The sequence below is a fragment of the Bubalus kerabau genome, chromosome 2 (assembly GCF_029407905.1).
Source record: "Bubalus kerabau isolate K-KA32 ecotype Philippines breed swamp buffalo chromosome 2, PCC_UOA_SB_1v2, whole genome shotgun sequence".
Taxonomy (NCBI): domain Eukaryota; kingdom Metazoa; phylum Chordata; class Mammalia; order Artiodactyla; family Bovidae; genus Bubalus; species Bubalus kerabau.
Genome location: NC_073625.1, coordinates 188784972 through 188928297, shown reverse-complemented (window position 1 = coordinate 188928297; position 143326 = coordinate 188784972). Strand labels below are relative to the sequence as shown.

General features: G+C 48.4%; 3 protein-coding genes across 6 annotated transcripts in view; 2 read left to right on the top strand and 1 right to left on the bottom strand.

Moving 5' to 3' along the window:
* Positions 1 to 1058, top strand: part of TFF2 (trefoil factor 2) — a 7268-nt gene extending 6210 nt beyond the window's left edge. Inside the window, exon 5 of the mRNA XM_055570132.1 lies at positions 954 to 1058. Within this exon, the coding sequence (XP_055426107.1) occupies positions 954 to 1058 (105 nt within the window). The remainder of the gene's footprint in view (positions 1 to 953) is intronic.
* A 39610-nt stretch (positions 1059 to 40668) lies between these two features.
* LOC129645027 (trefoil factor 3) lies at positions 40669 to 43868 on the top strand. Its single transcript, XM_055570386.1, has 3 exons — positions 40669 to 40753; positions 42321 to 42467; positions 43752 to 43868. The coding sequence occupies exons 1-3, from the start codon at positions 40669 to 40671 to the stop codon at positions 43763 to 43765; spliced, it is 246 nt and encodes an 81-aa protein (XP_055426361.1). The 3' UTR covers positions 43766 to 43868.
* Positions 43869 to 51065: 7197 nt separating this feature from the next.
* On the bottom strand, positions 51066 to 120107 carry ABCG1 (ATP binding cassette subfamily G member 1). 4 transcript variants are annotated; one of them, XM_055569740.1, is made up of 15 exons: positions 119964 to 120107; positions 113065 to 113305; positions 76714 to 76831; positions 75489 to 75621; positions 72538 to 72588; positions 68612 to 68757; positions 68337 to 68460; positions 67277 to 67391; positions 63812 to 63996; positions 63571 to 63672; positions 62373 to 62541; positions 61315 to 61415; positions 61051 to 61209; positions 59669 to 59787; positions 51066 to 57753 (listed from the first exon to the last, which is right to left on the bottom strand). In XM_055569740.1, the coding sequence occupies exons 1-15, from the start codon at positions 120003 to 120005 to the stop codon at positions 57525 to 57527; spliced, it is 2034 nt and encodes a 677-aa protein (XP_055425715.1). In that variant the 5' UTR covers positions 120006 to 120107; the 3' UTR covers positions 51066 to 57524. The 4 variants fall into 4 exon arrangements, with proteins under 4 accessions (XP_055425715.1, XP_055425716.1, XP_055425713.1 ...); XM_055569741.1 differs by having other exon boundaries at positions 63848 to 63996; XM_055569738.1 differs by lacking the exon at positions 119964 to 120107 and adding an exon at positions 113636 to 115262.
* Between the last annotated feature and the right edge of the window lie 23219 nt (positions 120108 to 143326).

Sequence of the window (143326 nt, the reverse complement as noted above, 5' to 3'; positions counted from 1 at the left end):
AGAGGGTATGAACACAGACTGGCTGCTGCAGGAGGGTGGAAATGAGGAGACTGGCGATCGAGGATTTGGGGTCACATACCAGCTGGTATCAAAAATCTGCCCTCTGATGATTTCCCGGAACCACTGTGTTTTGAAGCAGAATGATGAGGGCCGATAAGCAATTATGGACAAGATTCTGGAGGGAAGGCTGTGATGGACACTACAAAATGAGCATTCTCAGGGACCCTGTCATTTTCACTTGTATTTGCCTCTCTCTCCTTTTCTCTTTTTTTTCACACAATGGTGAGAGATATTTGTCAGTTTTCACAATCAATAGCCAGACAAAAAATAAAAGATAATTACAGTTGCGAAAGGAAGATAAAATAAAGACAACTGATTTAATATATGTTGTTGTTTCACTAACGCTGAGCTCACCCCAGAGCCCCGTAACTCACACCTCCAGGAGGCTCCTCTGATGACCGTGCTTTCTCCGGAGGGCACAGCTCAGTCTCTTGCACTTGGGACATGAGACAGCACTCTCACTGTGCTCGGGTCATGGGAAAAGCAAAATCACCAGCTACAAGCACAAAAATATGAAAAACAAGGTTGTGAAAAGGCCCCGAAGGGCCCCTAGTTTATAGGGTGAGCTGAAACAAGAAGGCAGGGTCGCCCTGGGCCCTCAGTGGGGGACGCTCAGCGTCTCCCTGCCGTGCGTAGGCTTGCAGAGCTGATAGCCATAAAAGCCAGGCAGCACCGACTCTGGGGATACATACAAGTTACAGTGAGCCGGCGAATCTGCAGACAGAAAGCCTGCGAATCATGAGGATCAACTGTGTGTTCATAATAGTTGTTATATTCATTATACATATATTTTGGAGATGTGATTCACACTCATAAACACCTCAGATGTTGCTTTGGGGTTCAGGGGGCCAGCCCCTCTGCTGATAACCCCTTCTCCCCGCTTCTGCCTAAAGAAAAAGGAGGAGAGGCCACAGCCCAACCTGACCTCCACGGTGCCCACCATGGCGACCTCCTCAGTACCCCCCACAGGGCACCATGGAATTAGGGGGCTGCAGTAAGTTTACATACCAGATCTCCAATATACATATGTTGGCTCAGTGTAAAGAACCTGCCTGCCAATGTGAGAGATGTGGGTTAAATCCCTGGGTCAGGAAGATCCCCTGAAGAAGGAAATGGCAACTCACTCCAGTATTCTTGCCTGGAGAATCCCATGGACAGAGGAGCCTGGTGGGCTACAGTCCATGGGGTTGCAAAAGAGTCGGACATGACTTAGCAACTAAACAACAATATATATTAATATATATGCATTGCACTTATCTTCTGTAACAGTTTCTGTATCAAGGCTGCTTCCTAGCCGGGTGACCTTGGGCAAGTGACTTAGGTGGTTGGTATCTAGTTTTACTCATGTGCAATGTGGGAGGTATTAATAGCACCTTTTTCTGTGGGCTTGTTGTGAGGATTCTATGAGTTAAACCCTGAGATGTGGTTGGACCAGTGGGGGGCACATGGTGAGTGCTTCATGAAAGTGACTAGTTACTGTTGGATTCACATGTACCGACCGCAACAGTCCAGGCCCCATTACCTGGGGGTACAGAAGGGATCTCCCTTGTCTCAGTGCCAGGTCATCAGCCCCTCCAAGGTCCCCCCTGCTGATACAGGAAGGCTAATCCCTGCCAGGTCCCCTCCTTGGGGAGCCTTCTGTGGCCCTGGCTAAAGTGGTGGTCCAGGGGGGCAGCTGTCCCCACCACAGGCTGCATCCCAACTGCTGGACCCCTGGGAACACCCTGAGGGTCTGCCTGCTGGCAGCATTCCTGTGGAATGAGTTCAACTCAGTTCAGTTGCTTAGTCATACCCAACCCTTTGCGACCTCATGAACCACAGCACACCAGGCCTCCCTGTCCATCACCAACGCCCAGAGTTTACCCAGACTCATGTCCATTGAGTTGGTGACACCATCCAACCATCTCATCCTCTGTCTTGAAATGAGAGGAGACTTCATTTTCCCTCTTGCTATACTTGGTGGGGATCCTGGCAAGGGTGCTGAGCCTCGGGGCCCCACAGCCTTGAGAAAGCAGCCTTGTCTTCCGTGCTGACGCATGGTGTCCTCTGCAAACCACGAAGCTACTGCTTCAGGGCCACACACACAGAGTGGAGGGTGCTTCTGGGGTCTGTGCCCCTCAGCACCACCTGGGCGGTGAGCAGAGCCCCTCCCCCTGGCTGGTGGCTTGTCCGTCCAGCCACAGCGAGGTGACCCCATGCCTCCCAGCAAGCTCATCCAGGCAGACTCAGGGCTGTGCCCTCACAGATCACTACTCTCCCCAGCCTGGTTCCCAAGGCCCGTTCCCACTGGTCAAGCCCCTCCCCTTCAGCCCTGAGCCCTTCTGTTTACACAGCCCCAAGGCTTGTCCCTGTCCCAAGGCCTGTCTGCATCTGTGTGAAGAGCTGTAAGGTGTTCCAGGACACTGCTGGCAGCTTCCTGAATGCCCAGATCGATGGCAACCCAAGGAGTCATTTCAATCCACGGTCCCAGGGCTGGATCCCTGCTCCAAACCAGCCAGGCCTCCCTGGCAGCTCAGACGCACACCCAGGAGTCAGTTGCCTGGGCTAATACTGCTCTGGTGCTGGGGGACTGGATTTCTAGAAGGTCCCATGGCTGGCAACTTCTATATTTCCTGGGGTCCAAAGAGAGCTCAGCAAGGAGATTAAACCAGTCAGTCCTAAAGGAAACCAACTCTGAATATTCACTGCATGAACTGACGCTGAAGTTGAAGTTCCAATACTTTGGCCACCTGATGCGAAGATCTGACTCATTGGAAAAGACTCTAATGCTGGGAAAGATTTGAGGGCAGGAGGAGAAGGGGACAACAGAGGATGATGATTGGATGGCATCACCGACTCAATGGACATAAGTTTGAGCAAGTTCTGGGAGATGGTGCAAGCTCTGGGAGATTGAGCAAGCTCTGGGAGCCTGGCGTGCTGTGGAGTCGCAAAGAGTCGGACACGAATTAGCAATTGAACAACAAAAGAGAGCTCAGCACTTAAGGCTCAACCTTAATTTAGCACAGTCAGAAATGAGGCTTCAAGGAAGGAAGGATTGTCCTGTTTGCCTCACTTATGACACAAGGTGAATGAGAAGGAGTTTCCCCATGAAGAACCTTCCAGGGCCAGGATGCTAACAGGGCTGCCTGTCCTCCAGTGCCCTCTGCTGGCCACCCTGGGAACAGACGTTCCTACCTTCAAGGGGCAGAGGTTTGGCATCTGACAGTACTCAGCTTCCTGATGGAGGATCCACAGGTGGCGCACTGGTCAAGAATCCACCTGCCAATGCAGAAGAGGCAGGAGACAAGGGTTTGATCCTTGGATTGGGAAAATCCCCCGGAGGAGAAAATGGCAACTCACTCCAGGATTCTTGCCTGGGAAATCCCATGGACAGAGTCCCTGGTGGGCTCTAATGTCCAGAGATTGTAAGTTAATAACTTAATAACTTTAATAACTATTAGTAACCTTAATAACTATTGTAAGTTGCTAAACTTGTAAAGTCAAATCAGGCTGAATTGATTGACGTGTGTGTGTTAGCGGCTCAGTCGTGTTCAACTCTTTGTGACCCCATGGACTATACAGCCTGCCAGGCTCCTCTGTCCATGGAATTCTCCAAACAAGAATACTGAAATGGGTTCTTCCTGACCCAGGGATTGAACCCTGGCCTCCCGCACGGCAGGCAGATTCTTTACCATCTGAGCCACAGGGAAGCCCCAGATTTGTTGACGTGGGTTCAGAAAGCAGAGATGCCACGTTTAGTGCTGCAGTCTAGGAAGTTAGGGACTCATGCTGCTTTGAAGATGGTCACCTCCTGGCTGTGCCTTTATATGGCCTTTCCTAGGTGTGTATACATGCAGAGAGAGTGAGAAAGAGAATTATAAGGCCTACTCCTGTCAGGTAAGGCTCACTTAAAGGCTCCACAAAGGCTCCAGCTCTGAACACAGTCACCTTAAGGGTTCAATATGGGAATTTGGGGACAGACTTCAGTTCACTGTTTTCACATCAGTAATATTGCTAATGGTTATATCTTGAGGTTGTTGTTGTTTTTTAAATTAGTCTCTGTTGTTGTTGCTGCTGTTCAGCCATTGTGTCTGATTTTTTGTGACCCCATAGACTGTAGCCTGCCAGGCTCCTCTGTCCATGGGATTCTCCAGGCAAGAATACTGAAGTGGGTTGCCATTCCCTTCTCCAGGGGATCTTCCCAAGCCAGGGATCGAACCCACGTCTCCTGCCTTAGCAGGTAGATCCTTTACTATGGAGCCACCAGGGAAGCCCGCAATTCAATACAATAAAATTAGTCTATTTTAAGTGAATCCATTCAGTGAGTTTTGAAAAATGATCCAATTATATAAACATTACCATGATGAAGATACACAACATCTTCACCCTTTGCCTCAATCCACTCATGCCCTTTTGTAGTCAACGCATCGCTCCCACATCCAGCCCGAAGTAACCAGTGATCTGCTTCCCTTCACTACAGTTTTGCCTCTTCGAGAGTTTCCTGTAAGTTTAGACACGTCTTGCACGGTCATTTGCGTCTGTCTCTCTATTTGAAGCACATCAGGGTTGTCCACACCTGTTCCCTGCTGAATAGGGTTCTGTGGGGGCTGGGTGGGGGCCACTTCACTGTTTGTGTGCCATCCCCTGATCATAGGCTTTCGGGGGTTTTTCCAGGGTAGTTTCGCTGTTTTAGGAACAAAGCTGCTGGGGACAAGTGTGTGCACATCTGGAGCTGGCTATAAATAAAGGGTTAAATACCTTTTCTCATGGTAAATACCTGCTAAGCAGGCTGGCTGAGTCCTACAGCAACTGTTCTGCTCCACTTGATAAGAATCTGACCAATTGTGGATGTTTCCCACGGCCTCTCCAGCAGGACATTTCAGCCTTTACTTTCAGTCTGCTGCTGCATGCAGTGGGCATCTCATTTCCACTTTCATTTATATTTCCCTGGTAACTAATGATGTCTTTCCAGAGGCTTGTCTTTTTCTTACTTTTTTCTCTGGTAAAGTGTTCACATCTTTTTTTAAATTAATTTTTATTGGAGAATAATTGATTTATAATGTTGTGTTAGTTTCAGGTGTACAGCAAAGTGAATTAGTTATACACATACACACCTATCCATTCTTTTTCAGATTCTTTTCCCATATAGGTCATTACGGAGGATTGGCTAGAGCTCCTTGTGCTTTACAGTAGGTCCTTATCAGTCACCTATTTTATACATAGAGTCTGTATATGTCAGTCCCATAGTTTTCTTCAGGTGTTCTGTCCTCTATATGTTGAGTTGTAATAGCTCTTTATCTATTCTGCATACAGGACCTTTACCAAATTTATCTTGTACAGATATTTTCTTGCCATTTCATTTAAGTGTCCTTCAAAGAACAGACGTTTGTAATTTTGAAAATGCCCAGTGTTTTCAACCTTTTTTTTTTTTTTTAACAATTGACACTTTCCGTGTTCTAGCTAAAATAATCTTTGCCTAATCCAAGGCCACAAAGATTTTCTAGTATGTTTTCTTCTGGGAGTTTCATAGTCTTAGCTCCTATATTTTGGGTTTCTGACACATTTTGAGTTAATCTTTTCAGTGTGAATTTGGGCATTTTCCTTTTTTTTTTTTTTTAAAATTCTCTGAAGCCATTTATGTTGCATTGAGAAGTATTTGGTACTTGCAACTCTATTAGACTTTCTCTGTGAGACCATCTGGGCATGGAGAGTTTTACAAACTTGTTCCTCGGTAGCGCTCTCTAAGTCCTCGTCGTTGTGTGCCTTGTTGCTCAGTCGTGTCCGACTCTTTGCCGCCCCGTGGACTGTAGCCCACCAGGCACCTCTGTCCACGGGGATTCTCCAGGCAGGAATACTGGAGAGGGTTGCCATGACCTCCTCCAGGGGATCGTCCCAACCCAGGGACTGAACCCAGGTCTCCTGCATTGCAGGCAGATCCTTTACCGTCTGAGCCACCAGGGAACCCCAAGAATACTGGAGCGGGTAGCCTATCCCTTCTCCAGAGGATTTTCCCAACCCAGGAATCGAATCTTCAGCATTGCAGGCAGATTCTTTACCAGCTGAGCTACCTCTTTGGTGGATTTGCGCTTAATGCCTCTACTGAAGCACTTTGGGTAAAGTGTGATTTTTCCAGGAACTTGTCTATTTCATCTAGATTTTTCCAAATTAGCTGCATAGAGTTATGTAGAGCAACCTCTTATAATTTTTTAAACCTTCTTGTATTTTAACAATGCTTCCCAAAGAATTCTTTTGTTGTTGTTGTTTATTTGAGGTTTTTTCCTCCTTTTTTGTTTTTCTATTTTGATTAGGTTAGCTAGTGGTTTGCATATTTTATTTTTTGAAAGAACCAGTATTTCAATGTATTACTTTATTCTTTTTCTCTTAGCTGCCTCATTAATTTCTTCACCTTTGTGCTATTTTACCTCGTGCTCTTATTCTTTCCCTAGTTTTCTGAGTTGGAGACTTAATTCCCTTATTATTGATATGTGTTTAAACCTGTAAATTTTCCTTTGATTACTGTTTCAAATCTTCTTGATAGATTCAGAAATGTGATGTTTTTATTATTATGATTTTTTAAAGAAAGTCTATAATTTCAGTTTGTAGTTAATCTTTTAGCTACAAGTATTTAGTAGAGATGTTTAAATTTCCCTTTGCAAGAACTTCCAGAAGGGTTTTCATTATCTTGTGGCTTTTTCACATTTGATGGTAGAGTAATTGTGATGTTTCTACCATATGGAATGTAATGCTTTCTTTGTGATTAAATTCTGTGATTATTTCACATGCACTTAAGCCAGATCTGGATTCATATGGAATCAAGATTTGGCTGCTTGCTACTCATAAGCCAATAATTAGAGAGGCAAGTGTCGGTGGAAAGGAGAAGTGCTTTAATTAGGAAAGCCAGCAATCTGGGGAGAAGGTGACTGATGTCTGGAGACCAACTCTGAAGATTCTGCTCAGCCATGACAGTTTTTAAGGAAAAGGGGGAGGATGAGAATCTCAGTGAATCGTTGAGGCAGGAGGCTGGCTTCTGCACCCTTCTCCATGGTGTGCAAAATGGCTGACTCTCTCTTCACATATTATCTTGCCTTCATGATCTAAATCCAGGATTGCTAATGGGGGGCAGCTGTGGGTAGAGAGCTAGTCCTTCTTGAACTACTCAGTTCTTCATTCTTACTTCTCTTCTAGGAAAAGAATCCACAAGTTAGACAAGGCCTGGTGTGAATTCAGGAGAACATACATCAGGAGTTAGTTTCAATTGCTTAGGGATCTCATTCCTATAAGTAGGTTCTTTTAAAGTTTAGAGGAAAGAGAAATAGGGAACAGGAAAGGGTCGAAAAATCTGCTTTCAATTTCCCACTTGTCAGGACATCACTCCATCTCTACGGGATCGAGGTGAAGGTCCATCTTCTGTAAGTTCTTCATGCTGACATAGCATGCCATGTTCTTAAGAGTGGAAGATGTTGATGTGAGTCTATAGCATCTCTTTGCTGACAGTTTTAGTTGCCTGCTTACATATACGGGAAGAACAAACTGCAATTATTTTGGTGCCCACAAAGATGTGGATTACTATGAGCACTAGTGTTAGTCCCATTCTCTTGAGGCCAGTTCTTAGAACTGTGCTGACCATGGACTCAGTGCTGCTCAAGATGGAGCAGCCTATGTCATGGCTGCAGTCTGGGCATCATGCAGTTAGATTTTTCCCTCTGGTGGTAGTTTCAGTGTTTGTAAAATAACTCATTAATGTGCATCAAAAACAGTCTGTGGCTCTACCGTTCTCATTAACTTCTTGGTTTTGTACTCAAGAGTAGGGGAGGTAGGCAGTGCCCTGCAGGATTATGCTTGGTTCCATCTGTATTATCAGGACTTAAAGTTTGACATACATGTGTCCCTAAACCAAGATCATGGCATCTGGTTCCATCACTTCATGGCAAATAAATGGAGAAAAAATGGAAAATAAAAAGTGGCAGATTTTGTTTTCTTGAACTCCAAGTTCACTGCTGATGGTGACTCAAGCCATGAAATTAACAGATGCTTGCTCCTTGGAAGAAAAGCTATGATAAACCCAGAGTGCGTATTAACAAGCACGGACATCATTTTGCCAACAAAAGTCTGTACAGTCAACCTGTGATTTTTCCAGTAGTCATGTATGGATGTGAGAGTTGGGCCATAAAGAAGGCTGAGCACCAAAGAATTGATGCTTTTGAATTACGGTGCTGGAGAAAACTTTTGAGAGCCTCTTGTACAGCAAGGATATCAAACCAGTCAATCCTAAAGGAAATTAACCCTAAATATTCATTGGAGGGACAGATGTTGAAGCTGAAGTTCCAATACTTTGACCACTTGATGTGAAGAGCTGACTCATCAGAAAAGACCCTGATGCTGGGTAAGACTGAGGACAGGATGAGAAAGGGGTGACAGAAAGAGGTGGTTGGATGACATCACTGACTCAATGGACATGAGTTTGAGCAAGCTCCAGGAAATAATGGTCAGGGAAGCTTGACATGCTGAAGTCCATGGGATTGAAAAGAATCAAGACATGACTTAGCAACCGAGTGAACAAAAGATTTACCTTATTGATTATATTGTCTCCATTTTCTTAGTTTTTTGCTCACATAACTTACACGCAGAATGGGGTCCTCATCAACACCCCATGTGTTTCCAACTAAACATCAGCTGTGTTTTTCTCTCTTTCTGCAGCATCTTTATGTTATGTTTAGTAAAGTGTACCTCTGCCTAGCCCAGGTGGCACGACTGGTAAAGAACCCACCTGCCAGTGCAGGAGACATAACTGATGCCAGTTAGATCCCTGGGTTGGGAAGATCCCCTGGAGGAGGGCATGGCACCCACTCCAGTATTCTTGCCTGGAGAATCCCATGGACAGAGGAGTGTGGCAGGCTACAGTCCATGGGGTCACAAAGAGTCGGACATGACTGAAGCGACTCAGCATGCAGCCCATTATTGGTACAAAGATATTTATAACTGTTACACCTTCATTGTGCATTGTGGCTTGTAAAGTGTCCCTCTCCATCATGTGTAAGTGGTTTGTCCTGCATCTTGTTTTGTTTGATTTCAAGACACCTCCTTTGCTTAGTGTCCCATCAATTAAATCACTTTTGATCATTAGTGTTTTTGTTTTTTTAATTTTATTTTATTTTTAAACTTTACATAACTGTATTAGATTTGCCAAATATCAAAATGAATCCGCCACAGGTATACATGTGTTCCCCATCCTGAACATTAGTGTTTTAAAGTTTATATTTTTAGCAATACATTGACTATTTTTTTTATCACAATGACTATTGGTTATAAGCTGAAAACAAAGGAATACTGATCAATAAATACAGAAAAGTAATGAGGATAACAATCATAAAAGTAATGATACTGAAAATTCATCTTCAGATTTTCAATGGAGAAGTTATTTGATGAATCAATTGAAAAATCTTATGCATGAGTGTATGCTGAGTTGCTTCAGTCATGTCCGATTCTTTCAACCCTATGGATTATAGCCCACCAGGCACCTCTCTCCATGGTATTTCCCAGGCAAGAATACTGGAGTGGGTTGAGATTTCCTTCTCCAGGGGATCTTTCCCACCCTGGGATCGAAACTGTGTCTCATATTTCCTGAATTGGCGGTTAGTTTCTTTACCACTAGCATCACCTGGGAAGCTCCTAAAAAATCTCCCGTTGAAATCACACAAAAAAAGTTGCAATAACTTTGTATGATGTAGGATAAACTGAATTGGTATAAAAATATTTTTTTTCTGATGTTTCCTTAAAAATGCAATAATTTATATTATGATCCTATTTATTTCTATAAGATTTGTATAGAGAACATCAATGTTTTTCCAGAAAGTAAAAACAAGGTTAAGAAGAAATAAACAGGACCATAATATCAGTTCAGTTCAGTCACTCAGTTGTGTCTGGCCCTTTGCAATCCCATGGACTGCAGCACGCCAGGACTCCCTGTCCATCACCAACTCCCAAAGCTTACTCAAACTCATGTCCATTGAGTTGGTGATGCCATACAACCATCTCATCCTCTGTCGTCGCCTTATCCTCCCACCTTCAATCTTCCCCAGCATCAGGGTCTTTTCAAATGAGTCAGCTCTTTGCATTAGGTGGCCAAAGTATTGGAGTTTCAGCTTCAGCATCAGTCCTTCCAAGGAATATTCAGGACTGATTTCCTTTAGGATGGATTGATTGGATCGCCTTGCAGTCCAAGGGACTCTCAAGAGTCTTCTCCAACACCACAGTTCAAAAGCATCAATTCTTTGGCGCTCAGCTTTCTTCATGGTCCAACTCTCACATCCATACAGGACCACAGGAAAAACCATAGCCTTGACTAGATGGGTCTCTGTTGGCAAAGTAATGTCTCTGCTTTTTAATATGCTGTCTAGATTGGTCATAACTTTTCTTCTAAGGAACAAGCATATTTTAATTTCATGGCTGCAGTCACCATCTGCAGTGATTTTGGAGCCCAAATATGCTATTGGAGATCAGTGGAGAAATAACTCCAGAAAGAATGAAGAGACAGAGCCAAAGCAAAAACAACACCCAGTTGTGGATGTGACTGGAGATGGAAGTAAAGTCCAATGCTGTATAGGAACCTGGAATGTTAGGTCCATGAATCAAGGCAAATGGGAAGTGGTCAAACAGGAAATGGCAAGAGTGAACATTGACGTTTTAGGGATCAGCAAACTAAAATGGACTGGAATGGGTGAATTTAACTCAGATGACCATTATATCTACTACTGTGGGCAGGAATCCCTTAGAAGAAATGGAGTAGCCATCATAGTGAACAAAAGAGTCTGAAATGCAGTACTTGGATATCTCAAAAACGACAGAATGATCTCTGTTCGTTTCCAAGGCAAACCATTCAATATCACACTAATCTAAGTCTATGCCCCAACCCGTAATGCTGAAGAAGCTGAAGTTGAATGGTTCTATGAAGACCTACAAGACCTTCTAGAACTAATACCCAAAAAAGATGTCTTTTTCATTATAGGGGACTGGAATGCAAAAGTAGGAAGTCAAGAAATACCTGGAGTAACAGGCAAATTTGGCCTTGGAGTACAGAATACAGCAGAGCAGAGGCTAATAGAGTTTTGCCAAGAGAATGTCTAGTCAGAGCAAACACCCTCTTTCAACACCAGAGAAGACTCTACACATGGACATCACCAGATGGTCAATACCGAAATCAGACTGATTATATTCTTTGCAGCCAAAGATGGAGAAGCTCTATATAGTCAGCAGAAACAAGACTGGGAGCTGACTGTGGTTCAGATCATGAACTCCTTATTGCCGAATTCAGACTTAAACTGAAGAAAGTAAGGAAAACCACTAGACCATTCAGGTATGACCTAAATCAAATCCCTTATGATTATACAGTGGAAGTGACAAATAGATTCAAGAGATTAGATCTGATAGACAGAGTGCCTGAAGAACTATGGATGAAGGTTCATGACATTATACAGGAGGCAGGGATCAAGACCATGCCCAAGAAAAAGAAATGCAAAAAGGCCAAATGGCTGTCTGAGGAGGCCTTATGAATAGCTGAGAAAAAAAGAGAAGTGAAAGGCAAGGGAGAAAAGGACCAAAATATAAATGATTGCATTTTAAAGGAAACATTGAAAAGAAAATATTTTTATATCAATTCACTTTATCTTGCATCATTCAAAGTTATTACAACTTTTAAAATTATTTTTGTAATTTCTAGAAAAAAAGTTTGGAGCTTTTTCCTTTTTGTAGTGGAAAGTTCAGAGTGAAAAGGGGTGGGAAGCCTGGCCCTGTGCCTGCTTCCATAGTCCTTATCACTCTGAACCTCAGCATCACCCCACCAGTTATGTATGGGCTCAAGAATCTCTGAGTTTTTCTGCTTTATGGCCACACTGTTCTGCAACATGTATCTGGGCACAATGAGCATATTGAATTAGGGTCCAAATGGTCTTCATTAAGGCAAACAAAACCAGCGCGGAGATCCTGCCTGTCTGCTTTGTTTGCTTTACTAGAGTCTATAAACATGGGATGATAACAAGGGCCCAGCTGATGGGTCTCCAATCTTTTAACAGACTTTGGGCGCTGGCTGGAGCCGTGCAGTCTGCTGGATGGCTGACTGCTGGCCTCCGAGTGCAGCCCTGGGTTACAGAGCTCCTCACCCATGAGCTCCAGGCAGGTCTCCTCCTTCCTTCTCCTCCCTTACCAGTCCCTCTTCCATGCTCTGTTACTGGGGGTACTTCCCTCACCTGCAGCTGGGGTGCCAGGGAACTGAGCAGACAGCAGCTTCCAGCTCAGGGTGAAGAGCTGGCAGGACAGGAGGTGCCAAGGACTGAGCAGCTGCTCTGGGCACGAAACCCAGAGTGAGACCCAGCCCAGGAGGCCAAGTCAAGCTGCAGTGAGTCATGACAGATGGATGGGGAGGTTTATAGAGTTCGCACCTCCAGGGCATCACAATGTAATAGGGCGGTCGCTGTGTACAGGTCACCTGTAATGATGTCAGCACCACCCTGCAGCCAGCGCGGGGATGGCACTTTACCTGTTGGGTGGCCCTGACATCACTGCTCCAGCCTCACACCCTCCTCGGGAGAGATCACAGTTGCCCATCAGGAAACCACGGCTCAGGAGTCTGAGGACACCCACTGAAGCTTCAGTCAAGTCTTCTGTCTTGAGACCCCACAGGACCATCCTCTCTCAGCCTTGCTGCTTGATAAACATGATATCATGGTGAGTCCAGGTCACCATGCTGTGCTCTGCCCTTGAGCTGCTGCCGCCTGGACCCAAGTGCTGGGATCTTCCTTCCCAGGGCTGTGCAGGGTCTCTCCCACCACAGATGCTCCAGTGTCAGGACTGTCTCATTCTGCCCTGATGCCCTGGAGAGAGGTGTGTTTTAGCTACATCTTCATCTTGCTCTTCCTCACATTTCGGACACCCCACTGCCTCCTGCCTGGCAGCGCTTGACTCAGGATCTCTTGTATCTTTCGTATTTCCTCTATTCGGTTACATTCAGTCCGTCCGCCTCTTTGTGACCCCATGGACTGTGGCACTCCAGGCCTCCCTGTCCTTCACCATCTCCTAGAGTTTGCTCAAACTCATGTCCATCGAGTCAGTGATGCCTTCCAATCATCTCATTCTCTATTGTCCCCTTCTCCTTCTGCCTTCAATTTTTCCCAGCATCAGAGTCTTTTCCAATGAGTCAGTTCCTCTGTTAGGAAGAGTGATGTGTGGACAATAGGGCCTCAACACCCATGCTTTCCCTCCCACACAGCTGCCTTTGTGTTTTGAACTTATTTAATTATGTATTTATTTATTTTTGGCTGCGCTGGGCCCCTGTTGCTGTGCATGGGCCTGCTCTCTGTGTGGTGCACGGGCTTCTCATTGCAGAGGCTTCTCCTGTTGAGGAGCACAGGCTCAAGGGCCCACAGGCTTCAGTCGTTGTGGCTCAGGGGTTCTGAAGCACAAGCTCAGTAGTTGTGGTGCTCAGGCTTCGTTGTTCAGCATCATGCAGGATCTTCCCAGACCAGGGATCGAACTCGAGTCCCCTATACTAGCAGGCTGATTCTTATTCCCTGGACCACCAGACAAGTCCTGAATTTATTTTTGAAATCAGCATATTCACCCACTCAATCCTTCTTAACATAAAGAATATGGAAAAGAATGCATATATATGTATAACCGAATCACTTTGCTGTACAGTAGAAATTAACACAACCTTGTTGATCAACTATATACTTCAATAAAATAATTAAAAAAAATGAGTTTGGGGATAACAGCTTCCACACATGCAAATCATGTTGGATTAATTTAATTATTCACGAAAGTCTAGGTGTTATTCACCTTTATTCAGATGGAATTAAAAGGAATACATCTAATAGAAAACAAAGCACAAAGTTGGCTGCAGATCATCTTCGATTAATTTCAGGAGGAAAAAATTCTAGGGTGAAATTAAACCTCAAGACAATGTTACAGCGTTTCAACGCACATGACCACGTAAAGAAAGTGAAAGTGTGAGTCACTCAGTTGTGTCTGACTCTTTGCGACCCCATAGACTGTAGCTCCTCTGTCCATGGAATTCTCCAGGCAAGAATACTGGAGTGGGTAGCCATTCCCTTCTCCAGGAGGTCTTCCCTATCCAGGGATTGAACCCAGGTCTCCTGCATTGCAGGCACATTTTTTACCATCTGAGCCCTAAGTAAAAGTAAATAAATATGGGCTATGGTAAAAAAAATAAACTGTTAAATTGTGTGTACTTTTAAAGATATAAGCTACTTGGAGTTTCGTGGAGTTTTTCATGTCCTGTTAACCATTTACTTAATAGCAGACCCCCACCCCAAATTCTAACGATCAAGTTCCTTCCTAACGCTTGGAGCCACTGCAGGGCAGCAGCTACGGCAGAAGGGACGCGGAGTGGATTCCGTAGTGAGGTGTCTGAGGTCACGCTGCTCCCTTCATGACCACGGCTTCCTTATCAGCTGCGACCGGATCATTTTCCTCCTCTGGAACCTCCCACAATATATGGGATAAAGGCTGTGCACACAATGGATGTTTAGTAAATATTGACTGATTATTCTTTGTTCAATAATATATCAGTGTGTGGGAGTTGAACAAATATTAACATTTTAGTAAAACTCCTCAAGACAGGCAAACAAAAGCTATCATGTGAGTGCTATGGATTATGAGTCATCTATTAATGAACCTTGGTTTTAGCGTCTTTCCATTTAGTATGTGAAACAGGTCTATTTTGGGTCTTGAGAACTTGTGAGCTCCTTTATAACTGAGAGCTACATGTAAAGAGGCATTGGCTGTTGAGGTCTGCTCTGACCTGTTGACATTGCCATTCTTGATGGCCTCACAGAGCTTTAAATTTCCTGGTGGACTGAATTCTTAATGAGGTGAATATATTAGAGCAGGGGAAAAGCAATTTTTGAAACTCTGGAATGATGGTGAGTATGGAAGATCAATCTGAGATAAGCTTGCTTCAAACCCAGCCAATGTCCAAATGGCACCTTAGCACAAACCAGTTAGAATCCCTATGAGCAACAACCCTGGAGAGGTACCAACTGTGAGGACTTCTCCCCACAGAGAAATCTCCTTTCTCCTGTGTAGACAGCTTGAAGAGATCCTTGGGAGTTCCAGTCCGGGTAATTGATATGTTCTCTTTGAAGTTTTGATGGTCCGCTATGGTCTTGCTTTTGGCAACAGGTATCTTACGGGATGGATTTGCTTTCAATGCTTTCTGAATTTCCTAAAAACTATTCTCTACATAGTTGAGCTAACAGTTGTTGGGGATGTGGTGGAAAGAACCAGGAGTGAGATGTAGCTGCATTTTTATGAGATGTAAGGTACCTTGGGGTGTCCCTGATAGCTCAGTTGGTAAAGAACCCACCTCTGATGCAGGAGACACCAGTTTGATTCCTGGTCAGGAAGATCCCCTGCAGAAGGGATAAGCTACCTACTCCAATAGTCTTGGGCTTCCTTTGTGGCTCAGCTCGTAAGGAATCCCCCTTCAAAGCGGGAGACCTGGGTTTGATCCCTGGGTTGGGAAGATTCACTTGGAGAAGGGAAAGACTACCCACTCCAATATTCTGGCCTAGAGAATTCCATGGACTGTATAGTCCATTGGATCACAAAGAGTCGGACATGACTGAGCGACTTTCACTTTCACAAGGTACCTTCAATTGGGAGCATTTTTATCCTGCATTGTAGTGAAAAATCTAATCAGACGTTTGTTCACCTCTGCTGGAACCACACGCTGTTTGCACAAATTAGTGGGTCATTGCTATGAAATAGGAAATGTTACCTTTAGCTTATTTTCACTGAAGTACTTTGAGGCGAAGGATGAGACAGTACATGATGGTGGTGGTGGTGGTGTGTCACACTGAGAGCACTTTTGATCCAAGGAGTCATCATACAAAACATGGTCACTTACTAGTCGCTTCCGCACGGGGATGCCAAGTCACATTCATTCCCACCCAGCGACACAGCCAGGTCTTCCTACTTAGTGATTTTGTCAAATCACTAAGAGAAAGTTGGGATTCCACTGCAGAAGCCCAAGGACCTAGGAATTCAAGTAAGTGAACTCAAAGTGACTTGGGACTTCTATTTACTCTTAAACTGGATGCTGGATGTGATTTCATTGGTCCCCTTCCTCATCCCTGTGCAAATAAACCCCTTTGATCTTGACTGAGCATCTAGAATGAAATGTTTCACATTTCATTGTGGAATGAATGACTCCACAAGCTAGGTTCCCAGGATTCTGACTTCAAGCCTTGGTGCCAGTTTCTCCCAAGTCTGCTCACTCTTATACCCTCCTCCCCCTGCTTCCTGGACCACTCTATTTATTTGGTTATTTTTAATGAAAAATTCAAACTACCATATTTCAAGTCCTTTTGCTTAGATAAACAGTATGTAATGTTATGGTTTTATATATATGTGTGTGCCACCCAGATTTATCCACCTTCAACTTTGTTTCTATTTGCCTTGATACCTTCTTTTTATAAAAAGAAATAAAACAATAAAGGTGCCCTCTCTTTCTATCCTTTCCCCTCTCTCCCCAGAGTAGACTGCTGTTCTAAAGTCAGTGTATTCATTGGAAGGGTTGATGCCAAAGCTGAAGCTCCAATACTTTGGTCACCTGATGCGAAGAACCAACTTATTGGGAAAGACCCTGATGCTGGGAAAGACTGAAGGCAGGAGGAGAATAAAGTGGCAGAGGATGAGACTGTTATATAGCATCAGTGACTCAATGGACATGAATTTGAACAAACTCCAGGAGATAGTGAAGGACAGGGAAGCCTTGGGATGCTATAGTCCATAGAGTTGCAGAGTCAGACACAACTTAGTGACTGGACAACAACAGCAACATTACTCTCATCATGTCCATAAGTAATAAAGAGTATTTGTTGTTTTCAAAATAATCAGAAATGGGACCAAAATAGGCAGGTTTTCATTTTATATTTTACAGCTAGCTTATGAAATTTATTTATATTGAAAAATATGTCTGGTTCGTTTAATTTAACACAGACTGCATTCCCCTCCTGATAGGCAGTTAGGTATATTATTCTCAGTTCCTTCCTGTTGAGACAACACGGAGTTGCTCAATTTCCTAGGTATTGGCCAAATGCTTGCCAAGCTGAATGTGTCCGCTGTGCCTGCACCAACTTTAAGCAAGAGCTCTTAATTCTCTACACGCTTATCAACATTTGCTGATATGCTATTCTAGTGTTAGTTTATCTTGTGAGTGAGGTGGAGCCTTTTTCCACATCCTTATTGACTACTTAGGTTTCCCTTACTGTAAATTTCCTATGTATGTATTCTAAAAACCATGTTGACTTTTTTTGCTGTAGCCATAGGAGTTCTTTGTGTATCTTTTATAGCAGACCTTCCTCAATTATGTAGATTCCAAATATCTTCTCTGAGTTAAAGACTTGACTTTTTAATCATCTAATGCATCTTAATAAACATGTAGTCTTGATTTTGAGTCAGATTTATCAACAGTGCCTTCATAATTTGTGCTATTTTAGAAAATCCCGAGAAATCTTGGTAACAACAAAGTTATGAGACATAGTTGTTTTATATATTAGACACAAGCATTTGGAAATAAAGATCATCTGTGAATAAAGACAACTCTACTTACTCTTTTGCAATTTCTTTTATTTTTTTCCCTTGCCTTATTATGTTTTCTAGAAACACCATCATAATATTAAATAGAAGTGGAGAGATGGAGAATTCTTTTCTTGGTCCCAATCTTAGGGGGAGAATGTTCAGTATTTCACCATAAGGTACGGTGTTAGTTGTGGGATTTTTTTCTGTAGACACCATTTATCAGCTTGAGCATGTTCCCTTCTACTCACTCCTAGTTGCTGAGAATTTCTATCATGTTCAGGTGTGAATTTTGTTAAAGGCCTTTTATGCATTTATTCAAATGATTGCATGTTTTTATTTTCACTTTTTGATTAATGTGATAAATTATTTGATGCTAAATCTGCCATGTTTTCCTTAGATAAATCCATCTGCATTCTGATATATTATTGTTTTTGTATCTTGCTGGATTCAGTTTACTAATATTTTGTTAGGCATTTTTGTATCCATGTTCATAATGATCTTTCATAATTCATAATTTGTCAGGTTTGAGTATGAGGCTCATGCTGGCTCCATAAAATGAGTTGAGAAGTAGTTCCTCCTTATCATTTTTTTCCCTAAGTTTGCATAAGATTAGAATTCTTTCTTTGATAGAATGCAGTAGTGAAACCACTGGAGCCTGAAACTTTCTTTGTATTAATAGGAAGACTTTTGACAGTGATTCAGAAAGTCTAATAGAAACAGGGATATATTGATTTTCTATTTATTCTTGTAAATAGAAGAATTTTGGTAAATTGTGTTTTTCACAGAATTTGTCCATTTCATCTGTGTTATCAAATTTGTTGGTTTTAATAATAATTAATGTTATTCTGAACATTACCTAATTTTTTCCTTTTAATGCCTCTAGGACTATAGTAATAGGTCACTTCTTCTCTTTAATTTTTTTTCACCAACCTAGTTAGAGGTTTATCTTTTTCTTTATCTTTCAAAGGTTGTTAATTATTTTATCTTGCTCTTTTCTCTGTTTCATTTCTGTTAGATATTTTGATACTGCCCCACAGGTACTGAAGGCTTTGGTATTTTTTAAACTTTCTTTCTTCTCTGTTCTTCAAATAGAATAAGTTACCTTGTTCTATCTTTAAGCTGACTGACTCATTCCTCTGTCATCTTTATTTCGCTCTTAAGATCATCCAATAAGTTTTGATCGCACATATTGGAGTTTTCAGTTCTAGAATTTTTGTCTACTTTTTTTTTTTTGTACTGTATTCTTTCCATCCTTCCTTCCTTCCTTTCTTCTACTGTTTTTCACTTTTCAAACATTCATCAAGCATGATTATGATTGCTGTTTTAAAATCTTTATCTGATTGTTACATCTGGGTCATCCCAATTTGGTTGGTTTCTTTTCTTCAGAATGCATGACTTATTTCTGTTTCTTTGTCTTTCAGTAATTTTGCTGAAGCTCCAATACTTTGGCCACCTGATGCTAAGAACAGACTCATTGGAAAAGACCCTGATGCTGGGAAAGATTGAAGGCAGGAAGAGAAGGGGACGACAGAGGATGAGATGGTTGGATGGCATCATTGACTCAATGGACATGAGTTTGAGCAAGTTCCAGGAGTTGGTGATGGGCAGGGAAGCCCAGCGTGCTGCAGTCCATAGGATCGAGAAGAGTTGGACATGACCGAGGAATTGAACTGAACTGAATTTTGGATTATATGCGGAATAATATACTATTAAGTTGTGGAAAATCTAGATTCTGTTATATCCCTCTGAAGAGTGTTATATTTGCTTGTTTGTGTGTTTGTTTCAACCGGCCATCTGCTTGGCTGGAGTCAAACTTCAAACTCTTCCTCTTGGGTGGCACTCACACCTCAGTTCTTTATATCTTTAGCTGGAGTGTGTCCTGTGTACACATGGATCAATGAAAGTGAAAGTGATAGTCGCTCAGTCGTGTCTGACTCTTTGTGACACCATGGACTAGCCCACCAGGCTCCTCTGTCCATGGAATTCTCCAGGCAAGATACTGGAGTGGGTAACTGTTGCCTTCTCCAGAGGATGTTCCCTTCTCCAGGGGATTGTGCCAACCCAGGGATTGAACCTAGGTCTCCCACACTGAAGCATATTCTTTACCATCTGAGCCACAGGGAAACCCATATAGTTCAGAGGTCAGATCAAAATTTGAAAAGGGTTTTTAAACATATTGGAGTTTGGGGTTCTCCCTCTGCGATTCTCTTCTTTCTAGGATTTCTCCTTCACTTCCCAGAAGCTGACCTTGTCTTGTTCACTGTATGCTAGTTGTTCAGGCTAGAAAGACTGGAGACTTTCTGTTCGGTTTTAGCCACCACTAGATAGGAACAAGAGATCAAATTGCCAACATCCATTGGATCATTGAAAAAGCATGAGAGTTCCAGAAAAATATCTACTTCCGCTTTATTGACTATGCCAGAGTCTTATGACTGTGTGGATCACAAAAAACGATGGGAAATTCTTAAAGAGATGGGAATACCAGACCACCTGACCTGCCTCCTGAGAAATCTGTATGAAGGTCAAGAAACAACAGTTAGAACTGGACATGGAACAACAGACTGGTTCTAAATCGGGAAAGGAGTACATAAAGGCTGTTTTTACCTTATATGCAAAGTATATCATGCAAAATGCCAGGCTGGATGAAACACAAGCTGGAGTCAAGATTGTCAGGAGAAATATAAATAACCTCATATATGCAGATGACACACTCTTATGGCAGAAAGTGAAGAACTGAAGAGCCTTTGATGAAAGTGAAACAGGAGAGTGAAAATTTGGTTTAAAACTCAACTCTCAGAAAACTAAGATCATGGCATCCAGTCCCATCACTTCATGGCAAACAGATGGAGAAATAATGGAAACAGTGACAGACTTTATTTTTGGGGGCTCCAAAATCACTGCAGATGGTGACTGCAGGCATGAAATTGAAAGACGCTTGCTCCTTGGGAGAAAAGCTATGACCAATCTAGACAGCATATTAAAAAGCAGAGATATTACTTTGCCAACAAAAGTCTGTCTAGTCAAAGCTTTGGTTTTTCCAGTAGTCATGTATGTATGTGAGAGTTGGACTATAAAGAAAGCTGAGCGCTGAAGAGTAATAATTAATGCTTTTGAACTGTGGTGTTGGAGAAGACTCTTGAGAGTCTCTTGGACTGCAAGGAGATCCAACTAGTCAATCCTAAAGGAAATCAACCCTGAATATTCATTGAAAGGACTGATGCGAAACTCCAATACTTTGGCCACCTGATGTGAAAAACTGACTCATTTGAAAAGACCCTGATGCTGGGAAAGATTGAAGGCGGGAGGTGATGGGGATGACAGAGGATGAGATGGTTGGATGGCATCACCGACTCAATGGACATGAGTTTGAGTAAGCTCCAGGAGATGGTGATGGACAGGGAAGCCTGGTGTGCTGCAGTCCGTGGGGTCACAAAGACTCGGACATGACTGCAGGACGGAACTGAACTGAAGACAATATCAACCATGGCCTACCCTCGGGCAAAAATCCATAAAGAGGGCAAATTCGCTTCACTCCCTTGCCTGTCTTCCAGGTGTCGATGCCCCTCTAGGAGCTTGCAAAGTGTTTTCGCTTTGTTTTGCACTCCCCAACGCCTTCAGATTGTTGCTTTTATTTTCCAGAGTTTTCATTATTATTGCCAGGAGGGTTGGGTCTGGTATGAGGTTGTTGCTTGTCTATATTTTCTTTTTAATACTGTAAGGCTTACTTTCAATTTGGGGCTTTTAATTCATCTGGAAATATGTTAATGGATTGCAAGTTATAAATGTAAATTTAACTTTTTTCTCATGATGGATAATTAAGAGATGCTTAGTGTTGTGATTAGGCATCTAAATTTATCTTTTTTTTCTAATATGGATAACTGGTTGTCCTGACCAGGTAGTCTGTTGTCCTTTCTTTCCCCATCATATAAAGTATCTTTCTGTTATTATCCAAATTTCTTATGTAAGTGGATCTATTTCTGGGCTTTCTGTTCTGCTCCAGCTGTTTATGGTTCCATCACTGTGCCAAAACTTCTTTGCTTTAAACACAATTTATGAATAATCTGATAGGGTAGATACTTCTACTCTTTCTCTTCTTTTTACTGCTTGTTTTTTAAGAAGTTTTACTGGTTATCTTTGGCTATTTACCTTTCCATATAAATTCTACGATCAATTTGTGATGTTTCATAAAAATCTCCCTTTGGAATTTTGATTAAAAATACATTAAATCTGTAGTTTAATTTTGAAAAAAAAAAAAAAAAAAAAGGCTGTCTTTAAAATCTGGTCTTTTCAACAAGTGGTGTTGGGTAAGCTGGACAGCTACATGTAAACCAATGAACCAGAGGCAAGCCATGGGGTCCAGGGGAGCTCTGTGTTTCCCTCTAGGGCTTGTGCAAGAAGTATGAACTTTTGAGGTGTGACAGACACCCTAGAGCAACTCATGATATCACCACATTTCCAGGGGATGAGAAGAGTCCTTGCTGAGCTGGCGGGGACAGCATCTCCAGCATCACAGTGACGGCAATTTAGGAATCCCTAAGAGCCCACAAAGCAGCTCCTGAGACAGTGAGTTTGTCTTAAACATCTGATGGGTGCAGAAAGAGTGGAGGCACTGGAGAAAACTCAGTTCAGGAAGAACTTGCCTTACTCCACTTTTCCCTGCCCTGCTCTTCCCTGCCCCACCCAGGTTGCCTACCCTTGTAGGAGCAAGTCAGAAGAGGAGGGATTAACATTTTCATTCCAGCTAACTTCAAACATATGTTAAAGTGGAGATGGTAGTTTGATGAGGCCCCCTGTGCCCATCAGGTAAATTCAACAATGATCAATTTATATCTAATCTTGTTTTATCTTTACCCACCCCATCTATTTCTCCCTCTGGATTATTTTGAAGAAATGTACATACAGATACACACTCATAAATCTATAATACAATTATCATGCTACCATTATTTCCTTTATAGCACTGAATGAAATTGAGTACAGAATTATGATGATTGCATGGAGCCGGAAGCTTCATTTCCTGACAACTACATTTCATGACTTTAGGGATCATGGGGTCACCTGAGTTTTCATCTCAAAAGGAAAAGAAACTGTCCCCACTGAATGCAATGTGTGAACAAGACACTTAACGAAATCCCACGAGCCCTGTTATTCAGCCCACTGACTACTGACGAGGACCTGCAATGGTCTGAATGTATGTGGCCCTCCCAGACTCAAGCATTGGAAACCCAACACTCCAAGTGATGGCTTTCGGGAGGTGATGAGATCATGTGGGTGGAGCTCCCATGAATGGGGTCAGTGCCTGATAGACTAAACTCCAGAGGCCCCAGTCTCTCCCACCATGTGCAGCACAGATGACTCGGCAAGAATTCTCATCTATGAACCAGGAAGATGGTCCTCCAGAGAAGACCATGTTGGTGCCATGATCCTGGGCTTCCTGAATCCAGTTGTTCAGTCACTAAGTCGTGTCTGATTCTACGACCTCATGGACTGCAGCACACCAGGCCTCCCTGTCCTTCACCATCTCCCAGAGTTCTTCACATCAGATGGCCAAAGTATTGGAGTTTCAGCTTCAGCATCAGTCCTTGCCATGAATATTCAGGGTTGATTTCCTTTAGGATAGACTGGTTGGATCTCCTTGCAATCCAAGGGACCCTCAAGCGTCTTCTCCAACACCACAGTTCAAAAGCATCAGTTCTTTGGCACTCAGCTCTTTTTATGGTCCAACTCTAACATTCATACACGACTAGTGGAAAAACCATAGCTTTGACTAGACGACTTTTGTTGGCAAAGTAATATCTCTGCTTTTTTTTTTTTTCAGCAACAATAACACTTACTGTTTGCCATCACTTTACAAGTATTTTTTCCAGTGAGTTTTCCAAATAGCCCTGTAAATTGAAAGGATTTTTATTTCCTTTTTACAGATAAGGCAACTGAGATTCAGAGAGATTAATTTACAGAGGCATACAAATACAGGTACTAGCAGTAAGTGTCAAAATCAGACCCATCTGATTCTGAAGCCCGTACTCTCAGAAACCACGTTAAAAACAGGTAACTCATAAGATCCCAGTTCAAGGCAGACTCTAATCCGTGGCCAAAACGGGAGACTGGAAGTTTGCCGAAGGAATATTTGTGTGCCTTTCGTTAGTTTCTCTCCAAAATCGGTGTCGCCGACAGTTCTGGTGCCTTTAGCAGTGAGTGAGCATCCCAGTAGTACTGCTTTCTAAGAACACTGATCTTAAAGTTAAAATACAGGCTGTGTTTTCTCTAACTTGGAGTTTCCCAGCCAGGAATGATTCTGATCCCCAGGGAACATTGGTGGTGGTCACAGCTGGGTGTGAAGGGGTGGTGCGCTCCTGGCAGTCCAGCAGGAGGTGGCCAGGGCCACTGCTGAGCATCCCAGCACGCACAAGACCCACTCCACCCCTAAAGGAAGGCTTACCTTCCAGGGAATTCGAAGCAGGGACTGCGTCGGCGAGGGTCAGGAAACAATTGCTTAATTAAACGTTAATTAAGAATATAAAGAGTAACAGAATAAGGATACCTCAGCAGGAAAATTCAGTGGAGAAAAGAGGCTGAATAATTCAGCCAGAAGGTGAGAGAAAGAACCACATGGGGAGACCAAGTTTCGGTAAACAAGCTCTCTGCTTTTAATATGCTGTCTAAGTTGATCATGGCTTTTCTTCCAAGGAGGAAGCATCTTTTAATATCATGACTGCAGTCACCACCCAGAGTGATTTTGGAGCCCAAGAAAATAAAGTTTGTCACTGTTTCCAATGTTTCCCCATCTATTTGTCATGAAATGATGGGACTGGATGCCATGATCTTTGTTTGTTGAATGTTGAGTTTTAAGTCAGCTTCTTCACTCTCCTCTTTCACTTTCATTAAAAGGCTCTTTAGTTCCTCTTTGCTTTCTGCCATAAGGGTGGTGTCATCTGCATATCTGAGATTATTGATATTTCTTCTGGCAATCTTGATTCCAGCTTGTGCTTCCTCCAGCCCAGCATTTTGCATAATGTGCTCTGCATAGAAGTTAAATAAGCAGGGTGACAATATACAGCCTTGACGTACTCCCTTTCCTATTTGGAACCAGTCCATTACTCCATGTCCAGTTCTAACCGTCGCTTCTTTATCTGCAAACAGGTTTCTCAGGAGGCAGGTAAGGTGGTGAACCATGTCGGATTCATGCTCTCTGAGGAAGATTTAGCTTCGGGACCAGAGACCAGGCTTGATCGCTCGGGGCTCTTGTGTGGCTGAAGTTTTATTACAGTGAAGAGGGACAGAGAAACTTCTGACACAGACATCAGAAGGGGACAGAGAGTGCCCCACTCAGCTGGTCTTTAGCAAGGGAATTATATACTTTATAAGTTAGCTATTACAACAAATCAAAAGAATGTCTCATGGTTGTAAAAGCTTTACCAGACCTACTCCCACAATTTACATTTTAGGATAACAGGATTAGAATTTAACAACAGAAAGATTCTACCAAACCCTCTCCCACAGTATACATTTTAAGGTATCAGAATTAGTCAGAAGGTTTTCAGGAAGGAGAAACTGTCCTCAAGCAGGATACATTGTTGTTATATAATGCCTAGTACAGAGTTTAAACTGAGTTGTTTGTTCTATAACTATCAGTTCCAGTCTTAAAGAAAAAAAACATTTTATGTGACTAAGACTAAGGGAAAAAAAAAAAGTTTGTCCTTTCCTCCTCCTTCAGAATTCCAGACCCCTATCACCTCCTTGAGAATCCTAGACCCCTCTCTCCTCCTTTGGGACCCTGGACTTCTTATCAACCTGCCTAAGAATTAACTCTCTCACCCATTCCCTGCCCACCCCCCACTTTTCTTTTAGGAGAATTATGTTGCCAAGGGAAAGGGGTGTCGTTTTCATTCCATAACTACTTCATGCTGTTAAAGGGCATCATCTCTAAATTGTTGAGGCAACATATTACCCTAAACCTCATATTGAGGGTCTCTGATCTGGGGCCCCAAATAATAGCTGGAAGAGTCTGTGGCACTCCTAGGAGCCTGGACAACCGTTTGTAACTTAAAAGCTTTCAAACGGTTAGAAACAAATCCAGTTACACAGTTACAGGTGCAAGGAGCAAACAGTAAAAAGAAAACAATTAGAATTATTATGATTAAGATAGTTTTCCACCATGGGGAGCTAGTTAAGGTTTCCCAAAGTGCGGTGACTGAAGCTTCAAGAGAATCCACAGCCTGAATCATTTTGTTCACGTGTTTAGTAAAGTGAGTGACATTAGTACTCATATCTGGTATACAGGTACAACACTGGGTATGAATAATAGCACAAGCTCCTCCGTGTGTGGCCGTTAGAATATCTAAGGCCAATCTGTTTTGTAAAACCACCTTTCTAATTTGTATTTGTTCAACATTAAGGGCTGAAATAGCTTTTTGAGGATCTTGTGAAGCCTGTTGAGTAAAGCATCAACTCATAGCATAACATCTGTAGTTCCCAGAGAGGGAAGGAGTATTGCAGCCAGATAATCATACCAGTGAAATACAGACCTTGCCCAGCAAGTTTTAAGGTGTGGCAAATTAGCAGGCTTCTCTGGAAGCTCTGAAAATGTGAAGACATGAGTAAAAGCTAAACCTAGGGTGCATCTCCCTATCCAGCAGGGGGAAGCCATGCCTATAGGTAAGAGCCATATATCCAGTAGGACCCGTTTGGAGCAAACCAGCGTGACTAAGGGATCCAGTCCCAGTTAGTGCCCGGCCAGGACCTGAACTGGGATTGGAAAACACAGGAATGGTTACTTTGCATATTTCTTGAGGCAAAAATCCTGATTGTTTCCAATCATTATAATTAAGTTGTCATCTAACTTCTGGGGATGGCTGTATTTATTCCCAGCATATGGGAGCAATAGATAATAGGTGTCTCTTTTCAGGAGTTAGCCATATGATCTCATCCCATATTTTATAAACATCAGGTAGGAAACCACCAGAACTAGACCCATTTACCTTCTTACGTGTAGCAAAATAGTCATTAAACCAAGATAATGTATAATCAAAGTTGAAAGCCCCATTAGGTCCCTAGTTAAGGTACAAAGTGTTACACCAGTCCATTTTAGGATTGCTAGATATCATCAGATTAAAGAGAGGCATCACATGAGATTGTTGTTGGTGAAGATATTCACAGAGTTGAAGAAAGTCTTTTCCTTGAAGTGGAGAAACCCACCATGGGAAGCCTTCAACTGATGAAGAGGGAAGTGCTCCGCAGACCCAGCGATTAGACCGACTGTGGAATGCAGCGTAAGATTGAGCCCAGGACAGGAAAGTGTTATCTTGAGGGTCAAAGGGAAGACTCAGGACTTTTGGAGTCAGCAGAAGCAGGCCCGCATAGATCATCAGGCCCATCTGAAAAGTAAAAGGGGAAAGCATAGAGGGTAAAGACATAAAATGACATTGTTTAGTTTGGGTGCCACTTTTTAACTCAAGTGTGGTGCACCCAGGAATCAATTCCTGACACCTTGACAGCTGTGGGAGAAGAAAGAATAACCTGGTAAAGGCCTTCCTAAAGGGGCTCGAGAGATTGGCCTTCAAATACCAAAGTCTTTATCAGGACCTCGTGCTTAGCTCAGTGGCTTGTTTGATTCAGAGGCTGGGTCAGGAGTCACCTCCCCGAATTTCCGTAATAGCTCTTGAAAGACTGAAAGCTGAGTCACATAGTTAGTTAATTCTAAGGCTTTGGGGTCTATAACAGTGTCTGTGCATAAGGGTCTTCCATAGATACATTCAAAGGGGGACAGTCCTTCCTTTTTAAGGGCAGTCTGAGCCCTCATTAAAGCTATGGGTAGAACTTTAAGCCAACTGTCCTGAGTCTCTTGAGTTAATTTACGCAGATGTCTCTTAATAATGTCATTAGCCTTTTCTACCTTTCCTGAAGATTGGGGTCTCCAGGAACAGTGTAAGAGATATTCTATTCCTAGAGCTTTTGACACCCCTTGAGATACAGCAGCTCTGAAGGCTCTGCAGCAGCCCAAACCTGGGAATAATTTTACGGATTAAAATTTTTATAACTTCCTTACCCTGTTCACTATGGCAGGGAAAGGCCTCAATCCATCCAGTTAAAGTGTCTCCCAGACTTGTAAGTAAGAAAATCTGTCTTTGGCATATGAGTAAAATCAATTTCCCAATCCTCTCTGGGATACTTTCCACTTCATTGGAACCCAGTTCTTGCTAACTGTTCAGTCTTTGGGCTATTTTTCTGACAAACCTCACATCTCTTGATAATGTTTTTTGAAGTTTTCATTGCATTTTTACCCTCACATAGGTGAGAAGCCATCTGGTAAGTGCTTTCAACACCTAAATGAAAACTCTGGTGTAAACCCTTAGGAATTTTCCATTGAGCATTTTCAGGAATTATGAATCGTCCAACTTCAGACTGTAACCAACCTATATCAGTAATTTTTGCTCCTCTTTTCTCATATCTTTCTAATTCTTCTTCAGTATATTGTCATTTTTCCTGTTGGGCAGGACCTGTCCAGACTAGGGGTGTTTGTAGGAGAGGGAGTTCCTAAAGTGCCACTTTTCTGGCTTAGAATCAGCCACCTGATTTTCCTCTACTTTACTCCCATCTCTGCTGTGCCCCATGCAATGTTTATCAGCTACTTCTTTAGGACAATATACAGCAGTTAAAAGTCTCTCAATCTTTTTGAAATGTTTAATAGGTTCTCCTGTTGCAGTTTTAAATTGTCTCTCTTTCCATATTGCAGCATGGGCATGTAAAGTCAAAAAAGTATACTTAGAATCAGTGTAGATATTTAGATAAGGTCCGTCTAGTCAAGGCTATGGTTTTTCCTGTGGTCATGTATGGATGTGAGAGTTGGACTGTGAAGAAGGCTGAGCACCGAAGAATTGATGCTTTTGAACTGTGATGTTGGAGAAGACTCTTGAGAGTCCCTTGGACTGCAAGGAGATCCAACCAGTCCATTCTGAAGGAGATCAGCCCTGGGATTTCTTTGGAAGGAATGATGCTGAAGCTGAAACTCTAGTACTTTGGCCACCTCATGCGAAGAGTTGACTCATTGGAAAAGACTCTGATGCTGGGAGGGATTGGGGGCAGGAGGAGAAGGGGATAACAGAGGATGAGATGGCTGGATGGCATCACTGACTCGATGGACGTGAGTCTGAGTGAACTCTGGGAGTTGGTGATGGACAAGGAGGCCTGGTGTGCTGCGATTCATGGGGTCGCAAAGAGTCGGACACGACTGAGCGACTGAACTGAACTGAACTGCCCTCTGCTTATGGAGAAGGCAATGGCACTCCACTCCAGTACTCTTGCCAGGAAAATCCCATGGATTGAGGAGCCTGGTAGGCTGCAGTCCACGGGGTCACGAAGAGTTGGACACGACTGAAGGACTTCCCTTTCACTTTTCACTTTCATGCATTGGAGAAGGAAATGGCAACCCACTCCAGTGTTCTTGCCTGGAGAATCCCAGGGACGGGGGAGCCTGGTGGGCTGCCGTCTCTGGGGTCACACAGAGTCAGACACAACTGAAGGGATTTAGCAGCAGCAGCAGCCCTCTGCTTAACTCTAGGGCTTGAGTCAAAGCAACAAGCTCTGCCAATTAGGCATTTGTACCAGGGGGAAGAAACTTTGCCTCTAAAATCTGTTCAGATGTAACCACAGAGTAACCTGCTCTCCAATTCCCATTCCAAACAAAAGGACTGCCATCTGTAAATATATCCATGTTAGAATTGTCTAGTGGGGTATCCATTAGATCTTCCCGAGCTGCATAGTTTAAAGTTAGAAATAGCGAACAATCATAATAAGGTGTTTCATCTTCCTTCTCAGAAAGGAAAGTGGCAGGATTTAAGTTTCCACAAACATTAAGCTTAGTTATTGATCCTTCTAACAACAATGATGATATTTAAGAAGCCGACTGTCTGTCATCCAAGTATTAACCTTAGAGTTTAGGATTCCACTCACATCATGAGAAGTCAGCACAGTAAGATTTCACCCATTAATTATTTTGAGGGCTTCGGGTGTTAATAAAGCCCCTGCCACAATTACTCTTAGACAGTGTGGCCACCCACCTGAGATTACATCTAACTCTCTGCTCAGATAAGCTATAGATTGCTGGTGAGGCCCTGAGGGTTGTGTCAAAACTCTCAAGTTTTCTTTTGCTGCTGCTGCTGCTAAGTCGCTTCAGTTGTGTCTGACTCTGTGCGACCCCATAGACGGCAGCCCACCAGGATCCCCCGTCCCTGGGATTCTCCAGGCAAGAACATGGGAGTGGGTTGCCATTTCCTTCTCCAATGCATGAAAGTGAAAAGTGAAAGTGAAGTTGCTCAGTCGTGCCTGACTCTTAGCAACCTCATGGACTGCAGCCTACCAGGCTCCTGTGTCCATGGGATTTTCCAGGCAAGAGTACTGGAGTGGGGTGCCATTGCCTTCTCTGAAGTTTTCTTTTAGTGACAAATTAAATTCTGACAATTTGGGCAAGGTCAAAGTAGGAGCTTGCAGGAGAGTAGGCTGAAGAGCCTTAAAAGCTTTTGAGTATCTGGAGACCAACCAGCTTGTCAGTTTGGGCCTGCTGAGTTTCAGTTATAAGTTTATATAAAGGCCGGGGAAGTTCCCCATAATCCGGAATCCAAATGCAGCAGTAGCCTGTGCTTCCCCCAAAGCCTCTCAAATTGTCTTAAAGTCACAGGTAAGGGATGATTTAGTATAGGTTTAATTCTCTCCTGGCCTATGGCCCTAGTCCCTTCTGATATGATTAGGCCCAGATATTTAACAGATTGTTGCAAAGCTGAGATTTTTTTTTCCTTGATGCATTATAACTGCAGCCTGCCAGAAAGTTTTAAGAAATCTTTTGAGGCTTGTGAGCAAGCTTCCTCTGTCTCAGCACAGAGCAGAATATCATTGACATATTGTAGTACCACTGCCTTGGAGCGATTACAATTTTGTAGATCCCATGACAAACTTAAGCCACTCCAGTGTTCTTGCCTGGAGAGTCCCAGGGACGGGGGAGCCTGATGGACTTCTGTCTATGGGGTCACACAGAGTTGGACACGACTAAAGCGACTCAGCAGCAGCAGCAGCAGCATGACAAACTTTGCCCAAATAGATGGGGGCTGTCAAATCCCTGGGGCGAAACTGTCCAGGTTAACTGAGAAGCTGGCTGAATAGGGTCTTGAAAGGCAAATAGAAATTGACTTTCATCCATCAACAGTACAGAATAGAAAAGTTTAGTCACTCAGTGGTGTCCGACTCTTTGGGACCCCATGGACTGTAGCCTACCAGGCTCCTCCATCCATGGGATTTTCCAGGCAAGACTACTGGACTGGGTTGCCATTTCCTTCTCCAGAGGATCTTCCCGACCCAGGGATCAAACCCGGGTCTCCCACATTATAGGCAGACGCTTTACCGTCTGAGCCACCAGGGAAGTCAGATTTCCATAGAGGCAGATGGCAAATGCCTTTGTTGGTTAGTTGTTGGCAATGCTCTTGGTAAGTGCCAATTTGTAGTCGACACACGCAGTTATGAAATGGTCAAAGAGACTAGGAAAAGGTGACCAAGAAAGGAAAGTTCAGCCCACACTCTTTGCCCATTTTGGTTGCTCCCCTTGCAGGGACCTTGGGTGTCTCTTGGCATGGGCAGGTCGGTATAAACCCCCGACAAGGCTCCCCTTTTCGGGGCTGCCTTCAGTCATTACAAGGTACCACGAAACCTCAGATCAAGGCTCATCCCTTGCTTCACACAGGGCCTGTCATTCATTCACACAAGCACCCCAAAGAGTAAAGTTAAGCAGAAGACGTGTATACTAAGAAAGCAGAGAGGCTAGAGCTCTGAGTGTTCTTGCCTTGTTCTGAAGGTCCCGGACGAGCCCCTGAGATGATAGCTTATGGTGAACGATGTTGGATTCACGATCTCTGAGGAAGATTTAGCTTCAGGACCAGAAACGAGGCTTGACACTCAGGGCTCTTGTGTGGCCGAAGTTTCATTACAGTGAAAAGGGACAGAGAAACTTCTGACATAGACATCAGAAGGGGGTGGAGAGTGCCCCCCTAGCTAGTCTTTAGCAAGGAAATTATACACTTTTAAAATTAGTTATTACAATAAATCAAAATAATGTCTCAAGGTTGTAAAAATTCTACCAGACCCACTCCCACAATTTACACTTTAGGATAACAGGATTAGAACCTAACTGTAGAAAGATCCTACCAGACCCACTCCCACAATATACATTTTACGATATCAGGATTAGTCAGAAGGCTTTCAGGAAGGAGAAACTGTCCTCAAGCAGGATACATTGCTGTTATATAATCCCTAGGACAGAGTTTAAAATGACTTGTTTGTTGTGTTATCATCAGTTCCGGGCTTAAAGGAAAAAACCGTTTTATATGACTAAGACCAAAGAATGCAGAGAGGGGAAAAAAAAACCAAAAAGACATTTTTCCTTTCCTCCGCCTCGAGAATTCCAGATCCCCATCTCCTCCTTGAGAATCCCAGACCCGTCTCTTCTCCTTGGGGACCCCAGACTTCTTATCAAACTGCCTGGGAATTGACTCCCTCAGTAGTCCCATCTCTTGAATAATTTTACACAGTTTGTTGTGATCCACACAGTCAAAAGCTTTAGTGTGGTCAATGAAGCAGATGTTTTTCTGGAATTCTCTTGCTTTTTCTATGATCCAATGGGTGTTGGCAATTTGATCTCTGGTTCCTCTGCCTTTTCTAAATCCAGCTTGAACATCTGAAAGTTCTTGGTTCACATACTATTGAAGACTGGCATGGAGAATTTTGAGTATTACTTTGCTAGCATCTGAAATGAGTGCAATTGTGCAGTGGTTTGAACATTTTTTGGCATTGTCCTTCTTTGATATTGGAATGAAAACTGACCTTTTCCAGTCCTGTGGCCACTGCTGAGTTTTCCAAATTTGCTGGCATATTGAGTGCAGCACTTTCACAGCATCATCTTTTAGGATTTTAAATAGCTCAGCTGGAATTCCATCACCTCTATGAGCTTTGTTCATAGTGATGCTTCCTAACGCCTGCTTGACTTTGCACTCCAAGATATCTGGCTCTAGGTGAGTTATCATGCCCTCATAGTTTTTTGGGTCATGAAATGGCAACCCACTTCAGTGTTCTTGCCTGGAGAATCCCAGGGATGGGGGAGCCTGGTGGGCTGCCATCTATGGTGTTGCACAGTTGGACACGACAGAAGCGACTTAGTAGCAGCAGCAGCAAGATCTTTTTTATATAGTTATTTTGTATATTCTTGTCACCTCTTCTTAATATCTTCTGCTTCTGTTAGATCCATACCATTTCTGTCCTTTATTGCGCCCATCTTTGCATGAAATATTCCCTTGGTATCTCTGATTTCCTCAAAGAGATCTCTAGTCTTTCCCATTCCATTGTTTTCCTCTATTTCCTTGCACTGATCACTTAATAAGACTTTCTTGTCTCAACTTGCTATTCTTTGGAACTGCATTCAGATGGGTATATCTTTCCTTTTCTCCTTTACCTTTTGCTTCTCTTCTTTTCTCAGTATTTGTAAGGCCTCCTTGGACAACCATTTTGCCTTTTTGCATTTCTTTTTCTTGGAATGATTTTGATCATCACCTTCTGCACAGTGTTAAGAAACTTCATCCATAGTTCTTCAGGCACTCTGTCCATCAGATCTAATCCTTTGAATCTATTTGTCACTTGCACTGTATAATCATAAGGGATTTGATTTAGGTCATACCTGAATGGCCTAGTGATTTTCCCTACTTTCTTCAATTTCAGTCTGAATTTGGCAATAAGGAGTTCATGATCTGAGCCACAGTCAGCTCCCGGTCTTGTTTTTCTGACTGTATATAGCTTTTCCATCTTTGGCTGCAAAGAATATAATCAATCTGATTCTGGTACATCTGGCGATGTCCATGTGGAGAGTCTTCTCTTGTGGTGTTGAAAGAGGGTGTTTACTATGACCAGTGCGTTCTCTTGGCAAAACTCTGTTAGCCTTTGCCCTGCTTCATTTTGTACTCTAAGGCCAAACTTACCTGTTACTCCAGTTATCTCTTAGCTTCCTACTTTTTCACTCCAATCCCCTGTGATGAAAAGGACATCTTTTTTTGGTGTTAGTTCTAGAAGGTCTTGTAGGTGCTCATAGAACTGTTCAATTTCATCTTCTTTGGCATTAGTGGTTGAGACAGAGACCTGGATTACTGTTATATTGAATGGTTTGCCTTGGAAACAAATAGAGATCATTCTGTTGTTTTCGAGATTGCATCCAAACACTGCATTTTGGACTCTTGTTGCCGGAGGCTTGAGAAATAACTGATGTTTATCCCCGGTCTGTGGTGCTGTTGTAGGAGCGTGAACACACTGAGACAGGGCTGGATGCGCATGCTTATGCACACACACATGGCCCACCAGTGCACACGTATGTCAGAGCGTGACGGACCATGACACACTCATGCTTGCACTACTTGGCTTGTGACTGTTTCCAGAGCTTTAGAAAGCGCCTTGCCTGTGCTCCATCAAAGTCACACACTGTGCAGTTCCTATCAGAAGTGACTGCCACCAGGTTCAGGGCTGGAGGGATGTCCTCTTGCCAGGTGGCCTGGGACCCCACGCCTGCTGCCCTGGCATAATCGCTAATAGCGTCCCACGTGTTCTGAACGTGTCCCCACGTGGACGACTCACCACACGGTCACCTCCCTTGGGCCTCCCCTGGCGTGGTTGCTCCCTGCCCTGGTCCTCCAGGCCCTGATGGGAAGGTGAGAGCCTTGTTCTTCCCCCCAGCCAATGTGGTCCAGCCTCCCTAAGCAAGGACGTTTGAATGGAGGGCCTGGTGGGGATTATTTTGGTCCCATGTGGAAGTGTGGAAGGGATTCAGCAGACACGTGGTGATTGGCTGTGGCCCGTGGTTCACTGAGACTACTAATCATTTGAGCACAATGAGGACACAGGCAGGGACGCTGAGGGCGTGGGGTGTCAGTCTGCATAGCAGGAGCGCCAGGGTCCTGGGTGAGAGGACACAGGCCCTGGGCAGAGCTTGTCCAGTTGACCAAGGGGCCGGTGGGAGGCGGGGCCGGAGAGGCTTTCTTGGAGACATTTATCCAGATCTTTGACCGAATCCTCCCTCCCCTCAGAAGGAGAAGGGGGCAACAGAGGATGAGACGGTTGGATGGCATCATTGACTCAATGGACATGAATCTGAGCAAACTCCGGGAGTTGGTGAAGGACAGGGAAGCCTGACGTGCTACAGTCTGTGGGGTCATGAAGAGTCAGACAACACTTAGCGACTGAACAACAACAACAACCCCTCCCCTCCCTGGAGAAAGTATAAATTAAATAGACCCTCAGAGCTGGGTGTCCCCTGGGGCTGCCATAATAAAGCACCACAGACTGAATGGTTTAAACCCCAGACATCTCTCCTCCGCCAGCCTGGAGGCTGGAAGTCTCTGTGGGCCCGGGTCCCCCTGAGGCTCTAGAGGAGCCGCCTCCCCCATCTCCCAGCTCCTAGGGGCTGACGCGGTCCTCAGCTCTGAGAGGCATCTCTGGGTCTTGGTCCCTGTAGTCAAAGACATCTCCATGCCTGTCCATGTTCACGTCGTCTCCTCTCTGTGTGTTTGTTGCTGTATTTTCTCCTTTTATGCACACCAGTCAGATTGGACCAGGGACCCACCCTACCCCAGCCTGACCTCACCTTAACTGAAGCACTTACACTCAGACAACCTTGTTCCAAATAAGGCCATGCCCTGGGGTTCCAGGAAGGACACGACTCTGGGAAGGACGTGACTGCACCCAGCATACCTGCAGGTCACTTGGGTGGCTTGATTCACAGGGACGAAGAGCAAGGTGACTTGACCTGAACTGGCTGAGGATGGAGTTCCCTGGGGGGGTCTCCTGCTGCTACTGGGCCTTTGTCCTGTCCTGCCTGCACTGGGGGCTCTCGGGGACGATCTCTGCCTTCCTGGGCTATCCCCCTAGGATGCAGCGCAGGGCCAGGAGCTGGCACTAGTCAGGCTCAAGTGGCGGGCACACCCAGGTGCCGCTTCAGTGGTTGGCAGGCCTCAGCTTCCTGCTGGAGCCCATCCAGCTGCACAAAAAGGCTTTCTGCGTCCAAAAGTCAGGGCTGTCCAGGAGGGGCCTGGTGCCCTGGGCAGGCCTGCTCCAGGCTCTAACTCTGTTTATTTCTGCCTTGATCCTGTGGGCTTCCTGGTCCTTAGCTGACTTGTTCCTGGGAACCTTTCTTTGTTGTAACATCGTAACAGCACCTGCTGCTGACGCAAGAGCTCCAACCCCAAAGGCACCCTGGATGTAGAGGTCACTGTGGCCACACCGCCGGAAGTGTACCCTGAGCTGGACATCACTTCCCCGGAACCCCCAGGGGATATCACAAGCCCTGTTGCGATAGGACCGCTGCTGGCAGGAGACCCAGGGCCCATGGGGGTTGTCCTCGGGCCCATGGCCTCCATCCCGACTCAGGGCCTGCTCTCCTCTCCCCCTCTCCCCACGTTTGGTGGGTGATTCATTTGTACTGCCCCAAGCCCCCCATTTGCCCTCAGTATAAACCAGTCCCCCCTGAATCAGTCCACGTCTGTGTCCCCTGAACATGGACACTCAGTCCTGCTCCTCAGGGAGGGTCTGGCTGCAGAGAACTCAGCACAGAAGGTGGGGCCGCACCCAAGACAGCTGCAGGGCAAAGCGACAGCTGGTCCGCAGGGAGCTTCTTGGAGAAGGGCGTGACCCCAGAGCCACCCAGAGGGTGTCAATTACTGGACTTTGAAACTTCTTTCTCTGTGTGACTCTCTGTGGGCTTGAGTAACCAAGAGGGACAGTATCAGAAAGCTGAGTAGTAAAGTGGAGTATATCACTCTGTGCAGACCACATTGACTGTATTTACTATGAGGTGGTGAGCTCACGGTGCCTGCCCAGAATGCCCTTCTGACCATCACCCATCTGAACTCCTACTCATCCCTCAAGACCCAGTGCGGTTTCACCCCCGACGAGAAGCCTGCTGGGTAGCTAGCACCCTGTCAGGTATCGCACTGCAGTTCACACTTCAAGGCCAATTCTCTGGGTTCTGAGGGCAGGCTTCTGCCTGGTGTCCTGAGGGCCCAGCATCACAGGCCGAGTATCCATCCCATGATCACGCTCAGCCCATGCTTCTTACATACATGCCAGTGGCCAGGCATCCTGCAGTGGGAGGTTGCAGCACCCAGGGCCAGATGGCCTGCTTCTTGGCCCTAGCTTGCCCTGGGCACCTGAACACACAGCCCAGGTGGGGTTGCTGGGCAGGCTCCCAGGACAGCCCAACCAGCTGCTCAGACCGGGCTCTAGGCACCAGGCAGCCACCTGTTGGGGCGGGGCCAAGACAGGTGACCCAGGGGCCCGCTGCTCTGGCACTGGGTTTACTTCATTCCTGGAACTTGAAGTGCCCCATTGGATTGCTGATGGCTACGGCTATGGGCCTGTGTGCTCTGGGAGGCAGGGTGGGCTCTCCATCCCCATCCTTTGCCCCTGGTGGGAACAGAACAAAGAGAACACACACACTGGACTTCTCCCCACAGCCTCAGTTCCCGGGGCTCCAAGGCCAGCCCCGCCCCATTTTCTCCAAGAAGCCTGTGTCCTGCTCGCCCATCCCCAACCTCCTGCACAGCCAAGGCTTCTATGGGACCGGGCTCTGGGGCACTGGACCCTCTGCACCTTAGCTGCTGCACCATGCCTGGCAGGTGATCAGAGTGTGACCCTGGCATCCAGCTCGGGGTCACCAGCTCATGGATGCCTGCGGACCAGGCTCCACGTGACAGGCGAGGAAGCCGGGGCCCCAGAGACGGGAAGGGACAAGCCCAAGGTTACTCGGCCCCAGACTGGGACCATGTCTCTCGGCTTCATCACTGTAACTACAACCCTGTCTCCCCGTGGGAGATTTTCCAGGTTGGGGACGTGTTCCATGTTATTCCTGCCTCGGCCCCAAGCCCCAGGCTCCTGCAGTGGGGCTCAATCTACATTCACTGAGGGATGCCGAGCAAGTTACCAGGCAGCAACTGGTGCTGGCTGCAGGAGAACTCAGTGGCCTCCCAGTTACTTGCCTGGGTGGGCAGGCCGGGGGTCCATGCAGGTCCTGCTCTCCAGGCAGTTCCAAGGGCAGCCGGATGATCTCCCTGCCAGGACAGCCTTCAGATAACTGTCACTTCTAAGCCTGTTTCTGGGCATCTGTGACTTCCTGGAACCTGACCCAGTTCCCCTGCCTGGCCTGGCTTGGGGATATTGTGAGGAGTGGGAAGGCAGGGGTCAGGCCAGAAAATGCTGTGAGGAATTTGATATGATGTTTTTGTTAATTACATAAAAATCAAGCCATCTGTTAGCTTGGGTTACTCCCCTCTCTGGGAACAGAGCAAATGCCCTGAAAACAATGCAGAAACTGCTGTCTGTAAGCCTTGTGGGGAGGGGCAAATCAGACATGGGTGTCTCTGCACATGGGTTCACCCAGGGCTCCCTGGGTAGCAGAGCCAGGGCCTGGGGAGTCATGAAGTGGGACACAGTGCCCGGTTCCAGAGCACGCGCAGTCTAGCCCCATGAGTCCCTTGGGGAAGGGCAGTGCTAGAGATGAACCCCTGGGTGGTTTGGGGAGCCCTCCTAAAACATACCCCCACCTGGGGGTTAAGTGCAGCCAGCAGGTGTGTCTGCCCTGGGATGGTGGACAACTCCCACCCCACGGTTCCTGGATCAGAGTTCAACAGAGAGAGAAGAATACCCCGTTAGGAAGGAAGCCTGGAGAACACACCACAACTAGACCCCACGCTCCCCCACTCTCCCCGCCAGTCAGGTGCAGGTGGGGCTGGCATCCTCGATGGAGGAGGAGACCGCAGGGTCCCACAGAGGCAGGTCGCATCACAGCTCTGCCAGGCCTCCTTGGTGACCTTTGGCAGATGTCCAGTAACAGAGACGAGCAAACCCAACTCCATACTGCAGCTGATCCTTCAGCTCTAACCTTCATGCTCTGTGGACAGATGGATGGAGAAATGGATGGATGGACAGATGGAAGAATGAATGGCATGCGTGCTCAGTCGTGTCCGACTCTTTGCAACCCACTGGACTGTAGCCCTCCAGGCTCCTCTGCCCATGGAATTCTCCAGGCAAGAATACTGGAGTGGGCTGCCATACCCTCCTCCAGGGGATCTTCTGACCCAGGGATTGAACCCGCATCTCTTAGGTCTCCTGCATTGGCAGGTGGGTTATTTACTGCTGGTGCCACCTGGGAAGCCCTCTTGTGCTCTGTGGCTGGAACTTAATCATGATGCCCTTTCATCTTGGTACAAGTAGGTCACCTATACCCTGAAATATACAATAGCCCCTTCTCAAGGCTCTGCCTCCCAGCCTTAACTTTTAAAGGTAAAACACGTTTCATTCACATAGAGATAAAAAGTTGCAGAGCAGAGAATGTTTGTCCTGTTGGAAGTTTACAAGAACATGGTGCCTAGACCTGTGTGGACTGCTGCAAGAACAAAGGCCCGGGGTCTAGCCTGAGAAGTCTAGCCCCCGGTCTAGCCTGAGAAGTCTAGCCCCCGGTCTAGCCCTGGGTCAATTACCAAGAAGTTTGCAGCAACCAGCCACACCCCTCCCCTTTTAGTGGAAATAAACCTGAATTCTAATTCAGCTAAGATGGTTCTTTGGGACACGACGAGTCCACCATCTTCCTGGGTTCCTGGCTTTCCAAATGAAATCGCTACTGTTGCTCCAACACCCATCTCTCGATTTATCAGCCTGTTGTATGAATTTGATAACAACATTTTGAGCCTTAGTTTGTTCCTCTGCAAAGTGGGTATAATTATTCCCATTTCATTTAGATATGCTTTTTAATTAATTAATTAAAAAATTTTTTTTGGTTGTGCTGGGTCTTCCTTGATGTGCAAGGGCTTTCTCTAGTTGTGGAGAGCAGGGGTAACTGTCTAGCTATCATGTGTGCACCTCATCGTGGTAGCTTTTCTCGTTGCAGAACACAAGCTCTCGGCTCAAGGGATCAGTCGTAGCGCACGGGCTCCATAGCTGTGGCTCGAGGATTCTAGAGCTCGAGGGCTTCAGTAGCTGTGGCAGATGCACTTTGTTGCTTCATAGCATGTGGGATCTTCCTGAAGCAGGGACTGAACCCGTGTCCCCTACGTTGGCAGAACAGATTCTTAACCACTGGACCACCAGGGAAGCCTCTAGATATGTTGTTACAAAATAATTTCCAAGCTTTAGCTTTCACATTAAAAAAAAAATGGAAAGGAAGCTGGGCAAAGTAGAGTGAGTTCCCTTTAGTGTGAACAAATGTGCTTAAATGCACAGAGGACATTCTGGGAAAATGCCTAAGAACTGTGAAACATGAACAGTGGCACCCAGAAGGGGCAGAGTCTTCTGTACTGTCTGACTTTAACAACCAACTGCAGGTATTGTATCCTTATTAAAACATACTCAATACATTTGTTAAAATGTAGTTGATAAAAATAACTTTTTGCTGGAGAAAAAGCAAAAAATAAAGAAAAAGCACCTCTACCTTTCAAGAGCTGTGACATAGAAATGAAATCAGCAAACCTGTTTTACCTGACTTGTGGTTGTCGCCTGTTGTTTCAAGTACTCGAGGTTGGCCTGGGATTAAGTGGCTTGGAAACTCATGTCACTGAGCAGGGACCCTCCTGACCTGCTCCTGGGTGGGTTGTTGGGTGGTGCCCAGGCCTGATGATGCTTCCTTGAGCCTCACACTGAGCCTTTGTTCTTTCTTCCTGGCCAGGCTGACAATGGGCATTGACCCTGCTCTGGCTCCCAGGTGTTCTCCCAAATAGAGAGGTGTTCACAGGCAGCTGCATCTGCCATTGCCCCTCACTTGCTACCGCAAAACAGTGGGGTGGGAAGCACCTCTACCCTTTGGGATGGTTGAGCCTCTGGGGACTTTGAGTGGGCGGGGCTGGAGGGAAGGGCTCCCAAACAAACAGAACCTGGAGTGCCTGTGTAAACACAGGGGTATAAATAATTCTTCTTGGCCAACTCAACATGTTCTCTGAGCAGTCGGGTCCCCAGAGCCAGCCTGTGACCATGGAGGCCAGAACATTCTGGCTGCTGGTGGTGGTGGTCCTGGCCTTGGGGTCCTCCAGTTCGACCGGGCAGTATGTGGGTCTGTGTGAGTACCACTCTGACTCCCTCCCACTGGGCGGCAGGGAGGAGGAGGGGCTGGGTGGAGAGTGGGAACACAGGACTAGGGGACAGGACATGAAAGAGCCAGGCTGGGGGCTTTCTGTGGGCTAGAGGAAAGTGACCAAGCTCCTTAATAATTTAGTGATTGCTACTTTAGCCACCTGATGCAAGGAGCCGACTCATTGGAAAAGATCCTGATGCTGGGAATGACTGAAGGCAAAGGAAAGGGGGGTGGCAGAGGATGAAATGGTTAGAGAGCATCACCAACTCAATGGACTAGATAACTCAATGAACATGAGTTTGTGCAAACTCCAGGAGATAGTGGAGAGCAGAGGAGCCTGGTGGGCTACAGTCCATGGGGTCGCAAAGAGTCAGACACAACTTCGGGACTGAACAACAATGACAAACTTACCAGACACATACATTTTCTCTCAGCAGCCCTACAAACTGGGTCTTGCTGTCCCTATTTTGCAGACAAGGGAACTGAGCTTCAGAGAGTTAATAACTGACTCTACTGGTCAGTGTAGAAAGCAGGATGGGAACCCTGGTAGCCACACAAAGCCTACCCTCCCACTGCCTTCCTTGCTGGAGACTTCTGAATCAACAGTATAGTCTTTCTACATTATTCTGGCACATTTGCAAAACACAAAGAAAAGACAAATAAAAACAGCCGCTTCCAGAACATTTTCTATACCTACAGTTTTCATTTAGCCATTGAATTGTGATTCCAGGTGGGGCATGACTGTTCCATTAACTGGATTTTGCAGAAATTCAAGTGTGGCTTTTATCAGGTTCTGAGTGGTCTCAAACTTGGGAGCCATCAGAATCACCTGGAAGCTTTTAAACCTCAAAGCCCAGTAGGATGTGCCAACTACATCAGAAGGTCTCTGGGTGGGAGCAGGTGTCACTGGTCCTGACCCCACCGTGAGCAAAGTTTGGGAACCAGTGGAATAAGGAATTATGAATTGGCAGCCAAAGAAGAGGATTCTAGGTTCCCTGTGAATTCTATTTGCCTAAGGAAAAATCCGGTTAAGGAATGAGGCACAGTGGACTTTTGCTGAGCTTCTGACATAAAGACTTATCTGAAAAGTGAATCATAGAGACCCACAGATACACAGGCACGGTGTGTCGAGGGAAGGAGGGAGAGGCAGAAAAGAGCACACATTGTGGTTTTCTCACTTGAATGCCTACGTTCTATTATCCTATTCATTTTTAAGGGGGAAGTTCTGTTGATTAAACACTGAAGGGAACTTTGTTTCCGGGTTCAGGGGCCCCTGGATTCCTGTGGGCACCTGCCAACTGGCGGGAACCCAGGCTCTACAGCTGCTAGGAACACCCAAGTGAGAGACCCCGGGCAGCCGGCCAGATCCTTCACAAAACATTTCTCCTTAAATATTTATGGGGAAAGAGGGCTCTGGAGCAGCATGTTGGGGGAGGGGTGGGGTTGTATCCTACGAACTGGGAGCTGCGGGGAGGGTGTGGACTTGTAAATGCGGCCGGTGGACCAACCCCAAGCCAGAGAGGGCTGTCTGACCTGGCTTTGTGTGGGCCAGCGGCGAACCAGTGCGCGGTGCCAGCCAAGGACAGGGTGGACTGCGGCTACCCCGAGGTCACCCCCGAGCAGTGCAACAACCGCGGCTGCTGCTTCGACTCCAGCATCCACGGGGTGCCCTGGTGCTTCAAGCCCCTGCAGGAAGCAGGTGAGCCAGATGGAACGCACAAGGTCTTTTGGGCCCCAGGAAGCCACACGCACTTGGGCCCTGGGTGGGCCCCCTATGCCACAGCTGTCTGCTGGGCAAGGCGGGGCTTCCCAGTTGGCACCAGTGGTAAAGAACTCACCTGCTCATGCAGGAGACACAAGAGACATGGGTTCAATCCCCGGGTTGGGAAGATCCCCTGGAGGCGGGCATGGCAACCCACTCCAGTTTGCTTGCCTGGAGAGTCCCATGGACAGAGGAGCCTGGCGGGCTGCAGTCCAGGGGGTCACAAAGAGTCGGACACGACTGATCACTCATGCACTTAGTTTTTCATCCTTTCAGAAAGGTGTTCAGAGTCAAGGCCTTATGTAGAGGGAAATAGCTTAAAAGCTCCCCTGGAGAAAAGTGGATATTACATGGGTTTGGAAAACCGGGCTGACTTTCAAGGCCATTTTCAGCAAGCACCCCATTCAGAGTCTTGGTCATTTGTGATCTGTGACGTGCTCTCTGTCTGGACGTGGAGTCCTGGCACGTCTCCCCACCCCGCCACCCACCTCCTGCCTGCACCACGAGGGGCTCCCCCCTCCCTCGCTGGGGCAGTGGGGTGCAGGGTGGCCCCGGGGGACCCTGCCCAGGAGCAGATGGCAGTGCACTGGGTGCTCTGCTTTCCTGGCTGTATTCCGCCCCCCTCCCCGCCTGTCCCCCATCCCCACCCCCTTGGAGGTTGCCGCAAGCCATCTGGAACCCAGGTGCCAGCTCGCCTTCTAAGAGGCACGTACTACTACGTGAGGCCCTTTCCTGGAATTGGCACAGTGGCGGGGGTGGGGGGGTGGGGAGATGGGGGCACCCTTGCCCTTTGTCCCTGGGGAATGACAAAGGCGCCTGCATTCCAGCCAGCCGGTCTGCCTCCCTAATCAGTTACGGGGGTGGGGGGCTACCCACTGGCCAGAGCTCCTCCCCTTCCCACAAACCCCGGCAGAGGTCCAGAGCCCAGTGGGGAGTCACCCCTGTGCTGATCAGCCCCCCTCCACCCGCTCTTCAGCCCGAGAAGATACTTCTTTGAACTCGAGCAGCAGCCCTGTCTGGCCTGGCCCATCTCAGGCTCCATTTGTCCTGACCCCTTGGGTACCCCTGGGCTATGTGGCTGTTCTCCCAGGGAGTGGGGACTCGACCCTTCCCCAGGGACTTGGCAGGGAGACAGCACACACCACTGACCTGGAGAAGCCAGGCAGCGGTGGCCGGGGACCACACAGCTGAGGGTGATGCTTGTCTGTGCTTCATTTCCAGAATGCACCTTCTGAAGCCACGTGGCTGCCCGACCCCCAGGGAGGGGACCTCCGCACTTGGGTACCCTGCCAGCCCACCCAGTGCTCATCCCTCTGCTTCTCTCACACTGCTCCTGGCCAGGCCTGAACCAAATGCCTGGGGCCTGATGTCTTAAAGAATAAAGCTCCCGTGCTCAGCATGAGGACAGGTCTTCATTCCTAAGACTTGACGCCGCTGTGCTTTATTTCTGCCAAGTCACTCTCTTCCTTCTCAGCCTTCCACCAATGGGGGCAGGGAGCAGTGTCTTAGCATCACCCAGCAAAGGGTCTGCCCTAGGCCTGGGGAGCAGGGAAGGACCCCAAAGTAGCTCCCTAGAGGTGAGGATGCTGCAAATCTGAGACCTAGTGTGGCCAGACAGAGAGTGTCACTTAGACACTTAGAAGGTTTCTCACCTTCTAAGCATCACTTAGAATGGTGTTGAGAAACACCATTTCAAATGTAAGTTCCCCCCTAAAGGTTATTCATGACTTTCATGGTAAAGAGAGAGCCAATAAATCCATTTTACCAATTGGCACTTTTTTGGTATTTCTTTGCAAGTCAAGTGTAGCATCTGTGACACCTTGGCCTTCTTTTGCTATTTTTCCTCTGAAAATGGATGCAGTTTTGATCCGTAAACAAAGTGTCACCATGAGAGCTCTTGAAGTCTTAGCCATCCCCAGATGGAGAGTCATCTCCCCCACTCTTGGAGACACTTGGCTCTCCCAGGACACCAGGAACCTGTCCATACCGTCAGAACTGAGCTCCTGCTCTCCAGGTCACATGGCCGACTCCCCTGATGCTACTGAGGGCCGTTTCTGCTGCTCGGGGGCCAGGAAGTAGTGTGGCCCCCGAAGGCAGGGCTTCTGGGCCTGAGCCACCCTTCCCGCTGGAAAAGAGACACTGGCTCCTTTTCAAAACAAAAGGCTTCCTTTTTAGCCTTGCACTTGGGGCCAGGTCTGTAGAGTGAGAGCCTGTGTGTGTCCTAGAAGGGAGAGGTTAATACCCTTGTTGTAGGATAAGCAACTCATCCCAAAGCCCTTTGAGGGGACACCAGCCAGAGCTCACCCAGGGGCGGCCTGCCTGTTACACTGAGATGTGTCGAGTGAGGTCTGGTTGGAGGACCAAGAGCTGCCCTGACGTGGCACGTGATTCCCCACGTGGGAGCCCCCACATGGTCTCCAGCCCTCTCACACCCTCCACCCCAAGAAAAGGACTCTGTCCCATCATCCATCATCCCCGATGGTCCTGAGTCAGCATCTCTTCCTGGCACCAACCACTCCCCCCACTCAATTTGTCCACAGATTCCCAACAGCATCTCCCCCATAGGTCCCTACTCATCCCCCACCCCCAAGAGGACAGGGCACTCAGCGTACAGCCTTGCAGGGTAAGGAGGGAGACAAGGCTGGGATCACAGGCTGCAGTTCCCTTCCCCCACCTTGGAGGCAGCCAAGGCTCCTGCACCCGCCCTCCTGGATGGAGCCCACTGGAGTCACCGTCTCCCCACTGCCACTGCTGCCACTGCCCACCTGGCACTCCTGTGGTCAGCTCAGAGCCACTGCTTCTGTGTCAAGGCCTCCAACACCATCAAGGGGAGGGGTCCTTGCCCCCACCTCAGCCCCCAGACGGCAGCTTCTATTTGCTGACTGGTTGTTCAGGGTCCTGCCTGGGGAATGTGTTTCCTGGGAAACTTGGGGGAGACCCCAGGCCAGAGTTAGACGCTGGAGCAACCTTCGTCCCTACCAGAAGACCTGGCCACAGGCGAGAGGATGGGGAGATGGAGCCTTAACCTTTCTGTCCTGGGGCCCACACATCTCTGTTGTTCCTGCAAAGGTCAGAGGGGTCATCATGCAAGTCGGGCATCTGGGGTCCCAGTTGGCGTGAACACTAGCCCCTCCCCAAAGCCAACACTTTTCAAGTGGCTCAAACAACAGGTGTGGATCAGAATCACCCAAGGCGTTTCCAAGAGTTTCAGAGTCTGGTGATGAAATCGGGGTCTCCAGGGCAGCTCACAACCTCAGTGATGTCCAGTCAGGCAGAGAGAAGCTGGGCACATCCTTCTGTGCAGGGTCAACATCTGATAATGGAAGCCAAGTGTGTTGTGAGGGTCTGTGACACCAGGAAGGACAAGACCCCCAGAGAGGGGCCTGACCAGGCAGACTCAGATCGTCTTTGAAACCGTAACTCTCCAGTCAAAATGAAATACACAAGCAGAGCCAGTGGCTCACTTGTCCTCCAAGCCAAGATAACTGCAGACTTGTGGGGACCTGGACAGGCCACTTCTTAAATAATTTCATATCATTACTGAGTTAGGGCACACACTTCAATCCCATGCCTCACCCTAGCCACACAGGGCGGGGGCTGTGGCAGTAGTAGTCTCATAAGTGTGTTCAAAGACCACCGACATCAGGCCAGACCCCTCTGACCGCAATGGAGCAGGACACAGGGAAGCCCAGTTCCCCATCCTTCCAACCTGGTCCAAACCACAGTGACCAATGGCCCCCTCTGCTGGCTGACCTGAGTGACTGCAGCTTCCTGCAATCCCAGCTTCAGCCTGTCTCCAAGTCACTCACTTTCTAAATGGGATTTACTAACAGGCCTGGTCACCTGACCACCTCGCCTCCAGACAGCATGGGATCTTGAGCAGAGCTGACCCCCCAGTTTCCACCAATTAAGCAAAAACTTCATCTTCTCAGGAAACTTGGAATTTTTTTCTCATTCTCCTTTTCCTTGCGGTTAAGTTTAACCCTGGCCGTGGTGCTCCATTTCCCGCTTCCTGAGATGTCCTCTAGTCCCAGGGGGTGGGGGAGCAGAGGAAGTGGGGGTCTCATGGAAGCATCTAGTGCCCCGTCTCCCTGAAAATAAACATTGAAAAGGCGGCTCAGCCTCTTTTAGTACACACGGCTGCAGCGCTGTGGGGCTTCACACACTTTACTTCATTCAGCCCCCACAGCAGCCTGTGAAGTACAATCGTTATCTCCGTTTTTACAAGCGAACAAGCAGAGGCACAGAGAGATTAGTCAGGAGCCCAGGGTCACACAGCAGTGGAGGGAGATCTCCAGGGTCTGCAGGCACTTCCCCACCCCAGCAGCTCTGAGCTCTCAGAGTAGAGAGGGCTCCTTCTTAGTTCTCAGGCCAGGCGCTGGGTGGGGCAGCTTCTGGGCGGTGGGTAGAAGAGGGGCTTCCCTGTCCAGGTCAGTAAGTAGCAGTGGCTGGGTGGCTGCTGCATGTCCTGCCAAAGAGAGCTGGAAGTAGCCCCACTGAACCTGCAGGTTCCATAAGGGTCTTGGAGGGTGTCCCTCTGGGACCCTGCCTCCATGTGTGCCAGGCCAGGTGAGAGGGGGAGGCTTACAGAAGTCCACATCACCCTGCCCAGTGTGGAAACCCAGACCCCAGCAAGCCCCAGCTTACTCAGCAGGGAACTGGGCAGAATTCACCCCAAAATGCCTGAGGGGGAGCTTTAAGTTCAGCCATAGAGAAAACTCAAGTCACTGATGTGCACAGTGCAGATGTGTGCACCACGTTCTGTGTGTCTGCCCGAAGCGTGTGGCTGCCCCTCGTTTCATCCTCTGGACAGACACTCAGAGGGTCTGTGTGAAGCCCAGCATCTCACAGTGACACCTGGGGTGGGAGGAGCTTGGTGGGGTCTGGCTCCCAGGCATGCTCTGTGTTGGTGGCAGGGTGGTTCCGCCTTTATCCTTCACCCTGGTGTGGACATCTCATGCTGCGGCCAGCCGGAAGTCGCTGGCTGACACCCAGATGGATCTGTAAAGATAATCAAAGCTAATAAGATGATCAAGCACTTGGCATGCGGCAGACTCCCATCAGGTACTTGAGATTTGCTAAGTCCTTGAAAGCTCATGTGGTGTGGGGGGTGGGTACTGCCATCCCGTTTTCTATTTTTCAGAAGAGGAAGCTTTCACAGAGCCCTTTAGTAATTTGATCAGGCATCCACAGCCAGGAGGCAGCCTGTGAGGATGCACTGTGGCGGAATCATAGCACCTCCCATCTAATCCATTTTATAAACAGCAATAGATTTCTGACAGATGGCGCTAGCAGTAAACAACCAGGCTTCTGATGCAGGAGAGGAGAGAGATGTGGGTTCAAACCCTGGGTCAGGAAGATTAAGATCCCCTGGAGGAGGGCATGGCTAACCCTCCAGTATTCTTGCCTGGAGAATTCTGTGGACAGAAGAGCCTTACAGTCTAGTCCATAGGGTTCCAAAGAGTCAGACACCACTGAAGCAACTAAGCACAAATAAATTAAATTGTTAATATGTTTACAAGCTTGTGTAAAGAAAGGTCTATAACAATTGGCTAGGTTTAAAAAGGAAACACTGATGGGGAATTTCCTGGAGGTCCAGTGGTTAGGGCTCAGAGCTTCCACTGCAGGGGGTACAGTGCAGGCCAAAAAAAAAAAAAGAAAGAAAAAGAAAAAGGAAACATTGAAATGCTGAAAAACATGAATAATTATCCTAATTACTGACTTGCCAGGACCCAGGAGAACATCCCACTGAGCCCTGCTCAGTCCCTGAGTTCTGTGTGGGTCTCCCAGGGGTGGGTGGTCTTCCTTGGCTCTGGACCCTAGATGTCAATTAAGTACAGAGAGTGCTAACCAATTTTAAAATTCTGGGAGGAAAGGTACTACAATGTGGACTGGGCACTTTTTTCTTAGATTTATCCTTACTTTACCAGTGAAGAGACAAGAGAGAAATTCACTCAAGGACACAGCCTTGCTAAGACTCAAACTCGAAGTGTGCTGGCATTTTCCTGGGCTTCGTGCAATTTGATCATCACTGGTGGATTTTACGCCCCCGGGCACTCAACTGACACTGACTGTCCAGGTTCCAAATGGCCTATACCACCCATTAAACCTTCCTACCTCCCAGCCAGTGCACATCTAAAATTTGAAGCCACCAGTGGTCACAGTAGGTTCAAAAAATGAATTGGGTCCCATTGGATCCAGGGATCACTCTGATATCAAATACCTTCCTCACTGATTAATGATGCACATTTGTGGAACCTTCCAGAAACCATGGGATGAGAGGTTTGACTTGCCCAGGAGAAGCCAGACCCGCTGCCTTGCTGCTGGTGGAAAAGGGAAAACAAACATCAGGCTTACTCCACCCCCAGCATACACAGTGCCATTAAACCTGCTTATTATTAATATTACTTGTGAAGTTCACAGGCTTTTCTCCTCCTCTTGTGTCAGTGCGGTTGGTCTGTGAGAGCGTTGCCCCGACATTTCTTATTTGGCAATGACTCCTTCCGTATTGTTCCAAAATATGTCGACTATTCACTGGAATTCATCACTCTGTTCTAAGAATTCTTGAACACTCAGAGGCACACAGAGGAAGGGTTTTGCGGGGTCAGGTGATCAATGCATTCACCAGGGAAGCATGCAGGGGAGGTGAGTGGGTGATGCCGGAAGTCCCAGGTCTCACTGTGGGTCTGACACCAACAAGTGGAGCAAGGAAGGAAGGACTTGGGGCGGGGGGCAGAGCCTCAGGCCACGGCCAAGTTCAGACAAAGTTTCCAACAGGTGGATCCCTAAACCAAGCTGCCCCTTAGAAGAAAACTGCATGGGGAGGAATGGCCAGTTTGGGAGGGGCCTGGGGGAGGTGTCCTGGCACCGGTGCCCTGGGGCTAGAGGCAGGGTGTGGGTGCTGGGAGGGGCTGCCTTGGATGCACCATGAGAGTGGGGGTCACGCGTGGGGTCTGCAGCCCCACCTCCAGGGGGAGAGCTTCTCTGTGCACCTGTTTCACATCGCACATTTCCTTCTGCTTGAATTTCCAGAAAAGCTTCTGTGGTTTAGATTGGAGGTTGTAAGGATATAAGTATAAGGTTGTTTTCCTACTTTTCAGATTTATTGAAGCATGGATGCTATGGTAAAAACAACCACAGTGGGGATCAGAAGGGACATGGCTGCATGGATTCTGGAACATTCCAAGGATGGCATGAATGACGTACCTTCTGGTCTGATTTGGAGTGAGGGGTGGGAAGCCAGTGTGAGGAGAGTCATTCTGAGAGTCATGAGGGGCAGGGTGATCACCAGCCATCTGGTGGGCAGCTCTGGTTTCCTTGAGGGGCTGTGCTTGGGATGGTTTGGGGGTGAGATGACTAACTTTCATCTTATTTGTTTAAAGGCATGTGTAGAATATTGGTGAATGAGATGTCTAATGAAGATATTTTTGGAAGGAGTGGACAGTGGCGGGGAAGCTGGTGGGGAAGTGCGGGTGGCTTGGAGCAGAGGACGGTGTCTAGAGACAGATAAACTTGCACGGGGAGAAACCGTGGGGGCGCCAAGCCTCAGCGGGGCTCCTCCCTGTGTCCTGTCCCCTCACACACACCTGCAAGGGAAACCTAGTCCCCCCGATCACGGCCTCTCTCAGGTGAGGATCCCAGAGACACCTGGACCCAGGACCAGCCTGAACCCCGGTGCTGAGCCCTGTGGGGCCCTGACAGTGTAAAGACCCGCAACACTGACTCCTGGTGATGTTCACCCATCGTCTGGTTGTGGTTGTTTAGTCGCTGTGTCCAATTCTTTTTGACCCCATTGGACTGTAGCCCGCCAGGCTCCTCTGTCCATGGGATTTCCCAGGCAAGAATATTGGAGTGGGTTGCCATTTCCTTCTCTAGGGGATCTTCCCAACCCAGGGTTGGAACCTGCATCTCCTAGCAGAGACTGGGAGAAGTGTGGGTGTGGGGGCAGACTCCTCCAGGCCGCTTCCTGTGACTGGACCGACTCTTTGCTATCAGCCTCCTCAATGCCTTCTTCTGAAGGCGGGAGTGTGATGCAGGGGTCAGGAGCCCTGGTCCCCTGCTAGACTGTCACCGTCTGAATTCCACCTCCACCATTTGTCTTGGGGCACTTGTCTCATCTCTCAACCTCAGTTCCCTGGCCTGTGAAACGTGTTGGCCATAGTTTTCTATCCCCAAGGATGCCTGAGAAACGAGATCACGTATGAAAGCCACCTGACCCTGCGTTACCACTTTGCCTATCGAGTGGGGCTGGCATATCTCCTCCCGCACTTTCACTTTCCTTCCCAACTTCATCCATCATAACACCTTCAGAGGAACTGTTTCATTAAGAGAGAGCGCAGTGCAAGGTGGACAAAATTCCCCACAGCCTCCACCAGGCCCCAGGCCCGAGTCTCCCTGCAGGTCTGCGAGCTGCTGCTGTCAAAAGGAAAGAGAAGCAAGAAACAGGAAAATCTGAAAATAACAATGATTTATTTTGATTTATGTCACATTTTCATAAATGGCATCTAATTTCAGAAAACAAAACTCAAGTCTGCAAAAAATGCACGTACAAATCATCTAAGGAGATAATTCTACAGAGATATACAAAGTAGGACCAGGGTCTATAAGATTGAGTCAGAAAGCTCACACCCTAGGGTCTGCTCAGGTCCCTGTTCCAACAGAGGGAAACAGCCAAGGAGTCAGGTACCCAAGGGAGCCACCATAACTTAAAAAAAAAAAATATATATATATATATATGTACGTATGTATAGATGTCATTCTCATCTACAAGAGTGCACACCTCTGCCAGGATTTCCTAAAGCTACGTGGCTATATCAAGGCAAGGTTATCCACACAGCATTATAAAAACCAGAGATTACATAATTACATGTTAGATATACAGATATATGCACATCTTTACACAATGATTAAAAGTGTTATTTGCATTGACTCTTGCTTTGGAAAGAAGAACAAAGGAAAAAACGTAAAGTAGCTATTCATCGAGTAAAAGGCAGCAGTTCAGATTCAGCTCTGAGCAGGTATTAAGCCACTCTGTCTGCAAAGAAAATAAAACTTGGGGAGTGGGGTCAGCTACGTGTGCTAATTTTTTAAACATACACATTCTACCAAGAAACCCATCTCTGGTCATCCCCCTCCCCAGGGAGCATTTGATGATAGAAACAGAAAACTTCTAGTGTAGGGAGAGTGGTTCATATTGTTAGCAATTTGGGTGATAGAACCTTTTGCTATCATTTTTCACTGGCCGAGGACTTGGAATGAGGTATTTGTGATGAATCTTGGGCAGCCTGTGTTCCAAAGGTCATAGAAAAGTGTCCCCTAAGGTACACGATGCCAGAATTGTGGGGAAAAAAAGTAGAGATATAAAAACAAAGTATCTACCACAGCCACTGGAATACTCTCGATGAAACCAACCATGGTGCCTTTCAGACCGGGTTGTGCCTGGGATGTCCAGGAACCCATGAATGTAGGGCTCTCAACCTTGACCCAGGTGCCTACGACTCTCAGTCTATCTCTTCGAGATCTGACCCATTCCACCCAGCTCGAGAGGGCATGTTCTGGGATCCCCAGGAGGGCAGGTGAGTTTGGTAACTTCTCCCCTTGGAATGAGTGAGCCCGCTGTTTCCTCTGCCCCAGCAAAGACCTGCTTGGAAAATACTGTTTTCTCGAAAGTGCCACAGTGCCGATCCAGGGCTGTGCTGACCGGACCACTGCCTTGCGGCAGGTGAAATGAAAGCAAGGCTTCCTAAACACTCCTTCAAGGAGACGCCCTGGGGGGCTTGAGAAGTTGCCCCCAAGCAGGTCAGGGACTGTCACACCTCACCGCCTGGCCATGCCTCAGCATCTCCACCCCAGCTCACCTTGGCCCTGCTGCAGGTGAGGGATGACCTCCATCCTGCAGAGGTACCAGCAGATGGCTTCCAAGTTCCCCAGGACCAGATGTCCTAGCATCAGTGAACATAGGAAGTACCATTTAACTGTACACAAAATCGGGGCCACAGTTAAATGCATGTGCAGGGTTCTCGCTCATATTTATAGGCACCCCAAGCAGAGGGTGCGGGCCATGGAGACAGAACTTCGGCTGACTGTAGCCGTTTTCTGCTTTGCTCTTTTCCACTTGTGTGGCTTGGGCTCGGGCTGTTTCCAACATCTGGTTAAAACCATGAGCCCCAGGGAGAAATTCACACGTACTTGTGGCCCTATCCTCGGTTTGGGGGTGTCTCCGTGGGAATGGGGAGCAGACTGGTTGGGTCTGGCCTTCCCACTGTATACTCACAGCCCATCTTCCCTCCCAAAGTGGGGCCCAGACCCAGCTGACAGGCTCTGTCTGGCCTGTGAGCAAACAAGGACACACTTCTGTGCTTCTGTCCTTTCTCTGCAGCTTTACATCGTGGAAAAGCCCTGAGGCTGTGCCCCTCCCGTGATGACCACTTGGCTGGCTGGAAGGTGGTAACCAGTGCACTTTCTCCTCTGATGTTAAAGGTCTATTTTAAGAACAGGGAGGTGTCAGGGGCTCTAAGTCTGGCCTGAATTCACTTGAGTCGTCTGTAGAAACCTGGCTTCATTGGCTGGCCTCAGGGCCACTGTTATAGGCCACAGTGAATGCCTGTTTGAGGACTGATTCCACGCTGATGCGTTCAGAGATAACAAAAATGAAGCTAATGCTAAACCTTCATTTCCTCAAAGATGGGACGAAGAAATGGGGGAGGACATGTAACAGCTGTCAGAAAACCTGGGCCGAGCCTCAGAAGGACATGCCTGAATGCTTCAACTGCATGCCGACTTCCTGCCCAGAAAGTGGGATTTTCAGCCCAGGCTGCATGGAGCCTGCAGGTGGGAAAAGTGGACTCCACAGGGAGGGTGTGGGGCTCCCCCATTTCTGGTCCCAGGGGGACCCCCAATAGGGACATCAGAAACACCTGTTTTTGCAGAAGGCGATTGTCTCCGGGGCATTTCCCTGAGGCAGGAGGTCAAGTGCAGGGACCGGAAGGACCAGACCTTAAATGGAAGCTGCAGAGAAGAAGGGTGGGATCCGCAGGGCAGCGGGGGTGCAGAGAGGAAGCAGAGGGAGGCTCTCAAGCCTGCCCTACTCCAGGGAGCTCTCCAGTGTCTGCACACACTCTCCGGGCACTTAGCAGAAACGCAGGGACCGCCCATCCTGGGACTTGCCTGGCTCCATCCTCTGTGTCCCCAAGGAGAGAGGCAAGCCCATGATGACAACGAGCCCTAAACACGCTTCCCTGAAAAGTGTGGCTCTGGGTGTATTTACAGACCGAAACCAGGGAGCTGAGCAACACCCTACACCAGCTTCCACGGTCCCTGTCCCCTGGGACCATCGCAAGGGAGGCTCACTGGTCCCTGTGAATCTGGGCTGTCGGCACTTTCTAAAGCCCTGGCTCACATTAACAAGAGGGTGGGGAAGAGATAGGTGAGGAGGCTGGAACACAGAGGAGAAAAACAGAACTTTAAGACAGTTCAACATGAAACACGAAAGTTACTGAGAGAAAGGAGACTATTTACAATCAGGCATTAGATGGGACCACTGAGGAATGAACCAGAACCTCTGCTGGACGTCAGCAAGGGTAATTCCAAATACAAAGACCCCTCCCCTTTACCGAGTCAGATCCAAGCCCAGTATTTTGAGTCTGAAGCATTTAACACTGAACACAAGTGAAAAGTTATAAAATATTTTATTAGCGGTCTTATTTCTTCAGAGCCTCTAACTTGATGGCCATACACACTGCACCTCCCTCCGCCCAGCTGGGTCGTTTGGGTTTGCTTTCTGCCACACGCTGATCAAGCCGGCATTTGCTGAAAGACTGAGTTGGTTCTGACTATGCTTCACCATCTGCTCGGCAGGTGTGAAGTTGGGGAATTTTCTCTTTGCTTCTTGGAGTAAAAGACAAGTAAAGATTTACAGAGACACCATAGATAATACTGTGAGATACACACCTGGAGCGAGCTGGCGCATGCCCCTGCGCTTGTGTGCACACACTTGTAGGCACACACACACTGGACCCTCTCGGACCCCAGCCAACACACAGGCAGGCTGCGTTAGGAAGCTACAGCCAGGCACGGACAGAGGAAGGCACCTCTCCACTGAGACAGGGTGGGTGGGTGGGCGGGGTAGGGGTAAGAAGCTGGGTCCCCAGGCCAGCTCGGGACTCCACTACAAAAGGCAACTGAGGAAAGAGGAGCAGGCTGCCCCCCATCCCCATGGTCTGCACGGTGACAGCAAGTCCAGAACTATCCTCGTTTCGCACTTTACACCTTGAAAAGCACTTTCGAGTCCATTCACACACTGAGAACAGGAGGCAAGAGGGCAGAGCAAAGTAATAGAGCATTTGGGGTCAGACTTGGCTCTCTCCTGGCCCTCGGGCCCGGGGCCTCACTGAGCCTCCCCAGCCTCGGTGCTCTGGCTGCACCAAGCATGCGGGGGGGCGGGTGGTGGTGAGGGGGAGTCAACACACATTAGTGAGTGAGGCCCGAGCAGAGGAGCTGGTTAGGCACACAGCCGGGCCACCCAGTGAGGAACAATGGATGCTAGGCACACGGGGGAATGTTCAGCCGTGAACCCACCGGAGGCCTTTCTACCTCATGCACTGGCCTGCCCCTGACCTTTCTCAGGTGGGAAAATGACCTTTCTGTGGATCTCTAGGATGAGTTTTTACCTAAAAGCTTAAGTCCTGTTTCTTGGTCCGGAAGAGCCCTCTCCCAAGGTGACTTAATCAGATTCCAGCATCTTTGTAAAATGTGTACCTGGTGTCTTTCCTTCCCATGTCACCCATACGAAGCTTTGGAAGCATTTAATTCTCAAGCTGATGCTCAGTAAGAGTAGGTGAAAGGGAGGTCTGAGGTACTGCAGACAGAGGCAAAAGGCTCCCAAGATGGGCTGGTCAGCAAAGCCAGGCCCTGATGCTTCTGAGGAGCCACAGGGGTTAGAACACAGTGGAGCCCCTTCTTCTCCTCAACCCCATGGATCAGAGATTCTCTGGACTTACATTCTCACCTATACTGACAACCAGAAAGGCAGCACATCACTCATCCGAAGTTTCCTCCTTCCTTCTAAATGAAGAAATGAAATCACAGACGAAGGAAGATCCAAGTCATTACATTCAGAAATTACTTAAAAGAATTAGACTTGGCAAGTGGACCTGGTTTAAATTTCAATGTGTGAAAGACAGCACGTCACCCCTCCCTACCTCTTAACTAAACCCATTTAGGAAAATAAAATCAACAAGTTACTTGGATATTATCTTTTGTTGTTGCTTAGTTGCTCAGTCGTGTTGACTCTTTGTGACCTCATGGACTATAGCCTGCCAGGCTCCTATGTCCATGGGATTCTCCAGGTAAGAATACTGGAGTGGGTTGCCATTTCCTTCTCCAGGGTATCTTCCCGACCCTGGGATCAAACCCACATCTCCTGCTTGGCAGGCGGTTTATTTACTACTGAGCCACTTTGGGAAGCCCGGATATTATCTCAGGCCATTGCAGTAAGGGTTTTTTTTTTTTTTTTTATCAAACTTCCATACAACAAAAAAGCAGATTCACTCGGAGACCCTGATTCCAGGTTCACGGCATCCTAGAAGGGGAAAATAGTTCTGTTTCCTTCAGAAACCTTCTTTGGCCTGAACCCCCTTCTACCCTGTGGCCACACTGATTCTGACAAGCACACAGGCTCCTGCCAGGAATTCAAAGGCCATTAACCCTACAGAAGTGCCCATGATTCTTGCCCTAGAGGGATTTTGCTTAGGTGATCGCATCATTGGAAAGAAGTTTCCAATCCGGAAAGACTGAAAAGATGATGGTGCCGCTGAGTTGCCATGGAAACCAGATGTGGGAGACAGCATCTCCCATGGCTCTCAGTACACAGTTTGATGGAGCTCCAGAGTCTTGGCCACACTAAGCTTTTGCCGGTTTTTTACCAAGGCCTTGGATTCTCAGGAAATCTCAGCATCTTCCCTCCTGTGCAGTTAGTACATCTTTCATGGGCTACACCTGCAGGTCCTGCACGTTCACACCTGGGTTTCTCTGAGCCCAGGTTCAGTGGAGGTAGTTGATGTGATAAGTGAGGGAAGAGAAAATGCTTGTAAAAAATCAGCAGGATTGAGCTTCTAGAATTTTTAGGCAAAATTAAGGTGCTCAGAAAGTTAGGAGAAAAAAAAAAACCCCAATATATTTTGCTTAAGTGAAAATAAGAAGCACGGGGGAAATAAAAGATTTTGAAAGAGATAGCCGAATTTGCCTTACAACTTTCTGTACAACTTTAAAAAATTCCTGCATGGCTTAGCGCACATGGTTGGTTCCAAGGTTTTCCTCCAACCTGCAACCAGCACCTGTGTCTTTCCCAGGTTCTGTCTGCAAATGAGACCAGCTCAGCGATCAAGCCAAACCCCTCACATCTCTCCACGAAGTAGGTTTACCCTGAATAATTTTCTTCACCAAGTACTAAAAAGGTACAGCTTCTGGAAATGAATGAAATTGATCGACTTTTGACTTGGAAAACGACTTCTCGTTGGAAAAAGAGACAAACTGTAGAAAGATGAAACTATGAAAATACCAGTCACAGGATGGAGTCCCTCTTGGCTTCGCCTTTCCACCCCTGGACATCTGACTGCCCAGGGGCCCCGGGAAACTGCCCACATTCCTCGTGCAGAACCAGAGCTCCCTGGTCAGAAGGAAGAATTCTGCTGAGGAAGCCTCTTGTCACCCACTTTGTGGCAGTTTTAAATTCTGCCTCAGGGGTTGTATTTTAAAAATTTCTGCATGTGAAAAAGAAAGACCATTCTACATCTTCTTCCTAGTTATAGCTAGAAAGGGTAATGGAGAGAAGTCCCAACTCAGTGGGGCGGCGAAGTCCAGCACTGGTTTGCTGCCTGACAACCCGACGTAGTCCCCAGGCTCCACAGGCGGGTCTGTGTCCTTGAGCCCGCAAGGGTTCTGGAAGTGGCCTATGGCCACGGTGTCCAATGTTCCTCTCTCTGGCTTTGCAGCACTTTACCTCTCGGCCCGGATTTTGTATCTCAGCACGAGGTAGGCGATGAGACGCAGGGAGATGAAGAAAATCCCCAGGACAATGAAGTCCAAGTAGAGCTTGGCGTTCTCCACGTCCAGTTCTCGAAGGATAGCCTCTGACTTCTGGAAATGGCACGTCTCGTTGGTGTTACAGTGCAGGTCCTCCCGGTCGAGGCCGTAGATGGAGAGGATGACCCCCTCAAACCCATACCTGAGGGGGGAGTGCCAGAGTGAGGAGGGCTCGGGACCCCGCATCCCTACCTCTGCCCATGTCTGTGGAATGTACACTGACCACCCCCCGCCCCCCACCGCATCCTCAGCCTGGCTCTCTCCCTCCCTGGAGGTCTTTTTTCCTGGAATACTTCTTAACCGCTCTGCAGCTTCCTAGCATAAATCCACTCAACAGCTTGACCGAGTGTCTTCTAATTTCCTTGCCTCCAAAGTCTCCACACACACACACAAAAACAACCCAAATTTAACCAAGAGTGGGTATTGTTCAGAGGTGACACGAATGGAAAAACACTTTTTTTGATCACTTCTGATATCACACCTTTTTTTTTTAACAGTTAAATAGAATAAAAGGTCTGAGAGCTTTTCAAGGCCTGCAGAGCATTTGAATGAAACATTTCTGCACCACCTTTCATTCTGTTCCAGCTCTGCATTATCAGAACAAAAATGCTAATTCTGAGAAGAAAGACATGGGTCTCTGATTTCTCGGTCTTGAAAGGTGCACCATTGCTGAAACTCTGCACAAGGGCTTTGTTTTGATTTTGCTCTCGGGAATAATATACCTGGCTCTGATTTGACATTCTAGAAAACACAAGCTTGTTCACAGCTTGGGACCCTGGGTGTCACGTGGAATGGCTGTGGCTGGGGGCATAAGCTCTAATGACCGGCCCTGCCTGCTGAGGGCCAAGGTGCCAAAGCGCCTGTGAGTCAAGAGCGTGAAACCTGATGCTGAAGCGCTAAGGCACCAGAGCAGTCTTCTTCAAGAATATGAGGACATTTGAGACATGTCTTGTTCTCCACTGGATTTCTTACTCAGAACCTTGTACTGTGGTGTTGGAGAAGACTCCTAAGAGTCCCTTAGACTTCAACGAGATCAAACCAGTCAATCCTAAAGGAAATCAGTCCTGAATGTTCATTAAGGACTGATGCTAAAGCTGAAGCTCCAATACTCTGGCCACCTGATGTGAAGAGCTGACTCATTGGAAAAGACCCTGATGCTGGGAAAGATTGAAGGCAAGGAGGAGAAGGGGGTGGCAGAGGATGAGATGGTTGGATGGCATCACTGACTCAGTGGACATGAATTTGAGCTACCTCTGGGAGATGGTGAAGGACAGGGAAGCCTAGTGTGCTGCAGTTCATGGGGTTGCAAAGAGTCAGACATGACTTAGCGACTGATCAACAAGAACCTTGTTATAAGCAGTGTTTATTCCAGAGAGGAATGAAATTCTTCAAGGCAGCTCTCTAAAGCACACAGGATATGGGGCTGCCATGGCTTGTCCAGGGTACCAGTGCATGCTTGCTTGGTTGCTCAGTCATGTCCAACTTTTTGTGATCCCATGGGCCATAATGTGCCATGCTCCTCTGGCCATGGGATTCTCCAGGCAAGAATACTGGGGTGGGTTGCCATTTCCAGGGCACCAGTAGCTAGGGTTTATTTTATCCATGAGTGTGTGTGTGTATCTGTGTGTCTGTGTGTGTGAGGGTGAAGGTGCTGCTGCTGCTGCTGCTAAGTCGCTTCAGTCGTGTCCGACTCTGTGCGACCCCAGAGACGGCAGCCCATCAGGCTCCCCTGTCCCTGGGATTCTCCAGGCAAGAACACTGGAGTGGGTTGCCATTTCCTTCTCCAATGCATGAAAGTGAAAAGTCAAAGTGAAGTCGCTCAGTCATGCCCGACTCTTAGCGACCCCATGGACTGCAGCCTACCAGGCTCCTCTGTCCACGGAGGCACACACAACTAGGAAAAAAAAGGCACTGATACTATCTGGGTTCATGACCTGAGAATCCAGCCGGCATCTAGCTGACGGCCAAGGAGGGGCTTTCGTGAGCCTCTGCCTGTCCCAGTTCCCTTCCCTCTCTTGTCCTAAAGGCCCCGAGTCCTAAGGGGCCCTGCAGGCTACCTGACGTAAGAGACGTAGGACATCCACTGCAAGTAGGTGGGGATCGTGTCAAAGCTGACGAAGAACCCTGAGAAGAGGAGCACAGGGATGGCCGTGACGGGTCCCACGAAGGTCGCCACCTGGGAGGGGACACAGAAGGACCTTACTCCTACCCACCCGCTCCTCCTAAGGGGGCCCGGAGCCCACAGCCCATGCTTCCAGGAAAGGGCCAGAGCTGTCAGGAGAGGTCGTCCAGGTCATCCAGCGCCAGGATGGCACAGACACACCCCTTTGGGGAAGAGCAGGCTGGTCTCCTGCACAAGGAGGGGCTGGGTTGCTGCCCAGAGGCCAGCTGGACCCAGCAGAGGGGATGGAGGCTGAAAAAGCATGGAGGCCCTGAAAAGCAGGGATAGAGAGACCCTGGTGTGGCCATGAAGGCACTTGTGGGGGCGGGAGGCACATGCCTGAGGAGTTGACATCCTGTGTCCCAGCAAGGAAGAATCAGGAGTAAGACTCCCTGGGTACCGACAGCAGCTAGCGTGGGCCCAGCTCTTTCTACGGCTGTCGGCTGTGAGATGGACACCACTGTCATTCCCACCCATGGATGTGGGTGCTGCCCAGAGGCCGTGGACATGGAACACGAGGCCACGCAGCAGGGGAGGGGGCAGCAGAAGGCCGTGGCATGCTGACTCCCCAGGCTTCTGGCTTTGTTTCCTAAGGCTCAGACTGGCCTGAGCACATGAAGCCCTGGAGGTGCAAAAACTGTGCACACAGTGGGTTTGGCAGGCTGGGAGTAGGTGGCACCAGACGTCCAGAAGGGGCATGTGGAGGGGCTTGGGCAGGTGGGAGTGTGAGGTGTGATGGGGTTGTCTGGGGAACAGCTGTGTGGATCCCACAGAGGCAACAAAACATAGGAATTGAGAGTTTGGCCTCAGAGCTGGCTGCGTGACTCTGACAAAATCACCTTGCCTCTCTGGGCCTCAGTCCCCCCATCTGTGAAATGGGAGGACTGCACCTAACTTGTGGGGGTGCTTAGACTCAATGAGCTCATGTTCAATCACAGGTCTAGCTGGCCTCTGGGCACAAACTCTGCCCGTCCTTGTGCAAGAGACCAGCCTGCTCCTCCCCAAACAGGTGCTTGGTGAGAATAGCACCTGGTGTGCCCCGTGACCCATAAGGTCACCTGCTGCTGTCAATCTGCCAATCCTGAGCAGCCAGGACACCTCTATCCCTTCCCCAGGGACCGACTGACCAACCTGCTGAAGCCAGGCTGGGAAGTCAGGACAGAATCAGGAGGAGGGGTCTCAGGGGCGGGGTACTGAGCCCACGGGGCCCGCAGCCCCAGACACATGGGTGGAGGTGGGGAAGCGAGGTCCGCCCCATGGTACATCCTTGGCTGGTACCTGCAGTGACGTGGATGCAGCTCCAATCAGCAGGCCCAGGGACTGCGCCACCAGGGAGGTCATGGTGCCCAGTGCCGCGAACAGGACGAAGCGCACAGCGTCAGACGGCTGGGACGTCATCCAGTACACGATGCTGCAGTAGGCCACGGGGAACATGATCTGGAAACACAGGGCCCATCACCCTCACCTGCAAGCCGCGCTTCCCGCCCCCCAGGGATGCTGGAGAGCCCCGCCCCCTCACGCCACGCCAGGGTGCTCGCGCACCTGAAAGGGCACGTCTGCCATGGTCTTGGCCAGGTAGTAGGCCTTCAGGCTGTACCAGTAATTCAGGTGTTCTCGGAGAAACACGCTCATCTCCAGAGGAACTAGGGGGCAGGAAAGTGAAAAGGGTCACTCGGACATTACAGCACACCAAGAGCTCAGACAAGGGGTCTCCCATGAGGCCCTCTGCGGCCCCAGCTTGGGCTGCCTGCCTGTGAACCTCAAGTGCTTCAAGTATTAATATCTGGAGTTTGAATGGAAAGATATGAAATGATTCACCTGCCTGGAGAAACTGCCTGGTACGCTGGCATCACTGTAGTGATGGGTCCAAGTATCTCCTGCTGAACCTGTTTTCACTGAATAACTGACAATGCAATGCCTTTCCAGGGCAAGTCCTCAGAAACTGCTCTTGGAAATTCAGGGCAACTTAAGGAGGAGGCACTGCTGGAGGAGCTGTCTAGGCTGGGAGACCTGGTGAAGCAAGTTTTCCACACTGTCCCCCTGAAGCGGCCAAGGGCAGCCTGCTCTGCAAGCAGCCTAGAATTGCACAGAAATCCACCTAGAACAGCATTGCTGCATGCTAAGTCGCTTCAGTCATTCAACTCTTTGCGACCCCATGGACTGTAGCCCGCCCGACTCTTCTGTCCATGGAATTCTCCAGGCAACAATACTGGAGCGGGTTGCCATGTCCTATTCCAGGGAATCTTTCCAACCCAGAATAGCTTTACCCACTCACAAATTTGGCTGCACCAGGGCTATCTTAACTGAATGAGGTAATGCTCACACAGTAGCATTTGAGGGCTTCCCAATTAGAAAACCTTTTAAAATCTCTCAGCCTTCCACCAGGCTTATACATCTTCCATTAGTGATTCACTCCTTTGGCTTAAACATGGTATGCATTTTCTCATCTAACAGAACATACAATCATATATACATCTGTCAACAAAGAAAACAGTATTTTAAAAAATAAAATAAGACACTCTATGTTTGTGGCCAAGCAAGCCACGACCTAGTGGCAGACAAGGAAGGAGGGGTGGGCACCAGCTGGACCAGGCACTCACATGTGAGGACGGTGGGCATGAGGGCTGCGAACATGAGGAAGAGCATGGAGAAGAAGAGGAAGCCGGAGTTGCTCAGGACCTTCTTGGCTTCGTTCCCAATCCCCAGGTAGAGCAGGCCAATGAGGAGGCCGATGCCGATGTGGGACGTGATCCGCAGGTGCGTGAGGACCTGGGCAGACGAGGTCCACACTCAGGTGTGCAAGCTCGGAGGTGGGCGGTGAGAGGACAAGGAGACCAGGGGCCCCAGAGGGGACAGTCAAGGCTTCTGCCCCTTCCCTCCAGGAAGGTGGCAGTCAACCCGCTTCTCCTGAGGTCTGTGCATTGCAGGCGGATTCTTTACGCACCCAGGAAGCCCATTCATTCACTACCCTTAGTTTAAGCTTCCATTATACCAAGCCCAGGACCCTACACCAGCTCATGTGAGTGTGTGTGTGCATACACGCACACACACACACACACTCACAGGGCAGCATTTTACTGCTGTTCAAGCAGAAGGAACTTCTATCCTGCATTAAATCCCCTTCAACATAGCAAACCAGGACTGTGTCCCTTCGGAGGAGGGGACAAGTGACAAGAACGGTGGTGAAGCAGACAAAGAATGGCCACAGGACAGACCCACCCTTGCAGAGCACAGCCTGGATGGCTCTATCTTTCAAACCGGGTTCCAGAGGCTCCTGGGCACTCGGGGACCCCCTACACAGGCTGTCAGATTGTCCGCTCGAAAGGCTGGATCTTGTTCTGATTCCCAATCCTTCACCAACTCCTTCCTCTGCTGGGTGGGGCTTCCCAGAGGGAGGAATCCCCTCCCTGATGCCAGCCTTGGCCAATGGAACGTGAGCACCAGTGGCAGGTTCCTCCACCCACCCACCCGCCACCCCGCCAGGAGCAGGAAGCTATAAGGGCTGCCATTGGGTTTCTCCGACACTTTCCCCTGCCACTTTCTAGAAAGGAGCCGGTCCTCCATTCTGGGTCCCCAGACGAGAAGACACATGGGGCAGGACCACAACCCACAGCCGCCCACAGGTCACACGAACCAGACAGGACCACTGTCATAACCACTGGCAGCCGGGGAGTGTTTGTTACTGCAGCGTCACAGAAAACTGACTGATGCAGAAAAAGGAAAGCACAAGCAGATGAACCAACCCAAAGGTGACCCCTCAGCTTCTGTTGCCACGGAGACCACTGCACACCGCCTTACCGAGTCCCTCATGATGCTGAGGAAAGTCCTTTTGAAGAGGATGCAGAACTGGGTGAGGCAGCTGGCAGAGAAGCTGTGACAGCCTTCCATGGAAGTGGAGTCCTGGGGACACACCAAAGGGGAGCGGAGGGGTGAGCCCCCTGGCCCCCGGACGCCCCCTCCTCTGAGCCGAGGAAAGTGCTCGTGCAGCAGGTGTGCAGGGTGGCGTGCAGCGCTCCCGGGGGCTGGGGGTGTGCATTACCTTTCTCCACCCCTTCCATCGTTTTGTCTGCTTTACCTCTTCAGAGGGCCGGTGCCAAATAAAAGGATTCACCTCGGCATCGCCCCCAGGCTCTCTCCTGCAGTCAGAGTCACACTTGCCCTCCCAGACCGCTCTCACCAGGCGGCCGTTCTGGTCGCCGTACTCGCCGGACGCGACTTCCATGACTGCACAGAGGAGAGAGACAGAGGGTTCAGCCCAGCATTGCTCATGTGGGCCTCTTCCTTTGCAACAAAGTCAGTAATCCGTTGGGAATATCTTTTAACTGATTATATAGATGCCGCGTGAGGATGCTAATGGTGTGATAAAAATCATTTAGCGGCCAATGTTTCCTTTCTCAACGCCCAGCAAGGCCGTTGATCATATCAGGAGGCTGGAAATGCAAATACAGATTGTGATGTTGGACAGCCCGAGAAGTCATGAGTTCCTGCATCTATTAACTTATTCATCTGTCTAGCCTTTATTGAGTTCTGGTCATGGGCATGCATGCATCAGAGTTGGAGCTGAGAGGAGGGCAGAAGGAAGCAAGATTCCTGTTGGGAAGGCAGTTCCCAGGATAAGGGTGAGTGATGAGCACTGAGGCAGCTCTTTGGGACCAAGAAGAAGTGCTGGGGGTCCTGAGAGGGGTGCGCTGAGGTTTTGGACTATAAGCTCCACCTCTCAGATCCCCAGGGAGCATCACCTCCACCGACCCTGCTTGACCCTGGTATCATGCCTCCTCTGTACCCCAGACTGTCCAAGGTCCCACCTTGCTCTTTCTCTCTGGGGTCCACCCTCCCCTGGCACCTGCTGCTCCTTCCTCTCCTCCCACCTGTGCTCTCCCTCCACCCTCCCCCATTCCTCCTGGTGTAGGACCTGATCCTTCATCTCAGTAAGATTCTTGCTAATGCAATGCCCCCAGGGACCCTTTCTGACAAAACCAGCTGTTTCCAGAGCCCAGGCCAGGACAGCTAACTCTCTCTGCATCTGATCACAAACCTGGAGAGCCTGGCCCCACCAGAATGTCACGATCAATGACACCAACCCAGCCAGAACTGCCTGCTCTGCTGGTCATTCACACCCACCACCCTCCAAACAGCCCCTCTCTCCCCACGTCTCTCCCTCTCCTCAGGCATGATATTGAGGAGCCCCGCCCTGGGCTCTCCCCAGTGCCCTGTTCCTTCTCCTCCAATCTGTGCTTCCCTATAGGTCCTCACCTCTCTGCTGGCCATGGACCTCACTGCCCTTCCCTGTTCAGCAGCACCTGTCCCCCACTGTTCTTGCTCCTGAATGACTATGCAGCCAACCTGACCATCCCCACCATCAAGGATGCTTAAGACTCCTCCTCCTCTCCCTTGGCCCGCATCTCCTTCCCGCTCACCCCACTCTGGCCCGGCTTCGTCAGAGCACCCTTCTTGAAAGAGAGAGGCATTTCCCAGCAATAGCATCTCATGGAACACAACTTGGGAGAGGATGTGTAGGAAAGGTGGGGTCTGGGGAACAGCTGGGGCTGGATGCTTGAAAGTAAAACAACTGAGTGAGGAAGGCAGATGACCAGGAGACCAAGAAGGAGGAATGGAGTGGGTTGAAGCGTGCCCCCTCAAAAGACTCATGTCCACCTGGAATCTCAGACTGTGGCCTTCTTTGGAAAAGGTTATTTGCAGATGTAATTGGTTTTGGATCTTGAGATGAAATTATCCTGGATTTAGGATGATTAGGATGCCTGAATCCAACTGAAGGCAAATGGAGAAGGGGGCGGCAGAGGATGAGATGGTTGGATGGCATCACCAACTCAGTAGACATGAATCTGAGCAAACTCCAGGAGATGGTAAAGGACAGGGAAGCCTGGCGGTGCTGCAGTCCATGGGGTCACAGAGAGTCGGACATGACTTAGCGACTGAACAACAACTGAATCAAATGACTGGTGTCCTTATTAGAAGAGGAGGTGACATATAGACACACACAGAGAAACACAGAGAAAAAAGCCACGTGAAGACAGAGGCAGGGACTGGAGGGATGGGTCACAGGCTAAGGACCACTGGAGCCTCCAGAAGCTGGATGAGGCAGGAAGGACCTTCCCCCAGAGCTTCAGGAGGGAGCCCAGCCCTGCAGACACCTGGACTTCTGGCCTCCGGAGTCTGAAACATGACTTCCTCTTGTTTCAGACCACCCAGCTTGTGGGGCCCCAGGGAAGCAGGACACGATGGCCAGGACAGGACCCCATGCACCATAGTCGAGGGGGAGAATGGGACGGGATCGGGGTGTACAAGCACTTGGTGGTCTAGTGACTACGAAGCTCAAAAGAAAAAGAAGGCAAGCAAGGGGGGTTTCAAGTTCTTGCACTTGGACAGCAGGGAGCAGAAGTGGTGGATCTGACAGGAGGACAGGGAGATGGTTCCAGAGGCGCTGGACACAAAGGGGCTGCCATCTGCAGACAAACATGCAGGCTGCACAATGGGCAGATCTGGTGGGGAAGTGACTTGGGACGTTGGTGTCAGTGCCCTGGAAGGTTCCGGCCAAGAGGAAAGGCCAAAGCGGGAGCCCTGGGGGCACTGAGCATGGAGCTCATAAAGCATGAGCTGCAAAGCACAGAAGCTGCAGCCTCTGGATCAGGAGGAGCGACTCCTGTCATTAACCTGGGCTCTAGGCTCCCAGGGTGTTAGTGGCTAAGTCGTGTCTGACTCTGTGCGACCCCACTGACTATAGCCCACCAGGCTTCTCTGTCCACGGAATTTTCCAGGCGAGAATACTAGAGTCGGTTGCCATTTCCTTCTGCAGGAGATTTTCCAGACCCAGAGATTGAACCTGGGTCTCCTGCATTGCAGGTGGATGCTTTACTGTCTGAGCTACTAGGAAAGTCCTGGGTTCCCAGTGAAGTGATGTGAAAGTCACTCAGTCATGTCCCACTCTTTGCGACCCCATGGACTATACAGTCCATGGAATTCTCCAGGCCAGAATACTGGAGTGGGTAGCCTTTCCCTTCTCTAGGGGATGTTCCCAACCCAGGGATCGAACCTAGGTCTTCTGCATTGCAGGCAGATTCTTTACCAGCTGAAGTACAAGGGAAGCTCTGGATCCCAGGGTCTTGTTCAAAACTGCTTTGGTCAAAATTTGTTGTGTTTGGTCAAAATTTAAGTTGAATTTTAACATCTGCATTAATCAATGCAAAGGGGAATTTGTTAAAGGTTATTTCTTTTTAGAAATAACTTCCTTTAGACTGAAAGCATCACACAGTCAAGTATTGGGAAATATTTGGCCTAACAACAGATCCCTTGTTTCTAGTCCCATGTATTTCATCTGGAGGAAAGAAAACCTCTTTTGACTTGGTCTTGAAAGTTCTGCCTCAGGACGGCACTTGAACTATCTGTGGAATATTAAAGTAATTCTTGATTTGAAGGCTAAAGGTAAGAGTGGAAACCCACTAGGAATAAAAAAGACCCTCTTTTGGCTGGTCAAGGCTCAACTCACCGAAATCGGCCGGGTTGTGGTAGGTTGGGCAATTCAGACCTAAGTCCCTCAAATACGGTACAAGGTTTGAGACTTTCCCTCGGTACACACACTGTCCTTGACTGAGGACATAAAGCTGAAAAAGAGTAAGAAGGAAAACATCAACTCTGCCTTACTCTGTAAAGGGAGAGAAACTTTCATCCATCCATCCAATGATCCACTCACCCACTCACTCACCCATCCATCCATCTATCCATCCACTTATCCATCCATCCATTCACCTAACCACTCACCCATCCACTCACCCAACCATCCATCTATATACCCACTCATCCATCTATTCATCTATCTATCCATCAATCCATTCATTCACCCCATCATCCACTCACCTGTCCATCCATCTATATATCCACTCATCCATCCATCCACCCATCCATTCACCCCATCCATCCATCTATACATCCACCCATCCATCTAACCATCCACCCATCTATCTATCCATCCATTCATCCATCAATCCATCAATTCCTCTCTCAGGACAGCTTTATGTTACCTCTCAAGGGCTCAAAGTTCAAAGGGAAATCAATGATAAATCAGGAAAGACAGAAGCTATCATATGACCAGGAATTATTCACTTTGTTGCCTTTCTTCCCCTCATGCTAACCACTTGCTTAGGCCAGATTTTGGAGCTATACACACTGCATTCCTTGGGACATTTTTTTGCTCAGGATGATATAAAAGCATAAGATTTATAAAAGAGATGATACCGTACAAATATCACAACCTGCCATCTAATTCTGTATGGCAAGTGTCCCCCTCCTGTCATCAGGGGGGCCATTAATGAAGCCTCAGTAATGTCAGTGACTCATCCAAGACCCTGTGGCTGGACACTAACCCTAGAGAGAGGACACTGGCCAGCTCTTCCTATCTCCTCTGGCCCTGCCACCTGAAGTGCTTAGGGCATCAACGTCTTAAGAAACATAACACCTAAGGCCACTCAAAAATGAAGACACCCTCATGAACTAAGCCACGAGTACCTAGATTTGGTTTCACCCAGGCCAATGACAGTGGGCCAACGTACCTGGTCGAACAGCTCGAAGAGCTTGGCACTGGGTTGGTGGATGGTGCAGATGATGGACCGGCCACCCTGGGCCAACCCCTTCATCAGGGAGACAACCTGGAAGCAGGAGGCGCTGTCCAGGCCACTGCAAGTCAAGGGACACCGTGAGACATCTGTGAGCCCCAACCAGACCCCTCATTCAGAGCGCCCTGGTTGTGTCTGTGCAGGCTGGCCTGAGCCCCTTGGCGGGCGGAGAGGTGGCACCTTCTGCTGGCGGGGAGGGCAGGCCTGATTACCTGGTGGGCTCATCAAAGAACATGACGGGAGGGTTGTTCACCAGCTCCAGCGCGATGGCCAGTCGCTTCCGCTGGCCGCCCGAGAGGCTGCCGGTCCGCGTGTTGGCACAAGACAGAAGGCCCAGGGCCGTCAGGATCTCCTTGACCTGGGGGACAGCAGAAGCAGAGTGGCATCAGAGACCACCCGCCACTCCTCGTCACCTACAGGCCCACATGGAACCCTGATCCCCTTCCCCACCCAACTCCCAGACACCTGGAGGGACCGCACATCCGGCCCACCCCAGCGTTGCCAGGCCTGATGTCCTGATTAAGGAGGCTGAGACCCAGGAGACTGAGAGGCAGGGCTGGGGCCAGGCCAGCCTGGGCTGGAGTCCTGGTCCTGCCTCTGGCTGGCAACCTAGCAAGTCCGTTCATGTGTGAGCCTCACTCAGGGCCAGGGCAGAGAAGGTGTTGGATGAACACTGCAGAAAGTGTGGATCCATGGACACATAAGTGGACGAGTGACTGGGTTTCTGACCAGCACAAAGGGGAGGTCTGCTGTAACAGATGAAACGCTTGGCACACGGTAAGCATTCACTCGGCGACAGCTGTGAGTCACAGTATTGCTAGTGCACATGGCTCCCGTGGACTCAGCCACACAGGCCAGGTCTCCCAGAAAGACAGAGCTCCATCCACACTTGTAAATGGGAAAAGAAGGCCTCTGATTCAGCAGCAAGGCAACGACACTGCTTAAAGCTATCACTGCTTCTCTTAGAGACCCGCCAACACTGCCCCGGGAGCTGCCTGGGAACCAAGGTATAAACAGCCCACTGTGCGCTCAGCCCTCCCTGGCTGTCCCATCCCTGATCCGGGCCGGACTCAGGGAGCTGGACTCAGGAAGGTCAGAAGAGTTCGGTGTAAACCGTTCATCAGTTTCATCCACAGCGATCAGTGTTCGGGGTCCATCCTGGTGTCTTCTGGAGGTGGCCACAAGAAGGCAGAGGTCAGTTGCTGCCCTTCTGGCCTCCTTGTCAGGTTCACCTCCCAGTGGGGTGCGAGACAACCTGCCACAGAGGTCCTGCCAGAATTCACTGGGCCATTGTCCTAGCCCATGGTGGCAGCAGGTGGACCCTAGTCCAGCAACTTCTCTAGGGAGATGAGGTCATCCTCAAGGAGAAGGAATTCAAGGAGGAAAATTTCCACTCTGGCTCTTGAATTACTTCTGCATGGTCAGGACACAATGTGGCCTCGGTGATGGGAAGGACCAGGGCGCTACTGCTCCATGCGCTGGAAGCAGGCAGGTCAGATAGATCTGCATTTGAATCCTGCTTGGCCTTTCCCCTGCTGAGCCCTAAATCCAGCTCCACCACCTCTTCCAGAACATACAGCCACTGAGGCACACCATCCCGGAACCTCGCAGCGAGGTTGCCCAGAAAAGCCCATCTTTCAGGAATGCTTTCCCTCGTGTGGACTGTCCACTGGCCTTCCCAGGATGACATGGCTCCGGCAGTCTCCAGGAATCCAGTCCAAAGGTTCAGGAGGAAGACCACCCACTCCCTACTTGCCCTTTGCCCCACTGGAAGGATGCTGGAGGCGGAGGCCAAGGTCAGCACCTCCTGTTTCCCTTGCGTGCAGGCATCTTGTCTAGGATTCTCTCAGGAGTGACGCCCTGAAGGCTGGTTTTGTTTTAAAGTGAATCAGAAAGAACAATGTCCCCTCCTGGGAGATCTCACTCCTGAGGAAGGCCCCTCACCGGGGGGTTCTCAAGGCTGGGGCCACTTTTCTGGGAAATGAGGTGCAGTGGGCAACATTCCACTACCTGCTGGAACATTCCAGTCTCTTATGTTTCCTCGAGAAGTAAACAACCAGGACCCAGGGACACAACAGGGCTGGAGGGAAATGAGTCAGGGCCTGTCCTCTCCTTGGACAATCACGCAGCCCTGCTGATGGTTCTGAGGGGGAAGGGGGGCTGGACCCTGCTGAGGACGAGGAGGACCGGTCGAGACTTGACAGACAGAGCGGGTGCAGGGCTGAAGGACTGGCTGTGGGTGCTCCTCTGTGGAGTCATCTGAGAGGCACACACGTGCTCCTCGCCCCCGCCCTTTAGCAAACACTCCCTCCCGGCTCCCTCTCCCACCTGGAAAGGCTGGTCCCCCGGACCACGCTGCAGGCAAACCATCCCACACCCACTTACTCATGGATTGCATCTGTTCTGGGAGCTCAGACAGTAATGAGAGCATCGCACTCAGCTTCCCACCTCCAGGAGGCAGCTACGGACAAAAGTCCCAGGCGCTGGACGGCCTGGCCTCAGGTTGTCCAGTGGTTTCCAGGAGGCCCGGCCTGAAGGGTCCCCTCATGGGCTTAGTTCTGCTTCACTTCAGGGCAGGTTCACCCTCTGAACCCCCACATCTGCTCACCCATCCTCCCAGGGGGCTGGCCTGTGTCTGAGGCTCACCCTTCAGAACAGAGTGGTGGTGGAAACACCCATGCCTCCCATGCTTTTTCCCCACATCTGTGTTTTGGGGTCTGTTCATCCATTTTATTCCTTTCAGCTACAGAACCCGAGTCCATGTGAAGCATCTACAAGGAGGGGTTTTCACTCCTCACAGAAACTGGGCTTCCCTACCCTGGATGTGCCATTTCCTCATCCTCTCAAATTCCCACCTGAATCCTCAGGTTTCTCAAGAGTGAGGTTGGGAGAGGAGGGCACAGGGAGGGCCGGGAGGGCCCCTAAAGACACACCATGCTCCAAGGTCATTTGTGCTGCGTGCATGTTCAGCCATTCAGTCATGTCCAACTCTTTGTGACCCCATGGACTGTAGCCCGCCAGGCTCCTCTGTTCATGGGGTTCTCCAGGCAAGAATAGGGGAGAAGGTTGCCATTCCTCCTCCAGGGGATCTTCCCAATCCAGGGATTGAACCGAGTTTCTTATGCTTCCTGCATTGGCAGGCGGGTTCTTTACCATCACATCCTATCAACTGTCATGTTGCTTCTGACACTGTGACTGTTTTCTACGACAGAGGATGAGATGGTTGGATGGCATCACCGACTCGATGGACATGAGTTTGAGCAGGCTCCGGGAGTTGGTCATGGACAGGGAAGCCTGGTGTGCTGCAGTCTAGGGGCCACAAAAACCTGGACATGACTGAGCGACTGAACTGAACTCATTCCATTTTGCATGGACACATAAAGAGCCCAGTTGCATTGTTGGTACCAACCCCACAGATCTTGCTCTCTCTGCTGCTGGCCTGTGGCCCTACAGGCACGGGAAGACAGGATAATATAATAAAAGTAGAATTTCACCAAATCCCATCTTACACTGGAACTCTACCAGTGCCAGCCATGGGGTGGAGAGGAGGGGAGGTGGGTTTGTCTTAGACAGTGTATAAATATAAACCAGGCCTCCCCACTAAGTGGGGGCTTCTGGTGCTCCCCGCTGGGTCTGTTTACCCAACACCCTTTGGCTCCCTGGGGTTTCAGGGAGGCAAAAAAGCAATGAAAAGGATCACAAGATCTCTGTCATCTCAGAAACTTGCTTGTTATTTTTAAAAGGCTGGTTAATAACAGGTAAGAACCAAATTTCTTCTTGCGAGTGTGTAGGAGTGGAGGCTGGTTATTTTTAAATGGATGACTAACCATCTTCACTGTTAGTGTTTTATCAAAAACAATGGAGTATAAAGTGTATCAGAAACTAAAAGGGGCAGAGAGCTGGGTCTAAGCCTGAGGTTGGTTCCTCAAGCCCGTGTCCTTGCTACATCTGTGAGCTGCGTCTGTCTTGTGGCAGCATGGTCATTCGAGGCGTGTGCCAGTCCAAGGGCACACTGCTATGCCACTGACCCCCCCCAACAAAAACAGCCAGGCGCCAAGCCACAAGCCAAGTCAGTCCCCAGAGGCCCCTCCACATGTGACTGCCAAGTGGATTTCATGTGACCCAAGCATACACTTACCATCTCCCTTCTTCCTTCGTCCTTCTCCTGGAGTTTGAGGTGTGCGGATACCTGTAGGGGACAAGAGCAGCAGTATGGGTCAGAACAGATGGCCAGCAGCAAGACAACCTAACTCAGCGACGGCGGCCCCAGAGCCCCAGGGGCTGAGCTGCTGGATGACAGAGGAAACCCACAGAGGTCCGGGCTCTCCACCTCCCTCGGCTTCACTAAGGCAGGTCCCAGAGAGCAGTGGCCCCAGGGGCTCAGCTGCCAGATGACAGAGGAAACCCACAGAGGTCCAGGCTCTCCACCTCCCTCGGCTTCACTAAGGAAGGTCCTGGAGAGCAGCGAGGCCTGGGATGCTTCCAGTCATTTCCGTGGATTCTCTGCTGGTCCCTGAGGGAAGTTAGATGTGGGTAACTGAGCGGCATGGACTCCCCAGGCTTTGGAGGCTTCAAGATCACTGTCAGGAATTTCACAAAGCCACCTGTGATGCCGCTGACAGCTCACCATTCTCCACAGTGGGAGGACTTACACCACAGAAACTGGCAAGTGCACACACAGGGAGTTAATTGGGAAAGACCCTGATGCTGGGAAAGACTGAAGACAACAGAAGACGGGGGCGGCAGAGGATGAGATGGTTGGACGGAATCACCGACTCCATGGACATGAGTTTGAGCAAGCTCCAGGAGACGGTGGAGGACAAGTAAGCCTGGTGTGCTGCAGTCCACAGGGTCGCAAAGAATCAGACACAACTTAGTGACTGAACAACAACATGCAAAGAGTCTAGTTTTGTTATTTATCTTGTTTGGTTTGATACCCCGCCTGCTAGCACACATGGGGCCCCTGACCCTGTCTGGCAAAGGCCTGAGTAGCCATCACCGTGGCCAGCATTCTGCCAATTCCTGGGACCTCGGGAAGCAAGGGCTTCAGTTTCCTCCTCGGCACAGCACTGAGGTCAGAACCTGCCCACATGGTGAGCTACTGAGGCTGCCCAGTGGCCCCTCAAGAAACTGTGATGCAGGGGTTAAGGGCCAAGAGGCTGAGCTCCCAGAATCAGGCTGGAGCAGCTGCCAGCCATGTGACTCTGAGTGTCATGTCTCAGGCTGCCTGGGGGCGCACGGAAAGGCACCACCAAGGGCTCGTGGCCAACACCATCCCTACGTGTGGGACAGGACCCTGCAGAGTACAAGGGATCCTTTCTCATTGTGTGCCAGTGTGTTAAGTCGCCTCAGCTGTGTCTGACTCTTTGCGACGCTATGGACTGTAGCCCGCCAGGCTCCTCTGTCCATGGGATTCTCCAGGCGAGAATACTGGAGTGGGTTGCCATTTCCTCCTTCAGGGGATCTTCCCGACCCTGGGATCAAACCCAAGTGTCTTATGTCTCCTACATTGGCAGGCAGGTTCTTTGCCACCAGCGCCACCTGGGAAGCCCATCCTTCCTCATTAACTGAGAATAACTCATTTACTCAGTTAATCATTTCTCATTAACCTCACAGTATTTATCAAAGGGATCGTGAAGTTCTCAAAATCAAAATGTAATTGACTTCAATTCTGAAAAATAAATGGATTTCCCAGCAGAACCTGGAGACACGTTAGGGGGAAGACAGAGGTGACAACAGGAGTCTAAGATCTCGTTTTCAAAAGAAAGCGGTGACAGAGCTAGAAATCGAAGTGAAGATTCTCAAACAAGTAACCAGGGAATGAAGCTCTGGTCGCCCCGGATGAAGGTGAAGCGACAATGCGGGAATCCTGAGAATCCACAATGAGGGTAAGTAGAAATCATGTATTTCCCAACCTCACCATCCTATTTGCAAACTCCTCCTGAGCAGCCCATGCCCCCATGAGAACAGCCACTTGGAGGCCCGAGGGGCTGCATGGTCAGGCTGCTGGGCACTTAGGGCTGCTGGGGCAGCAGGTTAGAAGGCAGACCACCTACCCAGCACCTTCTCTGCTTCTCTCTGCTGAGCTGAGGATCCCTTGGAATTGCCCTTTAGCCAAAATGCTGGGCATCTACCCCTCTGTGACCCCCCAGAGAGGAAGCCTGGCCCCGTGTGTGTCAGGAGTGCAAGGCAAGACCTCTCTTGTGGAAATCCATGGTGAATGCTCGTCTACTGCCAGAGCACGAGGTAGACTATCTGGGAAGGTCCCCAGTGTGCCAGGAGAGGCCTGGAGACCAGGCACTGCCTTGCACCGCAGATGAGATGGCAGAGAAGCAGGCAGCCCCACGGACCCATGCTCCATCGTGGAAAGGGCTGCCCACTGACTTCCTGGCTGGGAGGCTCCCTAGCAGCTTCCACAGCCCACAGCGGGTCAGTGTGGTCCCTGTCCACCTGGCACAAGGCTAGGTCACAGTCTGCCCAAAGAGTACAGACCACGCCAGGCCATCCTAGACCCCGCTGTACAAGATGCACGGGCTAACCGCTAAACTCTCCAAGGCACCCTTTCTTGTGTGGTTGTGTAGGATTACATGTCTGATGACCTTGCTGGACTATGTGTGTGCGGGCCTGAGACCCAGTGAGTGAGCAGCAAACACGTGCTTTATACCCACCTGGCAGGCAGGTGAGTCAGAGGACGAGACCCTCAGGGCCCTAATCCAGGCACCAGACTGCCTGGAACTTTGGCCAAAGCCATAGAACACCAATGGGAAGAAAAGACCCTCGACCCATGGGCCTAAGACTGAGATCACCCTGGCAGTGGTCCCCCACATCAGCCAGGTTAATCACCTTCTCAGAAACCTGGCCTCGATTTCGCCATCCGGGGTCCACAGGGCCTTGGGGGGCTGCCTTGGGTGAAGCTGTCCACACAGCACGTGGGGTCAGAACTCTGTGTGAAAGTGGGGTGCCAGTGCCTCTCCGCCTCATGTGGAGGGTGGGGGGTAGATGCAGGGGAGGGCGGGGTACAGGCGCCGCTCCGCCTCATGTAGGGGATGGGGTGGCCAGGTGTGGGGCTGCGGGCCCCGGGACGCTCACCATCATGGCCTCTTGCACGGTCAGGTGTGGCAGCAGCAGGTCGTCCTGCATGATGTAACAGGACACCTTCCGGAAGCAGCGCAGGTCCCGAGGGAGCCCGTTGATGAGGACCTCACCCTTCATGCCGGTCTCCCTGCAGGGTCAGCGAGAGGACGTGTTAGCCCGGCCCCTCCTGCACCGCCTCCCCCTCCTCCAAGGCTGAGGGAGCGGGGAAACCACAGCCCATTCCAGCAGCATCCAACTGAACGAGGAGGGACACCAAGCTGGGCATGGCCGGGACACCCAGATCAATGCTCAGAGGAAGGAACCCCAAGAAGAAAAGGCCCAGTGTGGAAAGGGAGGGGAGAACAAGTGTGAGCCTCTCTGGGATCTTACGTTCGTTACAGGTGCCTATGGACCAAACCAATACATGGATGCTCCTACCTGTGGACATGAGGCCCCATGCATGCCCCTGGCTTTGCAGGGTTTATAAGATGAGCATATTAGCAATCCTGTGTGTAGCCTCGGTTATATCAACTCCCCGAAAGGCAGCATGAATCTGATGCTGACTGGGAGGGACCAGTACAGGCTCCCCAGGCCCAGGGGGCTCAGAAAAGAGAAGGGAGTCTGGGCCCTGGACCCACTAGATCGAGCAGACGGGGAGTTGTTCTCTCAGATCACGGTGGAGGTGCGGCATCCTGGGTATACTGTGGAGACGGAGGGGCATGGCCCCACCAGCCACACTCACTCTCCCACTCAGACGCACTGGGCATCTCTACTGTCCAGTATGGCTCTGGTGCATCATCGCAGCCCAGGGAGGTAGAGGGAGCCACAGGCATCCTACTAGGATCCACCTTATCCTGTGCTGCCTCGTTGATGCCACGAAGAACAGAAACACAGAGAGTCTATGGAGACCAGTGAGATTATACTGCTCTCCAACTTCATCCAGCCCACTACTATGACCATGGGCCCTGGGGTGGGTCCCTTCTTTCCTCCAAGGAATGGGTTGGATCAACTGGCTTCCCAGGGAACTAGGCTGGGAGACCTGTCTCCAGGTTGCTGCATGTGGCTCCAGGATGGTGCTGAGTAGTGTGGGCAGGAGTGTGGGTGTGGGGTGAGCTGAAAAATGACTGTATTCACCAAACAGAAGCTGCTTCCCTGAGGCTTCCCAGAGCCTTTGAAAGTGATGGGGTGGCCCATCAATGCCGCTGGCCCCTGGCGGACCACTGGCTGAGGGTCTGCTCACCTGTATCCAGCCAGGATGTTCATGAGTGTGGACTTCCCAGCCCCAGAAGGACCCATGATGGCCACCAGCTCTCCACTGTTGAACTTTCCAGAAATGCCCTTCAAAAGGGTCTTGTATCCTGTGAAAAAAGGATCACGTTCATTTCCAGCCATCCCAGGACATAGTGGCTCTGCCCCCAGTGCTACAGAGGCAAACACAGAGCATGGAATTGCAGACCCAAGGCCACAGGCAAGGGTTTCACCCCACAGTATTTATAAAAATGCTGAGTTCTGGGCATGAAGATGGACCTCCTGTCCTTTATATGCCTCTGCCTACTTTCTCAGTTGCATTTCATGGGTTATATTAGTGATAAGTACCAGTGGGTGTACAATGCTGTAGCATTTACAAAGCCCTTTCCTGGACGTCACCTAGGGCAGCCATCCCTAACCTTTTTGGAACCAGAGACCAGGTCGGTGGAGGACAACTTTTTCCACAAACCAGGGGGTAGGGGATGGTTTGGGGATGATTCAAGCACATTAATTGTGCACTTTCTTGGTACTGATATTATTACATCAGCCCCACCTCAGATCATCAGGCGTTAGATCCCAGAGGCTGGGGACCCCTGATCTCGGGTACGAGGAATCCATATGACTTATCTATTTTAAATCTATATTGGTATAAATTATTTATATAGAATTTATCCACATTTGTAATTAAATGTTTCACATGCTAATAATTCATTACTAATTGAAAGTTTATCATTTTGCAGTTATACCACATTGCTCTGGACTTTCTGCCAAATCTCCATCAAAGAGCCTTATGAAAGGACAAAAAAAGAACTACACATGCCAGACAGAGTCACGTTACTTCTTTTCAAGCAGATGGTTGAAGATCTTAAAAGATCCCACGTGCCGCAGTGGGACCTGACACAGTCAAATAAATAAATTTTGTTTTTTAAAAAGGAATCAAATAGAGGCAACTAGATTCATCTGAAGATTCCTAATTCAGAGACAGTTCTCAGTCCCTGAGAAACATTGCCAGGACATGCCCTTAAATGATCAGAATCGGGCAAATTCAGCATTCTGGTTCCCCACGCAGAGCTGAAAGGGGCCTGATGAGGACAGGGCCTTTGGGGCACCTGACGAGCCCCTAGTCACTCCCCGGGCCCCAAACCCATGTTTACTCAAACCCCAGCCTGGGTCTAGGTCTCGGCATCTTCTCCCAGTGGCCTCTCTTCTTTCACAGATGGGAACCCCAAACCCCCACTTGTCACCAGGTGCCTCCCTGATTTGAATGGGGAGTCAGTCCCTGAGGACTTTTTAATCAGGCCGAGAGAAGCAAAGGGCAGGAAGCTTGCAGCCTTGCGACTTGACTCATTATGGGGAGTGGTGGTCACCACGGAGGCCTGAGACAGTCATCCTGGGGGGAAGGGACCGAGTGGCAGATGGGCAGGTTGCGGGGTATCTGGGAGAGCCGCTTAGGTCTGCAGGTGAGTCAGATTCTTGCCACTGGGATGTCAGTGATGGCAGGTGGGCAGACACACAGCAGGGAAGCCAAAGAACACAAGGGTAGGGGTCAGTGACCCTGATAGGTTACACCTGCCCAGCCGTGGACACAGATGGAAGAGCTGGGGGACAGCAGGGACCCCCCACGGTAGGTAGAGCCCCAGAGTGGGCTCCGTCCACATGGGAGGGAGCTCTGTGGAGGGGGACCCCAGGGGACTGGTGTGACATCACCGAGGGAGCGCTAATGCCAAGCATCTGCTCATTAGCAGTCTCCTGGGGGGTGCAGACAGCTTCAGGGTTACTCCAGTGCAAACCTTCCTTCAGCTCTGTGCTTCCCTGAGTTCAGAACTAGCCAACCTCCAGCTGGTCCCCTGAAAACCGGGGCTGCCGAGGAGGTATGGCGTGGCTGAGTTGACCACCAGCCCCTTGGAGGTCATGTACATTCTGGATCATGATGCCTGAGGGCAGTCTTGCCATGGGGTCTGTGAGGCCCCTTCCCTCGGGCAGGGGACCATGGGAGCTGCTGTCTTTGGAACCCTTGATGATGGGGTCCACACAAGGGCACTGGATAATAGTAACACTTCCAGGGAGCTCACACAGGCTGTGATGCCCATGGCCAGGATGCCAGGAACCAACCCGAGTCTGGGAGCTGGGGGAAGCATCAGCCTTTCAGGGGAAAAGGCAGACAGACAGGGGTATAGACTGTGGTCTTGTCATTCACAGCCACCAGCTTGGAACTGGGGGTCTGACTGTGGACCCTGGGCTAAACCAACACACCTGGAGCCGAAGGAGTTATCTGCCTCCCAGTCCATTCCTAGGAGGGGGCGTTGGCTCCCAGGGGGGCGGGGAGGGACATGACGCAGAGCTGGCTGGCCAAGAAGTGTCCCTGTGTGTGGTCCACCCTCTCCGGCACCACGTTTATATCAGAAGCCTGCTTTTCTTTTAAAACGACAGACCTGTATTTAGGATTGAAGGTGACACTGGACTCAGAAGTCCAGGAGGCATCCCCCTGCACCCACCCTGGATGGGCCAGGATGGGAGGACAGGGCATGCTCTGCGCTGGCCGAGGGCTGGGGAGCCAATGGGGGGCACTCCCGTTAGAGTCGAGTGTGTGAGCGAGTTGGTGAACACAAATGCATCCCTCTGCTTAGTCACTCAGTTGTGCCTAACTCTTTGGGACCCAATGGGCTATAGCCTGCAAGGCTCCTCTGTCCATGGGATTCTCCAGGCAAGAATACTGGAGCGGGGTGCCATTTCCTTCTCCAGGTGCATCCCTGTATTTATGTAACGAGCTCGTCCTTCACTGCAGAGTCTGGTGTCTGATCCCCATATAGAAACATGAAATTGAGATGCTCTACCCCACCCCACTCCACCCCGCTGCCCTACTTCCCAGAGGAAGCTCTGCTCGGCCCAGCTTTTGGTATAATGGATAAACCACCTCCTCCGAGTCTAGAGGTCACTTGTTTACACAGGTGCTGATTCTGGGCTGCTCTTTGGATCAGGCCGGTGAGCACTCAGGGGACTCTAAGCACATAAACCTCCGGAGAGGAAGAGCTACCGAGTGCCCATCAGCCCCACACAAGGCATGAGTGCTCTGTCCTTAAAAGGTCCAGCCCCAAAGGCTGGTCAAAACCCAGACCCGGGATGACAGGAGAGATGGAGAGACAGAAACAGAGAAAGACAGGCAAGACAGAGAGATGATAGTGCCTTTGGGCCCACCCATCACAGGGAAGGAAACTCTGCTTAGACCCTGGGTTCAGTGGGATCCTCTCAGATGGGAAGGACATGGCCTGAAGCGAGAAGATGGGGACCAACAGTGGGAGTGTCCCTTGACCTCCAACTGCAGGAGCGCTGGAGCAAATGTGCTGATGAGTTGGGGTGTGTGGCACTGTGGGGGCAGCAGTTGGAAACCCATAGTTTCCAGCAAGCCTAGGCCAGTCTGTCTCACAGCCCTGGATGCTTTACATCGAGGGGATGTTCAGGGGGTCTTCATGGGGAAAAGGACAAAAGTACAATGTGATGTCTGGTCCTGGCTGAAAGCCTAGTTATGCCCCAGCAGTTAGAGGAAATACTATTGTTGGAAGGGTGGCTAGAGCAGGTGCCCAGGGCACGGGAGGACAGAGCATCTGTGGGAGAAGAGAAGCCCAACACGGAGGAGGAGCAGACCTGATTGAGAATCCCCACAGCCCCACAGCCCCACAGGCCCAAGGGTGCCCAAGGATCATCTTGCCTGGCTTGTCTTTGGTGTTCAAGAGCAGTCTGTGAGAAGCAAGATTCATTTTCCAGACTTTTGCTTTACAAATGCCCTTGCTACGCATGCTGTGTTTTGTAAAGACATACCATAGCATTTCAAGTGATCCCGTGGCTCCACTAAACTCAGAATTGGTTGACAGACCCTGTGCCCTGCCCAGCGGGTATTAGGAAGGAAAACCATGAGAGTAAACCCATAAAGGCTTTCTCCATAAACACCGCTGAGGACGTGAAAATGAAGCCAACTGGAGGTGACTTTTCCACGATCTAATCCTTTCTCCAAAATCACTGTGGATGGTGACTGCAGCCGTGAAACTAAAAGACACTTTCTCCTTGGAAGAAAAGCTATGACAAACCTAGACAGCATATTCAAAAGCAGAAACATCATTTTGCTGACAAAAGTCTGTGTAGCCAAAGCTATGGTTTTTCCAGTAGTCCTGTACAGATGTGAAATTTGGATCATAAAGAAGGCTGGACACTGAAGAATCGATGCTTTCGAATTGTGGTGATGGAGAAGACTCTTGAGAGTCCCTTGGACTGCAAGGAGATCAAACCAGTTAATCCTAAAGGAAATCAACCGTGAATATTCACTGGAAGGACTGATGCTGAAGCTGAAGCTCCAACACTTTGGCCACTTGATGCAAAGAGTCAAGTGATTGGAAAAGACTCTGAAGCCAGGAAAGATTGAAGGCAAAAGCAGAAGGGGACAACGAATGAGATGGTTGGATAGCATCTCCCACTCAGTGGACATGAATCTGAGCAAACTCCAGGAGGCAGTGAAGGGCAGGGAAGCCTGGCATGCTGCAGTCTATGGAGTCACAAAGAGTAGGAGCAACTGAACAACAAAAACAAATCCTTTCCGAGGGGAACCGAGATATGTTCAGAACATCCACAGTCCATTCAGCACCCGCCTGGTGGGGCTGTATTTATCTATAAAAAGTGGAGATAAAGATGCTTGTTAACAGTTTGCATGAAGCGAAAACTGAAGGCTCTGTTATACCTGCAATGAGTTACTCTTAACGTTAGCAATTCGGAAAGAGCCTGTCCGGACATTCTGCATTTGGGGAATGAAGGACACTCTGAGCAGGCTACTTCTAAAGACAATGCCCATCCGCCAAACCGAGTGCCCAAGGGGAGCCTGAAATCTGATACCTGCCCCCCAATGCACCCCTTCTTCTGCCTCCTGACCCTCTCAGCTCCAGGAAGACATAAGCAGAGCCATCTTCTGAAGCACCATGTCCTACATGTGCAGTGGTGCCTGGCGTGTAGTGGTCGCTGAGAAAGTGTCTATGACATTAATAATCAGAAGGTGAGCTCTTTGCACAGGTGAGCTCAGAGTGATGGCCAGTATCTCAGGCACAGCTATTTGGATGTCACTTCTTTCCAAGCCACCCTCCGACATGACCAGACCCCTCTGGCGAGTGCTGGGCTAGCAGGTTATGGCCAGGAGCTTGTGGAGGACCAGCGGCCTGGATGGTCTCCAAGATTAACCCACCAAGAGGGCACTGCCTTATGGATGGGCCACCATTGTCCCTCTGTGTCACATCCTGTGTCACATCCCTCTGTGTTATACACCCAGTCGTCTGTAAACTCTTACGTAATAGCAGTCAAAATGTGCATGTTCTATCATTTCCAAGGAATCCCTTTTGATGCAAATTTTACCGAAATAAAGAAAGTGTATGCGTGTGTGTGTGTGCGTTAGTCACTCAGTCGTGTTGGACTCCTTGTGACTCCATGGACTGCAGCCTACCAGGCTCCTCTGTCCATGGAATTCTCCAGGCAGGAATACTAGAATTGGTTGCCATTCCCTTCTCCAGGGGATCTTCCCAACCCAGGGATCAAACTTGGGTTTCCTACATTGAAGGTAGATTCTTTACCATCTGAGCCACCAGGGAAGCCTGACATATAGAATACACAGAGGAAAGTGAACACACTGGTAATGTATGCATGGCTCCGTATACCTCCCGCAGACAGAACCACCCAAGGAACAAGCCCTGAGATCAAGAAACGGGATCTACAGAGCTTCTGGAGGGTCCTCAGGCCCCCTGCCATCACTTCAGTGTGGGAACTGCTTTTGAATCTTAAGTAGAACTCCTGGGCTGTTGAGTTTTAATCAGGGAAACACATCTTTCCCAAACAGAGGGAAAAACTGGTAATTTCCTCCCTTGGAAATGCAGACAGCTCTTCTTTGCTATGGAAAAATTAAGAAACACCCCTTAGATGGGAAATTGCTCCTTTGTTCCCCACCACCCCACATGGCCAGTGTCTGTTTGAAAGCCTGTGACCCCAGCCTGGTGGTGGGCTACCCCTCCCCCCACTTGGCCAGACAGCAGCCCCTGGGATGCGCTAACTCTTGTCCAGAATGCACCTCGGGAAGTGAAGTGAAAGTCACTCAGTCGTGACCAGCTCTTTGTGACTCCATGGACTGATGGAATTCTCCAGGCCAGAATACTGGAGTGGGTAGCCTTTCCCTTTTCTGGGTGATCTCCCCAACCCAAGGATCAAACCCAGGTCTCCCGCATTGCGGGCAGATTCTTTACCAGCTGAGCCACAAAGGAAGCCCCAAGTCAGGATAGCAGGGAGAAACAGCGACTGCCTGCGGTTACATCCTCTATGTCAGCTAACAGTGCTTTAAAGAGAAATGGTGCTTGTCAACACCTCCGAGGTTCTGTAAGGCCGGTTGGGTCCCGGCATGGATTTTTTCACTCTAGAAACCTGCCCCTGAAGGAGGGGTTAGGAGCAGCCCCCCACCCCTCGGGAAGCGTCAGCCCTGGGCACCCTCATTTGGGTCAGTATGGGCCAGTTCTGTGGTGTCTCTGTCTTCATGTCCCACAGCAGGCTGAGTCCCAGGTGCCTCTCCATATAGTGCAGAAGAGGAGAAGCCAGGGCTCAGAGAGGGTTCATGACCTGCCTGAGGCCACACAGTGGCTGAGCAGAGAACCCAACATTCCAACCACTTCTCTGCCTAACCCCAGAGTGGCTAAGAACCTCTGCCAGTGCGGGGAAGTGCATCTGGGGGGGTTCGGGCAGCAAACTCCCCCCACCCAACCCTCCCTCCACATGCAGGCTTGCTCCCAATGCATGTGTGTGCTAAGTCGCTTCAGTTGTGTCCGACTCTTTGCAACCCCATGGACTGTAGCCTGTCAGGCTCCCCTGTCCATGGGATTTTCCAGGCAAGAATACTGTAGTGGGTTGCCATTTCCTTCTCTGGGGGATCTTCTTGACCCAGGGATTGAACTCACATTTCTTGTGTCTCCTGCATTAACAGGCAATTTCTTTACCACTAGCACCACTTGGGAAGCCCTAATGAATCCCCAACTGCTACTGCTGCTGCTAAGTTGCTTCAGTCGTGTCTGACTCTGTGCGACCCCATAGACGGCAGCCCACCAGGCTCCCCCGTCCCTGGGATTCTCCAGGCAAGAACACTGGAGTGGGTTGCCATTTCCTTCTCCAGTGCATGAAAGTGAAAAGTGAAAGTCAAGTCGCTCAGTCGTGTCCAACTCTTAGCGATCCCATGGACTGCAGCCCACCAGGCTCCTCCGTCCATGGGATTTTCCAGGCAGGAGTACTGGAGTGGGGTGCCATTGCCTTCTCCGAATGAATCCCCAAGGTCAGCTCAATTCGGGAATGCGCATTCAGTCTGCTGTTGCATGAAATATTTAACAGAGGATGGGAATAAACACACATCTTCCCGCCTCAAACACGAGATGCCCTTGGTCTGCAAAGGCCACGTGTGCCACCCAGGTACTAGCAGCCTCTCCCAGTGTTGATGTGGGAAGATGCTATGGGAGCCAGGCCCCCAGCCCCTCTGTGGCTCCAAAGAGCTCCCAACTTGTCCTCTTATCCTTCAAATTCTTTTTCACTTTGTGAAACAATCTTGAGTTTGATTTGCTTTGTTTTTTAAATAAAGAAAACCAAAAGTTCTTGCCAGGACATGGGAAGCTTCTTTGGTCTGGGGGGAACTCAAGCCCCGCTTCTGAAAGGACCTCTCACTGGGAGCGGGGTCTGTCCTCCGACCCAAGTGGATGCTCCCAGCCCCTCCTTGTCATAAAACCCTCTGCTGGGGAAGAGGAACACACAGAGCCGTGTAGACGATCCGGAGCAGCAGTGTCGCTGGCACATCGGGGTCTGCCGCCCCCAACACCATCAGGCCCCCGACCCTGTTACCTGCAGAAAATGACAAGCGGCTTGTCCTTCATCTCCAGCTCCAGGGGTCTGGTCACTCAAGTTTCATTTAACAAGCTTCAGACTTTTTAACAAGGGCTGGCTTTTCTAGGGAGATCCCGAGGTCAGTCAGTCTGTTTCCTAGCTCACCGCACAGAGGTCTGTGGTGTGTGGCAGGGCTAGAGTGGACAGTGGGTGTCCTCCCAGGTGGGCTGGCTGGAAGTCCAAGGCCACAGCAGCAGCTCGGCACTCAGACCCCTCCAGGGGGTAAGTGTGCCGTAAAAATACTGTGCTCAAACCACAGGGACCACAGCTAGCATGTGTGTCAAGCTTGTGGAAGTGACTGGGCCACACAGAATAGCCTCCTCTGAGTCTCAGCAAAGAGGTGAGTCTCGGATCTCCTTGGTGGTCCAGTGGTTGGGAATCTGACTGTCAATGCAGAAGAACGTGGGTTCAATCCCTGGTTCAGGAAGCACCACGTGTCATGGGACAACTAAGCCCGTGTGCCATAATTACTGAAGCCCGCACACTCTAGAGCCCATTCACCACAAGAGAAGCCACCGCAATGAGAAGGTCATGTATCAAACTAGGGAACATCTGCATTCGGCAATGAAGACCCATCACAGCCATAAATAAATAAATATCTTGGAGGGAAAGAAAAAAGGTGACTCTCATCACAGAGAAGAGTCCTCGATGGACAGAGAGACGCTGCCTGCAGGAGAGAGAGGAATAGAACTGCCCATATTCCCCTCCACACCCCGACCCGGTCCCCTCTCAACCACCCCCAGGGTCCCCACACCCATCAGCCAGGCTCCAGGACAGAGTCTCAGATCCTGCAGTCCGTATCCTCAATGGGAGACCTCCCCTCACACAGGAATGATAAAGCACAACCCAACCACCCCCTCTAACCCCACTCCCATCTCCACACACCCAAGAGGTCAGTTTTCCAAATAAGAACCCAGACCACTGTCATCACTGACCATCTGACCACCAGGGACATCTGAAACCCCCACAGATGCCTCCTGGTCCAGTCCACCTGCAGCTACAAAGAGGGCCCTGAGCTAGTGGGGTGGGTAGGGGTGCCTTGCGCCATCTGAACATGGCTGCTGGGGATTCCATGTAGAAAGGGAGGCAGGAAGACACTGGCAAGGAGACAGCAGCTTACATGGAAATGAGGGCCAGGGGATTTCGAGCAAGTCCCCATTTCTGGGCTGTCTTTCTATTTGTTCTTTCTGCTAATGGATATTTTCCCACCATCAGCTCCTCAGCTCCTTGGCAGAGCAGGGGGTGGGGACACAGGGAGGGTGGGCACAGAAACTGACCACCTGTCCTGCCTCGTGCTGTCACCTCTGACACCACCAGTCGGCAGGAGGAGGTTCAGACCCAGGTCTTTAATCACTGGGACTCCACATGTGTATCTCCACGTTCCCCCTGCCCTGCTGCAAACAGCAAGCTCTTGGATATTTCGGGCAGCTCTTTTTAATGCTCACAACTCGAAAAGGACCACAGCAAAATCATCCAGAGGGAACACAAGGAAGGGAGAATAGGGACTTGCAGGCACCTCCTGGTTTCAGCACAGTTCATGTGTCACTGAGTGGCAAGACCCTGGCTTGTCAAGTGCTGACAACTCACATCTCAGGCCCTTTGGGAGGGGTCCGATCCCAGATCAGCCACCATCGAGCTATGGGACTTGGGCCAGCTCCCAGAAGCACCCACCGCCCGGTCTCTGGTTCCCACCTTGGGGTAGAGGTTAAGTGTCCACTCTAAACGTGAGTGGCCAGGTCACCAGCTTTACCCGAGAGGTGACACAGGGTCCTCACCTTCCTCCACAGGCTCATCCAGGAAACCCTGATCCTTTGCCCTTCCTGCCCTGTGAGCCCTGACATGACTGGTGTTAACAGAATAACATACCCAGGATACCATGACCCTCATGTAGTGAGACTGACTGCATGGAGGGAAGCACCTCTGGAGGCCATGACTGTGGGCACCAAATGCAGGCACAATTGCTCGATGGGCGCAGAGACATGGTTCCAGCAATCTTGCCAGTCCACAAGATGAGTGACAGTTAGGAGAGCAAGGGGTTTCCCTAATAGCTCAGTTGGTAAAGAATCCGCCTGCAATGCAGGAGACCCTGGTTTGATTCCTGGGTCGGGAAAATCCACTGGAGAAGGGATAGCCTATCCCATTCAGTATTCTTGGGCTTCCCCTATGGCTCAGCTGGTAAAGAATCTGCCTGTAATGCGGGAGACCTGGGTTCAATCCCTGGGTTGGTTAGATCCACTGAAGAAGGGAAAGGCTACCCATTCTAGTATTCTTGCCTGGAGAATTCCATGGACTGTATAGTCCATGGGGTCGCAAAGAGTTGGACACGACTGAGCGACTTTCACTTTCACTTTAGGAGAGCAAGAGCAAACAATGGCTGACTCCTCAAAAGCCACACCAGCTTGGGTCACCTCCATTGTTCCCTGGGCCAACATGACGCCCCCACCAGGGAGGACCCTAGGAAGTGCTCCTTGAATGACTGGTTGGATGGTGGCGATGACAGGGCTCAAACCCTGCAGACTAGGAGTTGGCAACTCATCTCTTTAAGGGCTAGATCATCAATATTTTAGGCTCTGCAGGACACACAGCCTGTCACAACCACTCAGCTCTGTGGTTTTACCACAAAAGCAGCCAGATGAAACAAACGGATGTGACAACATCCGGATGAAGCTCTACTTAAAGAACCAGGAGGTGGAGGGAGGGGTTTGGTCCCCAGGGCATTGTTGCCAGCCCTGCCCTAGGACCCTGGAGTACCAGCCATGCTACTTCTGGCCTCGTCATCCCTCTGGGAGGTTGGAGGAAGGCCAGGCAAGGAGGGGGCACAGTTCTGGGGGAGATCAGGACAGCTGGGGTGTGCCTGGGAGGAGGGCATGCACTCTACACCCAGAAGTGAAGAAGAGCACTGCCCCGAACCACAAGTTGCTCTGGAGGGCATGGGTCTCCAGAATTCTAGAATGAACCAGGCTAGGTCAGCCAGCATAGGGGTGACAGCCTGTGGGTATGCCAAGTGCTAGGAAAGCTTTGGGCTGGCTCTTCTCCCATCCCTCCCAGACTTCCCATCATGCCACCCCTGTCAGGAGTACCACCGGAGCCACAGCTTCGAGGGCCACCTGCAGGCCCCTCATCAGAAGCCCTGAAGGCAGGCACTAGCAGCTGCCCTAATCCCATGACCCTTCTTTGATAGGACGTCCCAGCCCATGTCTCCAAAGCTCACCAGGAACAGCAATGTCACCCACAAGTTGTCACGTGCCATCTATCTCTACAAGGGTCAAATCAGGAGCTGCTACAGCTGCTGACCTTCAGCGCCCACTAAAGGAGTTCAGGGTGGAGATCAGGAATACAGCATCAGTGCTCTGGGAAAAACTGGCAGAACAGGTCTTCACATAGTTAGATATTTTCAGGAGAAGATTTTTTTAAGCCTAATTCTTTTATATCCTTGTATCTAGAAAAACATTAAAATCCTTTCTGGTGATGACTGTTCCCCATGATTAGCAGAAACCTTCTGCTAAAAATATGTGGTTAATTGCATGTACTCACCTTTCACCAAAATCACATACATACTGACCTCCTCCCCTGATTCTTTGGAGCAATTTCTCGAGCTATCTGAGATGCTGTTCCCAGGCTATAGTCCTCATTTTTCCCCAAATAAAACTTAACTCATAATTGTCACATTGTGCTTTTTTTTTTTTTCCAGTTGACAGCAGAACCATGTTTAGAGCAATCCCCAACTGCAAGCCCCAGAGTAGTTTTCATGCCCAGATCTTGGAGACTAGGGGTGAAGAGAACTCTGGAGGGAGGGATGGGTGGGTGGGTGGAGGGAGGGGTGGTGGGATTCACACTTTGCCTCATTGTGGAGGTAGAATCATAATCTCCATGGATGTCCACATCCTAGCTCTTGGCATCTGTATGTTGTCTTTGTAGATGGGATTAAATGAAGAATATTTAGATCAAGAGATTATTCAGTATTACCCAGGTGTGGGGGTGAGGGTGGGGGTGGTGCATGATGGTCCAAAATCATCACAAGGGTCTTTATGAGGGAAAGAAGGAAGCAGGAGAGTCAGAGGCAGTGGCAGGAGCTATGAAGATAGATGCATAGAAAAAGAAATTTGAAGATGCTACTCTGTTGACTTTAAAGGTGGAGGAAGAGGCCATGGGACCAGGAACCAAGGTGTCTCCAGAGCGAGAAAAGGAAGGAAAGGATTCTTCCCTGAAGCCTCCAGAAGGAAAGAAGGAACACAGCCCTGCTAACACTTTAATTTTATATTCTGACCTTTGGAATTTTCAGGTAGCAAATTTGTGAGGTTTGTTTAAAAAGTTTTAAAAAATGTTTTTGACTGAACTGAAGGGCCTGCGGGATCTTAGTTCCTCAACCAGGAACTGGATCCTTACCCCCTCCAGTGAAAGTGTGGAACCCTAATCTCTGAACCTCCAGGGAAGACCCACAGATTTGTGTGTTTTTAAGCCACCGAGTTTGTAGTAATTTCCATCAGCCATGGGAAATGAACACGCCCACCCTCACACTGCCCACACCAGCAGCATCCCTGCCAGACCCAGGGGACCACTTCCCTCTGAAGATAACTCCTACATGAACATTACGGAGAAGCTATACTTCTCAGCCGGCAAACATTTACAAGAGGCAGTGTTCTGAGAAAGAATGTTCTGGAAGTGATGAGAGCTGCTGTCTTGCAGCTTTCCCAGGGGTCCTTCTCCAGTCCAAGGTCCTTCTCAGACTCTCCTGTGCAGCTCATGTGGGCACGAAGCCTGGTTACATCATCTCCAGTACAGGTTTTTTCATGATAAGTTTAAAGGAGCTGGTTATGTGCCACGCAATTAAATACGGAAAGAAAGGTAATCGGCCTTGGAGCTTCCAGTGGAGACCTTTGGAAAGGAGGGAGCACAGTGGTAGGAGGAAACCTGGGGCTCACGACTGGCTGTGCTCATGGCTAGAGAGTGGCCATGCACAGGCTTCCCACCATCTTGGCCTCAGTTTCCCATGAGGAAAGAAAAACTTAGACTTCTCCAACTGTGAGTCACGTGGGGCTGTCCTGCTGAATCAAATGTCAGCTGAGGTTAAGGGGCGGGCTCCTACCAAAACAACCAAAGGTCCTGACATAAGGGCCGGAGACATGGAATTGCATCTGCAGACACAATGCTCCCAGCAAACACTGAGGTTGAGATCACCGACCTGCAGAGCCTGGCCCAGAATCTTGTCTCAATCTGAAGCAGGTCTTTCATTTCAAAGAGATGTTTTTCAGTTGGTTCTGAACACTGACAACTAAAAAGAAACAAGGGAGCCCAAGCAGATTATAAAGGCAATAAACCTAGATCATTGTTCTCAAGTGGATGTGTGCCTTCAATTATTTTTTAATGGTAACATTTTGCACAGCAGACTCACAGAACCGTCAAGCGACACATTTTCTAGGTCTGCCAAACAAAACTTGCGTAACCCCAGGGCATTGCCTCATGCCACACACATCAGTGATCCCCCACTGCCCAGAACTGAGCTCATTGACTGCATATTTTCTCTGCTGAGAGGTAGAGACATAGGCAGACATTCCTACTCAATGGATGACAATTAATGTCGATATCATGGGATGCGAAAATTACAGCAATCAAAGGACTGTCTGACCTGGTGAGCATGGAATCCTTCTGTATCCTTCTCCATGCTTGGGAACCAGGAAGGGGAAATGGGATGAATGATGGGAGAGGGAAGTGGGGTAGGGGGAGACACAGAGAAGGCATGTGTGGGCTAGAGGGGCTGCCTCGGTGGCTCAGGAGAGGACGAGTCGTGTTCTGATTGGTCAGTCACCTCTGGAAGAGAGTGTAAAGGTTCCCTGTACTTGCCAGTGTTATCCAGTGTGCCTGACTGCAGGGAGCAATTCAGCCCATAGCACAAGCTCCATCATCTTCGAAATCTCCTTTGCTGGCGTGATGACTTCACTCACTCCTGCCATTCAGGGAGGCATCTGTGGACTGCAGGGATTTCAGTGGCCAGTTCAATCACACCCTTAAGTGTGTGAGATTCATCTTGACCACAGATTGAAACACATTACAGTTTCTGGAGTGCTGGATCCAGTGTGGGAGGCAGTGCGCACAGTGGGCAGGCAGCCCGAGTGAGAGGTCTGTCAGAGTCTGGATGTCCATGCATTGTCTTTCTCAGGGTCACTATCTTGTCCTCACGCTGCCTTGCCACAAGCTTTGGGATGAGGCTGCCTAGAGGAGCAGGATAGATGGAGGGTCCCAGGTCATCCATCCCCAGCACCCAGGAAATACTAGCACATGTCCTGCTAACTCTGCATCTCTCTTCATCAGCCCTGTGTCTCTTTAATGATAACTCCATAAACAACAAGGAATAATTCAGACCAGATGCTGGAAAATACTTCTGCAGAGCCGCCAGCCCCATGGTCCCCAATATCACTGTCTTCCTGGAGCTTTGAAAGCTATTCTGATGGAGTTGGTCTGGCCCCAGTGGCCCCTCCACCACCCTGGAGCTCAGCCCCTAGTTTGCGGTGTGACCAGGACAAGTTGCTTCAGCTTCCTAGACTCATTTCCTTACCTTGACCTTCAGGGTGTTTGTGAAGACAGAACAAGATCATGTGCTTGAAGGGCATCCAGAGGAGGTGGGGCGCCCTTCCAGCAGGCAGGGGCTGCAGCTGCAACAGGCACAAAACGCACCCGGTGAGCCGCAAGCCACCCGACAGTGACCTTGTCACCTGAAGACGGACAGCTGGGCCGCCATCCTCATTCACGTAGACTGAGGACCCTGTGTGCATCCCAGTGCATCTGCAGGGAAGGGGCACCCAAAAGAGCATCCACCCCACGGTTAACATTCTGGGCCTGGTTGCTCAAGCCTGTGATCATTTTCAGTGAGCCAGAGCCCACTCTTGGAATGCTCCAGAAAGCCTCTAAAGGCTGCTAGGTACAGAGCCCGGTCAGCCCCTGTGAAGAGGAACCTTGACCTCAGCCTCCCTGGGAGCAGGCCTGCCTCTGTTTACACTGTGAGAACTGCTGATTCTCAGTGGGTTAGGGTCCCAGACAACACAGCTGGCACACTGCAGTGACATCATTTCCTGTCGCCAGGCTCTATGGGTCATCGGGAATGACAGCCCCCTGGAGCCAGGACTCCTGGGCTGGGTGCTCAGAGCAGCTGTGATATCAAGAGAACAATGTACTATGCACCTCCAACATGCACACACACACACACACATGCACACACCACATGCACGCATGTGTACACACACCGTGTGCACACACATACCATGTACACAGGGCACAGACACCGTGTATACACATATGTACACACACCAGGTACACACATGCCATACATGAGTGTGTATACACATCATGTGCATGCATCATGTAAAACACATATACACATATCCCATGTACACACATGTACACATCCCATGTATATACATGTGTACACACACACCATGTATATACACATACCACATGTATATACACTATATCATGTACTATACACTACACCATGGATATATACACACCATATACACACACACCATTCACATATACAGCATGTACACACACCCCATGTACACACAAACCATATACTCACATACCATGTCCACACCCACCATGTACACGCACACACCATGTGCACACACATACCATGTACACACACACACCATGTACACACTGTGTGCACGCACACTATATACATGCATATACCATGCACACACACAGTGTGTGCACACACACACTATGTACACACACATACCATATACACACACACACCATGTACACACACTCCCGTGTTGCACAGTTGGTCAGTACAGAAGCTCACTGGCAGAGGAGCCCCTGCCCCAGTGCAGACAGTGGCTGTCACACCTGCCTGTCAGGCATGAGGCAGCTCTCCATCACTGCAGTATTTTTATCCTTCTAAAAGCAGAACTGATCTTTTTCACAAGCTTCTAAACCTGCTAGAACATTGAAGAAAAAAATCCTTCCGATGACTTAAATTATGCCAAAAGCACTGATAAGGGTGCCAAATAAGCTCCAAGTATCACATCAACCTCAAACTGAAATCAACACCCAAGGACCATTTCTGCACCCAAGGTCGTGACTTTCCTCTAGATGCCAATGTTGACAAGAGGAGCCCGGCTACACCCCTCCCCACCTTCCCTCCTCCCCTTTCCTTCCCCGTCAGTCTGGTCTTGGGCTTCAAAGGGACTCATGGTGAGAACAGACTGCCTTGCTCTCCAGACCCTCTTCCTCCCTCTTTAAGTATGCTCAAGGCAAAAAGTACAAGGTCCGTGTTCCCAGACACTGATGACATTTCCTCCTTAACCCTGCCTGCGTCTCACCCTAATTCCCAAGGGTCAGCTCATCAGTGCCTCACTTTTCCTTCAGTTCAGTTCAGTCGCTCAGTCATGTCTGACTCCTTGTGACCCCATGGGCTGCAGCACACCAGGCTTCCCTGCTCATCACCAACTCCCGGAGCTTGCTCAAACTCATGTCCATTGAGTTGGTGATGCCATCCAATCATTTCATCCTCTGTCACCCCCTTCTCTTCCTGCCTTCAATCTTTCCCAGCATCAGGGTCTTTTCCAATGAGTCAGTTCTTCACATTAGGTGGCCAAAGTATTGGAGCTTCAGCTTCAGTATCAGTCCTTCCAATGAATATTCAGGACTGATTTCCTTATTAAGTACTTTTTCTTATTAAGGGGCAAAGCTACACCCACCACTCAGACCTCTTTCTTCTTGTTTTTTGCATCTGAAGTAAAAGGGGACTTTTTATGCTCACAACAATAACAGGAACCAGGCCTGGGAAACTGGACCTAAAAACGTCCAAATGGACCTAACCACATGTGAGAGTTTCTGAGTCTGGGGGAAGGGACTACTTGTAAAATGAGGACATTATCGTTCATTCTCGAACTGTGCAAACAGCACATCTTCATCTGCCACCCCCAGTGGGTGTCATGGCAGGAAGTCCATTCTGCCTTCGGAACAGCTGCTCGAATGGTCAGGCTGTGAACACTGACCCCTGGGCTTTAAGCAGGTGCTCCACTCTGGAAGTCAACCAGGCAACAGACGAGGTGGAAAGTTTTCTGGACAGTTTCCCCAGGGCATGACTTTAAGAGGCTTAAAATGGTCCCCTGGCCACAGCTCAGCAATGCTCTTCATCCTTGTTTCCTCAGAACCTCTCCCTGCATCAGCATCCTAATCTCCCTCCTGCTTTGGGGTCTCTGTCATTCTGCCTGCTCCGGCCCCCAGCATCCCAATGCCCTGAACCTCAGCAGAAGCGGCCCCTAGCCCTCCTGTCTGCATGGGTTCTGAATTTTGGTGGGCGGTTACCACATCAGTAAATATGCAAAATGCTGCTCTGTGTCCATAAGCATCCCAAAGAGCCGCCCATAGCTTCCTCTCACCCCCGACTCCACAAGGTTGGGAAATCCACCAACTTAAGAGGCACTCCCACAACACAGGGCTGTTTGCCCGTCCTTCAAAGCCCAGCCACTCGGCGGACAGTGACAAGTCAGGGGCCACTTGACAGAGTCACTGAAATGCAGTATCCTGTTTGTGTTCCCCAGAGAAAAGTCACAGCACCAAGGCTGGTGCCCAGCTGCTGCAATGTGGGCTCCTGGCTTGGGGACAGTGGGGTGTTGACTGCACCTGCCTCGTGGGTCCCATCAGATGGAAGTCTCTCTTCCTACTGTGGATGGCTGGCGGTCGGGGGGCAGGGGGCTCTTCATTGGGGGCGGAGCTCACTGTAGTGAACTGTGTCCCAGGCCTTGCTGAGCTGAGTCCAGCATGGTTCTGGCTTACTCTCCACCCTCCACGGGGGCTGGGTTGCTCTCCCCACATGGGCACCTGCACATCCCTGCTCTGGTCTTATGACCTGCTCTGAGCACCTGCCATGGCAGACACTGGGGTCTTGGCTCCTCACCCATGTTCCTGGCTGACAGGCCCTCACCCACCCTTGAATCTCCCGCTGGAGCAGCCCTTGATTCAGGGCAGAGTAGGCGTACTCCCTGGGGACGAGCTGCCCCCAGGCTGGGATCTAGGTTTAGAGGTGTCTTCTGCTGCTTCTCACAGGCCCAGCTACATTGGTCTCCAAAAGCCACTGTCACATGCAGGCACGTGGGGACTTTGGAAAAGGCAGAGCACATAGGCAGCAGCCCCAGCACAGAAGTCCCTTCCCCTGCCGCCTCCAAACAGTGGCCCCCAAACCTCACTCACTGCCACCACCACCTGGCCTGGGATGACATCAAAAGTTGACCTTCCCTCCAGTGACTTCCCAAACCGTGGCCCTGGAGTGAGTTAAAATCCAAGCATGAGTGTGAGTCGCTCTGTCATGTCCAACTCTTTGTGACCCTATGGACTGTAGCCCTCCAGGCTCTTCTGTCCATGGGATTCTCCAGGCAAGAATACTGAAGTGGGTTGCCACGCCCTCCTCCAGGGGAGCTTCTCAATTCAGGGATTGAACCCACATCCCTACATGTCTCCTGCATCGGCAGGCTAGTTCTTTACCACTAGCACCACCTGGAAAGCCCCATGAGTATGAATTAGTTTGATTCTCACCACAGCCCTGTGTGGTACAGACTTCAATACCCCCATTTTACAGAAAAGAAAATTGAGGCACAGAGAGCTAAAATAACTTTCCTAGGGTACCATGACTACCAGGTGGGAGGCCAGAATGTAAACCAAGCAATGGGCTGCTCGCCTAATTCTTTGCTGGAGATGACAAGTTGGTGAGGTTTAAGAAAGAAAAATAAATGAAGACACACGTCATGCCACTCCTGAGCTCAACCATCTGGAATTGTACTATCCCCTTATTTTTGTCTCTATTGTATGACATTTGTATTTATCCTTAAATAAGTTTGGTAAGTTTTCCACGGTTTTGGAATTTATATAAATGTGTCATAATGTGTGTTCCAAGAATTGCCCCTTCTCCAGCTCCACTTTTTATTATTATTATTTATTTATTTTTGGCTGTGCTGGGTCTTCGTTGCTGCGTGGGCTCTCTTCTCTAGTTTCGGTAAGCAGGGGCTACTCTCTGGTTATGGTGTGCAGGCTTCTCCTTGAGGTGACTGCTCTGGCTGTGGAACGCAGGCTCTGGGTGGTCAGGCTGCAGTAATTGCAGCTGCTGGGCCCCAGAGCACAGGCTCGATAGTTGTGGTGGATGGGCTTAGTTGGTCCATCTGATTATCTGATTTTTTGGCACCCCACTCCAGTACTCTTGCCTGGAAAATCCCATGGATGGAGGAGCCTGGTAGGCTGCTGTCCATGGGGTCGCGAATAGTCAGATACGACTGAGCGACTTCACTTTCACTTTTCACTTTCATGCATTGGAGAAGGAAATGGCAACCCACTCCAGTGTTCTTGCCTGGAGAATCCCAGGGACAGGGGAGCCTGGTGGGCTGCCGTCTATGGGGTCCCACAGAGTCGGACACGACTGAAGTGACTTAGCAGTAGCAGTAGCAATCTGGTTACATGAGGCTTTGATATTGACAGCAGGATCATCAGTATCTCAGTCAGAACAAAATGAATACATGCACGTAAGATACAAATTTAGACGTGGCAGTAATAGCACTGGACCGCAAAAGCTGGTTTATCTCAAACCAAAGGTCTTTCAACCTGGGCTTCCTCATCTATAAAATGAGAAGACTGGACCATTGCAATCTTTAATAGCTTTTCCTAACTTGGAAAAAATACTCATGTATCAATACGATCACACGAGGGTGCACTTGTAAATACACGCACTAATATATGTACCTGCTATTGCATATTGAAATGTCATTTCTTCTCTCTGCAAGGCAAATTGATGAAAAAGAAACTCAAAAGCTCAAGGCATGGCATTCATCCCTTTATGTCAGTGAGGAAAAGCTGTGACTGATGATTCTTCTCGTAGCCAAGCAGCTCTGTTTACTGCCTTTGAACTGCGCTGAGCTTCATCTATGAAAATATTCAGTCGTAGGTAAATCATTAGGACAGTTTTATTGTTTTGCCAATATCTTAGGTGAAAACTGTCTCGATAGCAGTAATTCCTTTCAAAGCTATTTTATGTCCATTGATGACTATTTTCCCTCAAGAAACAGCCCCTGTAAAAGTCCCCACCTTTATTTCTCTGAAGTGCCTGGATGGCAAATTCAGTGCTGCCCCCTTGAAAGTCTGGGAGCTGACAGGAGAGCCCATGGGGTGTCCAGAGGTGGGTGGGGCAGTGATGTCTGCCTCCTGGCCCTCAGTCCCTGTCCCCACCACCCAGAGCTGCTGCCTCCCCTGGTGACAGGTGTTGGAACGCTCCGGCCCAGGGCCACGTCCTGGATCTTATTCTGGGCCATTCCATGGAGGAGAGACAGGCAAGGTGTCTCGTCTGTCTCACTAGCACTTTCCCCGCCTTGAGCTCCATCTGCTGGCCATCAGATCTCCACCAAGATGTGGAGGTGCGTTTGAGAAAGGGAGGCACTCAGGAACAGGGAAAACGCCAAGTTGCCTGGATTCCCCCAGAGGTTGTCCAGTGAGCTCAGTACCCACTTGCCAGGCCTCCTACCCACTGAGCCTCTCCCATCCTTGCCTCGACAGGACTCCGCCTGCCTGTCCAACTCTGCTCTGCCTGCTGGGCCTCTCCATGCCTCCCTCCCATGAGGGCAGGCTCGTCTTTGCTCCTGCTTTGCCATCCTCCTGTCCCCTGGCTGGCCATGTCATGTGCAGCAGACTGCAGGATGTGTGGCCCAGCTCACAAACGAGAGGACCCCAGTGTTCATGAGAGCACCCTGTCCAAGCAGTCCTCTCGTGAAGCAAATCAGAATAAAGACATCCTGCTGCCCTCACCAGCTTTTCCCTTTATCTGGCCCAAACACCTAAAGTCAACTGGAGAAGAATGCAATTTCCAGTGGCTTTGTAATTTTTATGACTACAAAACCCCCAAACCAACATCTTCCTTATGAATCAGGCTTCTACACAAGCTAACGGAAAGCGTCAAGCTTTTACATAAATCCTGTTTTCTTTGGTTCTTCCACTGGACTTTTTGATCCTGAAGTTGGCTTTATCCTACACCTTCTGGTACAAAGCACAGGATGTCCGCAATTCAATGGAAGAGGCCCAGAGACAGTCCCAGGGGACACACTTCTGACACTCAGCTCCTGGGATAAGGCTGAACTGCAGGAGGCACCTGGGGTTAGAGCTGGGCCAGTGAAGGGGGATCTGGGACCTGCCAGGCATGGGGTTGTCTTCCTCAGGGTTCACCCTCAGCCAGTGAGTCGTGAGATAATGAAGCCCACACTGCTGGCTTCCCCTCCCCTTCCCAGGATGACTTTCTCCAAGTCTCAAGTTCCTCCAATAAGTTTGGGGTTTTCTCTGCCTCTGGCCAACCACCATATGAAAGTGCTTCACCAGGGGTAAAGGTCACAGCGCTCAGCAGGTGTTTTCCAAGTTCGTTGCAGAGTCAGTTGTTTTGTGTCAGGGGAATGGGGCTCTGTTCAGCACAGAGGCAAGAAGGTCTCCCACCACTCAGCTCACACTCCAACCACTAGGACACTTGCGTGCTCCAAGTAGAATTTTTAAAATTCGTAAACTATGATCCTTGCAATTCAGAATCTGCCATCTGGGAGACCAGGAAGAGGCTCCAGTTCTTTGCCAAAAAGAGAATGAGGACTGCGAAGTAAGACAATGCCGCCTATTAGACCGTGGCGACACGGTGCACGAGAGACAATCAGGCCTTTCAGATGCGCTGACTGATGGGCAAATCAGTAACTGCATTGGCTGCCCGTGTTCCCTGACTGGTTGCTGGAGCTGTTGCAGAGGATGGTGGACATGTTGACCTTATTCTGCGGTGACCGGTATCACTAAGAACAAAATACCCAGAGAAGGGCTCGGGCAGGCCCACGTAGGCACCCGCACCAGGAGGGTTTCTTAGAAGCCTATCTGGCTCCTTTGCACTCTCCCCAGCAGGCAAGTCTGTGAATAGATGACTGAGGCTCTGTGGGACATCCTCCATACAATGGAATCATTTATGAAACAGTGTAAAATTACCTGGAAAATCCCATGGACGGAGGAGCCTGGTGAGCTGCCGTCTATGGGATCGCACAGAGTCGGACATGACTGAAGCGACTTAGCAGCAGCAGCAGCAGCATAAAATCACCAAAGCCTATGGATTTTCAAGTTCCACCCAGAAACACAGCTCTGATGTGTCCCCCTTTCAGTTCCTGGTGAGCTCACTGATGTTATGTATAGCAAGAAGGCCCACTTTGCCCAGGGTTTCATGAAGCCGGTGGCCCAAGCCAGTGGTCCAGCTCATATTCCAAGAGGCCGGCACTTCTGAATGTGGGCAGGCCTCTCAGAACAAGTCCTCAAGCGTCAGAGTCATGAAACTCCCGGAGATCCACGTGCTCCTTCCTGGCAGGTCCAGACACCTGGGCCCCCGAGTCCCTCTGGAAAGTCTGCCTATGTGGCCACCCCAATGCTCCCCCGACCCCTGTAGTGCTGACAAAGTCCCAGAGCAGCAGATTGATCCTGCACTGCCCTGCCCAAGTGAGTGCGGGATCCATTTGTCACAACAGTCTGCTGTCCACAAAGATCTGCAGCAGGTTTAATCTGGGCCAGGCCTGAATCCTACTGCAGGCTCTGCTCCCACAGCCTCCAAGCTCCTTGGATTTCTCTCTGATGACACTGGCTCATTCTCTGTGTAAACAATGCTCCAGGGCACAAGCAGGCAGGAAGTAAACAATTTAACCTTTAGAGTGTATAGATAACCAATGGGAATTTGCTATATGATTCAGGGAACTCAAACAGGGGCTCTGTGACAATCTAGAAGGGTGGGATGGGGAGGGATGTGGGAAGGAGGGGACATGGGTGCATCAATAGCTGATTCTTCTTGATGTATGACAGAAAACCACAAAATTCTGTAAAACAATTATTCTTCAATTAAAAAAAATAAATAAAGTTGAAAAAAAATGCCCCTCGGCCAGGGAGGTCAACGGATCTTTTGACTGGACGCAGAACAAACAGAAGGAGCCTGGGGTCCAGACAGGATCCCAGGGTCCTCCCAGAAACTCTGAACTTGTCACTCACGCTTCTCCAACCAGGATTTCCCTGTTGATGACCTGGAGACCAGGCCTGACAAAGTGATGGGGACTCACTTGGCAAGGCAGGTCACACCACAGCCACCCTCCTCTGGGAGGCTGCTAGTGGGCCCTCACAGCCCAAGACGGGGACACAGGGCTGAACTCGCCCTCTCACTCGAGACTTACAGCCTCGTGACCTCAGGAAGGCCCCAAATGTTTCCCTGCTCCTCCCTCATACCCAAGAAACGTTCAGCTAAGTTGACGTCCACCAGCTGTACAGTGTCTTCACTTTTTTTTATTTCTAAAGTCTCAGATTTTACCCCCAACTTACTTTTAGAATGATAACCAAAGGCTCTGATCCATCCTATGACCTCTGGGCTATGAATATTTAATTATATCCCATATAATCCCATTCATAACTACTGTGAAAAAAGTGAAAGTCACTCAGTTGTATCCGACTCCTTGCCACCCCATGGACTGTAGCCTGCCAGGCTCCTCTGTCCATGAATTCTCCAGGCAAGAATCCTGGAGTGGGTTACCATGCCCTCCTCCAGGCTTAAGGACATGTAGCATTCACAAGGACTGTAGCTACTGTTTATTAAATACTGCACATTGGGCACAGATCTTCACCTATATCAAGTTATTTGGTTCAATAACATGGGTATTATTACCAATAATCCCTTTTCACAGGGAGGTTAAGTAACTCACCCAGATGCCCAGCTGGAGTAGGGTAGGTTTTGAACCCAGACTCTGACTCTTGAGGCCACATCCCACCCTCAACCCCTTCTCTGCTGAGCACAAGCTACTAAAAGGCACTAGAATGGGAATCATTTTATTAAAATAAACAAGAGAGAAAGAAGGAAAATTTTAACTAAGCCCAATGGCACCCGACTCTGGTACTCTTGCCTGGAAAATCCATGGACGGAGGAGCCTGGTAGGCTGCAGTCCACGGGGTCGCTGGGAGTCAGGCATGACTGAGCGACTTCACTTTCACTTTTCACTTTCATGCATCGGAGAGGGAAATGGCAACCCACTCCAGTGTTCTTGCCTGGAGAATCCCAGGGACGGGGGAGCCTGGTGGGCTGCTGTCTATGGGGTCGCACAGAGTCGGACATGACTGAAGCGATTTAGCAGCAGTAGCAGCAGCATGTAACACAGAAAACTAACCAAAGTGATCCACGGACCACAACCTTGTCTAACTCAATGAAACTATGAGCCATGCAGTGTAGGGCCGGGGACAATAAAGGACAGACAGTATGGACCTAATAGAAACAGGAAATATTAAGAAGGGGTGTAAAGAATACACAGAAGAACTATACAAAAAAGATCTTAATGACCCAGATAACCACGATGGTGTCATTACTCACCTAGAGCCAGACATCCAGGACTGTGAAGTCAACTGAGCCTTAGGAAGCATCACTATGAACAAAGCTAGTGGAGGTGATGGAATTCCAGCTGACCTATTTCAAATCCTAAAAGATGATGCTGTGAAAGTGCTACACTCAATATGCCAGCAAATTTGGAAAACTCAGCAGTGGCCATAGCACTGGAAAAGGTCAGTTTTCATTCCAATCCCAAAGAAAGGCAATGCCAAAGAATGCTCAAACTACCGCACAATTGCACTCATCTCACACACTAGTAAAGTAATGCTCAAAATTCTCCAAGTGAGACTTCAACAGTACGTGAACTGAGAACTTCCAGATGTTCAAACTGGATTTAAAAAAGGCAGAGGAACCAGAGATCAAATTGCCAGCGTCCGTTGGATCACAGAAAAAGCAAGAGAGTTCCAGAAAAACACCCACTTCTGCTTTATTGACTATGCCAAAGCCTTTGACTGTGTGGATCACAACAAACTGTGGAAACTTCTGAAAGAGATGTAAATACCAGACCACCTGACCTGCCTCCTGAGAAATCTTTATGCAGGTCAAGAAGCAACAGTTAGAACCGGACATGGAGCAACTGACTGGTTCCAAATTGGGAAAGGAGTACATCAAGGCTGTATATTGTCACCCTGTTTATTTAACTCGTATGCAGAGAATATCATGCGAAATGCCAGGCTGGATTAAGCACAAGCTGGAATCAACACTGCCAGGAGAAACATCAATAAGCTCGGTATGCAGATGACAACACTCTTATGGCAGAAAGCGAAGAGGAACTAAACAGCCTCCTGATGAAAGTGAAAGAGTAAAAACGACGGCTTAAAATTCAACATTCAAAAAACTAAAATCACGGCATCTAGTCCCATCACTTCATGGCAAATAGATGGGGAAACAATGGAAATAGTGACAGACTTTATTTTCTTGGGCTCCAAAATCACTGCAGATGTTGACTGCAGCCATGAAATTAAAAGACACTTGCTCCTTGGAAGAAAAGCTATGACCAACCTAGACAGCATATTAAAAAGCAGAGACATTACTTTGCCAACAAAGGTCCATATTGTCAAAGCTATGGTTTTTTCAGTAGTCATGTATGAATGTGAGAACTGGACCATAAAGAAAGCTGAGCGCCAAAGAATTGATGCTTTTGAACTGTGATGTTGGAGAAGACTCTTGGGAGTCCCTTGGACTACAAGGAGATCAGACCAATCAATCCTAAAGGAAATCAGTCCTGAATATTCATTGGAAGGACTGATGCTGAAGTTGAAGCTCCAATACATTGGCCACTTGACTCAAAGAACTGACTCATTGGAAAAGATCCTGATGCTGGGAAAGACTGAAGGCAGGAGGAGAAGGGGATGACAGAAGATGAGATGGTTGGAATGCATCACTAACTTGATGGACATGAGTTTGAGCAAGCTCCAGGAGTTGGTGATAGCCTGGCGTGTTTCAGTCCATGGGGTTGCAAAGAGTCAGACATGACTGAACAACTGAACCGAACTAAAGCCCTATGTAATAAATAATAATTCAGTTCACCTTAACTTCCTTATTACACATTAACTCAAAATTACTCTAAAGGAAGGAAAATGCCTTTTCCACAAAACTACAGCCAATGGGATTTCATGTTAAATATCTGCAAACCCAAGAACAGCATTTATGCGCTGGTCATGCATGGCCACACAGAGACTGGGCTCACCACCAATGCCCCTGTGGCTGCCAGTCAGAGCAGAAGCCCATGACTAGACAGCCTGCCCTCTCATACCATTTAGGACAGAACCATTTTCTGGACAGGCCAATATGTAGGTCTTTAGAAATAGGAAACCCACAAGCTTCTTTGCAGGTCTTAATGGGGACTCCGGTGAAATGTGAAACTAAATATAAGGGCTTTCCACTTTTCAACCAGCTTCTGGACATAATCTGTTCTTGTGTTGGCAATAAGCCCTATTATTGGTTATAATGAGGGAATAATTCAGCTATCATAAATGTGCACTTCCTTCTTTTTCCAAAGGTTTTCCACACACCTCACCAGCAGCACTCAGGAAACCATAAGAGAGAATTTATTGCATAACAACTACCCACCACCATTTCTGATTCCTGTATCCCACCTTCAGGTCAGCAAGTCCTGGTGCTTGAGAGCTACACTCTCTAGGTAGGTTTACAAAAACGTCAACTCTACAGTCACAAAATCAAACAACCAACCAAGTAAAACCCAAGGCTATGAGAACAGCTATTAACTCTCCATTTCCTTGTGTTTGGTCAAGAACCATATAAATGATGGTGCTGAATGTTTCGTGTGTGTGTGTGTGTGTGCCCAGTCTTTGCAGACCCATGGACTACAGCCTGCCAGGCTCCTCTGTCCATGGAATTTTCCAGCCAAGAACACTGGAGCAAGTTGCCAAGCCCTTCTCTAGGAGATCTTCCCAACCTAGGAATCAAACCCACATCTCTTTAGTCTCCTGCATTTGAAACGGGATTCTTTACCACTATCACCACCCAGGAAGCCCTGAATGTTTCATAACTCACCTAAATTCAGCACAGAGGAACCAAACTGGCCAGGTGTCCAGGGAAGGCCCTGGTCCTCAGGGAGGGGCAAAGCATGGCACCTCTGCTTCTACCAAGGCATCTCTGGCCTTCAAGGCTCTGGAATGGAGCCCAACTTGTAGATCATGTTTATATTTATGATCACATGAATGGATTCACACACAATGTACACGTGTATGCTCCAGGAAGCACACATAAAGTTCAGCTGCTGTTTCTCCTCACAAACCCACCCAGGGTGGAAGTGAGTCACCAGGGAGTGGGGAGCAGCAGCCTGGGAGCTGACACTCTGGATTCCAGCCCCCTTACTCAATCTGCCCCTTGGATTCCTAAGCAGAACCTCAGGATTCCAAGAACCACCCTGCTCATTTTAAAACGCTGACTGCTCAGTCTGCCCGGCCCAAAGCAGGAGGCCCTGCTTCTCACTGTCTCACCTACAGGGTGAATCTAAAACAAAGCAAAACAAGAATGATTCACAAGGATTCGGATGTGGGTGTCTCACAGGAAACTCGCGCACCTGGCCTCATGGCCCTACCTTCCACTTTCAACAGAAGTCCGGAAAACTCATGAAGCTTCCCCATTCTGAGGAAAGCCTCGAGGAGGAAGACACTACACAAGGAAGCCAGCCAGTTTCCCTCAAGATGGTCTTTCTAAATATCTATGTGCTATTTCTATCCCAGTGAAGTCTCCCAATTATGCTTAAATAGACATCAAAATAATAATCATGGGTAAAAAGGAATCCCATTCATCGGATGCATGTTAGTGACGTCTCCAGGGTAAAATTAGGCTATGGAAAGGTTCTCTGATTTTCTAGGCCCAGGTGTTTGTCGGATTTGGTCTGGAGCCGTGTGGCACTCAGGCTCGGCATCCGATGTGCACAGGGCAGGGTCTGGGGAGGGCGGCCCGGTCCGCTCAGAGAGGCCGCAGCATCCGGACCTAGCAGCTTGGCATCCTCTGTTCGCGCTTAGCAACAGCTACCGCTTAGCTACAGCGCCCGGCGGGCAGCCAAGCACGGCGCCGCCGCCGAGGTTACCCGCGAGCGTTGACCGGTAGTAACCTCGGCGCGGGCGGCGGCGGCGGCAGGTGGCCTTTGCGCATGCGCAGCGGAGCGCCCCTGCCCAGCCCGCACCTACGCGAGCGCGCGCTTGAGAGGCCGGCCAGTGCTCTTCTCTTCCAACCATTCAGAATGTAGGGTTCCCGACGTGCACGAAAACCACCAGGCAGCCTCCGCCGGACCCTCAACCATATCTACAACTGAAAGCAGGTGTGTCCCCGCCACTTGGCAGGGACAGTGCAAACGTCACCCAGGGCCCCAGGCCTGCAGAGTCAGCATCCGCCCCGGTGGAAAAGACAAGGGTTTTTTACTCCATTTTAAAAGCCGGGCAAGAGCCCTGTTGGCGGGCCGGCCAGGGCCTCGCTTTCCCCAGAGCCGCCCTGGACGGGGGCCCGGGGTAGAAGTGTGGAATAGGGAGAAGGGGTTGTGGGGGTTGGGATTGGCCCCAATGAATTCGCTCCTTGGAGACAAGCCAGCCTGGTCACCCTTGGAAGGAAGGTCAAGGTGAAGGACAGGTGGCCCAAGAACCCCATCCTGGAGGGCACAGGATCCACGGAGTCCTTAGTCAGGGTGGTGAACACAGCCGCCCCTGGCCCAGCCCATGAAGGAACTCTGGGGGTCTCTTCCCCAGGAGGTGGGGACGCTTTCTGTGGCACCTTTGCTGCCACCGGGTCTGGGGTTGTGTTTGTCATGGGCAAAGAAAGGTGAGAAAAACAGCTCATCTTTGTGGACCTGCGAAATGACAGAGGGAGGAGGGTTCTCAGTGGAGCTCGGAGCTGGTGGAGAGGCTGGTGGTTAGTAAGATTCGAGGTCTAGGCCTGAATCTGACATCTGCCTCCTTCTAAGCCTCCTTTCCTCCCCCTGTTAGGTCCACACTGACAATGATGCCCTGTGGCTTCCCCATGAGCACTTAACATAGACAATATGCTAAAGCAAACAGCATTTGTTTAGAAAAGCATTTTTTTAAAAAAATAAACACTTCTCCTCCAAAAGTGGGAGGGAAGAAACAACAACTGAGAAATCCCATTAAACTCCTGCTAAAAGGTTCACTTTCAAGATAGGCAGAGGAGATATCAAGGCGAGGGACTTTTTGTCTGAGCACATCAGCTTGTCTGATGACAGTAAAAGAAACAGAATGACTCAGGTTCTGTTTTTCAGTTTATCGCCACCCTTATCAGTTCACCACCGACAGCATTCGGGCAGGGGCTCCTTCTCACTGCCCTGCCCCCAGGAGTGCCACTGTGCTACCTTCTCCCAGAGCAGGGCTCCAGCTTCATTCATCTCCTCTACCAGCCACATGCTTTTCATTCCCTCCTTTCCAGATAGCCCTGGAGCTTAAGGCACCTGGTTTGTACATAGGCTTTTTTCCTCCCCGTTTGTGAGCTCATTTCAAGACCAAGATAATGCACATTTTTTTCAGAGTTTCGAAAAGCAGAACTTGGATCAACAAATGAACATTACTCGGGTTGAGATTTCAGCTCCACAGACAGAATTCTAAGAATAAGAGTTGTGCAAACATGGACCTGGTCAAGCCGGGAAGTGCCAGGCCTTGGTTGCTGTCAGGATGAAGCAAGAAAGATTGCTCCATGGGTGAGAGGTCAGAGGAGGGAGCTCCCAGGCTCCTTTGGGCTCCAAGATTCAGGCTGTAAATATAGGACTCCTTTGGACATAATTGCAGTCTTGAAGTCAAGCACAAAGAAGACTAACAACAGACACAGCTGACGAAAAGTAAAACTAAGGGCTGTGGGTCAGGTCAAGTCCCGGCAGGCACACCCACCTCCATCCTAGACTCTGAGAACTCCTCCTGATGCCTTTTTGCAAATTATGGGCAAAACCACCCAGTATTAGAGATACTTTATTCAAAGGTAAGTTTTCTATAGAGGTTTTGGAACTCCATCAGCGAAGGTTTTATAGAGGATGTACTTCCATCCTAAAAGCGCCTCGTTTTGTTCAGGTCTGTCTTTCCAAATGTTTTTCATCTGACCCACGTGGTTGCCTTTGTTCCTTAAATAAGCAAATCTGTTCGTTCTAGAACTGAACTCAAAACAAGCAGGTGTGTGGTTACTAAACATTTTCTTCTACCAGTTTATACATAAAAGAAATGGTTTCATGTTCAGCAGAATGTCACCTTCGGTTATATCTTGGCCTTGATGGATTCAGTTCTGGTTTATACGAGATGTTAGTTCCAGCATGTGAAGTTTTAATGCGCATACTTGGGGGTGTTAAAGGAAGGCAGGAGGGTACCTGCCCAGCAGGTGAAGATGAGCGTCACAAGAATGTACTCGAAAAGTGACACAGTGACACCAAGCCCCCACTGAGCAGAGCACAGTCCTGCAAGGTCACACTGAAGAGACCAGATGGCTCCAGACCAGGCACACGCTTTAGAAAAATGGACGCATGTTAGTGGGTCCTGCCAACTGGAAGGTGACTGGGGTGACCTGACATGGGCATGAAGGAGAAGAGAAGACCTCAAAGCCAGTGTCAGCAGGGTCACCTGTGCTATGTCTGTGGGGGCTGTTGAGCCTGATCAGACTACACAGGAATCATGCACCCCTGATTCCAGGTCCCTGTTAGTGATGGTTTGACCTCCATGCAGCATGCCCCAAGAGAGCTACAGAAAGGCTGCCTAGACCCTTTGGATGTCCAAGTTCTGCCTGTAAGCTAGCAAACTCTTACATGGTCACACTACATCCATCTGTCAGGAGAGTTGGCCCATCCTCTATAGTTTTTCAAAGCCTCTTTCGGAGCCTATAAGGCAGAGATTCAGAACTATTCCAGAAGACCTCATCATCAAAAGGGCCTGAGCCAGTGGCCTGACCCAGGGAGCCACAGAGAACCTGGAAACTGGCCCTGGAGGGGGCAGAGGAGTGCTCCAGCTGTCTCCATTCACCAAGGTGACCTGGGGTCATTGGGTTCCCTATGTCAACACCCCAGCATCAAGCAGGGAGCCCTCGTAAGCAAGGTCTAGGTTTGCTAAACTGTACCATAAGACCAGCCACAGCCTCAAAAATAAAGGCAGAGTATCAGAAGCCTTTTCTTTGCTCCCCAAAGAAAGCTTGCCTTTGCATGACAGTTCCATAGAAGATGAAAGTAATTTATGTATGGCCGATTCATTCTTCTATACAGTAGAAACTAATACAGCATAGTAAAGCAACTATATTCCAATAAAAATTAATTTAAAAAAAGTAATTCATTCATGCTAGAGGAGCATAAACTTGCCTTCACACCTGAGGAGCCCACCCACTAGAGCCCCCCTCGCTGCTCTGGGATTTCTACAGTCCTCCTTTCACTGGCCTTCCTCCCCATCCATGTCCCCACCAGTTGGATCAAGTCACCCAGTGCTGGGATGGAATCCAGTCTCCACCTTAATGGAATTGCTGAAAGGGATTTTAATGGCACCTTCTACTCATTTTAGCCAGCCTGTCATTGCAGGCCTTGTGAAATAGCCATGGAAATTAAGAGAAAGCAAACTTGAATTTGAGAAGGGCATTCAAATGCATTTTTATGGCTGAGAAGCAAACCAATACAGATAATCTGATGTGGGGCTGCCCAGAATGTTTAACTCTATCCTGACATTTGGCAAGGATGAGGCTAGAGGGTCTAGTTTCAGAGTAGGAGGTGCTGTCTCATTCCATCAGAGTGTTAGCATGTTGAGACCCCAACCGGGCTGAGGAAGAGGAAAGAAGACTCACTAAAGCCCCAGCTAGGATTACTTTTGTTCTCAACCCACAGGTAATCTGGGGAGGTGTATTTCATGTCTAAGAATCAAGTCACCTGTTTGTGCAAAGCATGTCAGGCACACCAGCCTCACCTCCCTCAGGAGAGGACAGGACAGCCAAGCCTCTCCAAGAGATTAAAAAACCTCTTTATGGGTCCCTGTGAAAGGCAGAGGTGACTGACATCCAGGCAGGCCTATTAAAGGGAAAATAAATCAGAAGTAACAGTCAAGGCAACCCTTAGTGGTTTTGTAAAAAGGGTGAAGTACACTCATGCCATGGTGGTCCTGTTGTCAGTTGCCCATGTTGGGGCCAGGGGCTTACTGGGTGTCTCGTCGGGTCCTAGTCTCAAAGCTCCCGTGCTTTTGTGTCCCACCTCCCCTGCTCCTGTGACCTGGGATATGTCTCCGAATCTCCTATACTCAGTGTATTAAAAGGACAGAATTGGCTTCTGAGTCACCTGAACCAAAGTGCTGCTTGAATTTTATAAATGGAAATGGCTTCCTTCTCTCTGGAAGGCAGACAACTCAAGAGTACCCACTACTCCACATCATGGACAAGCTCTGAAAGCCAGAGAGTGCTGTCTGTGTGTAGAATTGCCTCTGCTCCACCTCAGCCTTTCATGACGTGGATTCTCTTCCTAACAGGGCTGCTGAGCTGCTGTCTAGCACAGGGAGCTCAGCTCAGTGCTCTGGGACAACCTGGAGGGCTGGGATGAGTGGGGGTGGGGGGGAGGTTCAAGAGGGAGGGGATTATATGTATACATATAGCTGATTCACTTCCTGGTACTGCAGAAAGTAACACAACATTGTAAAGCAATTATACTCCAATTAAAAAAATATATATATATATATGGAGTCCTAAATGTTACCAACAACAATGCAGTGCCTAGCTTCCACAAAGCAAAAGCTACTTTCAAATTTAAGTCACACTGGGGTGAGTGAGGACAATTAAATTAGATGTTCCCTTACTTCCCTCAACACAATAGTTCACGTGACTAGTTAACGTTATGATACCAAAGTCCAAATTGTTCCCAGTCATCTGTCCCATCAACTCCGGCTCCATGAGTGAATTCCTTGAGGTAAAGTCATTACCGTATCAGAAGTCAGTGAGATCCTCCCCGGGGGGCACTCTTTTCTCCTGGGAATGGCTCCTTTCACAATTATGCTCTCTACTAGGAATCTATTACACGATCCACATTTTCCTCTAAAGACATCATTAATCATATAGTGCAAGTGTAATGACAATTGAAAATACAAGATGTTTTCTTAAAGGCCACAGTCAATGCGGGGCAACCATCAAGCTCAAGAATTGTAAAGAACCAGTGCTGACATCGCCTTCTTAAACATGGCGTCACTCACATCCTTTCCACTAAGGGTTATGAAGCTTCCTTTTCCCATCTTTTTTAAAATAATTATGTAGGAGCTTGTGATATTATTCTAACGCCAGTGACTGACTTTGCTACAGCATTCTGTGTCGAGTTAGTGTATAGCACCATGCTCTGGGATGGGGGTCGGGGGAGGCTTTCCTGGAGTTTACTTGAGTGGACTAGTGTCTGTGTGAGGGGAAGAAGCATGGATAGGAATCCAAGGCCAAGTCGAGGTGCTGGCTCTGACTTTGAGCGGTCACCCCAGCCTTCAGGCTCCTGTGTCCATCACTCACTATACAACCGGGCAGTCCTGAAACATGTCACCCTCTCAACCCACAATTCTCATTTTCCTTTCAGAAACGCCTCTCCCCTCCTTGGTGCACTGCGTTCAGCCCCGCTGTGATCCTTATAGTGAGCTTGGCACATAACGTTGAATTTTAAAAAACAAACAATACAGACAGAAAAACAGAACATGGTAAGAGAAGAAAGCACAAAAGCTCCTGCCCCAACAGTCAATTGCACTTGGCATGACGCCTGGCATCACACATCACACAGGGGTAACGCCAAATATAAAGCTGCCATCAAGAGAAAAGGGAGACACTGGCCAGCTGGATGAGCAGCAGCAGAGCGGGCCTCATGGGCACTGAGCCTGGAGAAGAGCACCACTGCCCTGTGGCCACAGGGACCCTGGCACTCCGAGGCCCTGCACCAGGTGTGGCCTGGGCACCAAGCTGGGCCACCGAGTCTGAAACCACTGTCCAGCCTCTGGCCATCCCTGAAGCTGAGGCTTGGGGCAAGTCCTGCACATGCTGCTTCCTCTGTATTTGGTGAGAAGGTGGACAAGTAGCCCCCAGCCTCTGGGCGTGCGGGAGTGATAAACCACCAGGGCAACAAGAACAAAGGAAATGATGTAGTGCAGGGAAGGAGGGAAGGGCCGGGGGAAGTGAACACAGGTGCTGCAGAGGCCAAGGAGGAAGCCAGATGGAGAAGTCAGGCCTTGCTGCTTGAGAAACCAGCAACCCGGACACATCAACCTGTCTTCCACTCTGGCTCTAACCATCTCTGACTCACAGGCAGGTCCCTGGGGCCCACACCCTACTCCTCCACCCAGGCCCCCATCCCGAGCCTACACAGAGGTTACTTCAGGGTAAGTGTCTACCCGGAAGCCACCTGGACAAGGCTTCCTAGTAGGCCACTGGCCATGGACCTTGGTGGCCTCTCCCTTGCTAATTAAGAGGCCATTTCCATTGACAATCAGCATGACCATTTCTAACAAGTAGAGACTATAGTGTGGGCAAGCCACACATCTGGCCAGGAAGTGATATTCTTCACCTGCCAGAGCCCCAAGTGAACACCTGCCAGGTTGGATTTCAAACCAACATTCTGCCTCCGTTTTCAAATGTTGGCATTTCTTCATTGCAAGTTGTCTCCATTTGAAATTTGAAAAATACCCATCTAAGCACTTCTAACATCATGATCACATTTCTAAGGCCACACATTACACGTGGACAGAAACCTGTTCGTGTATCCCACAGGTTTGCCACCATTTATCTATAGAGACACATCAGGTCAAAACCTCACAATGTCCTCCTAGTCACTCAGTGCATTTTTTCAATAAAAATCTTTGTTCAAGTGAAGAAGGAAAAAGCTGGAAATTTATGTTGAAATTTCAAGAGGCTCAAACAAATAGGCTTCTGAGCCTCTCACAGAATTTCTTTGTTAATGAAACAGGCTGGCACACCCTGAAAATGTAAGTCTCAGATCACTCAGATACTATCAGCTGTTGATAGTATCTGTTTGGGATCTGTTCCTGGTTGTGGTAGCAGACACACAGTCATCCCACAGTCAACTTGGCTCCAAAGTCCCAGGGATCTGTCAATCAAGGCTCTAAAACCATGGTTCCAAGGAATTCTGGGGTGCCACACCAACTGTCTCAACAGATTCGTGTCAAAGTGGTAGGAAACAAAACGAAGGCAAGAGAGGGCAGAAAGATGAAAAGTTAAAAAAAAAAAAGGTGAGTCTTGGTGGGTCTTCTTCTTAAAGGAAGAAGGATAGAGCCTAGATTAAGTTAAAAGGTTTAAACAATATAAACATTTAGAAGGTACCTGAATCACCTTGTTCCAAATTCCTCACGATTTTCCAGTTGTTTTAAATGGTTCATTAGAAACTAAAGACCATCGTTTCTGGGTGACATCTAACATGTCCTCTCCAAGTCACCTCCCTCCCCTGCCTCCAAAGATGGACGCAGGGTGGGTACACAGAGCTGGGGTGAATGAGGAGTGAATTCCATGGGAAGAAGTGAGTCAGGTTTGAAAAAGAAATACCAACCCAGGGAGGCATCAACTCTACACTCTGAAAATCCAGAGCTAGCAAAGGAGTATCTCCATTGTGAAGAAAACTCAAAATACCATCAGTTGTCGATTCCCAACAACAAGCAAAAAGGCAGCGGCAAACTCCTGTGTGTGCGCGTCTCCCAAGATCTCTGAAGTCTCACCTGCTCCATCAGCTCTTCTGTGTTTATGGCTAGCCCACCAACACCCCCCTGAGTCAGTCCTTTCAAGATCTATAAACATATACAACTGGTTTCCAGAGAGGTTACCCTAGGTCAGTGGTTACTTTTCAACACTTCAAGCATGGGAGGAAACACCTGGTTTCCATTTTTCTCTGAAACTAAAAAAGTAAAAAAGTCCCATCTAGAAAGACTAACGTTAACAACATCCAATAAAGAGAACCCTCCGTGTTCAGACTGGAAGCCAGCACACAGGAACGTTGGTCAAACTTTGTGATCATATCAGAGATTAAGAACTACTGTGTGATTCACAGACACAGAAAGCAATCTTGTGGTTACCAGAGGGAGAAGGGGAGGGATAAATTAGGAGTTTGGGGTTAACAGATAGACACCACGATGTATGAAATGGATAAACAACAAGGACCTATTGTATAGCACAGAGAATGCTATTCAATATCTTACAATAACCTTTAATGGAAAAGAAGCTATAAAAATATGCATATATATATAAAACTGAATCACTTTTCTTTACACCTGAAACCAGCACATTGTAAATCAACTACACTTCAATTAAAAAGACAAAAATAAAATCACTCAAGATGTCTCTTGAGTCATCTAATCTAATCTGTTCATATCATAGATAAGAAAAAAAATCAGGCATAAAGCAATCAGACAGATTGGCCACAGCAGAGCCGGAGTGGAAAGAGACAGTCCCCCACCTTCCAGACCCAGATTTTCCCAAACCACCTGATGATTCCTTCAAGGCTCCGCCCACCGCCGAGGGCTCCTCCCACCGCCGACGGGTCCCAGCAGCTCCGCTCCCTACCTTTCTTCCTCCACCAGGGGCCTTCTGGGACAGAGTAGGAGAGGTCCTTGAACTCAATGTTCACTGCCGCTCTCCGAGGCAAGGAGGAGAGGCGCTGGGCTTCTGTGAGATTGTTGTCCTCCTTCTTCAGATGTCCGTTCAGCAGCTCCTTCTCCACGGTGTCCCTGTCCCTGTTGCTGAAGACTACCTCGTCCACCGAGACGCACACTGACTTGGGCTCTGTCATCCCTGAAGAGCCGTTCTAAAGAGACAGGAAAGAAGTGTCGAGACCGAGTGTAAGCTACATCACGGCAAGGACCACAAGGACAGAACCGTCCATCAGTCAGAGTCATCTATCAACACTCCTCACCCTCCACCGCGCCTTCAGCAGCACAGGACGGGTGCTGCTCTAGAGGAATTCCCTCTCTCCAGCCTTCACTTCTTCTACCACTATAAATATGCTAAAGATAAACTATGAAACTGATCTACCGTCTTATTCAGGAATCATAACATCTAATCACAAAACCAAAATAAATATACCACTTGCCTCAAAGAATGAAACATCAGCCACCCTAAAAAATTATCTACTTACAGTCCACTTGTTAAAAAACCCAACAAAAATGCATGAGACTGCTAAGAAATGCACAGATGAAAACGCTTTATGATGATCTCCTTCAGTACCTCCCTGGTGTAACCTCATACACATTTTTTCAAGAGCAATGGTATCACTTGGACCCCTGGGAGTTGGTCTTTGTGTTTTCCTTATAAATTTTCCAAAAACCCTACAACTCTCCTCTCTCACTGTATCTTCATAATAGCTCTGAAGTGTTAGAAAGCTTGATTTTTTTCTCTGTGATACAGACAAGGAAACTGAAGCACAGACTATTTTAAGGAACTCTACGATCAAGTGAGGGGCAGAAGGGATCCCAGAATATGAGTCATCCATAAAAACAGGTGCCTCTTCCACTGCATCACCAGGATACCTAATATGTAGCTCCATTGGCCTTTCAGGCTTCCACGGTGAGTCCACTGAACAGATGACCCAAGAACCAAAAGTATTTATGCAGAGAAAGGAATATCCTTTCTAATGGCTTGGCAATGCTGAACAAATCAATATGCTTCAGGCACCTCCAAAACACAGAAGAACCCTGGGGTGGACAAATAATGTGCTGTGCTTTTTCTAGCTGTCTCTTGAATCAAGAGAGAACATTCCCCCTGTGCCAAAAGCGTGGGCCTCCAGTGACACACCTCCATACTGTTGAAGGCAGTCCGCCCGATCTAGTCTGATCTGGATGACCATCTTTGATAATTCAGGCCCTTCTGATGGCTGTAAGCCTGGGTAGCCCCTGACATACTGCTATTTGTTCTAAATAGGAATAATATCACACTGTTATTTTTCCATAGGTTTGTGGGGGTATTTCTTTAAAGTTGATGGCTTTTTGATCGTTATTGTTTCTAATAAAAAATCTAAAACAAAACCAGAGGGTGGACCATCAATAAACATTCTTACAAACCCCAGCAACTCTAGTGACCAAAACAAGCCCTCTCCCCATTAGAATGACCTCTTGTGTGTACAGTGACTGCATCCTTAATGAGCTGACATTATTTCCATCATGGGATTTAGGGGCCCCCACAATATCAGAGGATGTGGAGGTTTCAAATCTTTAAAGCAGGGGTAAGGGGATGGGGAGATGTGACCACAGGGGTTACTGGTTCTTACAATGCTTGAAAATGTTGTTTTGCAGTTTAAGAAAAAGACACACAAACACACACACACACCCCTCCCAGGCATCTCCCACCTCTGGAAAGCTTAACTGCATCAGAACTTAGTTCATTGACTGTAACGTTCTGTGGATAAAAATTAAACTGCAGAGTAAAACTCTTGACAAAATTAATCTTGCTTTGCTGCTGGCACCGAGCACGTGAAGTGCTTCAAACGCAAACATGAGTGGGTTCGTGCATCCCCCACACAATCGGGTTTGTGTCAGCCTGACAACGGGCCTGCTCAGAGCGTGGGCTGTGGAGGAGCCCCTTCTGCGCCCAGGAGGGCGCTGCAGGGCTTCTGCATCCGCGCTGGCCCAGCGCCTTCAGTGATGCGCCCCCTTGAAGGAACAACAGAGACCCTGCCCCAGTTCTGCACGAGCTTGGCTTTGACCCACCAGTGCGACGCTTACCTTCAACTCCAGCACACAGAGCAGCCCCAAATGCCATCCCTGTGCCACCTGTCTTGCCCTTCCGGGAACAGGAGCTTCTTTCCCCAGGTTATAATCCAGTTTGACTCCACAGGAGTCCTGGAAGCACCAGTCCTGGCTTTGGCCCGGGGTGGGGGTAGTGGAGGAGAAGGAAATGGCAACCCCTTGGGGCGGATGTGGCGGGGTGGAGTAGTGGAAGGGCTTGGCCTGGGGGGGGGGCGGGGGGGCTCAGTGGTAAAGAATCCTCCTGCAGTGCAGGAGAGGAAGGAAAAGGGGTTCTATCGCTGAGTCAGGCAGATCCCCTGGAGGAGGGCTTGGCAACCCACTCCAGTATTCTTGCCTGGAGAATCCCATGCACAGAGGAGCCTAGCAGGCTACAGTCATTGTCGCAAAAGGTCCCACGCGACTAAGCACGCACACATGCATGGGGTAGTGGAGAGACCAACAGACAGGGCAGTTAGCTCCAGGTCTGGTCCCCAAAGTCTATCCTCACCCCCCACCTTGAAAGGTGAGATGTCTGCGTTGCGTCCTGAGGCTCTAAAGTCTGGGTGGCCAATCGTTTTGTGTTCAGTTAGGGACGGGGAGTTTCCAGCAGCCCCTCCGCAGAGCGTGGCCTCCTTCCCCTTCCTGCCAAGGTGGACCATCCTGAGGAAGCTCAGGGACACGTCGGGTCTCGCAGTGCTGATGAAGCCCACACGACACGGGGATGAGCAGCCATTACTCCACCCTCCTCCTAACTGGAGCAGATGCCAACCTGGAGTATGAGGAGGGTCTGACTTCCCCCTCTACACTTATCTACTCCCTCCCTCCTCACTCTTAGCCCCGATAAAGCCCTGGGGATCAGCAGCCAGCCAGCCAGACACGCTCAGGGCCAAGACTGGGCCCCAAAGAATTTCAATACGAAGGGGCCATGACTAGAAGGAAGACGCTACTGGGACCCGCAGGGGTCACCCAGTGCAGGGCGGGCCTGGGGGTGTGGGACACACGGTGCTTCTGAGGAAATTGTGAGCTGGGCTTAGCAAGAGGAGGTGGAGGAGAGGTGCTGCTTCTTGACGGGCCCTGCGAGGGAACAGCAGGTGCGAAGGCTGGGCAGCAGGAGAGGGCGGAGCATCTGGAGACCGGAAATTCAGGGGCTAGAGCGCTGATGTGGGGTGAGGGAAAGCGCTTCTCGAACAAGATGGGACTGGAGAGGCTCACCGGGTCCACACAGTGGAGGGCTTGCCAAGCTTGTTAAGGGATTTGCACTCTATCTGGAAGTCTCTGCGGGGCTGCAGAGGGATGTCTAGGAGGAAGTAGCCAGCAGCCGAGTAGCTCAGCAGGGTGCCGGAGCCCTGGCGGCAGCTAGGTGGTGGGAGTGAGTGACCTCCACTAGCTGGGGATAGTGGGGAGGGAGACAGATGGACGGGCCGGTGGGACAAAGCTGGGTGAGTAAACTGATTTGGAACTGAAAGAGAGAAGCCAGAGGCCCGTACTTTCTAAATAAAGTTATGAATTATTATGCCTCCTGCGTGGTAGGTAAACGATTATGAACAATAGCGACTATTCATTCAGTAATGCACGACAATGTGCCCAATTACACTCCACGCTGCACAGATTAGTCCCCTTCTGTCTCCACAGCTCGACAGGGGGTATACCCTTTTCCACTCCACTTCACAGAGCCTGAGGCCCCACGGCTAAGGAGAGGCTGAGCTGGGGGCCAGCTCCTGCAAGGTGCTCCCACAAGCAGCATCCCTAACCATGCGGGAATATTGCTTGGCTTTCTATAGGCAAATTGCAGTAGTCCCTAGGCCATCCTAGCCCCTGTCCATCACAGGCAAAGCCACAAGAGACTGGGGAAACTGTACAAGCCCACCTTCCAAAGCAACCAAAGCAATGCATACCATCACCCGTCGTCTTTCCAACGGGTGTCCAATTAATAAAATCCTGCAGTCCTGTCTGATGGGAGGTAGTGGCTGTCACTCCAAAATAGACCAGCTCTCTTCAAACACATCCTCGGAGGATGTAGGTTACAGCTAGCTTGTCCTTAGCCTCCGGAGCTCATTAAAAATGAAACAAATATATCTTCCCTCCCTATTCGTTCCCTTTCATTGTATGCTTCCCTATCTTACCAAAGCATTCTCTTTGCCCTCTCCCTCCACACAATTTGTGCTGCATAATAAACGGTAAATAATAGCGAGTACATTCACAGATGTTGAGTGCCAAGGAGACCCATTTGGACTGTTTCTGCTTGCTATTGGTAAGAATTTTTTCTTGGCCACTGATTTCCTTGCACATCGAGATACCTATTTAGCTGGGGAGGGTCTCTAACAGCCAGCAACCCCCGCCTCCACCCCCGACCATAGTGACGCTGGTTCACTCCCTTTACTCAGGGAAGTCCAGTTGGAGATGGAAACTTTTCAGCATCGTTTCACAGCATCGTGGGAAGGAAAGGAAAGAAGAACTCACAGGCTCCAGGTACTGGCATGCACTCTCTCCACTTCTCTCCCTGCTGCCAGCTACAGTGTCCACCTAGATGAGTGGACCCTGCATTTGGAGGGCAGACCCCCCTCCCACACACACACACTGGAACCTTGAGCACACACAGAAAAGGAAAACTAGGTCCAGCACCCTCAAGAGCACTGCCTAAGGGAAAAGAACCCAAGTGTCAAGCCCTTAATTAAGCAAAGGCTAGGTGTCACTGATACGGTCACTCGGAGTGCCAACGTCATCGTCTCCAAAACCTGGCTTCCAACGGCTGCAAATGCCAATCCCATTGGGAGCCCTGCCCACCCCACCCAGCCCAGCTCAGGGACTCGCGAACACAGGTGGGTGATTTTCCCATCCTCCAAGACACCTTCTCTAGACTCACACCTGGCAGTCAGCCCTGGGCTGGACCCTAGAGGAAAGTTTAGGGCCCTGGGAATGTCTCTAGGGTTCTGTTTATGACTTGGGTCGAAATTTTAAATTTAAAAAAGGACAAGGTTTTCAGGGAGAATGATTTTCACACAAAACAACATTCTCTGAAAAAAGTGAGCTCAGTCTCATGTGAAAGAAACACCTAAGTTCTGGTGCTGCATCAAACCGTAAGGTAACACTCAGGAAATCTTGACAAAAACACCTGTACCTTAAAACATTCTAATTCACTATTGTCCTACATGTATAAGCCACTTTTGCAGCTTTGAAAGGGCTTCAAGAGTTAATTACCAGGCACCTCCAAGACCTGAAACTTTCTTTACCCACAACTAACAATAATCTCCTTCATTTTCCATTCCCACCATCATTCTGGAATCCCAAAGAAATGAACAAGTGCAAAATGAAAAATAGTCAAGTGTTACCCAAACATGCAACCAGATAAAAGCAAACGTCATGAGGGGGGTGCCTTTTTCATTTGGGTATCCCTGTCATATATAAGAAGCTAGGTTATAAAGGCGGAGACCTTCCAGAGATGGGACCCGGCTTGTGGATCCCCCTGCCCCTGGCTCTTTCCTGCTCTGCCAACCTCCTCAATGTGTCTGCGGCCCCATTCTCTCGGTTTACACAAAATCATTATATAATGAGCTGGCGAGGGTGGGTATGTTCTACAGTAACCTGTTTGGAATCATAGGATGCAGTTGTCAGAGCAGAGCATGCGCAGAAACCCGGCTACGTTTTTTTTTTTTCTTTCGCTCAACGCTAGAGGTAACTGTCGGTCAAATCCTGCGGAGCCCTGCTGACTTCAAATACAGGATGCTAAAAATGAAATAAAGGCAAAGGGTGGGGAAGAAACCCGTGCGTGCTGTGCACGGTGGGGTTACAGCTCATGGGAAGTGACTAGCAGGATAGTAAACACACAAAGGACCGAAGAGGGATGCATGGGGGGATTGGTAGGGGGAGGGGGAGATGGCTTGGAATACGGAATACTTTATTCTATCTGTACTTTAGATGACCTGAAATCAGTCCAGAAGTACCTCACTGCACTGCCGGTGTGCTGGGCATAGAAATGAAAGGCCCTGGTATGGGTGAGACAACAGTTAGTTTGTTTTTCTTTTTTCTACTGTGAGTTTATGTTTTAAAGGGGTAAGAGGAGACTCCTGACCACCTATAGAAACAGCATTTACTGTAAGTGTCTAGCAAAGAATTCGCCTGCACTCGGTGGTCCCCCCACGGAGCTGGCACCCTTGGGAAGAGTGAGATGAGCACCTTTGTCCCCACCCCAGTCTCTCCCCAGGGTAGAGAAATGTGACCCAGGGTAGCCCCTCACCTGCCTCCCCCTAACTCCGCCCGCCGCCCCCTCCGGAGCAGGTCCGGGAGAGGCTGTCCCCGGGGCCGAAGGGGCAGCCCAGGCTCTCGACCATCTCTCTCTTTTGTTCCCCTAGACAGTGCCGGCGCTCTGGAGAGCAGCGCAAGAAGCGCCGGATCCTCAGGCTCCCGCCACGCGCGCGGGCAGAGGGATGGGACCCCCTTTCCCTCTGGCCCAGGCTGCCGCCCCGCCCCAGTATGCTATGGGTCCCCAGGCCGGACACCCTGAGGCGGACGAGGTCAAGGCCATCTGTCCAGTTATGGGACCTCCTCTTTCCCTTCCTCCATCCCCTGGCCGTCCTCGGCTGCAAGCAGCATCCTGAGGCGTCAGGTGGCCAGGGCGGGGGGCGAGGTGAGTCGGGCGCCTTCCCCGGGGCTCACGGGCAGGTGTCAGGGTGCGGGTCTTTGTGCGTTTCTTATTCTCCCGGAGAACAGAACCCAGCCCCGGGGGCAAAGGATGCGCTCACTCACCATGGCGGTGCCGACCGAGAAAGTGGCCATCAGACAGGCCATGCCCCGGGGGCGGCGGCGGCGGCGGCGGCGGCGGCGGCGGCGGCGGCGGCGGGGACAAGGCTGCGGGCGGCGGGGACGGGCGGCGGACACGAGGCTGCGCTCGCACCGGCTGGGCTGCTACGCGCCGCGCGGGCTCGGGCTCCAGCTCTACAGCTCTGGGGCCCCGGCTCCGCCCACGACTCGCCCACTCCGGCCCCGCCCTCTACCAGCGATTGGCCGGCGCGCGGGGGCGGGGCGGAGCCGACAGGTGCGCGTGCTCTTGTTTTGCTTCTGCGGGGGGCGGGTGGCCCAGTTTTTCGCGTCCCGGCTCCGCTGGCTGCCCGAGCGGCTGGCCCGGCAGGTGCCGAGGATCCTCCCCGGACCCCGAGTCTTCGAGTTCCAAAACTCGCGGGGGCCTGGCCAGAGACCCTGGGCCCCCGACTGTCAGCGGGGGGTCCTCGTCAGGACTGCCACCTCACAGACTGTAGTGCTGTGCGGGGAGGAGGGAGGGGGGCGGAGTTCGTCTTGGGAGGGAGAGTGGAAGGGTAAAGGAACTTCTCTCTCTCTTTTCCCCGTTGTTGGGCACCTCTCTGCCAGGTAGGAGCGTGAGAACTAAAGAAGAGGAGATGGCCGCTCCAGTACCCGACCCTCATTACAGCTCTGTATCTGGGGCACCCGCCCCTGCATACTGAGGCAGCACATTCACTCATTCACCCAACATTTCTGGGTGCCAGATGCAGAGTTAAGGCCTGGGTAACAAAAGGGTGCTAGGTGAAGATGCCCAGGCCTCTGTCCTTCCCCAGCTCCCCAACTACCACCTTAACAAAAAACCAAAAACTTTTTTTTTTAATTTTAGATGTAGTGTTCCCATTACCTGGCCCACAGCTGTGTTCATGTAACTGCATAAGGAGAGACACATCAGACACCCTCTCATGTGGCCCCAGATGGGAGTATCAGATAGCCTGGCTTCTGCTAAGACCCTTATTATATGTAAGTGGAACCATTTCCTGGTAACCATGGTGATAAGACGTTTCTTACTCCCAATCTCAGAGGCTAATACTTTTATTCAGTGGTTTGCATGTCGGGACCACAGGTAGGAATGCATCCCTTCTCACCTCCAGCACACCTGGGTCACCCCTCCCCACTTTTCCTCGGGTTGGTGAAGCCCCTGCTTTTCTCACGGGGAGAGGGAGCATGGCTTTTCACGCCAGGCAGGGGGGGCTTCACACCTGAGGTCTCATGACCATAGGCAAAATCGCCCCTCGAATCAAAGGATGGAGGGAAAGGCAGTGTAATGCATGAGTTCAAGGGCGAGAGGGCCCTGCTTTTGTCTGCATCATTCGCTTGAATGGTTCACGCATCACCTTTATTGTGTTGTTAAGAAATCTGAGTGTTGTATCTCTAGGTGCCACTCGTTCTCTACGTGCTGGGCCCACCAGGCTGTGTGGTGCCTTGAACATGCTGAGCAAGGAGGCCAATGAACTCCCAATGTTCTGGAAAGAGGTTTCAGATTCACAAGCCTGTCTATGAGAACTGAGACCCAAAGGTAGGGATGGAGGTGCCCCATCTCTGAGACCTGGGATTTGTGGGCATCCCTGAAGCCCACCACTTGCCCCAGGGCCAAATGGAACACAAAACAGGGGCAAAAGACACAGCAGAACGTGACCATGGAGGATCTCTCCATGAGAATCCACTGGACCGTGCTGTGCAGCCAGGACAAGTGACAGTGTGGTCCTGCTGCCCTGGTGTGTATTCTCTGCCTGAGACCCACTCTCCTCACGGCTGGGTATGTGCTCAGAACATCCTTCTGGAACTGCCCCTGCCCCCAGCTCTACACCGGCTGATTCGGCCAGTGATTGGTCATGTACTGGAAGTGTAAGGCTCTGCTTGCCGAGCTCCTGGGAATGGCCAGGGGGACATGTGGAGCCTGAGGATGAAGCCAGAGAGGGAAGACAGTGGTAAAGTGGGTCCTTGCTGGCTTTTCCGTTACAGACCATGGAGAGCTCCACTTACACTTCTGTACATGGGGATAACAATCATCTCAGCCACGTGGGAAATAATGTGTGTGCCACTGCTCATGGACACATAGCCAGCGATTCTAATCCTTACTAATGTTATCCTTCTTGTGCCAAATTTGGGAATAAGCAAATGGTGAATAAAGTCGGTCAGATCTGTGACGTGGCTATTGGGACTTCTTTGGCTATAAGTGACAGAATGCCCTCTCCAACTGGCTCAGGGTATTTCACTGTCTTAGGTAACAGGAAGACTCAGGGTGCACTGGTTTCAGGATTCAGCCCTTGATCCCAAGCTCTGTCCATAGCTTTGCTTTCTGTCTGCTGGCTTTCCACTATGGGAGGCTGTCACCACATTGCCCTCCCAGTAACAAGCCTGCATCCCATCACTGTGACCAAAACCAAATCAGGTCCACTCTTCCATCATTAAGCAAAGCCAAGCTGCTGACACTGGAATGTGAGGCAGGAAAGTGTAGCCTTAAATGCAGGGCACCAAGCCAGGAATGGGGAGACAAGCCTCAGATCCACTTCGACCGGCTCTTTGATTTTGGGATTTTTTAAAGGGAATGAACAAAGAAGCTTGGGTTAATTATCATCTGTGACAGCTCTGAGTCATGGTATCAGGAGACAGGAGGTCTCTGGTGGTCCATGGTTCAGGGCGTGGACCTGAGAATATCTTGCCCTGGAGAAGCAACCTGGGTACATATATTAATGATGAATCTATGTGCTGTGCTTAGTCACTCAGTCTTTGCAAACCCATGGACTGTAGCCCTCTGTCCATGTGATTTTCCAGGCAGGAATACTGGAGTGGGTTGCCATGCCCTCCTCATAATGGAGTGGGTCTCCATGCCCTCCTCCAGGGGATCTTCCCAACCCAGAGATCTAAATTTGGTATGTTTTATACTTGCTCTGTGAGATTAACATATTTTGTAAATATTAATTAATAATTCTTTGCCTAAGATAAAGGAACTCTTATTGTGTAGTTTTAAGGGACACCCTGCCAGAAGCACACTGGTGCCACTCAGGCCTCAGGTCTTTCTCCTGGCCCTGCCCTTTTGGAGTCAGTCCTGCAGATGTCTCACCCTGGAGACTATGTATATATCTGCAGTTGCACCCCCTTCCAAACCATCTCATCCCTGATGCTATGCCCCCTTATAATCCGTGTATCACCTAATTAATTCACTATTGATTGTGTTTCCTGTCTGCCACACTGCTCAAGAATGTAAGCCCCATGTGGGCAGGAATATCCACCCACTTATGGATCATCAGCCCCAGGAGCAGTGTCCAAGCTCATGAGCTATTCAGTCAATACCTCCCACCCCCCGTCCCTCTGGAGCCTCCACGCTGGTTGTTCCCAGTGTGCATGAAGTGCCCAGAGTGGAAATGTGCATGCCTGTCAGTGTTCCACCAGGGGGGCTTCTCCCCCATTTGGTGCCCACCATTGCCCAGATGGGCTTTCCTGGTGGCTCAGTGGTAATGAATCTGCCTGCAATGCAGGAGATGTGGGTTTGATCCCTGGGTCAGGAAGATCTACTGGAGAAGGAAATGACACCCCACTCCAGTATTCTTGCCTGGGAAATCCCATGGACAGTGGAACCTGGAGGGCTACAGTCCATGGGGTTGCAAGGTTGAGCATGACTAAGCAACTAAAGCACCACCACCACCACTATTGACTGGAGTAAAACAAACAAAAAAACCTATGACAGAAGGCTGACCCCCCACCTCCTTAGTTCCTCTCGTCATGTTGACACCTGCTTTGCAGCAATGTGAAAGCTTATGGGATTTCTTTCCCCAAAGCCTCAACCGAGCTTGACTTTGGAGGTGTGGTGTAGGAAAGTGTTTGTTTGCTTGCTTACTCTTTACAACCCAAGCTCTGACTCTGAAGGTAAAGTTATCAGACAAATAAAAGCAGAATCTGGTGCCTCAACAACCACTAGAAAGGGTGGGGCTTGCCCCTTCCCCAGACTGGCAGGGATGGGAGACATAGTGGGGCCTTTGGGAGGCAGGGATGGTCTGGGGAACCCTGCCCTGTATTACCCCCAGGCCCACAATATAGCAGGTATTGGTCACCTGAGGAGTCCCGAGAGGAGACTTGCCCTTGGCTGGGCTGGAGACCTGCTTTCAGGTCATGGCCCCTGACCTCTTGGCCTCTGTGGTCCTTCCACTCATGTTGGCAGTCATCGGACCCCTTCTACTTCTGTTCACACCACCTCCATTGCTTCCACTTTTAAAAAGGAGGAGAAAGAGAGAAAGAGACAGCGAGAAGAGGTGAGAGGGAAGAAGGAAGACAAGAAAGAAGGAAGTGGAAAGGGGGAGAGAGAGAAAGAGCCTTGAATGGAAAGAATAGGAGTCTTAGCCTTTGATGGAAAGGGTGGACAGGGGAGCAGATGAGCAGACAGACGCACAGACAGAGGCTGCCTGGGAGGATGACAGGCTAAGCCACACACCAAATGGGAACTCTGTAATTGGTGTACTTTTAAGAAACATTGTTTTCCTGTCTATGGTTTGTTTGATTCCTATTTTACTAGCTGTCTTGACTCCCCCAGGGTTCCCAGTGGCTCAGTGGTAAAGAATCCACCTGCCAACGCAGGAGATATGGGTTCCATCTCTGGGCCAGGAAGATCCCCTGGAGAAAGAAATGGCAACCCACTCCAATATTCTTGCCTGGAGAATCCCATGGACAGAGGAGCCTTGTGGGCTACAGTTCATGGGGTCACAAAGAGTTGGACATGACTAAACAGCAACAGTCTAACTTCCCCAGCATCTGTCTCAATCCAGATGCCCCCCCATCACATGTGAGCATCAGCCCAGCTCCAGAGAGGGGCCCTGCCATCCCCAGCCTGCCAGAGGTGATAGCAGGGGCGGGGTCACCACTGAGAGTGTGGTGGAGGTGGAGGGAAGAAGAGCCCAGATGGTAAGAGGGAAGGTGGAGGTGAGTGAATGAGAGAAGGAACAAGGCAGGTAAGTATTTTATAAGCTAAGTTAGCAAGAGGCAAGTTAACCATTGCAAGCAGATTATTTGTTTTCTCTCATTAACATGGAACACAGAGTGGTGGGAAAGATACAGGAGACCAGCTATTTCTACAAATGAAGAAAGAGGAAATAGCATCTGGCAATGAGATGACCTTCAAAGCTGAAAATTAGGAGAGAAGTCTCAGAGGCAGACATCAGAAAACTACTGGAGGCCTCCTTCCTCCACAGATATAGAAGCATGTCCCCCCATAAAAGATGCCAGCCGGGGAGTAGATGGAACCCCCCAGGCCACGGGGCACCCACTTGTCTTCTGGAAAACTGCTCTCCCCAACTCCACGTACTCAATCCAAGACAACCTCCACCCGGAGCCATCAGATCATTCCATCTAATGGTTTGAAAAGTACAGTAATGTGCGTTACCCTCTGAGATGCTCGGAACAGCCCTGCAGGGTCAGAGCACAGGTGCCATCACAGGAACATGTGTGCATTTGATTCCCAAGCCCCAGGAGCAGGACAAGTCAGGCCTGCTGGAACACATAGTAACTTTCCATGGCTCCGAAGACCACAGCTCCAGTCCAATGTGCTCAGCACCCAGGCCACCCAGCAGAAGTCCTCATGCCTCCTGGAGACACCTGAACTCTCCTGGGATCTGCCCACCACTTTTCCTCTCCCCAGGCCTGGGAAATGTTTCCTCCACCTCCTGCCTCTCCCCTCTGGAGACTCAGCTCTATCCCTTCCCCTCCGGGAAGACCTGACTGTCACTTTGCTGAACCCTGGCTTTTGAAAGCAGAAGTCTGGTTAGGGAGATTATCTTCTGTACACTTGGAAACTTTCAGGGCAGAGCCTTGCAACTCAAAAGTCCCCAAGGCAAGAGAGAATCAATCTAATTTTTTTAAAAAAAATCTTGGCTACTTTTTAAGGGAAAGGAAGGGGGGAAAGCTCCAGCAGGGAAATTAGAGTCAGAGATTATCTCAGCAAATAATTTGCTGCTGCAGAAAATAAGGGGATGGAGACTGCACGAGGTTTGAAACCTGCCTGAGACCAAGATGCCGAGTCAAGAACCCAGCTCTCCTAACTCCTGATGAGCACCTTTTCCACTTTTTTACAGCTGCTAAGCATTTGATACAAAGAGTGGACTCATTGGAAAAGTCCCCAATGCTGGGAAATATTGAAGGCAAGAGGAGAAGGGGATGGCAGAGGATGAGATGGTTAGATAGCATCACTGACTCAATGGACATGAATTTGAGCAAACTCCAGGAGATAGGAAGGACAGGGAAGCCTGGTGTGCTGCAGTCCATGGGATCTCGAAGAGTCTGAAACTACTGAGCAACTGAACAACTATAACAACATTTGTTGAGACTACGTCAAACCTATTTCTAAATGGCAGAGAACTAGCTACAAGTCCAAGTGCAGTCTTTTAAAAGTCACAGGCAGACTAGAAGGGAAATGGAATAGACATGCTTTTTTCTATTCCTCACCCCAGTACAACTAAAAACTCTGGACATAATACAAAACAGACCTGAGGAGACTCTGGAAGGTGGAGTGGACAAGGCAGGGTGGCCAGGACCTGGGGACCCAAGGCAACACATGGTGCTGAGGTCTCCGGGGTTTCTTTTCACTGTGTGGATCCCAGACGTTCTGCTGAAGAAACCAGCAAACCAGAAATGGCAATTGGCACAAACAAAAAAGGTCCCACAAAAGACTACTCACTCTAGCCACGGGGATGGAAAGAGAGCCGCCTGGCAGGATGGAAAATTTGTAGACAACTACCGCTCTGTTCCTGCCAAATACCATGCAGTAAACTCCGCACACTACCCACACCAGCAAAGATGAAAGGGGAGCCTAGATTTTCACTCTCCCCAGGCTGTCATGAAGCACCCAAACCTGCCTCATCCCCCATCAAAACTGTATCAGAGAAGGCCAGACAGGGAGTCTGGGACCCTCTCTCTTCCTTCCCTTCCTCGCTGGAGTGGTGGCAGAGGAGACACAGTGGAATGAGCCCTCGCAGCACCAATCAGTGGTAATGAGAACATGATCCAAACCATGATGCCCGTGGAAAGCGTGTGGGGAGCTGTAATGAAGTTCACCTGTCCCAGCCAGGGAGGTGTGAGTAGTGACCAGTGGAGGGTCAGGATTCCAATCCTTCCCAGCAGTAACGAGAAATCCCTCCCTTGGATGTCCACAAAGAGTGAGCAGAGAACCTAGAATTCTACCCTCACAGGTAGTAATGAGGTAGTGCTCCTCTTCCCTTCCCTGCCTAGTGATGTCAAAAGAAGTCAGCTAAAACAGAAGCCTTAAATAATATCTAGCATTGTAACATTACATTGAAAATATCTAGGTTTCCATAAAAAATCATTCATCATCCAAGAATCAAGAGAAGCAAAATTTAAATGGGAAAAAAGGCCAATCAATAGATGCCAAAACCAAGATGAAAAAAATAAAGATATAAAAGCAGCCATTATAAAAATGCTTTAGTGAGCATTTGGGAACACACTTGAAAGAAATTGAAAAATAGAAACTCTCTACAGAGAAGTAGAAGATGTAAAGAAGAATAAAATGGAAATTGTAAAACAGCAAAAAAGTGCAATAACCAAAATGAAATAGTCAGTGGACAGGCTCAACAGCAGAATAAAGGGGAAAAAGAAAGAATTAATGAAATAGAACTATAAAAATCACCCAATTTGAACAATGCAGACAAAACATGCATGTATGATAAGTTGCTTTAGTCATATTCGACCCTGTGCAACCCTATGGACTGTAGCCCACCAGGCTCCTCTATCCATGGGATTCTCTAGGCAAGAATTCTGGAATGTGATATCATGCCCTACTCCAGGGAATCTTCCCAACACAGGGATCAAATCTGCATATCCTGCAACGCAGGCAGATTCTTTATTGCTGAGCCACCAGGGAAGCGCAACACAAAGAAAATAAGCTGTACAAAAATTAAGAGCCACTGTGGACTTCACTGTTGGCTCAGATGGTAAAGAATCTGCCTGTAATGCGGGAGACACGAGTTTGATCCCTGGGTCTGGAAGATCCCCTGGAGAAGGGAATGGCTACAGTATTCTTGCCTAGAGAATCCCCTGGACAGAAGTGACTATTGGGCTACAGTCCACGGGGTCACAAAGAGTCAGACACAACTGAGCAACTCACACTTCCCGTGGCTAAGAATCCCCTGCGAATGCAGAGGACACTGGTTCCATCCCTGGTCCAAGGAGATTCCATACAATTCACAGAGCAACTAAGAACACACAGCACAACTACTGAAGCCCTCAACCTAGAGCCCATGCTCCGAAACAAGAGAAGCCACTACAGCAAGCAGGAGTAGCCCCAGCTCACCACAACTAGAGAGCGCCTGCCAGCAACAAAGACTGAAAGCAGTCAAAAATAAATAAATTAATTAAATTATTTTAAGAAGGCGAGGGAACATTGTATTGCTATGATGATAAATGGGCCAATCCAGCATGAAAGCATAGCAATTCTAAGTATGTATGAACCAAATAGAAGAGCTATAAAGTGTGTAAAGCAAGAACTGATAGAGCTGAAAAGAGAAGCGATAAACCCACCATTACAGTTGGACACGTCCGCATCTCTCTCTGTCTCGCCTTAATTGCTAGAACAATTAGATAGAAAATCAGCAAGTATATCCATGTTCTCAGCAACACCACTAGCCTATGAAATCCAATCAATATTTATAAAACACCCCACCCGACATCAGGAGACTACACATTCTTTCCAAATGTTCACAGGACATAGACCAAGACAGATTCTATCCTGGGCCATCAGACAAATCTCAACAAATTTAAAAGAATTGAAATTATACAGAGTGTGTTCTCTGACCCAAATGAAACTTTTCAAATCAATAATCTAACATCCCACCTCAGAAATGTAGAAAAAGAGCTAAATAAGTCAAAAGAAAACAGTAAACGTAAGAGCAGAAATCAATCAAATTAAAAATAGAAGAACATTAAAGAAAATCAATGAAACACAAAGCTGGTTCTTAGAAGTGATCAATGAAATCGACAAAACTCTAGCAAGACTGGTAAAGGGAAAAAAGAGAGAGAGAGAGAACACAGATTACCAATATTAAAGATGGAGCAGGGATACCATTACAGAGCCTGCAAACATCCAGAGGACAATAAGGGAACAGTACAAATAACTCTAAACACATAATTTTCACAACTTAGATGAAACAGGCCAATTCCTCAAAAAAACTACAATTCACTGAATGTAAAATAGGTTATTTGAGTAGCCCTATAACTATTAAGAGAGCTTCCCTGGAGGCTCAGTGGTAAAGAATCTGTCCGCCAATTCAGGAGAGGCGGGTTGGATCCCTGGATCAAGAGGATCCCTTGGAGGAGGAAATGACAATCCGCTCTAGTATTCTTACCTGAAAAATCCCATGGATAGGGGAACCTGGTGGGCTATAGTTGACAGGGTGGCAAAAAGTCGGACACAACCAAATGCCTGAGGACACAGAACAACACTGCACTCTGGGGCTGCAAAAGGGTCAGACAAGACTTAGCGACTAACAACAGCTATTAAAGGAATTAGATTCATAATTTTAAAACACCAAGTAAAGAATTCTTTGGGTCCAGATGGTTTATAAAGGAATACTTCCCAGTTCATGTAATTTGCTAGTGTTATCCTGGCACCAGATAATGATAGCATGAAAAAAAGGATACTGCAGACCAGTATCCCTCATGAATACAGATGCAAAAATCCTTAACAAAATGGTAACAAATAGAATTCAGCAATACATTTTAAACCTTACATACTGTGTTCAAGTGGATGTTATTCTAGGCAGGCCAGGTTGGTTCAATATTTGAAAGTTATTTAATGGAGTGAATCATATTAAAAAACTAAAGAAGAAAAATCACACAATCATGTCATTTAATGCAGAGAAAAAAACTGCTTGGCAAAATTTGACACTGATTCATGATTTTTAAAAAAAAAAACTTTCAGTAAAATAGGAGTAGAGGATAACTTCCTCCACTTGATAAAGCCTGTCTACCAGAAAACTACAGCTAACAGTGAAAGATTGAATGCTTTCCTTTTAAGATCAAGAATAAAGTAAAGATATTTCCTTTCACCACTCTTATTCAACACAGCACTGGAAATTCTAGCCACTACGGTAAAGTAAAAGGAAATGAGGCACACGGATTGGAAAGGAAGAAATAAAATTGTCCCTTTCACCAAACAACACCAAAGAATAAAAAAAAAAAATGCTCCTAGAACATTAAGTGAGATAAGCAAGGTTGAGGAGATAAGATAAATGCACAAAAATAAAATTTATTTCTATATCCTAGCAATCAACATATGGACGATGATATTAAAAACAGCAAGTAATTTACAATTGTTCAAACAAAAGCAAATACTTAGGTACAGACCTAACATACACATGTATAGGACTTATCTACTAAAAACTACAAAATGATGATGGAAGATAATTAAGAAAATCATCTTTTTCTTTTCTTTTTTTTAATTAAAGTTATTTTTAATAGAGGGTAATTGCTTTACAGTACTGTATTGATTTCTGCCATACATTAGCATGAATTAGCCCTGTCTATACATATGTCTCCTCCCTCTTGAACCTCCCTTGCACTTCCCACCCCATCACACCTGTTTAGGTTGTCACAGAGGGCCAGATTTGAGCTCCCTGCATGCTGCAAATTCCCACTGGTTACCTATTTAACACATGGAAATGTGTATTTTTCCATGCTACTCTCTCAATTTGTCCCACCCTCTCCTTCCTGCCCTGTGTCCGCAAGTATGTTCTCTATGTCTGCATCTCCATTGCAACCTGGAGGGACAGCCTATGTTCATGGATTGGAAGACTTAGCAAAGTAAAGATGTCAGTTATTCCTGGATCAAATACAGGTTTAATGCAATTCCTATCAAAATCTCAGCAACATTTTTTTTATAGATTAAAATAAGTATAGTCTAAATTTTTGGAAAGGCAAAGGGATTAGAATACTTAAACCATTGTTATGAAGGAAGAATAAAGTAGGGGAAATTGTTCTACCTGATTTCAAGACTAATTTTAGCTACAGGAATTAAGACTGTTTCTGGTAAAGGGAGAGACACAAAGATCAATGGAAGCCAAAAGGGAAACCTGGAACTGGATGCACACAACAACGCCCAAGTGATTTTAAGGCAGGTTCAAAGCACTTCACTGCGGGAAAGATATCTTTTTCAACAAATGGTGCTGAAGCAATTGGACATCCATAGTCAGAAAGAAAAAGAAACTGGGTCTAAATCTCATGCCTTATGTAAAAATTAACTCAAAATTGTTGTTGTTGTTCAGTGGCTAAGTCGTGTTTTCAGTGGGTAAGTTGTTTTTATAGACAATTACAGCCCCATCAGGCAGGTGCTGGATGGACTGTGGATTTTCTGAACACATCTCAGCTGCCCTGTTGTTCAGTCACTAAGTCATGTCTAACTCTTTGTGACCCCATGGACTGCAGCACATCAGGCTTCCCTGTCCTTCACCAACTCCCGGAGCTTGCGCAAACTCATGTCCATTGAGTTGGTGATGCCATCCAACCATCTTATCCTGTGTTACCCCCTTCTCCCCTACCCTCAATCTTTTCCTGCATCAGGGTCTTTTCCAATGAGTCAGCTCTTCACATCAGATGGCCAAAGTACTGGAGCTTCAGCTTCAGCATCAGTCTTTCCAATGAATATTCAGGGTTGAATTCCTTTAGGATTGACTGATTTGATCTCCTTGCAGTCCAAGCGACTCTCAAGAGTCTTCTCCAGCATCACAATTCAAAAGCATCAATTCTTCAGCACTCAGCCTTCTTTATGGTCCAACTCTTACCCTCTTCCAACAATGCAAGAGACGACTCTATGCAAGAACATCACCAAATGATCGATACTGAAATCTGATTGATTACATTCCTTGCAACCAAAGATGGACAAGCTCTATACACTCAGCATAAACAAGATCTGGAGCTGACTGTGGCTCAGGTCATTAGCTCCTTAGTGCAAATTCAAAAGGGACCATAGATTTAAATGTAAAACAATAAATCTTTTAGAAAAAAAGTGGGAGAAAATCTTGGATCCAGGGCCAGGCCAGGAGATTTCAAAAATGAAGAGCATAATGCATGAAATGAAATGTGAATGCATTGAACTATTAATACATCAATATGAAAAATCTTGACTCTGACAAAGACCCTGTTAGAAAGATGAAAAAACAAGCTATGGAAGGGAGAAAATAGATGTAAAACTCACATCCAACAAAGCACTGGTATCTAGAATATATAAAGCACTCTCAAAACTCAGCAGTGAAAAAGCCCAAACAATCCAGCTTAAAATGGGCAAAAGACACAAACAGGTGCTTTACCCCAGGAGATAGCAAATAAGCCCATGAACAGAAGTTCTGCATCACTAACCATTAAAAAAAATGCAAGTTAAAATCACAATTAGATAACACTACAGATATATAAGAATGGCTAAGTTAAAAAAAAAATTCGGAGAAGGCAGTGGCACCCCACTCCAGTACTCTTGCCTGGAGAATCCCATGGACGGAGGAGCCTGGTAGGCTGCAGTCCATGGGGTCGCTAAGAATCTAGCACGACTGAACGGCTTCACTTTCACTTTTCACTTTCATGCATTGGAGAAGGAAATGGCAACCCACTCCAGTATTCTTGCCTGGAGAATCCCAGGGACGGGGGAGCCTGGTGGGCTACCGTCTATGGGGTCGCACATGACTGAAGCGACTTAGCAGCAGCAGCAAGTTAAAAATTAGTGGGACATCACCAGGTTTGAGGGTGCAGATAGACTGAGTCACTAGCACCTTGTTGGTGGGAATGTAAAAGGCACAGCCACCCTGGAAAGCGGTCTGGTAGTTTCTTCAGAAACTGGACATGCAACTACCCTTCAGCCCAGCCATTGCACTGCTTGACATTAACCTCAGAGACACGAAAACTCACATTCACACAAAAATCTGCCCACAGAGGTTTACAGCAGCTTTATGTGTGATAGTCAAAAACTCCAGACCACCCAGATGGCTTTCAACAGGTCAACAGTTAAACCAAATGTGGCCCATCCACACCGTGGAACACTAATCAGCCATAAGAAAGAATGAACTACTGATACAGGCAACAACAGAGATGGATCTCCAGAGAATTCTCATGGAAAAGCCAACTGCAAGAGGTTATATATTATGCGATTCCATTGATGCAACATTTCTGAAATGACAAAATTATACAGATGGGGAAGAGCGTTGTGATCGTCAGAGGTTAAGAAGCAGGTGAGGTGGAATGAAAGGGGATGTGATCATAAAGGGGTCGCTGGAGGCATCCTTGTGCACATGGACTGCTCTGTCTCTGGGCTGTATCAAGGTCAGCTTTCCGGTTGTGATTCTGTGCTACAGTTTTGCAAGTATTGCCACCGGGGCAAGGAGGTAAAGGCGTACATGAGATCTCTCTCTCTGTTCTTTCCTACAACTGTAGTCCTTTAAAAATACAAACATTATTTTTTTAAGTCATAGGACAGTCTTGAGTGAGGTCACTATGGCAGTGGGGGCGGTTACATGGAGTATGGGGGTGAGGAAGTGGGTGGAGGAGCTCTGGAGATGAACAGTGAGAGGACCTAGAATGAGAGGGTATCAGATCACCAGAATCAGACAGCTGGGCTGCAGGCCAAGGGACTGTGACCATCCTTTGTCAACCTCAGAAGGTGAGGACAAGGAATGATGCTCTTCCTCCTTACTAGAACTCAGAGAGAGAGAGAGTGTCCACGCGCACACGCGCAGGTTCAGGCATCTGCAGGAAGACAGTGGTGGGTGAGATGGCAGCCCCATCGCTGGCCATCACCGGTGCCAAGTTGGTTTCTAACCTCTCAAAGCCTTCATCTTCGTCAGTAAAATTGGAATAAAAAGTACCATTGTGATGCTTGAGTAAGATTGGGTAGTTCAGGTGCCTGGGAGTTGAGGAGAAAGGGTGTTTCCTATGCGTCTAACATTTTTTTCACATCCTGAGACCCTGACCCGCCCATTTCCCTCCTCCATTGTTTTCTCTGCTCGTCTCGTCCAGTGAATTTATTCTTCTTTGCCTTCTATGATGAACTGCTGTGTAGGACATTCTATAAAGAAAACAATGTGTGGATAAATGTACAAAGGAACTGTCACCAACCTCACCATGACATATTTTGACATTAAATATTAAAACATCTATATGGTGGGCAAAGGTAAAAACTTCCAGTTAAAAGATAATTCCTGCAGATGTAATGTACAGGCTTTCCAGGTTATGCAGTGGTAAAGAATCCACCTGTCAATACAGGAGACACGGGTTCAATCCCTGGGCCCGGAAGATCTCCTGGAGGAAGAAATGGTAACCCACTACAGTAATCTTGCATGGGAAATCCCAGGGACAGAGGAATCTGGCAGGCTACAGTCCATGGGGTTGCAAAGAATTGGACATGACTGAGCAACTGAGCACACAAGCGCATAATGTACTATGGTGAATAGAGTTAATACTATATTGTATATTTTAAAATTGCTAAGAAAATAAATCATAAATGTTCTCATCACAAGAAAAAAATCTGTAACTATAGAAGGTGATTGATGTTAATTAAATTTATTATGGTGATCATTTTGCAATCCATATATCAGACCATTATCTTGTTTACCTTAAACTAATATAATATTGTATAGCAATTATTTCTCAATACAACTGGAGAAAATATTAAGGCATCTTACTTTTTGCTGACACTCAGTTCATCTGAATTTACAGATTTGTTCTGCTTCCCCCACTAGTCTCTGGACCCAGAGGATGGAGACACTGACTGCTTCTCACTGGTCCCCACCATTTAGCAGGTATCTGCCTGTAAGGAGACTCTTCAGTATCTGTAGACTGGTGGATTTGTCACAGACACTTTACATCAGAGTTTAAATTACAAATTGTTGTTGGCTGCCTATACTAAGAGACATGACTTGTATTTTCCCTGATACACATCTAGTTACCCTTACTCCTTACATTCATATTAAAAACTTTTTTTACTAAAATGCATTTTGTCAGTGACTTACCCACAGCTTAGGTATAAACACTTCCCAAGAAACCTTTCTGCTGCAAAACAGACCTCCCTGAGTGAAGTATATTTATTTTGCAATTAATAAAGGGAAGAAGGCCCTGCCTGATGTAGGGCAGGTTTCAGCTGTCACTCCAACAGACACGTGAAAACCCCCAAACCACAAACTGTGATTCAGTTTCTGTTTTATGCCACAAGGAGAATTATTTTAAAATAGGCATGATGTAATCATCTGTGTAATAATATTGGCCAATGTAATTGTTTCTGTAGAAAACAGGAAGGGAGTGAGGTTACTAACGGTCAGTTTTGCTCGTTCCCAGGTCACTGGCATAGAAAAGCATGTCTGTCTGTCCAGGGACTGACCAAGTGTGAGATCTAGGTATTTTCCACAGGTAGTCAGATGATATATTTTGCATTTGTGAACATGGTGGAATTTTTTAATAGCACACACTGAACACGATTACAGCAAAAATTGAAATCATCAAGGTTTACAGGGTAGTAACAAAGGTAAATGGAGTACTTCTTAGTAGGAGATCTAGAATAACTTGTAAACATCATATCATGATCAAATCAGATCAGATCAGTCGCTCAGTCATGTCCGAGTCTCTGCGACCCCATGAATCGCAGCACACCAGGCCCCCCTGTCCACCACCAACTCCCGGAGTTCACCCAGACTCATGTCCATCGAGTCAGTGTTGCCATCCAGCCATCTCATCCTCCGTCATCGCCTTCTCCTCCTGCCCCCAATCCCTCCCTGCATCAGAGTCTTTTCCAATGAGTCAACTCTTCGCATGAAGTGGTCAAAGTACTGGAGTTTCAGCTTTAGCATCATTCCTTCCAAAGAAATCCCAGGGCTGATCTCCTTCAGAATGGACTGGTTGGATCTCCTTGCAGTCCAAGGGACTCTCAAGAGTCTTCTCCAACACCACAGTTGAAAAGCATCAATTCTTCGGCGCTCAGCCTTCTTCACAGTCCAACTCTCACATCCATACATGACCACTGGAAAAACCATAGCCTTGACTAGACGGACCTTTGTTGGCAAAGTAATGTCTCTGCTTTTGAACATGCTATCTAGGTTGGTCATAACTTTCCTTCCAAGGCGTAAGTAAGCGTCTTTTAATTTCATGGCTGCAGTCACCATCTGTAGTGATTTGGGAGCCCAGAAAAATAAAGTCTGACACTGTTTCCACTGTTTCCCCATCTATTTCCCATGAAGTGATGGGACCGGATGCCATGATCTTCGTTTTCTGAATGTTGAGCTTTAAGCCAACTTTTTCACTCTCCACTTTCACTTTCATCAAGAGGCATATCATGATAGCTCTAGCCAAAGATTATTGCTGCAAAGTGGGAAAAAGTGAGCTGGGGAAGCTTCTGCGACTTCAGAGCTTTAAGGAAGCTTAGCCATCATCTGATAACAAGAACTACGCCTTGGAGACTGTACTAGGTGCCCAGCACCTTGAACTTGAGGGCCATTAATTCACTTAATCCTTACCACAGCTCCTTGAGCCAGTGCTGTGTGCTTAGTCTCTCAGTCGTGTCCAACTCTTCGCAACCCCATGGACTGTAGCCCACCAGGCTCCTCTATACGTGGGATTCTCCAGGCAAGAATACTGGAATGGATTGCCATTCTCCTCCAGGGGATCTTCCCAACCCTGGAATCAAACCCAGGTCTCCCGCACTGCAGGCAGATTTTTTACCAACTGAGCCACCAGGGAAGTCCAAGAATACTAAACTGGGTAGCCGATCCCTTCTCCAGGGGATCCTCCCAACCCAGGAATAGAACCGGGTTCTCCTGAATTGCAGGTGGATTCTTTACCAGCTGAGCTACCAGAGAAGCCCATGAACCAGAGTCTCTAATTATTCTTCACTCTATTATATTTCACATGAGGAAATAAGGCACAGAGAGGTTATGTAACTTACCTGGGGTCACACAGCAAAAAAGTACCAATCTCAGATCCAAAATGGTCAGGGTTGGCTCCAGAAGTTGCAGATTCTTTTTTTTTTCGTGTAAGAAGGATTTTTTTTTAAAGTAAAACACAAATATTTTAATGTTAAAACTTGATGGATTTTACATGTTTGTTCACTTATTTAGGACTTCCCAGGTGGCTCAGTGCTAAAGAATCTGCTTGCATTGCAAAAGATGCAGATTTGATCCCTGAGTTGGGAATATCCCTTGGAGGAGTGCATGGCAGCCTACTCCAGTGTTCTGGGAAATCCCATGGACAGAGGAGCCTGGCGGGCCATAGGCCATAGGGTTGCAAAAAGTTAGATACTTGGAATATGGAATGAAGCAGGGCAAAGACTAATAGAGTTTTGCCAAGAAAATGCACTGGTCATAGCAAATACCCTCTTCCAACAACACAAGAGAAGACTCTACACATGGACATCACCAGATGGTCAACACCAAAATCAGATCGATTATATTCTTTGCAGCCAAAGATGGAGAAGCTCTATACAGTCAACAAAAACAAGACCAGGAGCTTACTGTGGCTTGGATCATGAACTCCTTATTGCCAAATTCAGACTGAAATTGAAGAAAGCAGGGAAAACCACTAGACCATTCAGGTATGATCTAAATCAAATCCCTTAGGATTATACAGTGGAAGTGAGAAATAAATTTAAGGGCCTAGATCTGATAGATAGAGTGCCTGATGAACTATGGGCGGAGGTTCATGACATTGTACAGGAAACAGGGATCAAGACCATCCCCATGGAAAAGAAATGCAAAAAAGCAAAATGGCTGTCTGGGGAGGCCTTACAAATAGCTGTGAAAAGAAGAGAAGTGAAAAGCAAAGGAGAAAAGGAAAGATATAAGCATCTGAATGCAGAGTTCCAAAGAATAGCAAGAAGAGATAAGCCTTCCTCAGTGATCAGTACAAAGAAATAGAGGAAAACAACAGAATGGGAAAGACTAGAGATCTCTTCAAGAAAATTAAAGATACCAAGGGAATATTTCATGCAAAGATGGGCTCGATAAAGGACAGAAATGGTATGGACCTAACAGAAGCAGAAAATATTAAGAAGAGATGGCAAGAATACACAGAAGAACTGTACAAAAAAGATCTTCATGACCCAGATAATCACGATGGTGTGATCACTGACCTAGAGACAGACATCCTGGAATGTGAAGTCAAGTGGGCCTTAGAAAGCATCACTACAAACAAAGCGAGTGGAGGTGATGGAATTCCAGTTGAGCTATTTCAAATCCTAAAAGATGATGCTGTGAAAGTGCTGCACTCAATATGCCAGCAAATCTGGAAAACTCAGCAGTGGCCACAGGACTGGAAAAGGGCAGTTTTCTTTCCAATCCCAAAGAAAGGCAATGCCAAAGAATGCTCAAACTACTGCACAATTGCACTCATCTCACACTCTAGTAAAGAAATGCTCAAAATTCTCCAAGCCAGGCTTTAGCAATACATGAACCGTGAACTTCCAGATGTTCAAGCTGGTTTTAGAAAAGGCAGAGGAACCAGAGATCAAATGGCCAACATCTGCTGGATCATGGAAAAAGCAAGAGAGTTCCAGAAAAGCATCTCTTTCTGCTTTATTGACTATGCCAAAGCCTTTGACTGTGTGGATCGCAATAAACTGTGGAAAATTCTGAAAGAGATGGGAATACCAGACCACCTGACCTGCCTCTTGAGAAATCTGTATGCAGGTCAGGAAACAACAGTTAGAACCGGACATGGAACAACAGACTGGTTCCAAATAGGAAAAGGAGTTCTTCAAGGCTGTATATTGTCACCCTTTTTATTTAACTTCTATGCAGAGTACATCATGAGAAATGCTGGGCTGGAAGAAGCACAAGCTGGAATCAAGATTGCTGGGAGAAATATCAATAACCTCAGATATGCAGATGACACCACCCTTATGGCAGAAAGTGAAGAGGAACTAAAAAGCCTCTTGATGAAAGTGAAAGAGGAGAGTGAAAAAGTTGGCTTAAAGCTCAACATTCAGAAAACGAAGATCATGACATCTGGTCCCATCACCTCATGGGAAATAGATATGGAAACAGTGGAAACAGTGTCAGACTTTATTTTTGGGGGCTCCCAAATCACTACAGATGGTGACTGCAGCCATGAAATTAAAAGACGCTTACACCTGGGAAGAAAAGTTATGACGAACCTAGATAGCACATTCAAAAGTAGAGACATTACTTTGCCAACAAAGGTCCATCTAGTTAAGGCTATGGTTTTCCAGTGGTCATGTATGGATGTGAGAGTTGGACTGTGAAGAAGGCTGAGCACCAAAGAATTGATGCTTTTGAACTGTGGTGTTGGAGAAGACTCTTAAGAGTCCCTTGGACTGCAAGGAGATTCAACCAGTCCATTCTGAAGGAGATCAGCCCTGGGATTTCTTTGGAAGGAATGATGCTGAAGCTGAAACTCCAGTACTTTGGCCACCTCATGCGAAGAGTTGACTCATTGGAAAAGACCCTGATGCAGGGAGGGATTGGGGGCAGGAGGAGAAGGGGACGACAGAGGATGAGATGGCTGGATGGCATCACCGACTCAATGGATGTGAGTCTGAGTGAACTCTGGGAGTTGGTGATAGACAGGGAGGTCTGGCGTGCTGCGACTCATGGGGTCGCAAAGAGTCGGACACGACTGAGCGACTGAACTGAACTGAACTGAACTGAGTGACTAAACAACAAATACACCCAAATACCAACTACAAAATGGAACATATTCACGCAGTGAAAATGTTTCTTGGGCACTTGCTCAATCAATTCCAGTCTCTAGAAGTAAACACCATAGATTAGTGGTTTATTCTTGATCTCTGTATAATTGGAATACCATATATACTATTTTGTGTATTCCTTCTCTCACTCCACATGATGATTTTGAGATTCACCCTTGTTGTGGTACATACTCATGGTTCATTCCTTTACACACAGTTTATTTTTTACTCTTATTGATGACGCTTGTGTTGTTTCCAGTTTGAGGCTGTTATAAATAAGGATGCTATCAACATTCTTGTAAATGTATCTTGGTGGACATAAATATTCATTTCTCTTGAGAATATATCTAGCAGTGAAATTGATGGGTTATGGGACAAGAATATGGGTAACTTGAGTAGATACTACCAACCAGTTTTCCAAATTTATAATAACGTATTCCCACCAGCCATGTAAGAGTTCCAGCTGGTCCACATCTTTGCCATCACTTTGCATTTCCAGTTTTTCTTTTCTTTTCTTTCTTTTTTTTTAAACTGTAGCTGTTCTCATGTATGCTTGGTGTTTGCAGCACCAAGGTTTTAATTTGTCTTTCTCTATTGACTAGTGATGTGTCTGTTCAGTTTTCCCCCACCACCATTTTAAAATTGGATTGTTAGACTCCAATTAAATAAATTTAAGAAATTTAAAAATTGGATTGTTTTGTTTTTAATGACTTGTAGAATTTGTCTATCTGTTCTGCATATACGTTCCCTGTTGCCCACATATTTTGTGAATATGTTCTCCCATTCTGCAGCTTGCCATTTAGCTTCTTAATTGTTTTTTTTTAATTTTTGATGATTAGAGTTCCTAGTTCTAACAAAATCCAATTTTCCTCTGTGGTTATAGGTTCTTTGTATGTATGTCTTTAAGAAATCTACCACAAGAACCTACCTACCACAAGAATATGAAAATATTTTTAATATTTTCTTCTAAAAGTACCATTGTTTTGGTTTCCACTTCTCAGTTTGTGATCCACCTTGAACTAACTTCTGTGTGTGCCAAAAGGCAGAGGCCAAAGTTTATTTTTCTGTATGTTTAATAGCTCCAAGCATCAGTTTGCTGAAAACACCATCCTTTCTCCCCTGAATTGCACCAGCCCTTGGAATTCAACACACCACCATATCTGAGAGGGAGGTGCATTTCTGGAGTATCCATTCTTCCCAACGGCTGTCCATTGGTCTTACACCAATATTGCATCATCTTTGTTACATTGTTTAAAAGTAAGTCCTGGAATAGGATAACATCCTGGGTCCTTTGGATTTCCACATAGATTTTAAAATCAGTTTATCTATTGTCATCCCAAAAGGAGGGGGAGAGGAAAAGCAAACCTAGCAGAGTTTTGACTGGGATTGAATTCATCTAAAGATTACTTCATGTTAAGACCTCATCTTGGTGGTTTAGTTACTAAGTCACGTCTGACTCTTGTGACCCCATAGACTGTAGCCTGCCAGGCTCCTCTGTCCATGGGATTCTCTAGGCAAGAATGCTGGGAAGACCACAGGTCCTCCCAAGAGAAGACCACATCTTGAGAGCATTAAATGCCCTGTGCTGTGCTGTGCTTAGTTGCTCAGCGACTATGTTCTATTTCGTAGATTGTATTTAGGTGTATTTGCTGTTGTTTAGTCACTAAGCTGTGTCCAGCTCTTTGTGACACCATTGGCTGTTGCCTGCCAGGCTCCTCTGTCCATGGAGATTCTTCAGGCAAGAATACTGGAGCGGGTTGCTATGTCCTCCTCCAGGGAATCTTCCCAACCCAACGATCAAACCCAGGTTTCCCACATTATAGGTGGATTCTTTACCTTCTGAGCCATCAGGGAAGCCCAAGAATACTGGAGTGGGTAGCCTTTCCCTTCTCCAGGGCATCTTCCCAGCCCGGGGATAGAACCAGGGTCTCCTGCATTGCAGGCAGATTCTTTACCGGCTGAGCTACCAGGGAAGTCCTTTAAAGATCCTAACCCACTAGTAGAGAATATCTCACCATGTATGCATTATCTATAGTGTCTCTCATCAGTATTACTATGTTCATCTTTACCTAGATTTATTCTTTTTTATTATTGTAAAAGATACATTTTAAACTCATTGTTCAATTATTTACAGTATGTAGAAATAGAATTGACTCTCTAGACTGACTTTGTATCTTATAATCTTCCCAAATATTATTTAGGAATCTTTTCCTAAATAACTAAGCATTTATTCTTGCTTTAATATTTATTATTTCCTTCCTTCTGCTTGGTTTGGGTTTTGTTTGTGCTTCTTCCAGGTTCTTAAAGTGTAAGTTTTAGGTTCTTAAAGTGGAAGTTTATTGATTTGAGATCCTTTTTAACTCTTACAGCTGCTATAAATTTCCCTCTAGGCACTGCTTTCGCTGTATCCTATAAGTTTTGGCATATTGTGCTTTTATTTTCATTCATTGTGAAGTATATTCTAATTTCCCTTGTGGTTTCTTATTTGAGTATCTGATAGCTTAGAATAGTGTTGTTTGATGTGCACAGAGTGAATTTTCTAAAATCATTTTTTATATTATATTTATAGTATATAATATATTTTATATTATAGATAGTTGAACTATGATGTTTGATTTTTTTCTTAATTATTCATCCTGAGTAGAATTATATTTTTGAATGTGGGTTGTTACCTTTCATAAGATTTAGAAAATATTTGGCTATTATTTTTTTAAGTATCACTTTCCCTCTACCCTCCTCCTCTATTCTCCCCGTCTCCCTCTATTTCCCCTGTCTTTCCCTCTCTTTCTTCCCTAGGACTCCAGTTACATCCATGTTGATATTAATCATGCCCTCCCTACCTGTCTCACACTTTGTTCTATTTTCACAGTTTTTTTGTCTCTGTGATTCATTTTGGATATTTTCTCTTAGTCTATCTTTAAACACAATAATCTTGTGTCCTGTTATATCCAGTCTTCTGTCAAAGCCATCTGAAACACCCTCATTTCAGATATTCATTTGCCCTTCCAGAAAGCCCATTTGACAATTTTTGTAGATTCCAATCCTTCATTGAAGTGCTCCCACTTTGCACCCAGCTTTGTCTCTCTTTTACCCTATTATAACATATTTGTCGCAGTAATTTTGAAGTCCTTGACTTCTAAGTTTATTCTCCGGGTCATTCTCAGAAGTGTGGCCTCTAAACATACCAGTTGTCTCCACAGACAAGAGATGAACCGTGTCTCCTGACGTCTGTGCTCTGGTTATTGTATTCGTTCATCAACTTTCACCTACCAGTTGGGACGTCCGGGTTGGTTTGCCTTAGAGTCTGTGACCGCACCCCCAGGAACCAGGCCAGGAAGTACATGTTGCAGCAGTAACTCCAGTGCAATAACCCAAACAGTGTTGAGTCACTAGAGATCAGGAGGCGCTTTTCCCTCAACAGTTTGGGAAGCTAGTTGTCTTGGGCACACAGGGTCTAGAGGTTGAAACCATTTTCACCATTTTCCTTGGATGGCCCATCGACACTGAGGATTGCCAATGCACCCATCACAACCCACAGTTTGAGTAAATTGTTCTTTATTTCTCAGAAAGTCCTAAAATTGATATTAATGACAATTTGACTGAAGTAGCCTGTGGTGCGTGGTACAAACCCTATTCTCTTAAG

Excerpts from the sequence above, each read along its gene's own strand:
- LOC129645027 (XM_055570386.1), top strand. The coding sequence starts at position 40,669 with ATGGAGGCCAGAACATTCTGGCTGCTGGTGGTGGTGGTCCTGGCCTTG. Across the intron at positions 40,754-42,320 it reads CGGGCAGTATGTGGGTCTGT|CGGCGAACCAGTGCGCGGTG; the intron begins GTGAGTACCACT and ends TGTGTGGGCCAG.
- ABCG1 (XM_055569738.1), bottom strand. The coding sequence starts at position 114,043 with ATGGAGCTACATATTAGGTATCCTGGTGATGCAGTGGAAGAGGCACCT. Across the intron at positions 68,758-72,537 it reads ACGAAGGAAGAAGGGAGATG|GTCAAGGAGATCCTGACGGC; the intron begins GTAAGTGTATGC and ends GCTGTCCCCCAG. Across the intron at positions 67,392-68,336 it reads TCTTCGAGCTGTTCGACCAG|CTTTATGTCCTCAGTCAAGG; the intron begins GTACGTTGGCCC and ends ACTCTTTTTCAG.